This window comes from Phalacrocorax carbo, chromosome Z, assembly GCF_963921805.1.
Source record: "Phalacrocorax carbo chromosome Z, bPhaCar2.1, whole genome shotgun sequence".
Taxonomy (NCBI): Eukaryota; Metazoa; Chordata; class Aves; order Suliformes; family Phalacrocoracidae; genus Phalacrocorax; species Phalacrocorax carbo.
Window position 1 is genome coordinate 80,582,080 of NC_087548.1, and position 144,179 is coordinate 80,726,258.

The window sequence follows — 144,179 nt, forward strand, 5'->3', positions numbered from 1 at the left end:
AAGTCCTCCTCATCCTAAACTTAAACTGAATCTTAGTTCTCCTGCAACAAAAAGCAATTGTCGCCTGGACGTGGTCCTGCAACTGGGTCTGGGAGGCCCTGCTTGAGCAGGGGGTTGGACAAGATGACCTCCAGAGGTCCCTTCCTACCTCAGCCATTCTCTGATTCTGTGAATGTGGGTGACAAAGGACTCTAACACTCTGAATATGCTAATGAAGGATTACGCATGAGATATTTGCACACTGATGTGGAGGAAGAAACACCAAAAAATAATGACTACTATTCATCTCTTCGTATCACATATGAAAGACACAGCAAGAGGACAGTAAAGTGGTTAAAGTAAGCGCTCAAGAGGAATAAAATGGCAGAATTAAGAGTAATTGTCCAAACTGGTGGGGTTTTTTTTTAGTGCATGTTTATTATGAGGTTGATTTTATTCAATGACATAATTCGGTTTCTTCCCTGCTCCATCTGGGACCTTATGTATGAAAATTACATTGCAGTATTTTGCTCCAACTTGTAAAATCTGCTGCTAAAATTTGGAACAATGAAATGTTTTCAATGAACAATTATAAACACGTAGCTTGAAATACAAGAAATTGTAGAATTGCTCTTATAAAAAAAATACACATAACCTCCTTACATGCTGTAGCACTTGGCCACTTTTTATTACCTTGTCATTTTTTTTTCAGCTTCATCTTCCAAAATAGCCAGAAAATTGGATTCTATCTGTTTTCCTTTAGAAGCACTAGGTTTTCCCTTGCATTTGCTAAAAGCTGGGTATAGTTCACACTCTGAATGGCTAGATTTTCTCTTCTGTGAAGGAACTGATACTTCAACCTGATATTGTAAAATAAAACTCAAGGTTAAAACACATACTTGGTAAAATAAATGTTATCTGCAACATAAAGAACTGAAAGAGGGAAGAGAGGACACTTTTTTTCCCTTCCTTTCTGATTGTCCTTTACAGAGCAACAAGATAAACCAAACCAAACCCATTAAACACAAGTGGAAAGAAAAATCAGTATCTTGTTTGATTAGCAATAAAACAATTATTTTAAGAAGGGTGTGTTTGAACAAACCTCTCCCTTTTCTATAGTACAAGATCTTATTGGACAAATGGAACAGTAAATAACGACAATAATCTAGTACTGTAGTAAATGTGAAGCATAAACAAATGAAAGTGTAAAAGCTACAGTCTTTCACCTTGAAATGTAAAACCTTTACAGTTGCCTTTAAAACTGTGTGAATAACACCACATCTGAGCACCAGTAGAGAGAAAACTTCTAGCATGCCCTGAATACAGAGAACACTAATTCTCTCATCAGTGAGACACACGGTGGCATTCTTCTGGAAGAGAAGCATAACAAAAAAAAAAAAAATTAATTACTGAGGTTTTCAATGAAAAATAACGCTTTTGTTCAATGGCATAATAGCTGATAAATGAAGGCTATGTATAACATCATCGAGGCTTTGAGTTTTTACTGAGAAGTAGAAAGCTGATTTAAGACCATTCCCAAATAAAGGACTGAGCTAATACAGTAGCGTCAGTGGCAGCTTCCTCTAAAACTATATATGGACAGCGTCGGATAAGGTTCTGTCAGAGAAACGTCAGAAGGTCAGCAGAAAAAAAAAACCTCTTAAAACAATTACTTTACAGAGGTGTCTGCCATTTTTTAGTGTCAGCCAACCCACCTTCTAAACCAGCAAGCTCCACGTGCCTCACCCATCTTATTCCCGATTCCGTCTCTCTCAGTGAGGTTATACGTCCTGGGACAGAGGTAGGCTAGAGCCAAGCAGACACCAGGATTTCAGCTTGCATTTTTGGACTGTGCTGAGCTGTACCACACAAGCAGAAGCAGATTGTTCAGAACTCACCCAGGCTTCTCTGTGCGGCACCTCTGCTTTGCATGGGAGCTAGCTTCCTCAGCAGAGTTTCACTTTAGTAAAAATACAAAGACTCTGCAGCCAATGGGGCAGCTCTGTTGAAACCTGTTCAGAGTATAGCCAAGATCTAAAGAGAAACAGACACAGAATGTTCCTCTTCCTTTGGTGTAGTGAGATTTTTCCTGAGTGAACATGCTTTAAAATACATTTCAGGTGTCTGTTAACATATATTAATTAATTTCAGCAACATTTATTAATTTAAAAAATTATTCCCACTATTCACATTGATTAAACATTAAATAATGTTTCTTTTATAAAAACCAGAATTAAGTTTTAACTGCCAAAACCAGAAAACTATTTGTCTTTAATCAGCCAAGACATATATAATAAAATTTTTTGCACTAACAGTACCATATAGATTTAAAGCAGTTTATCCAGTTTCCTCTTCCTCCTCCTCAGTTATCTCCTTTTTATGTACTTTCTCATCTCCTGTGCTCAAAATGTACTCATTGCTTATTCTTTCCAAATTTCTCTCAGCTAATATGGAATCTTAAATTATTGAATACTTTGTTTTTGTAGGCTACTGTCAGAACTCCTGGCACCATTATAAGAAATACCTGATGAGTGGATACTTAATTCTTTTCTTCTGAAGTGGGTAGTAAGATTCAAAAGGATCTGAATATTCTTCAAAGTAGTTTCTCCAGAAGTCTGGGACACTTGTGTTTCTTTCCTTTCCTGATACATCTAAAAGCATCATTACTCACGTCTGCTCACATAACGATTTTAGGGAATCTAACCTGCCTTTAGATGCACTTTGGGATAGACTTTAGTGTTGTGTTTCACCACATAGGATCTGAGTGTTTTCAGAGAAGTTGTTTTGCTGTTTTTTCTGTTGTTCAGCTACACCTCTAGCCAACAAGTGACTACAGATGTATATGTGTTTGCACGCACAGAGGTGTGGGGTTTTTTTTTTAAGGAAAGACTGTAATATGGTAGTTCAGATGGAGCATTTGTACACTTCTTTCAGACAGTGTTTTGTGTTCTTTCAATCCCTGCTCTCACAACCTTCTCCTCTTTTGTTTCTATGTAAATGTCAGCCAATCTGACATGTGTGAAGAAATATTCATGGCATATTACCAAGCAGTTTGTACTCTTTGAATGAGAGACTCAGTGATGTTCATTTTCAAAAAAAAACCCCAACTGCATAATTATACATTTGGAGGGCATGAGCAATTGTGTAATACACATTCTCTGTAACTATGAGCCAAATTATGTGTGGTTTGCACTATAGCAGACAGAAGAGCATGTAGTGGATCAGACCCCATTTGAATGCACTGCCTTGAAACCAGCTCATATAAGGCTGGGGCTACAATATCATTTTTATCTATATTGAGTGGAAATCTGCAAAGGTTGGAAATGTTTCCTAAAATACATACAGGCTTTGACATTTTGTTTCCCTCTAAGTCAGAATGAAAACCTGGCTTTTTCAAATTCTCTGAGAAAGAAAATTCAAGAACAAGCTTGGGACTGATCAAACCCTTTTGTTCTGACAACATATTCTATTTCCTATGCAATATGAAAATCAAAACAGAACTAAACTATTTCAAATGAATACAAAAATAGCTTTCCAAAAACAACAGAATCACAAGCAGTCAAATCCAGGGTGAGTCAGTATTTGCCCTCAGTTACACAGCATAAAGATGTGAAAGTGTTCCCAGAAGCATTTAAAATGGTTCAGTATTGACCACTTTGCTTAAATCTGACGGTCCGCGCTGAAATGCCTCTTTTAAATTGAATGTCTCTGTACTGGACCACTGTTAGCAGGCTTTGTCCTTATCTTACCTAAACAGGTGCTAAGGAATGACACATCCCACCTGTGTCTCAGACAGTCACACTCGTCTTCAATTTCTATGAATGGAGAGAAACACACAGTTCTAGAAAGAGATTCTAAAAAATATTGCTTAAAATAAGTCCAAAAAATTACATCTTAGAATGCTGAGACAGTCTAGAAACTAGTTTAAATGGAAACTTCTACGGTTTTAATCCCACGTCCAAGTATATGATTAGGGTGAGCTGTTTTCTCATAGCTGATTTGGCATTATCCCATATGGGTTTCTTATACACATTACCATGAATTTTATCTTTTATCTTTGACACTGAATGACGTATATACAAAATGTGGTGACATTTAAAACTGACAGAACTGGGTTAGGCAACACTTTATACTCTTTACTGCTTTGCATATGTGTAAATAAAGTATTGGTTATATCAGTCGAAAAAATAAACAGTATTTGAAACATATGACTCGAAAAGTGCAAGTAGCTTTTAAAAGTGATTATTATGCTCATATTGTTTTGTATTAGTTGATGCTTAAAATTAACATATTTTCCAGTTTGCTGTGTATTAATATCAGAAAAATATTATATACAGTAATATATTATTTATCTTTTGATCATTAAGTGATGTATCCACTTTCTAAATTAGAGGAACCAATTTATTCTAAGAATTGCACTATAGTTCTTTGACAGTGAATTCTCCTCCTGTTGAAATAGGAGTTATGTGGAACAACATGTGACCCAAGAAGATAACTGAACATTGGTTTTTGTATATGTTTCCTGTACTTCTGACAACTTGGAGAAACAGTTTAGGCTGGTGGTCTGTGCATTATCTGAATCCTTTGCATGCTGAAAGAGCTTTATTGAATGCATTGTGTGCAAACTTGAAGCATTGCACTGATTTTTAAGCAATTGTGTGAATTCTGCCTACATATTCAGCATTATACCAGATAATCCAGGGTGAAGAAATCTTAATACTCTATCCAACTGCATTACAGGCTGGGTGAGATTACCCTAATTGTCTATTTTTCAGTCTGACAATTGGAGAGAGATTACAGATATATATCAGATATGTCACCATGTTCAATTACACTATTAACTGAAGAAAAACTTTTATAGTATTCCCATGCAGTAAAAATGTCAATCTTTTTTTTCCTTCTTTCTTTTTCTCTCCATTGTTTTTTCAACTGATGGTCTTAATATACTTGGAGGTGTATTTAAAAATGTGAATATTAATGCCAGCATTTAATCCTAGCTGGCCCAGTCCAAGCAAACGGCTGCTAAGAGTTATTGCTTCCACATGCAGTGTTGTTCCCCTGAAGTACACATAAATGCCATGAGTGGATATCTCAGGATGATTGCTTCTTCTACATGTGTGCGAATACCCAGCACAGTCTAGCCAGCAGTCTATTTATTCTACAACTGCATGTCAAATTCTAAAAACATTACGAATAGCTTCTTCCTGATGACCTACATAGTTTTTAGCTCACATAAGACAAGAAGTCAATGTAAGTCATTTATTCATTCAAAACTATTAGTGCTCAGTCCCTGATCACTGCTGCTACCCAATAGGTACTAACCTATTTGACATGGACAGATCTACTCCTGTGATTCTTGCAGTAGAGTCCCGTGCAGCCACTAAAGAGGTAGTTTTCTGTTGCGAGACTCTTAACAACTTCTACTTGTCAACAATAATTTGCAAATATACAGTCCTCCAGTCACATTCATGCAATTAACAGAACCCACACTCCATTTATAATCTATCCAAATCCTCATATATACTAAGGAGTATTTATATTGATTTCATATAGTAGGAGTTCCTTTACGAGTTTATAGAGGAGCTCATCTATACTAAGGTGCATTTCTTCAAGGTTTCTGATCATTTTTTTAAGTCCCGTTAGTATTACTGCTACTAAAAGAACTGTAACCTGAAATGTCCAGGCATTCTCACCTGTTCATTGAAATGGGAAAAGAGTGGTTTGTGAAAGTTATGCTTTGGAAATTAGTGGTGTTGGCATCTCCCCACTATTCCAGGAGACTTTGCCTGTCCTCTAGCAGTATGGCTGAAGAAACTTCTAATCAGATTAGAAAAGAAGTAACTGTCACAAGAGGGGATGCAGGACAGTAGAGGGGTATGCTTTTGGAAAACTGATGGGTAAACAGCAAGGGTAACCAGGAGCCTGGAGACAGCAAGCAATACCTGCCTTGAATTACAGGCACATGCTCAATCCCACACAATATCTGAAAAGCAAAGGAGATCATCTTGCAGAGCTGAGAAGATGCTTTACATGGCAGTTCTCTCTCGGCCTTCCAGGGACATTTCTGTGTGCCTGCTTTGAAAAATGAGCATGTCGTTTCATGCTTTCACAGAGTTACACTCTGATGGGCATTTATGGCATTTACTTTCTATGAAGTTTTCCTGTAGCGTTAGCGTGCCTAACAGGCTGCCGTGACTGAAGCAGAATTCCAGTGAGGAAAATGGTGGAAAGTGACCGTATGGAACATAAGCACCAACTATTGTATTTCCCTGCTGTGATTGGTACCCCCTGGTCCCGGCCCCGGCCCCGTGGCTGGCACAGCTGACGCCATGGCAGGCGGCAAGCAGCCATTCCCTGTGACCAAGCGGGTCACGTATTCGTTCCCTTCCCCTCATTACCAGGCCCTGAAGGTCCTGTGCACCCAGCAGACAAACCAAAGAGATTTCTTCTTCCCCTCCCTCAGGTTCCTGGGCGCCAGGCCGGTTACTGCCCGCCTCACTGGCCTTGAAGGTCCCGGGCACTCGCCCAGCCCGGCGGTGGGGATGGCCCCGGCACAGGAGAGGGAAGCCTAACGGCACACACCGCTGTCCATAAAATCAAGCTCTTACAGGTCCCAAGGGCGAACTTGGATCCGAACCGCTGCTGGACAGTGAGACCCAGGACCCCCGTGGCCAGGGACGCCCCCACCGTCCTCTGCTGCCTCCGGGGGCCGAGGGAGTGACTCCTCTGCTGTTACGTGACTTTCGAGTCTAGGTTGTGATTGTTATCTTGATACAGCAAACATTGTATTAAGATCTGACCCAATCTCAGAGGCTCCAGGTGATTAAAAATTATAAATTAAGCTGTATTATAAATTCTGTATTATGCCACTGATAAATTATATTTGATTCTAATTGTAGAAGTCCTATGCCATTCTAATCATAAATTCTGTGCTATATTAATCGTAATATTCTGTTAAGAAAGGTAAAGCTTTGATTGTAACCACAATTTTCTGCCATCATTTTTCTTCCAAGGATCCCTACAAGAACTCATTTGTCCCCTCAGTGCTGGGTGACACCTGCTCAATACCTCCATCGATTGCTTCTGTGTCTGATTTTCTTGGCTACGAGGCTCCATTTTGCCACTGTAACTGACATCCCTGCCAGCACTGTGCCTACTGAGATGCTTTCCTTTGCTGTCTTTCTACCCATTTCTCTCTCCTTTTGCTCTACTCCTTCACTTACCTCAGAAATACATTGAATTGCTCAGCCAACTTTCCACATTCTTCAGAGTTTTCAATAGTTCTACCAGCCTTTTATCTTATGCTGTTGCTTTTTTTAAAACACAGTAAGGCAGTAAGCATTAGTTAAAATGAGTGCTTTTCAGGATCTGGACACTAAGCTGTCAGTCTGTAATATTAAATTCCCATAACAATAATGATTTAGGAGAACGTTGGTACAACTTCTGTCTTCCCAGAACCTCTTCTGTGTTGTTTGGGTTTTTTTTTTGTTTGTTTTTAAATATTGGAGGTACATCCTTTTTTACCTCTCTTCTTGTACACTTCAAAAGCTTGCTGTGGAACCACTTATCTCAGAGAGACCGCCATTAGCAGGGTACAGCCTGTCTGCAATATAGCACACATTTGATAACAGACGTTTGTTCTTCCATTTCAAATAAGGAAAACTCAAAGATGGCACCAGGTCACAGGGGCTACCTTTGAATTAAAAAATAATTAGAGCATGGCAGAGAGTTAAGGGTAGTTTTTCTTTTGAGACTGGTTTAATTCATCATTCTACCAGATTCTTTATGTCAGAAGGTATTTTGCTAATCCATGCAATAAACCAGCAAAGGACACAAGTATCTCTCCATGAAGGCTAAGGAAGACATTACAAAAAATACAAGAAAAGCTACAAAAACAAAATAAGAGGACAATGGTTCCCATCTCCCTTCTTCACCTCTGGTGGCACTGACCAATGTGCTAATGGGTTTCATGACCCAGCTGAGCCACCCTCCTTCCAGGCATGGGTCTATCTTGGTCCTTCATAGAATTGCTACCACCCAACAGAATGCTGATATTCTGGGTTGCTGGAAGGCATACTCACATATTTATGAAAGGGAGATGGAGATAAGCAGTTCCTACAGCTCTAACATAGCATTTTTTGTACCTAAAATATGATTTCTTGTGCTTTGTGGCTGACTTAAAGTTTATGTTGCCATGATTGCTGCTTCTCACTGAGTTTCAGCTATTTAGGATCTTAAGCGGTTGGTAACTTGTAAAACATTCCATGTGACACAACACCAATATGAAGCTTTCATATCACTGCATAGTTGTTTAGTAAGCTGAAGAAACAAGACAGGAACTTCTGTTGAATAAAATAGCCTAAATCTGATGTTAATAAAAAGTAATACACTAAGATTTTATTGGTAACAATTTTGATTAGTTACAGCAATTACCTGAAATAACTCCTTCCATGATTAAAAACATGCAGGTACCACATAAGCAAATAATAGTATCTATAGCATTCAATAAACATAATTTCTAAGGCAATCTGTTCTAGCCTTGCTTTCAAAGCATATGTGATCATGCTGTATATGTGTGTGAAAATGTCTGACTCCTCCAACAGCTTCTGAACCTAATGGCCCAATGTTGACCGAGTCTCAACCAGGACTCAGAAGTAATTACCTTTCCACAAGTTTTAGGAAAATTAAGGTACAGTGAAAAGACTCCCGAAAGCTCCCTCTCCTTCCCCGCACCCCCCTCCAAGAGAAAGGCCTCAAATCTGCATGTGGCTTTCAATCAAACAGTCCACAAGTGGTTCAGAAGCAGCTAAAACTTACACCTTCTCCTCCTCAAGCAGTATTTAGAGAAGAAAAGAAGAGATGATGATGATGTGGGAAGATGCAGGAGGCACAGACGCATAGACATGTACAGCACAGATTCGCAAGAAACTGCTGCTTACGGAATTGCTTGTTTGTTTTTAACTTCCTTGCCGGCACCCTACTTTCACATAGCTCTGCATAGCAATTCATCTGAGACCTTGCTCCTCCACTCTCATGGTACTACTCTCAAATATGCCAGGCTTTCTGTGCCTGATAGGTAGGATTTGCTTTAATTTCTTCCTAGACTCTGATCTGATCCATTGTCCTAGCTTAGGTGAAGAGGTATAGTAGAGGTCTAACTAAACCAGTGTATTTTCTAGCTATGCTGATATCAAAACTGTGAGATAGAAAAAGGCAGAATATAGCCAAATCCCAGCATTCAGACAAGGATATCATGTCAGGCATTCAGGTTGTCCAGGTACTCCATTCCCTGGGAAACTGAGGTGATACCAATAGGTGGATTGGCTGGTTGGGACAGTAAAGTGGTTGGAAGGGTGAGAAAGCAGAGCAGGAAGGCAAATGCAGAATTGCTAGAGAGTTTGGCACAGATGCAACTAAACAAATTTATGTCAATGCAAATTAACTTTTCATTCCCACAAGAATAAATTCTCTGGAGGAAATTTGAGTTACAGAAATGTGAGTTATACTTAAGTTGTTCACTGGAAGAGTATCACGTGCAATGCTGTAAATCTCTCACTTACTCAAGCCCATAACTTCTTTAATTAACATCTGCTTTAACTTGAGGCCAGACATTTAAAGGCAAGACAATTAAGGGTAGGAGGTAACCATAGCAGGTGATCTGTCAGTCCACAATTCCCCGGCTCATAACCAAAAACTCAGAATCACAAACGTTAAGCACCCTTTTCCAGTGAGAAGGGATACTTTGTTTTCTTGTGCAGACATAACACGACATAATCTGTCGCTAAAGGCAGATTTCTTCCTACAGCAGAAACCAGATTTTAAATGATGGAGCGGTAGGCTCAGAACCCTACACAGATATGCACCAGTGAAGACCCACTCCCACTGCCGGCTCTAATTCCATTCATAAAGTAACTTTAGCCTTGCCTGAGATCTGCCAGTCTGGCTTTATTCCTCTTGGAATTGCTGACCATCATCTTGCATGAATTTGGCTAGAAGCCAGAACCTGGTGTTCCCTAGAGAGAAAATAGCTTCTGATTTACTGCAGCTCTTTTGAAGATAGGCTGGAGCTCATCTCACAAGCCCCAGGGGAAAACCTCCCATCCCCAACACTCCATATCAGAAAGACAGCGAGCATCCACTGCACACTTTGCTGACACTCTGGTCACCGCCAAAGGCAGAGGTACCTTTAGCTCCTGGCACTCTTCTGTTTGCAAGCTGCTTTTCTCAGAAAGCAAAGCCTCTGAGAAAAACAACTGGACTATATTGAGGTGATCAACTGCCTCCTCCTCTTTCAGAAGTACTATTAAGCTGCTTCCTTGCTTAGTGTTATTGACAGTGGAACATTCCGCCACATCGCCTCTACGCTCTCCTGGTGCAGGGGTCTGACGTGCCTATTCCGCGTGTACGGCAAGGCAGCTCCACCTTTCACAGACTCCTTCTAACCATGTACACTGCAACCCCTCATCAGTTCGGATAGAAGGATACTAGTATTTAGCCTTCCCTAATTTTCTATTTACTGTGCTAGACCATGCTCCTGTTATAAACCCTATGCACATACTGCTGTTTGCATGGTATTTTCAGAATAGAGCCAAAACTTTGTGTATTCTTATTATATATGCTCTGATTGACATACTTCTCTAAACAGTTACACTTTTCACCATTCTACATAGATACAAATAGAAAAATCAATGTGTAATTGCTGATTATGAGGAAGTGGGTATCCTTGCAAATTGCGCTATGTCTGTGAAGGTTACAAAGATATTCACGGGAGCTGCAAGAGCAGCAAATGAACTGACTACAAACCAGCACGTCTTGGAAAATCTTAGATTAAATATAAACAGTGTGTGGAAGTTATCACTTAAATGTCAAGTGTAACTAATATTATTTGAAACTGCTGCTACAATAATTGCCCTCGAGTAGTACGTGCCACGCATCAGATGCAAGGTTTGAACCTCCTGTCTTCCCAGTCACCAGGAATGTCATGCTGAAGCACATATATCAGACTTCGACCCCTTTTAAAGTAATTAGGTTCAGCACTGATTCCACTATTAGCATTAGATCCTCAGGTATCTCTGACTTAACATTAAACAGAATATTGGGATGACAGCTAGTAATTTCTTGTCTAATAACCCTCAGTTTGGATCCACAATTAGTCAAAATCCAGTAACTGCTGTCTGATTACTTTTAGGCTACTCTGGAATGAGTTATACTGCACACTAAATCCATGTATTACTTATGTTTCTATTCTTTATTTTCTAACTGTGGAACAGATTTCAAAGTCAACAACAGAAATATAACTAGCTTAAAGAAATTGCTTTCACACAGCTAAATACTATCATAAGCAATAAACAGAGTAGTAATGGAAAGAGTAGTAAGTGGCCTATTTGAAACTATACAGTTAGACTAACAAGTCATAAGGTCAAGTAGCTTAGGAGACTGGGCAACTACATAATATAAAACACCCCACTTTACCTATTAATTTTTACAATTAATTAACGTGTCTTAATTAAGTCCATGTACCCTATAACAAAAATAGCTAAGAAACAGTTTTAGCATATTGGATTTTAACATTCTGTTCTTCTTTCTAATTTAGAACCATTTCTTAACTGAAAAAAAAACCATCTTAAGACAGAGGGCATATAGGAACTAACCTGTAAGCAGAAAAACAGGACACCTAAACTATCCCAGGGTAATACTTGAAGGAACTTGTTTCATGGGAGTATATACATACCCGCAAGGGAAAAGGAATCTTCATATACAGAATGCATACTTTAGATGTGTAAATATGACCTCAGACACAGTTACCGATTTTGTGAATGTATTTTACATGCCTCACATGCAAATACTGGGTTTTGCACAGTCAGTAAGTGTATACACAAATTTTGTTGGCACTGTGTGAGCAGCTGTTTTAAAAATTTACCGGCTTTATGCAGATCTGATGTCCATGAAATTAGATCTAGCTACACCTCGGCTAAACTCATATCTGTTACATGACACAGTATTTCCATTCCTGTTTTTTCAGTTTACATGACACCGTTCATGAAGATGTTAATTTAAAAACATAGGTCAAAACCAGTTGATTATTATTTCCTGGTAACTGGAAACTTAAGTGACATTTTAAAATTAAAAATTAAATAATTTCCATTGTTAGTATTTTATGAGCTCCGCTCTACAAATGTTCCTTGAAAATACCAATATATAGCTATTTACTACCTCTATTGCAGCTACGTCTAGAAGTACTCTTATTTAAATTTTACACTTGAATTGTTCTATTAAGCAAGGATATCGGTTTCTACTATCAATGCAGAATATGAGCCTGCTGAGTAATACATGCATACAGTCTTTTGTTGATTTTTATAGGTTATGCGTATAATTTCATTTATGGGAACACCTGTTAGTTATGTCTGACAGAAATATCCTTTACTTAAGTACAAGATATAGGTAGGCAGTTTATATTCAGTCATTCCAACTAATAACCACAAACTGATAAATCATCTTACTGAAGCTAACAAGAGCGAATCATTCCTCAATAATGTGATTAAACTGTTGGTTTAAAAGTGTCAGGGTAAACAGCATGAAAAATTGCCCCAGCTTGAAATGGAAGAGAGTCCTCCACGCAATGGCTGGGATTATCCTGCATAGGTTACATCACAGGCCTCCGAGGAAGTTCTGTAGGTATTACCAGTGAAATCACATTTTCCTGTTTGTTCGTTCTTATCAGGCTTTTTTTCCTCTCCCTAGCTCCTGTAAAAGCACCTATACAAACATCCAAAGGATACCTACGCAGCTGCAAGAATACAAAGATGTTTGTCAACGTGTAAATTTTTATCCATCAACAGTCAGAGATACACTGCATAAACCTAAGGTCATGCATTACTGAGAACCCTTATGGAAGTTAGCTGTAATTAGATAAGCAGGGAAAATTATCACATGCAAAGTATATCCAAATTCAAAATAGCCAAAAATGTTGTTGGTCCTTTGCAACTCAGTTTTTTGCCTCTTCTTATGGAAAAAAATAATAACTAAAATATCAGCTTCCAAAAATGAGCATACTTTTAGTGTTGCTTAAAAAAATAACATAACTGCTCAGTATATCTATAAGTGGAGACACTCAATACTTACAGGGTCAGGAGAAAATCCATCCTCTATATGAAGACGTCAATTATAAATATAGACAAGTATAAATAGACAGGTTTTTCTTGCATTTAAACATAGGCAATTATATGGAACTGAAATTAAAGGACCATGGTCTTTAAGTAAGTTTGACAGAGCATTCATGTAACACTTGTTCCTACGCTACTGAAGGTAAAGGGGTGTTTTGCCATGGCGTTCCAGGGGCATATACTTCAGCTCTCAGAAAAGAGGAAAAACACTGCTGCTACTTAATTAATTGTTATATACTAAAAAAGAGAGCCAATCTGTCAAAAAGGATGTTGATAAGGATAAAGAAAAACATGTACGAAAAAGCACGTATAGAAAATCACAAGCAGGTTTTAAAAGCAAATAAAATAAATGTTCTTAGGCACGCTTTTTTTTTCTTTTTTTTTTTTTTTTTTTCCCAGTTTGTTATTACAATTGAGTCTTGCAATACTTCCTTTAGAAAAATACATGATTTGCATGGCTGGTCTATTTTCTGGGCCTGGTGTCCACTATGCCCTTGCAATCGCTGCTCTATTTTAGGTAGAGCACACATCGTGGCAGCTACAGCGGCCATACGGTATTATACAAAAAGCTCATTCCCACTTCCCTCCTATGCTCTAAGATAATACGCCACCACCTCTGTGACTCGAAGTTACCTCTTTATCATTGTTTTCATCTATAACACACTTAAAGTTTACAGACAGCAATTATCTAATGACAGCCTTCCTCAGGAATGCCAGATACATGGCCTGCGGTTTGGGTTCCCCTTACTGATCAGTTTCATCCAGTCTCTAGGCTAGTTCTTGAATTTTCAGGTTTGTCTCTAAATTAAAACACAACACCCAAGTTCCAAGCTGGTACCGACCCAGGGCTTTCCAAGACCATACTGCACAGTAAAACGCTCCGAGAACAAGCCAGCACAGGTGCACCTGGATTTGAATGTGCTATGCCTGAAAAAACAAGCCTGACCTCTGAAACATACTGCTTTGACAATATATTTTGCCAGATACAATCTGATATTTATTGAGAAGTAACAATTACAACTACAAAATCTAAATGCAAAAACCAGTGTCTATTTTGAAAACACCTGCTGCAGGAGGTTTCTGTGAAGTACTAAGACATCAGCCTAAACTTAGCAGGTAAAATGGATCCAAAAGTCAAAGCACGGTGGCTTTCCTAAAAAGCAAAATCCTGCAACATGGTGAAAAGCTGTAGCAAGGTGTATCAGTGAATATACATTTTCCCAGACGCATACAGAAATGATAGAAGCATATTTGGCCACAGGAAAATACAGCCAGTAGAACAACTTGAGTATTCTGGTGTCCTATTCCAGTGGGTTTGCTCTACACAGTCCCATTTTTTTGCACTCTCTTATGCTATGTGTACTTTTAATGGTATAAGCCTTTACAGCCACATTTTCCTAGCAATTGGATAGGATTTGTGGCAAAGAACCATTGTCTGCTTCGTTGTTGTAGAAGGTCTGAAAGAAAAAATAAATTAGGCACTGTCTTACCAGGCAAAGGGCAGCAGCAAAGAAAGCTCCTGACTCAGCGTTAGTGCAGGCCAAGGTGTGGCCAGGCATCTGTGCAATGCCTCCAAACAGAGCGATACGGAATGCGGTTCTCTCGTGAATAATCTACTCGCTGATATGACCTAAGATGAATATTCACTCAGATGAACATAGTATGTTTTCATTGGCATGTCACAAAACACCAAGTCAAACTTCAGGAAGACAGCAAATGGTCTGAAACAAGAAATGCGTCAAACTGAAAAATGCAGTACAAAATAGACAGTATTTTGAAAAGCCATTGGTAATGTGGTAATGATTAGAGTAAAATGTATACTGACATCAGTGTATTACACTAAAAAAATAGATTTTTTTAAAAGTCAGCAGTAAAAAAATTACTCTTTGATTAAACCAGTAAGCTCTGCACAATATTTAAATGGTACAGCACAGAAACTGTACACTTGCTAATTCTCAAGAAAACTGCAATGCAACAGGTTCCAAGGAAATCTGTCAGGATGTACAAATAATAAAGGTAGGAAAAGTATTTCCACCCATGCTCATGACTGGGGTGACTGTGTTGAAGTACAGCCACACTCAGATCAGCAATGGACAAGATCTGCCAGGAAGAAGAAGATTCTGAGCCTCACTGTTGTAAAGGCTTCAGACTCCAAGATGTGTTGTGCTGAGGCTGAGTATTGAACTGTAATATCAAATTGTTTTTGAAAGGAGGAAGATTTCCTGTGTGCCCTGAGAGGTCATGAAAAGGGACTTATTTACAGCAGCAAACCCACGAAATATGCAAAATTAGAGGGGGGGAAAAAAAATACTACTTCTTTTCCAGATGCAACCTGAAGTGAAGTGAGACAACAAAAACCTATGCCTCTATGTAATGGTACTGTTCTAAAATCAAAAAGTGAAACTGAACACTTACAGGCAACTATACAAAAGCTTTTTAAGCCATTATGGAAGGTAGACAAACCAAAAGAGCAGCATCGCATACTAATAAAAATTATTACCTCAAGACAGTTGTTCACATATATCTTTGCACCTGCTTAAGAGACAAAAATAAAGGTAGCGATTCAGTAGTAATTTCTTTATGAATTTTAAAGTCATATACACATTGACCCAAGATAGAATACAATTTCTATTAGCATGGGGACTGTAGTCTTTTATTTGGGCTGAATTAATCTCCAGCTTAAACATTTACTTGAAAGTGTGTCAAACTACATGAGAAGAAAATGAGTAGGGAAACAAGGCTACAGAAGGGTTTGGAGCTTGAGAGACATCATTTCTCAAGTGACAAAAGTGTTCTTGAAAATCAGTAATAATCAGGAAGTCATTAAACAAAAATAACATTTGAAAACTGTTGCTCTTTTAAAATGAAGGGAAAGATTTTAAAAATAGATGACCATTAATGATCTATTCAGAAATTCAATACAAACATAATATTCAATGCCAACAAAAGTTTCTAATTTGTACCATGAACATGGGAGAACTGACAGCACAGACCCAAAATTAAATATGGAGACAGTGATGATGACTGTTCAATGATTGCTTTATGATAATCATTCTGGGAACACGGTCAGCTTTATTTGACAAAAATAAAGGAAAAGATAAACATAATGGAAGCAAAGAATTTAAGTTACAGGCAATAAAGACATGAGTACTCAAGCTCTTGCCCAGGCTCTGCCCACCTTTCCACCTCCCCAGCAATACATGTGGGCTCCCATGGGGTTATAACGACTACACAGGTGGGAAGAACTGGCCTCCTGCTGTAACTGGTTTTTAAACAGCTGCAGGCGTACAAGGGGAAGAACTGGAATAGTTGGAGCATTCCAGCTTCTTCATTGAAGGAAGGATGCTTCCTTATCGCTCTGTCCTGCAACAGACAGACTGGAAATTCTCCTGTTGCTGTTTATTTCTGGGATAGGATAACAGGTTTGGAAAAGTGGATATAAACTGCATTCAGGCAGAGGACAGAAGCAGGTTTTGTGCTGAAATACGGGGCATTTGTATCCATGCTCCAAGCAACACCTTCTCTATAAATAACTGAAATACCAGGTCATTCACTTTATGTGGCTTTTCATCCTAAGACGTAGTAATGTTTAACAGTTTTCAAATGCTGTAAAAACCCTTAATTAACCCTCTGACACATCTGCACTTTGTGGATGGAGAAAGTGTAACCTTGTTCAAATGACTTGCCCAAGGCCATGCAAATCAGTGACAAACCCAGCCTGAAAACTCTTGAGTTCCTCATCATGTATTCAGCTGTCACCATTCTTACAGTACATATCACCACATTCGTCCCAACCAGGTATGAGTATGAGTGGTACAGCACACACATATTCTGTATAAACCAGGGTCTCTGATTTCGTAGCGTAGCTCAAAGGCCTCGACACCCCTGTAATTCACATGCCGCTACACTGGAAGGCGTAGCTTTGGATACCCCAAACCTTTGCGGTATGAACTAGATCTACGAAGGACCGTGAACACCTGTCACCATTAATAAAATAACGGCAATTACGGCTGCGTCTGCTCCACAGCAGTGAACTGAGCGTCCATGTGAACATGCATGGGCTCTCAAGCCCGCGGGAGCTGTCTTGGCCTCCCCGGCAGGGTGGCTGCGCGCAGACTCCCAGCTGGGAAGGGTGCCTGCCGTGCCGCCGCCGCCGTGCGCACCCGCAGGCACAGCAGGAAAGGTCGCTATGCCCCCGGCTCTGCAGACAATCAAATTCAAGCACCTGGGAACACTCAGTTTTATCTACAAGCACGGGCACAGGCTGTGTTACTCCTCCACAGGCAGAATCCTGCGCTAAGAATTTCATTTGCCATAAATCAACAAACGAACAGGTAGTTTTAATCGCAGCATTAACAAACATGTAACAATGTGCTTTTATGCGTCAGACTCAGTTGTGGCCTCTTTACAGACTGGCGTTTAAGTTAGGTCAGAAAAACTATAATCTACCTGTGCTCTGACATTTCAGTACTCAACCAAGAGTAAGGGGTACCAGACCCAATAGTCAATAGAGAATAAAATCGTGTACATTCCCAGATTCACCATCCCGCAAACTGCCTCCAAGAAGCACGCAAATGGACTTTCAGAGAACCTAGCCTGACACCATCTACACAGCAGGGATGAAGGGCTAACTATCCCAGCATCTTTACACTAGGGATTTCAGAAAAAGATGCATTTGCACATGCATAAGAATTATCACGAAAAGTATCTTTACACTTGTTCCTCCACCCAAACATATTCACGCAAATAAAGCCACACGAAGGCTTGTGTAACGGGAGTCAACTTGCAAGCCTTAAGAAAGAGGAAACGCAGAGCGATGCGCGTTACCTGCAGCGCCAAGCGACCTGGGGCAGGCAACGTTGCCTGCAAAGTGAAGAGAAACGGTGTCAGGGGCAGCGATGCCACAACTCGGCTGATCTTGCTAGGTCTCTGCCTGGGGAATCCTTTCCAAATTTGACACTGCTCTCCCCAAAATAAATCTCTTGAAGGAGCGACGCAGCCACTTTACGCCCTCCTGCAGGAAATTCTTTGCACAGCTGTCCTTCCCGTCCCCACACACCCATACACATACTTCTGCCCTGGAAGGCACTTAGAAAAGCCTGCCTCATAAAGGGAATCTTATAAATATTTACACTGCATTTCTATATTTAGGCATATCACTTCTACAACAGCAATAAAGCTGCGTTAAAATAATTTTATTTAGAAATATGTCAGGGAAAGCAAACACCAGCAAACAGAAACCCACAGAGACAGCAGGCTACGACATTATTTGGAATGACATTTAGAATGCTGAAGCACGGTAATGCGAAATCGAAGTTGTAAGAGACTGCCACTGAAACTGCAATTTCTTGAACAGAAAAAACGGCAGGCTATGAATGAGCTACAGCACTGTAAACTGAGGGCTGGAGCCAGCTTCTCCTTTCACTGACACCAGGCACAAACCCAGCGTAATTCAACTGATCTTAGTGGTGCAACTAGAAGCAAATTTTGCCTTTAGAAGGCAAGATACAAAACTTCATTTCAGCAGATAAAAAGAGGTTGGCTGGAGAGCTGTGAAAGTGGGAGTAGTAGCTTGTTTTAGTGGCCTCAGGAAAAATTCACTTAATACTTTTGGGTAGTGCAAAGCTTTGAAAACCTGAATGTTTAGATGCCTTCTGAGAGCTCTTGAGAGACGTACAAGTGTCAACGTGCTGCTATTTGTCAGCTCTTTTAACACTGGGGGGGTGGAGGGGGGGCAGCGGAATAAAATCAAAAGATATTTATGTGTTATATTGCCTGATAATGTTCGTCACAGGATGTCTTCTTGATCGCAGAGCTACTTACGTGTGAGATAAACCCGATGTGCCAAGAAAACCCACTGAAGTTAGCAGAATTATTAATGACGAAGATAGGCTTGGGGGTGTGAGAGTTTGCAGGCTTGAGTAACGAAAAAAAATACTATTTCAGGAAAGCGTAGAGTAAATTCCCTTTTGTTAGTGATGGAGTCGCTACTTTCACAACAGAAACAGTATCTTGTAGACGCTCGGATGAGGGGGTTTTATTCTTACTGCTAGAATACCAGGTCTTTGCGATAATGCGCATAGGGTCTTCTGACGTCGGCTCCTCCGAGAAAACCACCTCCAGGGATCAGCTCGACCACCCCCTCGGGGGGCAGCCGGGCCCAGGGGCGGTGAGGCGGCGGTGGGTCCTTCCACAGCCCGCGGGCTCCCGCTCCCGGGGGGCCCTGGACCCCCCACCCGGGTCCCGCAGCTCCCCCCGACCAAACCAACCCCACCTCCCTACGGGAAGCGCCGCACCAGCGGCTCGGGGCACACCCCCATGGTCCTTCCGTCCCCTCAGCCCCCTCCCGCAGCCACAAGTGGCACGACACCACCCACGCGCGGCCTCCCCTCACGCCGCGCCGACCCGCACCTGCCGCCCGCCCGCGCCACGGCGTCCCTTTTATTCATTTTTGCTCATTTTTTTAAATTTTCCTCACTCTCGGGGGATAGTGGGGATCCCCCGCTCGCACACCCCACAGCACCACTGCCCACCCGCGCACGCGTGTGCGCGCCTCGCCGTGTGTGTGTGTGGGGGGGGGTGGAATGGGGGGAGCGGCGCGCAGGCGCGGTGCGGCGCGGCCCGCCCGCCTCCCTGCCTCCCGCGACTTGCCTGCCCGCCCGCCCGGCCGGCGGGAGGCTGGCTGAGGGCGCCGGCGGCCGCGGCAGCCGCGGCGGGGCCCTGCCGAGCCGCCCTGCGCGCCCAGCCCCCGCCCAGCCGGGTATTGTTCCCAGCCCGTCTCCGCCGGGGAAGTTTTGCCCTCGTCCCGGCTCCGCTCCCCGCCGGGGCGGGGCGGGGCGGGGGGGGGCAGCCGGGGCCCCCTTTGTCACCGCCTCCCCGGCGTGCGGCGGCCGGCGGAGGGGGGCCGGAGGCGGCGTGGGGACGGGGGGGGGGGGGGGGCGAGGCTCAACATGATGGCGGCCGAGGCCGGGGGTGAGGAGGGCGGCTCGGTTACCTCAGCCGGGACGGCGGCAGCCGGCGCGGAGCCGGGGCACTACCCCGCCGCGTGCCGGGGCAAGGCGCCGGGACCACAGGGCCCTTTCCCGGCCGGCTCCGGCTCTGGCGGCTCTGGCGGCAGCAGCCCGAGCGCCGGCCCGCAGGGTGGCCCGGCTTTGTGCTCGGTACTGGGGCTCCTGGAGCTGGGCGCGGGGCCTGCCCCTCCGCCGGCCGCAACCGCCACAGCGGCCGGCCCGGGGCAGGGACCGGAGGCGGCCCGGACAAGCGATCCCGCCGCTGCCTTCCCCCCGCTGCCGCCGCCGCCCCCCTTGGCCGGGGCGCTGGGCACTGTGGATGAAGGCGACTCGCTCGACGGCCCGGAGTACGAGGAGGAGGAGGTGGCCATCCCGCTCAACGCGCCCCCCACCAACCAGTGAGTAGCCGCCGCCCCGACGGGGCCCGCCACGCCCGGCCGCCCCCCCAACCGCCCCGGGCCGCCGGGCTCACCCCCCCCCCCACCCTTATCCCTGTGGAAAGTGTGTGTCAGGGTCCCCTGCGAGTCCCGCAGAAGTTTTGCGGGTGCCCCCTCCCCGCCGCCGTGCCCGCTCCCTCCCCCGGTTCCGCTCCCGCAGGAAGGCTGCCCCGCCGGGAGGGCGGCGGGGAGGGCAGCCCCGGGGGGTGAGGGGCCGCCGAGCTCCCCTTCACCGGGGGCGGTGCTGCCCGACCACCGGCCTGGGCTCCGCGGGAGAGGCGCTGCGGGCCAGCCCGGCTCGGCGGGTTTTTTGTTTTGTTTTGTTTTTGTTTTTGGGGGTTTTTTTTTTTTTCAAGTTTTCATAGCGATACTGCAGGCTGCCAGGAAGAGTGAGCTATTCCGGTTGTGGTTTAACTACCTGTTGGGGAGACTTTTCCAACCTCCGGTAGCGCCGTAGTCGTTCTCAGAAGGGCCATGAACTTTTTCTCTTTTTCCTCATTAAATAAAAGCAAACGAAAATGCTCTCCGCGGCGGCATAAAATAATCCATATACCGTGTCATCAGTTGGTATTGCTTTCTAAGAAAAACCCCCAGTAATATTTAACTTTCCCATTCCACGTACAAACACATCTAAAGTAATGCGCACGTGTTTGGTCTATTTTTTTAAAACCAGGCAGTTTTGAAACGAGGATTTTAAATGAATTGTAATAAATTCTCTATTTTAAAGTGCGAGCAGAGCAGCTGTTTTCATAAATAACGTCTAACAGCTTTGCTCGACCAATTCAAAGTAAGGTTGTTTTTAATGAGGTTCTGTTTGGAGAGTGGAGGCAGTTCAGAAAAGAAAAAACGGCAAACCTGCAGTCAGGTTTTATTATACTTATCCACCCATTAGGTTAATCGGGATTCCTGCAGTGCTGGTACTAGAAAGAAACTTGCACTAGAGGCAGACCAGTTCTGTGTTTATATTGTGTGAAATATAAGATCAGATAATGTTACATAGAGTTCGTGTAATTAGTAGGTGCTCTGAACGCAGCCTTTGGATTTAACTGCAGAAAGTCTGTAGGCTTACGTTAAGCACTTGCAAGGCTTGTGTTAGAACAGACGATAGCCCTCGAGCAGGTACCATATTCTCCCCAAAAGAAAATTGCTTCAAAAGCTTAAATCGATTTTGTCAGTATCGAGAAATACGTTGTTCCCGAAGTTGCAGTGAGTACAGTCGCCACTTTAGGGTTTTGAGGTACACGGTGGCAGATGTATTTGAGATATAGGTCAGAAAGTTAATCTGAAAACCCATCTGAATTGCAGATCTTTTTTACGTTGTCTCACAACTCCACTATCTGAGAGTTAACTTCTGCACTGTTTCAGGTACTTCCGAGACTTCAGGAGCCATTACAGTTGTAAAGGAGGATGTTAAATGTAACATTATAGGATTTCTTTTAAATTAATCTCTGTAACCTCGACAGGCTTCCTAGTAATCCCTTATCCTTTTAGTTTCTGGACTCTTTGTGGAAGTTTGTGAACATTAAGGCCTTGTTTTGTGAAGACAGTGTTTGAATAGTCTTGAACTTTTAGACATTCCTAAGGAGCTAGGAGGAGGATTAGGCAGATTTGGGGAAGGATAAGGAGGGAAATAGAAGCACATAAATGCAAAGTTACTTCCATGTTGTGTGCCAAGCCGGTGAGATACAGAAATCTGCTTTTCTTGTTTTCTGTCTGAAAGATCAGACTGTTTCTTCTGTTAGACTTGGCTAAGTTCCTCGGAGAACTGAGGAAAAAGCCAAAACCCAAGCTTTTTTGAAATATTTTAGGAAGTGGGGTAATTGTTTAATGAATAATCACCTGTTTGATACTAGGTAGTTATCACAATTCTGAGTGGATTTTGCAGTCAGAATGCTGTCATGTGCAAGCATGATGGTTAACTTTGATGAAAGAGGATGTTAGATTTCTGACAAGGAGGATGTGCTGGGGAAGACTGCAGAGGCCCTGATTTTGTTTTGGTTGACAAGGCTACCTAACTTTTTCAGAAAAAGGGGATACCAAAGTTTTTGCAGGATTTGGGCATAGCTCTCTAGTTAAATGTTCTTCTCTCAAAGATTCCTTAATGCAGAAACATAAAGAAATAACATACATTTTAAAAAATCAATTTAGAAGTTCGTGCCCCTATATACTTAACCTTTTTCTTTGTGATTTTATCCTTGGTGTGTGGCTTTTCTATAAAAGAATTGAAGCTGGCTGATGAAAATAATCACAAGCCTTTTCCCCTTTCATTCATCTCTTATGTATTTTATACAGCATCAGTTTTTACTGTTCTCAGTTATGTCATTTAAATAGGCCATATGTCGATAGTAAATTGTATCCTTTCAGTATTGCTGTTTTATTTTGGAAGTGCCCTTTCTTTGTAGTTATACCATCTGCTTCTGCGGAGTCCAACTCACCAGAAACAACGATCAGTATTATCTATCATCTTATATACAGAAAGGTCCAATGTAGGTCTTGAAGAGCAGTAATTGATCTTGTAATTTAAACTTGGATTAGATTTCCCTGCTTGAATGTGATTACAAAACTGCTGTTCCATTTGTTTGAATACAGCTGCCAGCTCCACCCTTTCCCACTTCCTCCTAATTCATTCAGTTTTTACAGGAGGCATGCAGGGTCGGCTTGACGGATAATTCCACGATTCTGTCAAATGGTTTTGGTTTTTTTGTCCTAATTGCTTACACTGTATTATGTGTACATCAGAAAATTAAGAGCACTCGTCACTCCTGGCCTCGCTTTATGTGAGATGAAATTACTCTTCTCCTGTATAGAAATGAAAAGGCATTAATTTCTTTCACAACAGTAACGACTCACGAGGCTTCTTTGCCTTCCTGTAGACATGCTTCACATTTCAGGATTTACTGAATGGTTGGTTACTGACTCCAAACAAAAATATCTGGTAAAGTTGCTGCTGGTGTTTCCAAGTTCATACTCTGATCTCACAATTGACTTTTAAGTATAAAATGAAATGGAGCTTTCTGAATAAACACAGACGCAGCTTTATCACTTTTTCATCTCCTAACTTGCTTTGCAAATTAAAAAAAAAAAACCAGAAAAAAGCAAAACACACAGAAAATAAATGAGAGTTTCTAATTTGCAAGTGTTAGTTCATAAAGGTGTTACAGATCAAATTTTTTCTTTTGAAATATTAATAAGTTTTTAAAAACCATACAGTTGACAGTCTGGTTTTCACAGTAACTAACCTGAAGGGATGGGAAGTGAAGCAGATGCAAGTTCTGCACTTCCCATCAGGATGCTGTAAATATAGTTTGTCCAGAGTAGTCAGGATGTGTTCGTCTTCACTAGCAAGCACCTAATATGCTTAATTTCCTCTTCTCTTTTTCACGTACCTAAGGAAAAGGGGAATATGTCTTGTCTTCGTGTTTTCTTTACTTCTCTAGCAGTGGGTGGAGACTGTCAGTATGTAACAGGTCCTCTTTATTCACAAACTCAAAATCCCCCAAGTAGGGTTGGTGGTTTTTTTATCATCTTTGATCCTGAGTGAAACTGACTTAAGGCTTGTCTGTGCAGTGTGTGTGTGTGTGTGTGGCTTTTAATTTTTGCTGGAGCACAGCAGTAGTGTGTTTATGTTGTAGCTTAATGCCAGGTGGGAGGCGCAGGATGCTAGGGAATAAAGTGGGCAACTCTGTGTTTGGTCTTTTTTTTTTTTCCTCCACTCTTTCTACCCCATTTACAAAGCTTGCTGACAGAGGCTGAAAGTCTCAGGGAATGCTTCAGATTTAATGAATGAATGCTTTTTTATTTGGTTGTAAACCAGGAGTATGTGAAATAGTTCAGCTGTTTATGTATTTGATAAAAAATCTTAGCTGACATAATTATTTTAGATCCTAGTGTCGCACTGAGGTGGCAGAAGCAGTTCCAGCATATTACAGCATAACTGACATTTTCATAAGGTGTTTTTTGAGCAGTAGGTATAGGTTTGAAAAAAACCAACCTGTTGAAATAGACAGCAATCAACTGTACAAAATTAAATGGGCTGTCAAAATACTGTTTGGTTAAAACAAATCTTTAACAATATTGTTGTTTATAAAATATCCAAAGCAGATACATTCTTACAGTCACTGTTGGTGCCTGTTGAGGCAACATAATAGTGAGAAAAAAGCCGATGATAGATGGATAGATCAATATTAAATAAGCGTGGATTGCATGGAAGTTGAACATTTTTCTGCCTGAACATAGTGTGAAGTTCTTGTTTCTTCACGAGTGTCAAAGGTGGCAAGTCCAGTGTTCTGCAGTGTTTGCTTATTTCAGTAACTCATGAAACGGATTTTTTCTCTCAATAATTGTTGAAGGCCCTTTTCCATACTGAATAATGAATCTGAAAAGTGAGGGGGAATAATATTGGCATGTTCAGTTAAGTTGTGTATAAACAATAAAAAATGCAATGTGTTGTAACTTGATTTTAGTGTATGAGGTTTCTTTCCTGTTTAGCAGTTACTGTGGTTAGCAGGTAAACTTTTCTTTTTTAGATAATGAATTTCTTTATTAACTCCTGTTCTCTACTGAAGGGAAATACCTTACTTTTTCTAAAGTTGTTGGGTAGCCTACTGGTTTGGCCACTAGACCTGAATATAAATCTGGTTTTAGCTCTGGCTGAATGTGTGGAGTTAGAAGCGCTGTCTTAAATGAATGGTTAAAAGCAGCAGAGGAAAATCGTACCTGACCATATATAGGAAGTGAAGCTCTAAGTAAACTGAGTCTGTTAGGTACATGTATAAATGAAAGCTTCAGATGAAGAAAACAAGAAGTAGAACAGTATTTGATGCTGGAAAAAGAGCAGCATTTTTCAGTAGTTTAGTGAGTATTTTTAGTTAACATCAGATGATGTCATTTTGTTTAAACAGTGAATAGAGCCTCTTGACCTGCACTTTATCTAGTTTTTATTTTGTGTCATATATTGACTCCCAGAACTTCAGTGTGGGACTTACACACTTCATCTACTGGCCTGCCCTATTGAGAAGCACAATATCGAGCCATATTTCTTCACCTTTTCTTGCGTTAATGTTTTGTGGCTGCGGAGTGGGGAAGAACACAAATTCTACCCATGGGGTCACTTCAGTGTAGGACCCTGTTTATTGTTTCAGCCATGAATTCCTGGGAGTCCCATAGTAGTTTTCCAGTTTCCCACATATCTTCCTTTCTCCTTGAACAAACAAACCAAAACAATTTTGGTATTTTTCTCACTGATAGGCACAGTAGGAGGGAGGAGAAGGTATCTTGTTTTAACATTGTCTTTGTGCTATGCTGAAGTGTTACAGTGAGACAATTCTGTGTCCCTCCGGAGTATGGCCAGTACCAATAAAATCTTACCAGTGCTTGAGAAGTTTTACATACTTGTCCTGTTTTATATACTTTTATATACTGCAGGCAGTCTTCAGTATTTTCTATTTTTATACAAAATATCTGCTTTATCACCCTGGAGCAGAAAAAAGCTTCTGTTCTTACATGAGTCTATCTTTAAATTATGTTTTGCATCAAAGGTGACGGGAGGTAGTTAGCCTGGATTTATGAGGGGGAAATTGCTTACCCAACCTTACAGCCTTCTACGATGAGGTCATTGGCTGAGGGAGAAGGGGGGAGAGTTTACCTCAACTTTAGTAATGCTTTTGACATCGTCTCCCGTAGCCTCCTCATAGACAAGCTGATGGTGCACAGGTTGGGTAAATGGACAGAGAGGTGGATTGAAAACTGGTTGAATGGCCAGGCCCGGAGGGTGGTGATGAGCAGCACCATGTCTGGGTAGAGGCAAGTCACTGGTGGTGTTCCCCAGGGTGTACCCGGGGGCCAATACTATTTAACATTTTGATTAATGACCTGGATGCTGGGACAGAGTGCACCCTTAGCAAGTTCACAGACAATGCAAAACGGAGAGGAGTGGCTGAAACACCAGGTGTGCGTGCTGCCATCCAGAGTGACCTGGACAGTCTGGAGAATTGGGCTGTGAGGGATCTCATGAAGTTCAACAAAGGAAATGCAAAGCTCTGGCAATGGGGAGGAATAACCCCAAGCACATGCTGGGGACTGACCAGCTGGAAAGCTGCTCAACAGAGAAGAATGTGGGCATCCCAGTGGATGGAGCCAGCAATGCAACCTCATGGCAAAGAAGGTTAACAGTACCTTGGGATATTGGGAGGAGCATTGCCAGCGGCTTGAGGGAGGTGATCCTTCCCCCTTGTGCAGCACTGGTGAGACACACCTGGGGTGCTGTGTCCAGTGCTGGGCTCTCTGGAGGAAGAGAGATATGGACTTACTGAAGTGGGTCCAGTGCAGGGCCACCAAGATGGTGAAGGGACTGGATGATCTGTCAGATGAGGAGAGGCTGAGAGAGCTGGGGCTGTTCAGCCTGGAGAAGAGGCTCGGGTGCATCTTATCCTCGTGTTTAAATACCTCATGGGAGTGGATGAAGGTGAGGGAGCCAGACTGTCACCAGTGACCAGGCAAGAGGCAATGGGAACAAATTAAAAAAAAAAAACAACAAAACAAACCACCTTGAAATTCCATCTGAATGCAAAAAAGCACCTTTGTTTTTTTTTCTTGTGGGGGTGGTCAAACAGTGGCAGAGGTTGCCCAGAGAGGTTGTGGAGTCTCCATCATTGGAGATGGTCGTCACCCAACTGAATGTGGCCCTGAGCAACCTGCTGTGGCTGACCCTGCCTGAGTGGGGTGGGGATAGTGGACTGGACTAGGTTCCCAGTGGTCACTTCAAGTTAAGTAATTCTGTATGTATATATATCTAAATATACTGATTATAGTTGAGGATCAGTGTTATGGGACCTATTTCCTGAAAATTGGTAGCTGAAGTCAACAAGAGTCTTGTCAGTAGCAGTAGCTAGTAGGGGAGACTTTAAAGGAAAGTACAAGAAATCCTTAGGTGGGGAAATAGAATATTTCGTTATTTTCTATGTAGGCAGATCCCCTAATTTCTGCTGTAAAAGCTCAAGAATTCACTTTTTAAAAAAAATAAATCAGTTGCCAACTGAGGCTGAATCATGACACTTTCTAAGGTAGTTAACAGTGCTGGTTACACAGGTAATAAATTTCCTTGGAATGTCCTCCTTTTCCTTCTAATTTGTCTTTTTATCACAATTACTAATGTGTACAAATGAATCTATACAAACTGATGTTACTAAAGGAACTTGAAAGCTCCAGTCATACTTCAGGAAAAGAGTATCGAGCTTGCCAGGACACCTAGTGTACCCAGTCAGTGTTATGTTAAGTTAGCAGTCTAATTCTTGTCATGATCAGGCCTGAAAAAGTAATTTTAATCTTAAAATTTCAGTATTTTCAGCTGCTTCTCAAGCCAGGCCAACTTCATACCAAATCAGGTGGGTTTTTTTTTTTAGGGCTTCATTTTTTATTAAACTGTAATAGTAGTAGTTGTTCATCCTTGAGTACTAATTAGGATTTGTAATTATACAGTTTCATCAGGGTTGGAATATATAGAATCACAGAACCATAAAACAGTCCAGTTTGGGAGGGACCTTGAAGGATCATCTGGCCCAGCCTGTTGTGGGGAAGGGAGCATAGTTGAGATTATCTAGCACTCTTTCCAGTTGCATCTTGAAAACCTCCCATGATGCAGGCTCTACAACATCCCTGGGTAGTTTGTTCCAGGAAATGAATGTTCTCACGGTAAGAAATGTCAAGTACTAGAACACTGTCGTGAGTTACCCCGAGCCTTCTGTCCTCCAGGGGGAAGAGACGTAACTCCTTCATTATTTCCTCATGGGGCAGGTTCTCTGGCCCTGTGAACATCTCACAGCCCTCCTTTGAATCCTCTCCAGTCGGTCTGCATCTTTCTTGGATTGTGAGGACCAGAACCGGGCTGTATGCCAGCTGCAGCCTGACAGCTGGGTAGAGTGGGATGATCATGTCTCTGTCTCTGCTAGCGACGCCCCTGTGGGTGCAGCCCAGGGTCTGCTCTGCCTTTGTTGCTGTAGTAGCTCACTGCTGGCTCAGGTTCATCCTGTTGTCCACCGGGACCCCCAGGTCCCTCTCAGCAAGGCTGCTCCCCAGCCACACAGATCTCGGCCTGGACTGGGCTCTTTGGTTATGTCATCCCAGGGGCAGGACCTTGCACTTGTCTTTTTTAAACTTCGTAATGTTCTTGCTAGCCCATTCTTCTAGTCTGCCCAGGTCTCTCTGTAAAAAGGCTCTCCTTTCTGATGCATCCACCTTACCACCCAATCTGATGTCATCAGCAAACTCGGTGCGGGTGCTTTCAGTCCCATCATCCAGCTCATTTGTGAAGATGTTGAACAGTTTGGGGCCCAGTATCGATCCCTGGGGGACCCCATTGTACACAGGCTGCCAGCCAGAGTACAGACCACTGATTGCCACGCTCTGAATGTGGCCTGTGAGCCAGTTTCCTACTCATCTTGCAGACCACCCATCCAGTCTGTATCTTGCCAGTTTGTCCGGTTGATGTTAGTGTTGAGATGTTAGTTGTATGTAATTATATTTGAAGAACTTGAGTATGTAACTACATGTGAATATTTACAACACTACAGTTCTCTGTTAGGTATTACTGTCATTGGCTCAGTAGGGGTAGGTATATGATTTTCTTATTAATAGCTACTTACGTATATTGGGACAAGGGTTTCTTCTATAAGTACACTGCTTTCTTTTCCAGAGTAGTTTCCAGAAGCCATCTAGGTTTAGCCAACCTGTGATAATCAGCTCAGGAATCATAAGGTACTTCTGTGTAGGTTTGTGTAAGAAGGTTTTCTAAAATTTTGGTATCTCTTTGTTATTGTTTTAAGTCTACCTCTTGCTTTCCATAAAATTATCCATATGTTGTAAATGTTCACCCATATGTAAGACACACACAAAAGGATATTCTGTCTGTGGCTTACTCACTAGGTTTTGTATGGTTATTTTATAGATAAACTGCATCATCAATTTCTATACATAAAATTTAAGAGTAACCATAAGTCAATCAATTACGTTTTTATATTGCCATCTGTTAGTAGAGTAACACTGGAGATTCAAGTTTAGACACTCAAACCACTCCTTTTCCCCAGATTTTTTTTTGTTGCATAGCTTTTTGTGCTTTCTAAGCATCTGTGGAGAGATTTAGTTTTTTCTTTTCACTCCTTGGCAATAAAAAAGATGCTAGAGATATGTCTTTATTACTCCAAAACCAAAAAGTTACCAAGCCTCTGCTGTAATAATCTCATTCTTTATTCAGGGCTAGAATCAGGCTGGTTTCTTTTTCGTAGTTGAACACATGGTTCTTTTACATCATGCTGTTGGACAACTTATGGATGGATTTTACTCTCCAGGTTATATTCCCCCACTGTTGTTCATAGTGCATGTGGAACATCTTTTAATTCAGACACTGTACCTGTCTTTCTTTTCTAGGGTATAATAGACAGGGTCTTCTTGTTACAGAAGCAGTTATCTGCCCATGGGCATGATGCGTCTCTCTAGGGAAGCATTCCAGCTTGCAAGAGGAGGTGAGAGTGGAGCACAGATCAGAAACTCATGCCTGGTTAGAGAGAGTGAGGTGCAAGGAGGAGGAGGAAGGTGAAGGAGCCTCTGGTACATTTAATGAAATTAGTGGCAGACAAGATGAACAACATCTTAGAAATTCCTTAATTACTGCCAAACAGTATCTGCTGATTTGTGTAGCAATATTAACACTGTTTCTGTAATAGTTACTCTTAGTTTAAACAGAAAAAAGCACATTTTTGACCTGAGGGCACAAGTAGGAAGCATGTAAAAATGGGAAGCTTCTTGATGAAAACTTCGATGAGTTCCAGAATTCACTTCCTAAGCTGATCCTTCAGTAAGAAAATGCAAGCTGTTTCAACAGCTATTTTTCAGTCAGTTTAGCTACGTTTCACTTGCCTATTGGTGGCTCTTGCAAAAATTAGATAAGCAATCAGACTGCAGTAAATACATATTGGGTAGGATTGGAAGAAATCTTTTAGCTATGTTGGTTATTATGTTGTCACACCTCTCTCTTCTAAGCTTATAGCACTGTTACAGCAATTGAAACTTTTAGAACCTTTCTTTCCTTAGTGAAGTTATTTAAATGTATTCAGTTTTGACTGTATGCTTATGCTCTTTCATCTCTGCATAGTCCTTTTGTTAAGTTGTACTGAGGTTTTTGGCTGACCTGTTTTGTTCTAGCCCAGAGTTGATGTAACTGCTGAAAGTGTTCTAATGGCTTCTTTTGGAAGTATGTGGAAGTCCCACAGTTAACAGGTTGGCACAGCTGGTGACTGAGGAGTGCCATAGGTTGTGACTTTCCACGTTAGTTGGCTGGTTCCTAGTCTTGAAGTGCAGCATGGTTCACTTTTCCACATGCTGTTTCTAAGGGGTTTTGGAACAGTCAGGTGAGAAAAGTAGAATTATTCTTCATTAGGCTTACATGAGTATGCTTACATGCATTGCACAGCCTCTTGAAAAACGCATAGGGATGCAAAAGGGATAAAACCCTTTCCCTCCCTTTCCTAGAACAATAGGTAACACTCGATTTTATGCATAGCAGACAAAGAAAACTTACTTGGCTCCAAGTTAGTTTCTGCTCTTGTGTCATTATCTTAGAGGTGCATCCAGTGTCGTAGTCAATACATACTTGCAGAGATTTTTCTGGCAGGAAGCCCTTTGTGATGTGGAGAACTGCAAAGACTTGGTCAAAAGTTGGAAACTAACAAGACAGAAGATGGGTGTGAATTTAGTGAAGTCTGGGTGAAACGTACCTTAATTTAGTCTGTACAAATAACGTGTATAAAGGAAGTAATGCAGCCTTACAAATCTGACAGAGGTGGGGGATAAAGTGGTAAAAGGCAGCCTGGATAAAAATGATGAAACTAAAAATGCATTTTAGGTGTAGAGAAACTGTAAGACTGAAGTGAAACCAACAGTGAATAGGAGCATCAAATCTTCAGATGGAAAGCTTGAGAGGGGATGGCTCGTGTTAACAGGATAAGAAGAAACAAACAAGAATACAGGACATTTTGTTGTGGTTTTTTTCTCCTCTGTCTCGTGAAACTGTACTTGAGATTTCTGCGTGCCATTTGAAATGGAGGATTTTCCCAGTTCAGGGTAATCATCTTTGCTCTCTTTTGCTTCTAATGGGAACAGAGCTCACGTAACAAGAAACTGTAACGGGTGAAAGGTATTAAGGCAGAGACTGAATTGTTAGGAGGGGAGCTCTGACGATGACTCCTAGAAGTTCTCCATTCTTCTTATGGGTTTTGCTGAAGCAGCAACATATGGCTAAGAAGAGCTTTGAGTGAAGTGGGTATGGCATTCGATGACTGTTTTTCCTATGGACCTTAATTTTTTTCCTAAAGGGAAAGGAGGAGGTCTGCAGCTATTATCAGCATCTACATTTGTACTAAGTTGCTAAAAAACCACTTCTACTCCCCTCCACCACTTTCTCTTGCATTCCCTCCTCCTTAACCTACTAGTTCCTAAGTAAAAATTGCAGCGTACTTTAACAGCAGAATCCTTTAGTGGAACAACAAAGCTTTGTAATATTTGCTTTTCCCACATGTAAAAAGGAAATATGTAAATAAAAGGATTTGGTTGAACAATGTGACATGCTTCCACACACAATAGCAGCTGCCTCCTTCCAGATGGTGAGTTCGCCATCTGCTACCTCTTCGTGAACAGCCTGCGCCTTTCGTGGACCTTGCGGTGTGTCCATGTAGGGTGCCAAAAGTCCTGTTACTGCACCGTGAGCTTGCTGAAGGGAGGCAGTGTAGCTGCATTCCTGCTCACAGTAGGAAGCGCTGGCTGGGCCTAATGAGGCTGGTGTGACGGGGTGGCTGGTACCCGCCATCTTCCATGGAGCAGAGGAAAATTAAGGCGCTCTGTTTGCAGACCAGAGGTAACAGCTCTATCTGCAATGCAACTCATTCCATGAGGTTCGTGACCTGGCTTGCGGCCATCAGCCATGTGATGTGGCTGTAGCATTGGGACCATTCTAGTAAGCAGCTGTATATTGCTTGTGTGTATATATAAGCTGTTTGTGATGTTCTGTCTGCATTCTGTCTGTTTGCTCTAATTGAGGCTGTGATACAGAGGGTTGGAGCTTTGAACATGCTGCTTTTGATTTAAACTGGCAGATGGGAGTATTTTCTTGCACAGCTTCTGACTGGTTTGTGAATCGTGGAAGCCCATTATTGCTATTCTCTTAGAAGCAAAAAAAAAAACCAACCAGGTTGCAATTTAGGTAACAAGTTTACAAGTTTGTTACTGCAGTTAAATGGTGGTCATGGAAACAACTGCCTAAACTGAGATCTATAGTTCATAAGACATTTTATAGTTGAATCATTCCATAACATTCTGTTGCAAGGCTACTTGTGTTTTCTCTTTGAATGTATCTCATAATAGCTATTGTATTGTCAGGGCACTAGCTGTGATTCAGAATGTCATTTAATTATGTTTGCTCAAAACACTGTGAAAATAGTGGATTATCAGCATTTAAAAATTTGCAAAGTTGACGTTAGAAATACAGAAGGGTTCTTGGGCAGGACTAGGCAACCAAGGTAGAGGCAACTGACTAGAAATGATAGGGATCTTGTCTTTGGCAACGATGGAGGATATACATCTAAGTGGGAGTGAGTTACGGTTTTGAGTGCACACATTTGATAAGTCACAGCCACAGGGGCATCTTTATATTTACAGACAGCCTGTCAGGGTTTTTATTTGATACCCTCCTATCCAAACCTTAATTCCTTTCATGAGACTCGTAGTGCACTTTAGGTAGAACTCCCTTTTACCTCTGTTCAGAAGCTGTATTTCAGGTAAATCAGGAGATCTGGTTAACCGTTGCTTCTAACTGTGCGCAAATTAAACTTGAAGCTGTTAAAAATGCTGAAGTTGTTGATCTTGGCCTATAAAACTCAAAATGGTGCAGACCCCCAAAGATGGAAAGGTAGTTTCTTGTGATGTATTTTTGCAGAAACACCAAACTCAAGCCTCACTGAGATACCTGATTGAGGGTTAAAGCCAGAGGATCTGGGATTTATTTTATTTCAGAAGGTCCTGTCCTTCAGAGTGTCCTGCACTCTATTCTCAGATGAAATTACGACAAGTAGGGCAGTTTCTGTAGTTCAGTCACTTTTTGTTGTACCTTCTTTGGGATAGCATTGAGTATTGGATGGATATTCCATTATAACTGATAATACAGCATACGTGATCCTAACATTTTTTCACTAGTGTGAATTTGTGCTCAGTAGATTAGTTGACATTCACAGAAAAATTACTCTATGGATGTATTTCAAACAAAAAAAATCCCACAGCCTTTTAACAGAAGTATTAAAAACAAGATAATGCCACTCCTTAATTGAGCACTTGATATCCTTAAATCAGATTGAGTACTGCAATTTATAAAATAGTCTTTACTATTTATTATCAAACTACTTGAAGGTAATGATGCAAAGTTGTGGAGCGCATCTTCATATAATATTGAAAACAGTTGGTAGCTGGATGAAATATAAGATGTGTCCTTCTAAAAATGAAGTTTTTCAACACTCATATTCTGTATATTGCTTGAATAAAGTAGTTCTGTCTAGCAATGAAACTCTGCGCCCTGGAAAAATGCAGTTATTCCCCAACAAGCATTTTGCATACTGTAATGGTATCTTAAGAGCTTGTACTTCAGTGTGTATCCTGTTTTTTAAAGATGTGTGTTATCTACAGAGGCTTCCTGAGGTCATCACTTGAGCTGTTTTCTGGTATCTGCTGTTCTGCTTAGCGTTGACTGATCTACTTCCATGTGTATCTTCACATCAGTTGGTAGTTAAATTCAGTGTTAATGCTTATTTCTGTAGCTAGTGGTATAATTTGTGACTACACTGATGCATAGTGAGCTGTAAAATACCGTGTATTTTGTATTAGCTGTTAATATTTCAAATACGTGCTCAGTGACACTGAATTTAATTGCACTTAGAAGTTAACTAGAAATTTTTATTTCAGAAAACAAACTTTTCTGAATTGGGGGAGCACATAATTTTGAACCCTATTTCTACTTTACCTGGTAATAAATGTCTTCTGTTATGCTTGATATAAAACTGTTGAATGGGAGAGAATGCATATAGCCTGTTCAGCATTAGGGGAAGTGATCTCCAATACGTGGGATATACCAGTGTGTATAGGAATATATATATAGATGTATGTATTGCTGTCACCAGCAAGGAGGGTGTCCTCTTTGTTTAAAGCTTCTGGTCTTAAAATTTGAGCACCCAAGTTTGTGCTATCATTGTAAGATATCCCGGTCCCTTACATGACAGTTGAATGTTTTGTTTGCAATTAATGATGCCTTTTTGTTTTCCTAGTAAGAGTGCAGATTACTAATAAAAAATTTACTAACACTCCCACCTTCCCCATTTCAAACATATGCAGTTAAGTTTGCCATTGTAAGGCAGTGTGTCTCTCCGTAGAGTTAGGATTACTTTTCTCGAGTGGGTGATAAATAGGAACAAATAAAAGCTTAGTGAACCTTTCGTTAGTTTAAAATAAGCTTCATGAAATGCTGGTTTCAAAGAATTTCTTGATCAGGAAGCTTTCTTGGGTCTCTGGGGAGTTTCTTACTTCGTGAAAGTCAGTCTGTCCAGCATACCAATGCCTGGTTCTTGTGACATGTACTGGGAATGAACAAACCCGGGTTTCAGCCATGCTGTGCACACTGACAAGCAGAATATTTCATCCTAGGTACTTCAAAACAGACAGTCTTGGTTTTGTTTCATTTCCTAAAGGACCCTCCTGGCAGGGGTAGTGTGATCCACTTTTTTGCAGGCTGTGTTTATGTGACAGGCTTCTGTCCGCGAGGCTGCATTGCTCGGGAATGGGATGAGACAGGATCTCGCTAACATAACTCAGCCGGCAGCAGCCTCAAGTGCTGTGTGTTGTACAGACACAGCAGCACTTTTCCTGGTTTGACTTGTTTTGATCAGGATGAGGAAGACAAGCAAAGGAGAGCTATACTAGCAAGCACACAGCTTTGCTAGGGTAAACACTATCTATGCTGGTGCTGCTTCTGCTGTTAGACATCGTGGTTTTCGGTTTAGTCTGTCTGATTTTCATTCTGATAAAAGCTCTCAAAACTTCTGCTTCCATTTTGTAGAAAAAAAAAATGCTTCTGGTCAGATTTTTATCAACAAGCCAGCTATTCATGTTTTTTTGGGGACTGTAATCTGTGCAGTTTTTGGTCGTCTTGCATATATTAGCTCAAAAGCTTGTTTACATATCTCTTCCAAAATGCACTTCTGTGACTCTTGCAAGATGTATGTGAACTGTTAGAGCTAAAAGGTGAATCGTCAGAAGTGGTAAATGATTTAAGTTGCCTATAAGTGGCTGTATGGAAGCTGGTGTCTTCTTGAGTGTAGAAATTAAAGGTTGAATCAAGCATAGCTAGTTGATGGATGCAGAGCTAATAAATTATCACAGTATGTCGCTCCGGAACATGCTGTGGCTTTGTGAAGGTGATGAGAACAATGCTTGGCTTTATATTTGAATGGCACTTTCCATTACTGCTTGCCTTTTTTTTTTTTAACCTAATACTTGATCATTTGGAATAGAATGAGTGTTCTGACAAAAGCTGTGTAAATAAACTGAGGTAAGGCGAATGAATTCTTGAATGGTAACAATCTAACCTTCACTTCAGACTGAAGTGTTCCTTTGTCATATTTTGTAGTCTGTGATTTGCCACGCATCTGCACTTGCTTTTAATTGATCGGGTACGCATTGTGATGAGGGAAGGCTGTTCTGGGGCTCGATGGTGGTCTGGTGACTGCTGTCACTCCAGTTCAGCACAGGCTTTGCTACAGCAGTATCTGTGTCAGCTGAGAAACAGGTGGTTGCAATTCACTTCTCGGTATGCTTTTGGAAAATCCAGCCTGAACTGAAGCCCATGTAGGCTTAAAATACAGCAGCCTTCCAAGTCATGTCAGTCACCCCTGGTTCTATTTATTTAAAATAAGCAAATCAGGGAGGAGAGAAAAGCTGATGATACGTATAGTGCCTCCAATGTTTGGGGTGGTTTGCTGGGAGAAGCAGGTTATCTGAAAAACTGTCCTGTCTTAAAAATACTGTTTATTGGAAATTAATAAACTGGGAGGTTGAGCATGTAAAGATGTGATAACTTTGAAACAAAGGTTTGCAGTTACATGAATTTTGACTGAAAGTTTTTGTTAGTTTCATAGGTCTCTCCTAGGAGAATAAACAAAAACCTTAAATTCTTCTTTTCTCAGGTGGTATCATGGAAAACTTGACAGAACGATTGCAGAAGAACGTCTTCGACAAGCGGGAAAACCTGGAAGTTACCTTATTCGAGAGAGTGATCGGAGACCAGGTTCATTTGTGCTTTCATTCCTTAGTAAAACAAATGTCAATCATTTTAGGTGAGAATTAAATGTTTTACTTTAAAATACCATGATCTGTGTATTTTTGGTTTTAGAACACAATAGAGTACAAACAGAAAACAATCACTGTATTATAATTGAATATTTTTGACTCTTTATTCTTGCATGGTACAGCTTTTTACATGTGTTTTATTGTTTTAAAATACACTGCTTAAAAATTACTTTATAGGCTAAAGAGCAAACCTGTGAGGAAACCAACAGCATCTGGATAGAGAAGCCTGTCTGAAGTGGTTGTGAATAGACTTAAAGCAATGTGCAGGTTTCATTAGTCACTCAAGGAGATTGGTTTGAGTCTGTTCTGTAGCAGCCATTATAACTCACAGGACATACTTAAAGTGGTAGCATATCTGGTAGCTTCCTTAATTTTTAGGGACACCCCCCCCCCCGCCCCCCCAAAAAAAGCCAAACAAAAAGAAACAAAGAGATTAAGTATTTAATAATCCAAAGGTTTTCTGGAAACGGCTTTCAGTATGTGTTGTAAATACAAATAGCTCTTTATCTGAAAGTTGTAACTAGGATTACTTTCCATTGCTAGACTGTGTACATTAGTAAGTCCATTTATTCTTTAGTGTAAATGAGATGTATTCTGAGAAGAGCTGGAAGGCTAGAGCTGCAGCAGTTGGAGTGCTGCAGTGTAATGTTCATATTTACAAAATAGGAGGGCAAATCTTTCTTCAGCAGTAAAAGAAATCTTCAGTTTTCTTGATAGCAACAAACAAATTCAAAGCACATTCTTCAACTTCTGAAGGTGGGAATTATCCAGAATACCAACATATGAGCCACTATGTGCATGGTTTGCAAATTGGTTGCATCTGCTGTGTGATGAAGTATGGTTCAGAGGTCCTGATCTACCACTGACATGAAGGCGTAATTCTCTTAAGTGCAGACAATATAGCACACAAATAGCATCTCATGTTTGCATCTTGCCATCTGAGCTATCAGATTCAGCTTCTCAGCTATACTGGTACTCATTTGGGAACTGGTTACTGTGTGGCAGTAGCAGAAAAGTAAACTATGCTAATACTTGCTTTCTAGTGCTGTTTTAGAGTCCTGGTTTATTTTTAATAACTTCTCCTTTTGAAGCCAGTATCAGGCAATTGACTATTTGTTCATGCCTGCCACAAAAGTGTTTCTGGCATCTCAGGTAGAAAATAGTCTAATGATTTCTGATTCCCTAAGGAAAGGGTCATTACAATATTTTCAAACCTTAAGGAATCTCTCATTCCAAGATCCATAAAACACAGAGAGATAAATCTCCAAAGGGAATTAATTTGCTAGTTAATACTGTTCTTCAGAGAGGGGACATATTTTCAGTTTCATTCTTTAACTGCCAGGTATATATTTTTGTTTGTTATTAGATAGGCAAGTGCTACACTCTAGAACATTGTCAACCACAAGAATGGCAGCCTTAAAGGAATTTGGGGCAAATACAGGGATGGATCTCCTATGTCCCACAGAGTAGAAGTGCTGTTTCCACCAAAGCTTGATCTTTGGCAGTTGCAGCCTACCAGGAATGCATGAAACTTCCTTTGCTAAAAAATGTCACTGATATTTTGTTTCCTAAAAGTGTTGTCTTTCACGTTAAACTTCTTAGATTACTGTGCAGCTGAAATTCCATCATTTTAGGTGAAAGTTTCTTAAACTCTTTTAATTCTTTTGGCCCCTCTTGAAAGTGGCATACAGACACATATGCTCATGCAGCGTATGATTGATTTATAGCATATAAATCTGTCAAAATGAAATCTCTTTTCACTGAAGTATTACCTTTTTTAGTGAGTCAGAGTGATATATAAATATTTTCCTTCAAATTATTATGTCTTTTCATCTTGTCCTTCAGAATTTTCAGTGATTACAGAAGTCTTTCTGTATTTGCTAGCTCAGTGTTCTGAAGAAAGGTTTCATTTAAGTTTGATGAAATAATAATCTGAAATGCTAAATTTCTTTTAGAACTTAATCTCTGTTGAATAATTTACCATGGAATCTTATAGAAAATATGCCAAAAGATCTAGCTTATGTTCTTAAAGTTATATTGTTTTCTGATTCCCTTTGCTGGGCTGTATGCTTAAAAACATTAGATTTCATCTCTAAAGATTCATCTTTGTGTGCTACACCACTGTTTGCAAGAAATAATTTAGTTTAAAGAACTGACTGAGAAGGCAGATTTTTGGGGCAGGAATGTATCAGAATATGACCTGCTAAAGAAAAAGAGTAAAAATGGAAGAAACCAATAGTGTACTCATTTAGGATGAAGGATTGACAACTGAATGTATGCCTGTGTTGGTTTTTTCCCCCCCTTCTGTTTTTGAGTTGTTCACAAGTTTTGTGAAGAGGTCAAACATGAAGTCGAACACTAAGAAGATTCAAATATGTTTATTCTTGGTACTGTAATTTATTTTGAAATATTCATAAGATAATATGTCTCACTTCTGGAAACTGAAGAGACAACATGATCTTTTAGATTTAAAATTTTTTTTAACAGCAAACTTTGCTTAGCTTGGTGATAATTTATTTCTAAATTTCTTACATTTTTGTAAGAATGCAAGTGAGCTGCTACTCAGGACACCTGTGTGATCTCTGTTGCTGGAAAAATTCAGGTCTGCGTGATGCCATCGATTTACACAATGTGATCAATTCTTTGGACTGTCTTGTCAAAAATATTAAACTTGTCAAAAATATTCACTTCTTCACTACACTCACTCTTGAGTGTAATAGGAATGTTATATATTATAAATACTGTTAACTCTTCTACCTAAATAACTACTTTCTGACTCCTTTTGGAATTTGTATTGACTAGCAATGTGAACAGACATGGTACTTCCCATTTTTGATTTGACAGGGCATTAATGAATCTCTGTACTTTGAGAAAAACAACCCTTAAAGAATAAAATGAACAGTTTTGTAAGAATTCTTTGTTGTGTTAAACTACTGAAATGGTTTTGTAAGCTTTCCCCCCCATTAGTTAGCAAATCTTTAAATTAAGGAGATACTTTGATTATTCAAAAGAAATTTCTTAACTTTTAATATGGATGCTAAACTAACTGCAAGAAAGTGACTAATTTTTGAAGCTGTTAGTTTTCTGTATTGTATAATCAAGTGCAGTTATTTTTTGCTAAAATATTTTAACACTTTGTTAAATTTCTGTAAGTCTGTCATAAAATATTTGTCCTCCATGATACAAGTTATAATGCTGTTGTGTCTATTAGCACATTATTTCAGTTTTCCAGGACACTCAGTTATATTTTTCCGTTCTCTTCATTTAGTTCCAACAAATATACTGGCTTTTTCATGAATCAGCACTTCTTTTAGAGTCTTAAAATACTGTTGTATCATATGATATATATCTGCAACTTTTGATGAACTATTCATTAGCTGAGATTTACTTAAAAGTTTATAGAGAGCATGTAAGACTGCATTTTGCTGAATGTAGACACTCCTTTAAAAATGAAACATTATCCTAATTTCCCTTTTCTTAAAAAGAGGCAAAATTTTCTTATGTCAAGCTCAATTCTTTTTTTTCACTAACAGGATTATTGCCATGTGTGGAGACTATTACATTGGTGGACGTCGTTTTGCTTCGCTCTCGGACCTAATCGGTTATTACAGTCATGTGTCCTGTTTGCTGAAAGGGGAAAAGCTCTTATTTCCAGTAGCACCTCCAGAGGCAAGTAGTCAACTACTTACAGTAAAATTTTAAAGTATCATTTATTTAAATGTTAGTAACTTTAATCACCATTCATAGTTTTCTCTGGAAAAAGCATTGTAGGAATTTTTTCTGTAGTTCTACATAGGCTCAGCATAAGGAATATAAAAACTCATTCTTACTGATACAAAGTAATGATTAAAAAAACCTGTTGTGGTTTAGCCCCAGTCAGCAACCAAGCCCCACGCAGCCGCTCGCTCACTCCCCCCTGGTGGGACGGGGGAGAGGATCGGAAGAGTAAAAGTGAGGCAACTCATGGTTTGAGATAAAGACAGTTTAATAGGGAAAGCAAAAGCTGTGCACAGAAGCAAAGCAAAACAAGGAATTCATTCACCACTTCCCACGGGCAGGCGGGTGCTCAGCCGTCTCCAGGAAAGCAGGGCTCCATCACGCGTAACAGTTACTTGGGAAGACAAACGCCATCACTCCCAATGTCCCCCCTTCCTCCTTCTTCCCCAGCTTTATATACTGAGCATGACGTCATATGGTATGGAATATCCCGTTGGTCAGTTGGGGTCAGCTGTCCCGCTGTGTCCCCTCCCAGCTTCTTGTGCACCCGGCAGAGCACGGGGAGCTGAAAAAGTGCTTGACCAGTGTAAGCGCTACTTAGCAACAACTAAAATACCTCCACGTTATCACTGCTGTTTCCAGCAAAAATCCAAAACATAGTCCCATACTAGCTACTACAAAGAAATTTAACTCTATCCCAGCTCAATCCAGGACAAAACCCTTGCAATCTAATGAAAACGTGCAATGAGAAAGCTAGATGTTAGGTGTTGCTGTTGTCTCCAAATGCAGTAACAGAATTTTAAGTAAACAGAGAGAAACAGAAAAATGTGCAATTCTTGGCTAGTAAAGAGCAGCACTGCAATATAACCTCTACTGTTTTCTGATATTTTCTGTGTCTAAAAACAATTTCAAAATACACATCCTAGAAATAACCAAGGTTTCTGAAAATGGGGCTTCTTTCACATGCCCATCCTTAGAACAATATAAGTAATTAAAATGAAACAACAGTGCATAATGCCCTCCCCCCAAGCCCAAAACCTAAATAAAGATGTTTCTGAATGCTAAACTTCTGGAATCTTCCACCCTAAGTGGAAGAAAGTTTAGAAGTATACTTTTATGAGAATTACCTTACTTGTAATTTAGTTTGAAGATGATAAATGTAAATTCTGTCATGCTAGAAGACAAGAGAAAATGAGAGCTCTCATAGCTGTTTGGATGAATTACGCTTTTCTGGCTCTCAGTGGTTTTGAGCTTTGACAATTTAACACTGGCAAGGGGGTTGTAAGTGACTGTTACCAGCCCTTTGCCTGAGAATAGTGTAATGCTGGGGAGAAGGATTCTACACTAGAAAGAGGGAGAAGTATTAACTTTGCTCTCTTTTCTTAAATTGTAGCCCGTGGAGGACAGAAGGAGAGTTCGAGCAATTCTACCTTACACCAAAGTGCCAGAAACTGATGAAATAAGGTATGTTTTAAGAATAGTAGCAGCTGTGGGATTCTCAAGGGTGTTTATAAACACTAGTGATTTAAGTATGTGTTCACATGCAAGTGCTGTTCAGTTGCATCTTAAACCTAACACAGGTTAAAGGATGAGGCTTCTCGGTGGTTTTTTAGGAAATAGCAGTAAGACTTTTTATTCTCAGTATATTTGTTCATATTAATTGTAAGGGAAGTTGCATTAGGTTTACAGAAGTAAAATTAGTAATGTTAGAGTTTTGAAGTACGTTTTTATAAAAAACATTTTTCTCCAAGAGGTTAAATTTGTCTGTAAAAGAATCCTGTGCAGAAATGCCTCATTTGAGTGTGTGAAATGAATGAGCTAGGCTTTTTTCCCTGAACTGCCACAGAGCTAGCTAATAGCAGATAAATAGTTCCAGACAAACCAATTCTGACCACTAGAAAGAGAATGTGACTATTGACTACTCATAAATGGAAGAATATTTAAGGCTGCCTTTGATATAAGTGAAAAGGAGCAATGTTAAAAAAGCTTTGCCTTTAATGTTATACTACTGGCCTGTGCTTAGACACTTGGTGACTATTTTCTCTAAGTCCTCTTTACTTTCCTATACACTAAATGGAGCAAGAATGATTCTCCCTTCCCTTTCCTTCTGTTCTCATCCCTCCCTCCTCTTGAAGAGTCTGTGTTGAACAAAAAACTTTTAAATGTGTAATCTCCCATAATTTTAAGATCATAAGAAAATCAATGAATTGCAGGTCTGCCTCTCATAACTCCCATACTTTTCTGTTAACTGTTACTTCCTTTCTAACATTGGTACCTCAAAAATCTCTTAAGGATTGTCTGTACTCCCAGCCTTTCTTGCATTTTCATGAGATGCTACGTGGAAGGGAAACAAATTCAACAGACACATATCCAATAGAAAAGCATGTGCTAGTTGCTTGGGATTGATGCTGCTTTCCTGAGATGTCAGTAGTGTTTTCTCTTCAGATGGAAAAGTAGGAGGATTTGTGAAATTTGTAGTGGTTTCTTACCTCTCTAATGAGACAGTTTTGGTTTCATAATTGAATTAACACACCAATTGCATTGGAAATTGGCTTAGGTTTGGAATTATTAGCCTAAGATACAGAGGAAGATATATGAGAGCTTTGTATCCTCACTGGGGTGAGAATTTATCCCCAGGCTCACAGTCCAGTCCTATCTGACCTCTTTAAAGAACCCCGTGAGGATATTTGTCTTTGAGATTATGTTTTTCTAAGCAGATGAGAAGGTGGTAAGACAGGGGAGGGGCTCCCTAATTGCATATTGCAAGTAAGGCTTCCTACTGTGTGTAAGAATAAAAAGATAAATTGAGTCCATTAAGGCCTTATGGTGCCTAACCACTTAAGAAGAAAAAGAAGCATTTTATTACTTTGCTATTGTAATACAATTTGTAGAAATTTTACCTTTTCTCCCTCTTTTAGGATACAGCTTAAATGCAAAGTTCTGTGCTTGGGTTTTGAGATCCGCATGGCTAAAATAATTTTGTTCACGGCATAGCTGGGACCAAGTTCTCAGTTTGTTCTAGGTCAAATTAATATGCTCTCGAAGACTTTACGCACTTCAGAGAATCTTGGGTTAAAATTTTAATTTAATAGTTAATATTTAGAAAGTTTGAAGTATTACAGGATTGATTTCAGCCTGTGTTCCATACAGTAACTTACTGTATAGTTCTTCGTAATAGAGCTGATGGAGGGTGCCCTTGCTGTCTGTCACCCATTCTTAGGATTTAGGTTCATTAGCAGCTGAATATATTATGTGTTTTCAGTAGCGGTTTGTTGTTTTTTGTTCTTTAATTCTTGCTGTTTGCTTTGTGCTTGAGTTAATGCCTTTCCTGTTAGCCTACTTCAAATGAGAGAAATGCCGTAAACATTTGTTATGTAATTTTGGACTGAAATAGTTAATGAGGTTCAATAATTTATTGCTATTTCCTGTATCCTGATGTATCATCAAACTTGATCGAGAAGTCTTGCTGTGCTACACTGAAAGGCTTTCGTATCACCTGAGTTTGGGACAACACTTAAGGAGTAACACACTAACCTTCCAGAAATGAAACTCTCTTAGATATGTTAATGCTTTTTATTTATGCTTTTCTTGTAGCTAATTGCATGGCTTCTTTGGTAACTGTTCTGTACTCTCTTTGTAGCACTTGTCTTCGAATGTGAGAATATAGAGAATAGATTTTGCACAGACTTTCATTATACAAGGAAAGTTTTCGATGGAAGGAGTATTATTTTCTTCTAGACTATTATGTGTATCTCTGGTTATTTTACTTGTGTTCAGTACTTGATCCCTCTTGATAAAAGAACAATATTACTGTCTTTTAACATTGTTGCATTGTCATTTTTGGTTTTTATGTCCTTTGCGCACTTTGAAGTTGACAGAACTGAAGTAAGTATTAGAGACAAAATGTAAATCAAAAGTATAAATACTCACCTACAGTAGCCACTTAACTGTGAGGAAAAATACATTGATGTGCATGGGTATCAATTCATGCATTAGTCACAAACAGGTTTTCTCAAATATTTTGCAGAAATTTTACTCAAGAATTCACTGTGTTCATGAAATTTTATATTATGATTGTACCTCTGATTTAAATCTTGCTGTAACCCTCTACAGTTTCCTTAAAGGAGATATGTTTATTGTCCATAACGAATTGGAAGATGGCTGGATGTGGGTTACGAACCTACGGACAGATGAACAAGGTCTTATTGTAGAAGACCTGGTAGAAGAAGTGGTAAGTAATTTTTATATTCAAATTTTTTAAATTAGTGAGATTTTTTGGTGAAAGAATACAGAAATAAATCAAAACTAGTTATGTTTAATTGCCTGTTTTCTAGTTATGTACTTTTCTAAACCTAGTAATTTTAGGTCTCAATCCACTCATTTTAAAATGGTATAATAGTATCTTTAAGCCTAATTCAGTATCAAAAAAGTGCTTATTCACATGTTGTCCAAGGAGAAGTACAAATGAATGGTACTGTAAATTTACTGGGCAATTTCCTAAACTCATGTCCGAACAAAGAATGTGCTACTCATTGCATTTCTTTTTCATATTTGCTGTGAAATGTTCACAACCTGTACAGAATGTTATTTTACATTGTGGTAGGTCTTTCTTGTTTTTTTAATTTATTGATGAGTACCTAGAAGGGTTTGTGTGGGCTCAGGAAGCTAACCAGGTGACCTGCAGGTAATTGAGTTACTGGAGGGGAACAGGGGGTTTAGTATACTTTAAAAGGAAAAAATATATTAAAAAACCCCAACACCAAAACCTAATTTTTAAAACAAGCTTAATGTTGCTTTGGTGTCAAATATTATCAAACATTGTTGGTAATATTTTCCTGCACATTACCTGTGTACTGCTAATAGCAGTGTTTCCTGTAGATCCTTCTCTCAGATCCATGTCAGTATGTGAATGGCTAAATTGAAGTGGCAGTAGTAGACTTTTGAATTGTAGCCTACTGTATTCAGTGGTTAAGTTAACCTTAGGAAAGCTGAGATTTTAAAAAGTTACCACCCCTAAAGAACTTGAAACATGACAGAAGCAACCCTCTGACATAACATATTTTGGCTAGATTTCCACTTAGTGAATGAAGAGGAAAATTCCTTTTTGCAGGAAACCCTTTCATTCAAAAATGTCGTCTCTTTTTTTTTCCTACAGAAGGTCTTAACCTATGAAATTTTTTTTTTTCTGACTGAGCTATACTGTTGTCATGCACTTAATATGTTAATTTTCTCATTAGGGAAGAGAAGAAGACCCACATGAAGGCAAAATGTAAGGATTTTTGTTTTGTTATTAAAAGTAATCATAACTGTTTGTATACTTCAGCTATGAGATTTCCCAGCTTTTGGGAAGGTGAACCTAGGAGATTTATTTTTTCATCTCAAGGCTTTTTACTATCTGCTGAAGATGCATGGATAATTAACATGAGAGTCCTGTAATAGGTATGGTTATTGCTAGTGGGTTTTAGATGAGTCACTGTATGATCACTTTCAGCCAAAATATGCACAATGGAGTATTTCTTGAACATAGTGTTTGACGTAGAGGTAACCTTTTTTCAGATCTGCACAACTCTCAATGCTGGAGAGAGAGCAGAGTACCATGAGAAAAATGATAGTGTGATAGTTACAGCTTGTCTCTGTTAGCTTCATGTAATAACACTTCAGCCAGAGGACTATAAGTTTTGTCCTATTTGCTTAAATATTTAAATTAGTTTAAAGATTGAATAAAATTTAGATTCAACAGTGTATTAATATGTCAAGCTGTTGATAGATTATTTTCAGCAGTAAAGATGAGTGGCAAAAGAAAGTTGAAAAGAATTTCTAGTGGCTTGATTATTTCATGTGTCCTCCATTTGCTTGCCATATTTGCACCTGCGGCTTTTTCTCCGTGGCCAGTTTGCGGTCTCCAAGAGGCTAATGCTGAAGGAGGCATTTCTTGTTACCTGAATAGGAGAAAGAAAATAACTGGTATATTTGTTGTTTGTCTGCTAGTCGCTAATGTTCCGCTAGTCAATTTGGCAGTAGGGGTGGCTTCAAATGTAAGATTTTTTTATTTGTTTATTTGCAAAGTAGTTTATAGCAGATGCTTGGAGCTTTTGATACTATCTGTCCCCAGTTATTTGTGCCAGTCAGAGAAATCCTGGGGAGACAGTGATTGCTTCAAACATTCCAGTAGCCAGAAATTATCCTCTATGGGTAGTATAGAAAGTCAGAACTAGAGCTTTTTTTCCAGTACATAAAAATGGCTACGTTTTCAGCTTTCCTTTAAAGGACAGAATAAGCTATTAAGTTGTAGCATGTCAAGCTGTTCTGTATAGTCATAAGTATCAGGCTGAGAGTGGACAGAGGTTGCTGAACTTTTTTAGGACACTGCTCTGATACAGGACTCTGGGAAGGTACAAGGTCTGAGAGATGAAAGCAGTTTGTATTCAGTAGTCTAACAAAGCTAGGTTTTATTTCCACAGCTTCTGCCCAAATTTAGTTTGAGTTTTTCTGTACAGTGTTTCACCTTGTTCAAGCTTTGGATTTCATGACTGAAGTAAACTGATGTATGAGGCTGACTTAAAACTATGCCTATCAGAATTATCTACTGTTTAGACAATTCATTTTCATCTCTAAGCACAGTCAGATTTGAACATCAACTCCAAGTGTTGGATATTTTTATTGAAATTACTTTATATACCTGTTAATGTTAGTTTTTTGGTGCTGTTGGTAGAAAGAATCATTAAGTAGCATAATCATTGATTATCTCATCTATATGTGTTAGGTCTTTTTAAATAAAGATCAATTCATAGGTGCCAGAGCCTTGGATGTCACCACAGCCAAAAAAGAGAGCTGGTAGTCTTGCTTTCTAATTTTTCTCTTCATCTTTGTTAAGATGGTTCCATGGGAAGATCTCCAAACAAGAGGCTTACAATTTGCTGATGACAGGTACTTGTATTTCTGATTGAAATACACTGGTAATGAAATGGCACAAAATGATCCTGTTCATATTGAACTGTGACAACACTTCCTTTTAAGTGTGATCGTATAAAAGTGTCTTAGTCTGACCAGCCCCTGTGGTTGTTACCTTGGTAGAACACTACAAGAAAATAAGAATAATACAAGAAAACTACTGTGGCTATGGGTATTGAGTAGTTCTCAAGTACAGTTAATTTAATAATGTTTGATTGAAAAAATTTTTAAATTACTTCACTTATTGAGGTCTTCATCAAAATGCTGTGGAGAATATGCTTTTCTATACCTAAAGCAAAACATACTACAAACTTTTTCAGCCCTTTTGTAGAGCAAATATGTCTTTAAATGAAGACATCAAGATTTCTGACTCCATATGGTCAAATAGCATACTTTACATATTAGAACAGAAGTTCTTAAGTTTTGAAAACATGTTGTCAGACTTTTTTTGTATGCTCTTGTAAAGAGGTGACAAAGATGTGGCTTGGTTGCCAGCTACAGCTAAACCATTTTGCATTAATTTTGGCAGTTTAGTACTAGCTCATCTAGTTTGAGATCACTGTTGGAACTTACCTTATAGACTTTGTGTTTCTTCAGGTGTGCAGTTCTTGCTATGTAGAAATAGATTTGATAAGGGCTCGTATATTACATCAAGAAAACTAACACGATTATGATATCTTTTCAGTTGGTCAGGTGTGCAGTTTTCTTGTCAGGCCTTCAGATAATACACCTGGTGATTATTCACTTTATTTTCGGACCGGTGAAAATATTCAGCGTTTTAAAATATGCCCAACGTCAAACAATCAGTTCATGATGGGAGGCAGATACTATAATAGGTAAGTTTTAATGGTAAAAGGAATTGTGTGTATTTTGTGTGAAGGATGTCTATAATTTGCTCCTGATAATTATTTACTGCTGTAAGACTGTAGTTATCTTGATCGTATGCTATTTTACGTAACTTACTTAGTAGTTACTTGGAGCTGAGCAAGTCTTTAAAGCTTGCAGAAGCCTAAGTGTAGCTTGTTTCTTTCAACGTATTGTCCTTCTGCAAACCAGTTTCTTCACACTATAAATTGTGGATTGTATGGATCATATATGGATCTGTAAGAGAATGTTGTGTTGTCACGGAAGCTACTGTTTGTGCTCTTGCCTATTTGAAAAGGGAAAATAAAAATGTTAATTTTATCTGAGACATTTGATAGGGTTTTCAAATAATAGAAATGTGTATCTGCAGAAACGGGGCAAAAATACCTTCCTTGTTGGAAAAAGTAATTAAATTGTATTGTAATGTGTGTGTGATATTTGGGTCAGAAGTACAGGTGACTTAATTTAGAGTGAGCAAATTTGGGATGCATTTGTTTTGCCATGGGTACAAAAAAACAATTTGTACAAAAAGAGAAGCTTTTTGTGGGAGAACCTATCAATACAGCCCCATCCTTGATAATCTTGTTTTTAGAGTTCTTGTAGATGCAAGACTTCCTAGTAGTGAAAACTCACTTCCCTCTTTTAGTGGAGGTCGTTGTGTGCCTTACAAAATCAGCACTTTTCCAGACTTGCTCACCTAGAACCAGGGCATTCTTCATCCCAGTAGATAATTTCTCTCACTTCAAGCTTGGCTTCTGCATGGGTAGAAATCCAGCAGCTGATATGTCTGAGAAAATGTTGCGGTGTCCTAATTGAGAAGTTCAGTGGACTTTTTCATATGATGTCAAATGGGCAATGGTGTGAGGCTAAACAATTGGAACCTTGTGAACCTGTGCATATCCCACACCCAGGCTGCTTGAATACCTCCTACAGCAATCAGTCTGGCCTCCAGAGTCAGCCTTTAATGAAGGTAAATGCTGATTTGCACATTCTCTAATTACGTGGCTTATTAGGAGGATGATAAGGCTAGGAGCCCCCACTCTAGGTGATGTCAAACGAACTAGCAACTTAGTGGAACTCTCATATTAGTCTCAAGTGGTTTTGCAGCATTAAATAGCATACCTTCAGAAAATTACTATATTAAGTAACTTAATTACTTCAGATTACTTCAGAAAACAGTGCTGGATCTAGTTGAGGTGTGTATATAAATTACTTCTATCAGTTGTTGAACAGAAAACAAGATTGTAAAGTTAAGCAACACTGAGTTATGACAAAATGCTTTTATAATTTTTTTAAATATTTTGGTACTTAGTTTGCAGACAGCTTCATCAGCGTAAAAGAAAATATGCATAGCTTTAAAAGGCTTAATTTTTGTTGGATTTTTTGGAGGATTAATGCTATACTCCTAGGCTCACATTCAGTCCAATTTAGTATGTGCTGCAAGTTGGTAAACTTTGGGGAATTTCAAATATCTAATGAAGTATGCAATGCAAGATAAGAAGGCCGCAAAATGAAGATAGTAACTGTTCAAATTCTGTAATGTGAGATCTACTACAGAGGGCAATAAGTAAGGAGCAGGAAAGAGGGAATAACTTTGTGGGCTTTTTGATTCTTGTGTTAGTTTATTTAATAGGGACACTATAAAAAAGAAACCTTTAAATATGTGAAGACTAATGCGGTTTTGTTGTATGGAATATTCAGAAGTGGCTGAAAAACAACAAACATGGCATTGAATCCAGAAGATATAAAGCATGAATTTATAGAAGATAATGAAATAGTCTTTAAGCATTTCTTGGTGCAGAGAGTTCTGTCTTTGTGGCTTATCTAAAAATATAGCATTTGTCATCAAGGTGAAAGTTTCAGATTTAGGAACTGGTGTTTGTTTAAATGCACCTGTTCAACGGTTTCTTGGTAACTATAAGCTTTTTTTATATTACGCTGCTTCAATAAATGCTCTCAAGGTATCTCATTTGAAATCTGATACTAGTATTAGACTAGATCTTTACCAAATTATCCTGGGTAGTAGAGTATTTTTAACATTCTCTTACAGTTTTCGTCATTGTCATTGGGGTAAAAGATAAAATGAAAGCAATCTGCTCTTTTTCTGCAGAGTATTGATTATAGTTAGAGTCTCAATAAATTATAGACCAAGGTTTTCCATACAAAAGTAAGAAGCTAAAGAATAGTAAGGAAACACAAAATGCAAGAAGTTTATTTTATTTCTTGGATATTTTGAACATCCAGACGTGTGACTTGGAACCACCTATATAACCTTACATAAGCTTATATAACCTATATAAGCAACAGTATGTCCGTATTCCAGAATAAGTCACTCCAGGTGACCATAGGGAAAGAGGTCCTGGGTACATCTCGGGAATCTCGTAGTCTGTGCTGCGTCAGAAGACTTATTTTTCCCACCAACCTGTTCCTTTTGCATGTGCTCCCACCACTCTCTATGTAAATGGCTTAAAATTTCTGTCGATGACTATGACCGAGGGCTGTGTTTGCAGTCTGTCATAGAGAGATCTGCTTTCATTATTTTGTTATGTTGTATCAGCTCTGCAGAACCCATAGTCTTTGAGCTGTGCGCTTGAACGTCCCAATACAGAGCAATTATATTGCATACATATTGCGAGAATTATGTTGACTGTGTAACGAAGGAGTATTTTCCCATGGGCTTTAGTAAAGCATTTAACTTTTGGGGATCTTGCTCTTTGTTCTGTGGTTAACAAATTACCCCGCTAGTCACCTTTCTGCATTTTCACGGAAAAATTGGCAAAGCCATTTCTTGGCGTTTGTACCGAGTCTGACTGGGGTGGAGTTAGTTTTCTTTACAGCAGCCAGTATGGCGCCATGGTTCAGATTTGTGTCTAGAATAGTGTTGATAACACAGTGATATTTTGTTTCTTGCCGAGCAGTCCTTGCACAGTGTTGAGGCTTTCTCTGTTTTCCAGAGACCCAAACTGACCAGAGAGACATGCTCAGCAATAAAGACCGGAGGGTCTTTGTTGCTTCATTTCCCAAGGTGGGTGTTGCTCAGGCTGTCTGAGCATTAGTCTGCTTGTGAGATGTGGTGAGTGATTGCTTTTGCATCACTGGCCTCCCCCTCCCACCCTCCTTCACTTATTAAACTTTCTTTGTCTCGACCCGTGAGTTTTGTCACATTTGCTTTTCGTGTTTTTTTTCCCTGTCCCAAGAGCAGGGAGTGAGCAAAGCACTGCAGGGTGTTTAGCTGCTGGCTGGGGTCACCCCTCCAGAGGTCTTTTGATGTCCCCCTCTTCCTCCTCCCTTTCTTGAGCTTTTATTGCTGAGCGTGACATTATATGGCAGGGACTATCCCTTTGGCTGGCTCAGGCCAGCTGTCTTGCCGTATCCACGCCCAGCTCCTTGCCCACCCTGTCCTACTTGCAGGGTGGGCACAGGGGAGCAGAGTGGGGAAAAAGGAGAGCCTCGACACTGCAAATATGGCTCAGCAACAGTTAAAACACAGGTGTGCTGTCAACGCAGCACTTCAGTCGCACATCTAAAACACAGCATTGCACAGGCTGCTATGAAGAAAATTAACTCCATCCCAAGCAGACCTTGTACAGTTGTGGTATTAGTAACTGCCATGAGATCTCAGTCCAAAGATGTGCAGTTACTGGTGTATGGCTTTTACCATTAGGGTGATGGAACACTGGAACAAGTTGCCTAGAAAGGTATGGAGTCTCCATCCTTGGAGATGCTCAGGATGTGACTGAACAAAGGTCAGAGCAACCTGCCATGGTTGACCCTGCTTTGAGCTGAGGGCTTGGGTGAGGTGGTCTCCGGAGGTGCTTTCTGTCCTCAACCGTTCTGTGAATAACTTCCCTATGTGTTTCACCGTGGTTTTATGTAAGGTAGCATTTATTAATGTTTCAATTCTGATTTTGCAGCATGTGGTAGGAAAAGCACACCAGGCCACTTCTCCTGTCCTTTTCTTCTAGCTGCCTCCTTGCAATCATTCAACCTACGTAACAGCAGTTGAAAAAAAACCTGTAAAATTAGGGGTGGTTCTGTGTCAAAGATGATAAACATTGGCCCAAGAGTATAAAGAGTTGAACAAGACTTCATGTTATCCTGAACTTGAGAGGCAGCAAAATTTGAGAACTTAGATGATTGTAAGAAAATTTTGTTTCAACTGGTCGATCAATCTGTATTGTGACGGGCTGAACAATATGGGTTTAACATTAATTCTTCGCCTTTATAGTTTAACAGTGTATAGAATGGTGTTGCTTAGTTCTGTTTTCTGGATTCTTTGTTATTTGAAATGTCAGCCATTGGAATAACTCTCAATTCACTCTTTAAGTACTAAAAAAAAATTACACTGTTCATGGTGGTGAGATACTTGGAAAACCATCCCAAGTAGCCAAGACCTGAGGAACCTAACAAGCTCTCTGCCGAGAATTTTAAAGTCACTGAAGTAACTGTAACATGGTATTGAGATCCATCTTTGTTTCTATATATCAAACCAAGTTTAATGTTGGGTGGGGTTTTTTTTGTTTGGTTTTTGTTTGTTTGGGGTTTTTTAATGCATGCTTATTTTTACCTTCTTTGATGCATTTTGTCTAAGTAGGATTTTTGTTGCTGCCACACAGTGAAGGAGGCTATGATTCGCTTTCCTGTCCTCTAGATAAGTTTTGTGGTCAGTCTGATTTCATGCTTGACGTTTTACGTGTTAGGTAACTGATCACTTGCAGATCCACTATCTGTAGTGTACTTCTCTGGAGGTACCTGGTCTCCTCGTGTTTGCAGTGTTCAGTTTGTTCAGGCATTTGAGTTGTCGCACTGGTAAGGCAATATATAAGTGACCATCTGAGTAGAGTTCACTTGCGGGAGGAGAGGGCTGCAGAGCCATGCCCTTAGTCACTCCATCAAGCCATAAGTCCTAGTCTATATGGTACTCAAGCTACAAAAGGAGTTTTCAGATACAACTGAGTTTATTCTTTAGCCCATTTTATGAAATTGGAAGAAATTAGGCACCTGCTCCTTACATTGAGGAACTCCTGCTGGCATTTTTAACCAAGGAAGGAGAGGAGGCATTGCCGGTCAAGGTATTCTTGATTTGATGAGTGAGAAAAAATTATATAATCCTGTTTTACTTATTACAAGATGTTGGCAGTAGCTATTCACCATGCAAAATACAATGACTCAGTCATTATTTTCTGAAGAGTGGCAAAGTTTAAAATGTTATGCAGAAAATGGCATATGCAGATTGCATCTCAGAAAAAAGTTGAAATAAATTAATTTATTTCAGTAATACAGAAAGAGAAATTCATGTCATTCTGCATACCTAAAGAAAAAATATTTGTGGGAAGATTACGTTATCAAGAGTGCACTAGTTCATAGCTTTAGAATGAGAGAGAGAAAGTAAACAAAGATGTCTTGCTATAGGTGTTTAAATGTATTTGATGTTACTTTAACGGTATCAGATATTGTTCCTGTGTTGGACACAGCTATATCCAATTGTAAAAGGTCAAAGATTTCATTGCTGCATGCCTTGTTGACTATCTTTGCACACACAGCTAAGTATGCATGAAGTGAGAAGACGCAATCAGTATGTTTTTGTTAATTTTAAATTCTTTTTTAGGTTGATCTTTTGCATATGAATGATTACTTTCTATTGAAGTTCATGTTGCTGTTCTTTATTCCAGTGTAAATTTCAGTAACTGCAAAAATAAGTTAAAGCAACTCAAATGCCTTAAATTTCAGCTTATATCTGTCACTACTTCTCTCCTGAGCCTGAGAAGCAATTGCAGTCTGAACGTGGTGACTAGAACAAATGCTTCCCCGTAGAGGAGTGCTACCAATCGAGTATTTAATTTAACAGGATAGCTCAGTGATTTCCAAGTATAATCTGTATAAGCTCCGCTACAAACCTTTTCTGTTTTCTATTCCTGTCCTCCTAGAAAGTCACTGCTCTGCACTTGTGGTGTCTCCCATTTCCCCTCCCTACTTTAAGACTTTGAAAACTATTGCCAATGAAAGAGCAGTTTTCAGCCTGGCTGGAGAGCTGGTAATGCACACGTGCTACTCAAATGTGGAAGAAGCAGTGTCCTCATTTGGCATTTTAAGCACCCAATTAAAATATTTTGCAGAGTTTAGAATTAATACATTCTGAATACAGTTTTGTGAACTTTCTTGACTTTGGTATATTAGTAAATTCTTATTGCTACAAATGAGATTATGATGTTTAACACTTGATTTTATTAAAACTTTGAGAAAGTTTTATGTGGTTATGTGGAAAAGAAAATTCTCAGAGGAAAAACTAACCTGTTTGACATCTGTATCCTCTTTTTCTTATTGGAACAGTATTGCTGACATCATTGAGCACTATAGAAAAGAACAGATTGTTGAAGGATATTACCTTAAAGATCCTGTTCCAATGCAGGTAAGATTTCATCTCAGTGTTTGCTGTTGAAGACACAGACCTAATCATCATCAAATCAAATTGTGAACTGAATTCCAGCAGAGGTACAAATGGCAGTTAAACAGCATCATCTCCAGTTATAATATTTTCAGCTTGTGTGTTTCTTTTGTTTTATCCTCAAATGCGTTCACTTACCAAAGGTTGGCTTGTAGTCAACAGAAAGCATGGTAAGCTCTGTCTTTCCTCCGAGGTGTTCATCCTCTGCTCTGTGCCCTTAGCTCTGGTCCCTGGGTCAACCATGCTGCACCTTAGTCCTGTGGTAGGGGAAACCAGGCTTATCTCCTGTCTTCTGTGTCTGGGTTTTTTTTCCTGCCAGAGGAGACCTGTACGCACAGAGAAGGTTGTGAGGGCTGGGATTGCAGGGCTTGTTCTGGAGCACTTGTGCCCCACAGCAGACATTCATCCTAAGAGACTACCAGTAATAAGTATACCATGTCGTCTAGCTTTTCATAGCTTATAGCTAGTATAAAGTATACAGGTATTTTTGTTCCCTTTCTGTTCCCAAACCTTCCTGTTTCAGTGGTTAAAAATTTGCCTTTACTTTCCTCCCTAAATAAAGTTATGGTCAATTCATACCCCTTTGTGAGATATGTCATATTAATATGGGAACGTTTCTTGTATTCTCCCTTAGTCAGCTCATTAAGCTAAGCATACCAAAGCCAATCCTGTCCCTCTAATATCCTTTTAACTGCCCTGCTGCCACCAGTTTTGGAGTGAGCTTGCCTGCCTTGAATGTGGTGGACGAGGACAGTTTAGAGTACCATGTTGTGCGTAATCCCCTCTCTCTCTCTGGAAAATACTTAACAGAAATATCCTAGAATGGGTGTCATTTTCTGTGGTGGGTTGACGCTGGCAAGCAGCTAAGGACCCATGCCTTTGTTTTCTCACTCCCCTCTCCTGCAGGATGGGGGCAAAAGCACAAACACTGCTGGGCTGAGATAAATACAGTTTAGTAAGTAAAGGAAGGGGTGGTTGGAGTGAGGTAAAGGCAGTCACTCGGCATCTCCCACAAGCAAACTGATGCCCAGCCGGTCTCTGAGCAGTGGTCACCCAGGAAGACAACCCCCCTCACACAGTTTTATTGCTGATCATGATGTCATATGGCAGGGAATATCCTTTTGATCAGCTGGGGTCTGCTCCCAGAATCTTGCATACCCAAGCTGCTTCTGTGAGGAGGGGGACAGAGTGCAAAGTGGAGAAAGTCTTGAGGATGTGCAAGCACTGATCAGCAAGAGCCAGAACACCAGTGCTTACCAACACTGTTTCAGTCACAAAACCAAAACACAGTACCATAGGGGATGCTGTGACAACAGTTAACTCCATCCCTGCCAGACCCAGCACGTTGTCATAGCTACATTATATCATAGCTCAGTCCTCCTGTGAATGACTTGGCTGTTCAAGGTTCCCATTTTCTGTTTTCTAGTGCTAAGTATCAACAGGTGTAAGTTTTATGTTGTACTAGCAGACTTACACCTTGTTATTCAGATCTTTCCTATACTGCTAATTGCATTGTGTCATCAGTGCTTCCCAGTTGTTTGCTGCTGTTAACTCGTAATGCAGTTGGGACAAAAACCAAATACGAATCATGAGACTGCTCCTTGAAAGGCTCACTAGTAATTTTCTTCATGCTCCATCATTTGTCTTGAATAATGGCAGTAACTGCTGTCACTCTAGCTTTTTGCATATGCACTCACAGTTCCTGTATTAATAATCTTCCCTGCATTGACTAATTTTCCATGTGAGATTTCAGATTCTTTTAACCTATTCAGACATATTTGTGACTTTCTTTGTTTAAAAATTTAGTGGTCAGTGATGCAATTTATGTTCAGCTTTGTGTTATCTCCCTTCCACATACTACCATGCTCTATGTTTTTGAGGGGAAAAAATTTCAAAAGTCTTTGCATACCTTTAGGGTCAGTCTGATTGACTTCCTTTGTCTAATATGAAATTTACTTAAAAATATTTGTCATGACATCTGTTGTTTTGTGCACCATTCCTTGCATAGTTATGTTATGGAGATTATCTTGGGTTCATCAACATCTGGATGTTGCATCCACTGTAGGTCCTGTAATTCCTGTTAGTATTACCAAAGTATTTTTCATTTTGTCCTGTTGTTCAAAATTATAATTCTAGTAGATATATGGGCAGGAAGAAAAGTAGAATATTTAGTATGAGCCAGTTCATATGTTGCTTTTCATCTCAGTGCTGTTCTCACTGCTTGACAGTCTTGCTCTTCATGTTTTCTTACGGCTGTAGACCTTTTGCTGATCAGCTTACTCGGTAAGGTCAAACTTGGCTTGGCTTTTGGCCATTCTCATTTGTTACTTGCGTTTCCAGATCCTACAATCTCCTGTGTGAATTTATCCTTTCTCTGTTTCCTGTTTCTGCTTTCTTCTCGTCTTGGGTTCTGCTCAGTTAGGACATGTGAGTTCTAATGAGATTAATGAGGGACTGTGCAACTCTGAGTGAGTTGGTTTTAATTGTGGTCTGCACTATTCTTGTTGCTTCAGAGTTTATCCATGATTACTCAGTCCCCAAAGCTTTGGCAAAAGACAGTTAGAAGCTAGATAAATCTTTAAAGACTTCGATAAATTTAACAGAAAACATGGTGAAAGATGCTGCTTTTTATTTTATATGAACAAGACAGAATACTACTTTGTAGAAGTTGGTTTACATTGAAAACTTTTATCACAGTTCTGGAAATACGGAAATAGATTACACTTCTAGTAGCGTACTGTATAAAAAATGATATTGCTTTATTAAAATGCATGAGAGAACAACAGCAGTGAGTTGATAGTGTTCAGTAAGATGATCCTGGTTGCAGCTTCACAGTATGCAATTTTTTAATGGCAATTTCTGAACTTAAAATATGGTTTTCTTACATGTTTACCAGCATCAAGAACAAGTGTTTACTGATACAGTGGATGGAAAAGAGATCTACAATACAATTCGTCGGAAAACAAAGGATGCTTTTTATAAAAATATTGTCAAAAAAGGTTATCTTCTGAAAAAAAGTGAGTTATGTTTACTTCTATGAATTTTTTATATTTAAAAAAAAAAAAAGCAGATGTGGATCATAAAATCATAGAATATTTCAAGTTGGAAGGGACCCCTAAGTATCATCAGGTCCAATTCCCACCTCCTTGCAGGACTACCTAAAAGTAAACCCTGTGACTAAGAGCATCACCCAGGTGCTCCTTGAACTCAGACAGGCTTGGTGCTGTGGCCACCTCCCTGGGGAGCCTGTTCCAGTGAGTGACCACCCTCTCAGTGAGGAGCATTTGCTGATGTCCAACCTGAACTTCCCCTGATGCAGCTTCGTTCCATTTCCTCGTGTCCTGTCGCTGGTCACCAGGGAGAGGAGATCAGCACCTTCCCCTCCGCTGCTCCCCCTTGAGGAAGGTGTAGGCTGCGATGAGGTCACCCCTCAGCCTTCTCTTCTCCAAGCTGAACATGCATTTATTATAGTAATGGTACTAGAAAGGACAAAATTTAAGAGGGTGTAAGGTTCTAGAAAGTGTGTGAAGAGTAGGAAAGATTTCTTTCCTTAAATAACACGTGAATAGAACAACATTATTCAGAAAATTACATGCAGTGTGAAAATGCTGATTGGCAGTTGTTCTGAAAAAAATTCAGAGCACAGCACAAAAACTAGGCATCCTTGTCAAAGGTAGCAGTAAAACTCATTACATGAAGTATATTTTCATAAAAAGTATCTGTATTTAATATGGAACTCAATAAATTCTAGCTGATAGAGAAGGTTAGAGACAGCTAGTATAGTATAAATCTGTACCTTCATTGGGGAGCACAGCTGGTTTAATTTTTTTATTCCAAGTTGGCTCATATATTTTAAATCTCAAATTTAAAATATATTCTGCTGTACAAGATACATAGTGACTTTTCTAGTCACTTCTTATAACACTGACATACAACAAATACATGAAAAGCTGACTGCTTGACTCAGTATGACCCTGACAAAGTGCCATTGAGCAAGTCTTTGATGTTTTGAGGAAACTAGTTCCTTACCAAGTGTTATATTTGTACTTTAAAAAAAAATAAATGTTAGTGGAAGCAGAAAAAAATATCAATAGTAAAATTTCTGGAAATTACAGAGACCATAACTAGAAGGATAAGTTACAGAAAGTATGATTTTTAAATATAGCCAAATATAAAAAAGAATAAAGATAAACAAACCACCCAAACTATAGACCCTCTGAACAGAGCAAGGAAAGCATATCTTCCACTGAGAAGGCTGATTCTGAGAGAAGTTGGAGGGATGCCGTAGAGTGAGGAATCAAATACGAATGAATTGAAACCCTTTAGCTAAAAGAGATAATGAGATACTTTACACCTACTCAGTACTCCAGTTTGCACATTTAGAGTGATGCACGTAGCTGCATATGAAACAAATTCAATAAAATCACTCTTCCATCTAGGAGACAGGGTGTAATAAGTGAACGTTAGATGTGTCTGTTCAAAACAGTGCTAGTACTCATTTATTGAGGCCCATGGCGGGTTGATGATCATCAAAGTATAAAATTGAGGCTGAAATTTTTTTCTAAATGATTCTGTGACTTACGCATTAATAAGCTGCAGAAAGTTCCTAATCCGTTGTAGTTCAGAGAACATTTTCTCTGAAACAAGTGGAACCAGCCAAATTCTTAGATAGGGTTGTTTTTGGGGTATGGTTCTGGTTTACGTTTACCTATAACCTATTCCCATTTCTGCCCATCAGCCATACTGTTTTAAGATGCTGTAATGCAATCTGTTAAACATTGGTCAGATTTTAGTAGTAACTTTGTCAAGAGGCTATTTCTTTGTCATGACAAGGGTCTGTTTCTTAAATAAAATCATAATAAATGGGACCCACTGCACTGTTGTTTGCAAACTGTGTAGATACAGTCTTACCGCTGATAGGAACCCACTGTCCAGGTAGTTTATGTGCACTTGCTTAATCCTGTTGAAATCAGTGAAAAAGTTAAGAGGACATTTTGCTACGCTACCTGCATCTGTGAAGAGGGCCTAGTTTCAGCCACATGTGCATAAAATTGAGTATGCATTCTGATATTATAACTTAAGTGTGATTACCTGTACATTGTTCTTCTGTTTGCAATTTGAGAAAAACTTTACTGCCCTCTTCTGTTTTTCTTAATTTATAAAATTTACACTTTGTTTTAAACAATACCATAACTTTTTACTTGACTTTTCTACAGGTAAAGGAAAGAGATGGAAAAACTTGTACTTTATATTAGAGGGAAATGATGCCCAGCTTATTTATTTTGAAAGTGAAAAACGAGCCACAAAACCCAAAGGACTAATAGACCTTAGTGTGTGTTCCGTCTATGGAGTACATGACAGTTTGTTTGGCAGGTAGGACACTGGCTTTTATTTCTCCTATGCGCAGCAGGAGAGTGGACTGCTAGTTTGAGGCATGTACGAGACATGGGCAATGTGCTGCCAGTGAACAAGCATCCCTGGCTTCACTGTGGCTCTTGGCTGGTACCAAGAGTCCGTAGCTGGCGCGGATTGCAAGAGCATGTGTAGACAGATGTAGCTGATGAATAGTAACTTGTTTAGCCATGGCAACTCGATTGCTAGCAACTATAGGTAACCAACTTCTAACTAGAAACTCCAGTATTTAGTACTGAAGTTTTTTTTGTGAAATAAGATGTGCTGATGATCTGAGATTTTTTGCGGTGTCATTTTTTAAATATTGAGTGCATTAATTGTTCCATGTTACATTTTACAGGGATTAGAGGTTATGAACCGAGTGTTTTAATCCTTTTGAACTAAGAATTGACAAGATCAAGAATTTTGTCAAAAGATGTACATTCTTTTTGATATGTATTTGAAAGCTAACTTGGTTAGATGGAGTCTGTACGTGCTTTTCTATTTGAGAACAACTAAACTAGTTCATATAAGTCAATATCCTCAAGTTGGTTTTGCACAATTACTATATTCACAGAGAAGTTTCACATCAAATCTGTAATATTTTGATATTCAAAATGTGCCAACGGCAAGGGATGGGATTATTAGCAAATAAGTTGAGAATCAAAAGTCTCTCAGATATCATTGGTAGTTAACAAGAAAGAGCTTATATATTTGTTCATTGGTAGTTAGGAAAAAAGTCCACTGTCCTGTATTATGATGTTACATGGAAGAAATAGGTATGCTTACTCCTACAGGTGTTAGGTAGAAATTCTGTTTATCCCATGGATCTTAATATTTATTAAAAAATTATGTATGGTCATCTGTTATTGTTGTGGAAAAAAAAACCTTCAAGACAAATACTTAAAATTAGTGGCATTTCTTAAGCTGCAAAGACTGGTGCTTTTGTCTGATGTGGTGGGTTTTAAAAAATCTTTTTAATAATTTTTACAAATCCATTAAACTAGTGGAATGAGGAGCATAGAGACAGAGTACTAGAACAGTAATTAAAAAATTACTGAAATGTTCCTTTTGTAAGTTGGCAATTCTGAAGGAAGCTTTGGTGTATAATGTAAACAAGGAACATTTTGGTTAGCAGTGACTGTCCCTTAAACAACTGTTAAGAAACACAGCGTAGGGTTGCTTAGGATTGAAGTGTAACCGGATAGTACGTGGAACTAGATGGGGGGGGAAGGTGCGTGGCTGCACCACCTTAGGAAGCTGTGACTGAGGAACTGTAGCTGAGACAAGGTTCCTCCTGCATTTTAAGCAGATGGTTAAAAAAACCGCCTTGGCCTTTTCTCAGAAGTACGGTGAAGTCTGTCGCTTTGCATGGTTCTTTGGTAGCAATGATTTAATTAGCGCCAGACATGGCTGCTTCCTGCTGTCCCCCACCCTTGTGCGGCACGGCTTCAGAGTGCCCTGTCAGCGTTTGTCCAGGCTCTGAAATGGAGGGGGGAACTGGAGACTGAAACTCCTCTGCAAATGAAGCAGGGTCCTTCATGTGATGGTGGTTTTGAGAGAGCAAAACTTCCTTGAGAACAGTGTGGAAGGTCATGACTGAAGTGTGCACTTTAAATAGCGCGTAATTTAACAAAACAAAAAAATTTTTTTTGTTTTTTTTTGCCTAATGAGTGGAGGCACACAAAACGGCAAATTAATAATTGCATTTGAGGTTGTAGAGGTTTGAGTTACATTCAGTAATTAGTGTGTCATCTAATACGCATTTTACTGGTTGCAAGGGTCGCAGGACATGTTCAGATAGGGGATTCCTTATGTTGATATTGTTTGTGAATTCCTGAAAGATTAAATCCTCAGTGTATGATTAATTAGTTGGGAACTAATGCTGAGCCTCTTTTTCTTTAAAAGTCTCTCGCAATAGTCCTCGTTGACAAGTCTTTTCTGTTCAGGTGGCTACTTTTTGCCTACTGGACCGTAAGTCAGTGTACGTGCCTGTTCGGTACAGGCCATTCTAAAAGTTCCTCAATATTCCAAAACAAGCTAGCTGTGCTGAAGTGCGGTTTTCTTAAAATTATGTAATACATTCAAAACTGCATTTTGTTTTGAACCTGAGAGGCTTTTCTAATCGGAGTTCCTCTTTCCATGTGTGATGGTGCTACATGCTTACAAACAAAAACTGATGCAGTGCTCGATGCTCCTCAGAGACAAACAGCAGGAATGTATTAGTTCAGTTTGTTTTGGCACAGATCAACAAGTGAAGGTGTCTGTTAATATTATGAAGATTAATAAAACGTTTTATTTTGTTTTGTTTGTTTTTAAGGCCAAACTGTTTTCAGATAGTAGTTCAGCACTTTAGTGAAGAGCATTACATCTTTTACTTTGCAGGAGAAACTCCAGAACAAGCACAGGTGAGAGCTTTTGTTGGTAAACATCATTTAAGAAGGAATTTTTTGTCTTGTGGTGTTTAATGATACTGCCCTTCTGAAACGGGAAGCAAGTGGCTTGCTTCACAAATCACACAGCTATTTGTGGCCATGTCTATATTAGCAGGTGTTATAACAGAGTAATCACAGATCTGTAAGGGGAACGGTTGGTGCTGAGAATCCAGCACCTACGTTACCTACACTTGGGGGTTTTACTCTGGATGAGTTCCAGCTGGGTCCCATGGACTGAACTCCCATTATTTTCCATTTCTGGATAACATATCTTTTTTTCTGACATAGTTCAATTCAGAATAATAATTTCCTTTCCAGGACTTTTCCACATGATAAACCAGAGCGTAAGTGAGAGTTTTCCTTCAAAAGCATATTCATGATATGGACTAAAATGCTAATGCATGTATGTGTGCCCAATGACCAAAGTACATCGTACGGCTGCCTTTTGCAGTTACTTGTCCTGCCCATAAATTGGTGGTTGTTCATAGTCCTGGGCCCTGATCGTGCATAAAAAGTGAGGTTTTCTGGTTTTAGTTGGTGTCCTTTAGTTACTAGGTCGCTAGCGTATTTTTGCTGATTAAGAATTGTAGTATAGGAGCCTAATTCTCTGAAGACCACTCACCAGCAGGAGAGCATATCTAAGATGAGGCAATGTCCTTATTTATTAAGTTTACAGCTCTGAAAGGCAACAGCTTTGCAACATACCTGTTGCATCAGAAATTGAGTTTGGCATTTGATTTTATTTGGATGGAATTAAAGCGGTTTAGAGCACTGAAAATAGAATGCTAGTCACCAGAGCATGAAGGATATATAAATTTAGTATTCTTGTGCTGTATATAGAGGAAAGCACAAATTTTCCTGTTAAACTAATACACATTTGTGAAAGTCACTAAGATGACATCAGAATTATGTAGTGGCATTTGTCACACAACTCTTAATGTACTGTCCTTGAGAAGCAGCATGCTTTATAGTCATTGAGAATATACACAGTAATTTCCACACTCACTACTGGATATTAATTTTTATCACATATGCAATGTCTTGTGCTCTGGAAATTAAAAGAATTAAGAATGTGTAGAAGACGGAATATCCTGTCTTGTTCCCTGAACATTTGGAATAATCTGCTTTTGATTTTGATCTGCTTAACAGGCTGATCACTGCATTTATACAGAATAGTGTTGTGGTTTTTTGGTTTGGTTTTTTTTATAAGATGGCTTTGGCCCAGGACAGTTTAAAGATTCTTTATAGTTTCTCTTTTGAGAAAGTTCAGCTTTCTTTGCTCTGTAACATTTCATAGAAGAATAGTTTTATTTCTTTATTAAGGCTCTCTTATAATGTGGTAAATATCAAAGCAGCGCCATCCCATGGACTGCGTTTTGTCTTTATGGTTTGTAGAAAACAAAAGCGAATATAAAATGTAGTTAGTGTCACTGTGCTTACTGTGGCGCACAGTTCATTGTCACTGCTGTAATTTAAGGGGAAACATTTTCCTGCCATGAGTGAGTATAGAAGCATACTATTCATCCAGGAAATATTTCTGTTAAGAGTATTTAGGAGGCATTTGTTTCTTCAATTATTACTCCTGAGAATAAGGAAATAAGCTACTGAAACTTCATGATGTATAGCTGAAAGCTTTTCCTTCTGTGGAAGGTTTTGAAAGCTGAAACCTGACTCTCAAAGTGGTCTAGCTGAGAATAGCTGCAGTACAGGTTCCTGTATTTTTAAAATATGGATGATATTGTGAAGGGTAAGATTGAAACAGCGTCGTGGGGTTTTTCTTAATGACTTCTTAAAATTGTACTTTGAGAATAGATGGCAGATCTTTGAGATACAGACTTAGGAAGGGTTAAGTAACCTAAATTTTGTGCTGTGTACAAAATTCAGCAGCTGGGGACAGAGACGGGAGAATGAGGCTATAACATACCCTCCACTTTCCAAAGGCCCCTTGCAAAGCTCTGCCATTAGCAACGTTCTCACACTGCAGTGACTTTCTCAGAGGCAGCCTGGCAAGCTGGCAGTGCCTCCTAGCAGCTTATTAAAAACATATTAAAAATATAAACACAACACAGAAAGGTTCTACAGTCAGTTTGGTGTTAGACAGCCTGTTTATTTCCTTGATCAAAATGGAATCCATCCATCCACTCTGCTGTACGCATTTATGAGCAAAGTGGGGAATGTTGCCATTATGCTCTGTGTTTCTCTGTTAATGTTTTAGTTTTTGTTTGAAGTATACACAGTATTATGACTGCCATACAGAAGTACTGGAGAAAATAATCTCAAGAATTTGGCTTGTTAACTGTAATTCTCTCAAAGGCAAACAAGTTTTGCTTCGTTTTGTGTACCATTTGTAATTTCATGTAATATTACTAGACTGGAAAATTGGTAAAGGTCACACTGTGTATCCAGTAGTCATGCTTGATATTTCTAAAAGAGAAAATTGTTCAGATTTGCAAATCCTTTATTAGGTTTTGCCAGAGGAGATAAGAATTTTGCTTATGTATTCAAACTTGCATACTTTGGAATTACAGAAAACATAGGTTTTGCCAAGCTAAAGGGAAAACTTCAGATACTTTTTTTAGATATGTCTGTTCCACTGGAAGAAGCTGCATCTGACTATGTTTTATTACACTGTTTTGCATCCTTCTCTCTTAGGACTGGATGAAAGCTCTGCAGATGTTTTGCAGTTTAAGAAAAACCAGTCCTGGAACATCAAATAAACGTCTACGTCAGGTGAAGCTGATATTACGGGGTTGGAGGTGCATGTGGAGGGCTGTTGTGTCTCCTCATTGCAAAAAGATACTGATAAATCTCAGAATTTTCCTTTCAACAGTAGTACATAGTGCATGTACATGCTTTCCTTTTTGGAGTTATGCAGTTCCCTTGTGAAACCAGCCAGAATGAGTTACTCTTTGTAACTCCCTTTTTTCCTCAATGTTAGGAACATTGAAAGTAGTTTTAACAGACAGTGAAGAACAGAATAAAACAGGAGGTTTTTCAGGACACACAACAATTCCGAGGTTGACGTTAAAGGTGTTTGGAAACTTCTGAATAAATGGACTAAACTAGGTGAATTCACAGATAAAGTGGCAGGCAAAATTGGGGTCTTCAAGCTGCAAAATCAAAGCAGAAAGAGTGACAGTCTGAAATAATTCTTTACTTCAAAAACCGAAGAAAATGCTCATCTACATAAAGGAATAGAATGTAATGTGTTGCACAAGGGAACTCTGCGTAATCTGTTAGGAATGTGTCGAACAAGCCATTGTGTTTGGAATCATCCATGGCTCTTAATCAAGGTGCCAGTCTTTGATTTCAGTAAAATTTTCTGTGCATAGAAAAGTTAGCATTTGCAAATCCTAATGCCTTGAAGATCACTTTAAAAGAAGAAAACAAGATGCCTTAAAAACGTGGGGCTGGAGATTTTTTCTTAATAATTTGAGTTACTTCTATTTTGTCACTTGTGCCTGGTTAAAATGTTCCTCCACTAGCTCTGTTCCTTGTTCTTTTTATTAGGAAGTTTTAGTTTGTGTTCAGTATTCGTATATTAACATGAAGCTTTCACATGGAGGATTAAAAAAAATACGTTTGTATGTTTTGTATTTCTGTTTTAGCAACAAGAAGTAAATTTTGTGCATTTTTTTCAGGTCAGCAGTCTTATTTTGCATGTAGAAGAAGCTCATACGCTCCCAGTAAAGCATTTTACCAATCCTTACTGTAACATCTACCTGAACAGTGTCCAGGTAGCAAAAACACACATCAGGGAAGGGCAGAACCCTGTGTGGTCAGAAGAATTTGTCTTTGAGTAAGTCTTAATCTTCTTGAATTAGTGATTTTCAGTTGTAAGTTGCACTGCATTTGAGACTCTTAATACTGTGTACTGCTTTGCATATGCTATTTAAAAATACTCTATGTGTGGTTATACAGCAACAGCAACCTTTCAGCCAAATTCTGCATGGGCCGAATTTTCTCTAGGCACCTAAGTATCTGTGTTAATATGAGTGTCTTTGGCTGATAATGAGAACCTAGGATTGAAATGAGTTTAGAATAAGCTTAAATGCCAGCCAAGTATAGTATTAATTGAGGCTTTCTGTCTTTTCTCCTAGTGATATTTCATCTGATATTAATAGATTTGAGATAAGTCTTAGTAACAAAACAAAGAAAAGTAAAGATCCAGACATATGTAAGTATTTTTCCGTAAAAGATGCGTATATATTGCAGCAATGGATACTCTGTGTGGTTTTCATTACTCTTGTCAAACATTGTCACAAGAGAATTAAGTATATTTTTATGTTCACCCTACTGCTGTGCTTGTATGTTTGGGATGTCTAGTACTGGCTTTCCACTAACATTTTTACAGTGAGAAGCTGCTTGTTTTTAGTAATAAAATGCACAGTAATCCAGTCCTGTGTTATCTGATGGTTTTCCCAGCTCTGCTCTAAAGTAACTGTTGTGTTACACAGTAACTCTGCTTACCAAAACGCAAGAGGAAAGAGAAGCTGTCAGTATTAGTCTGCTCCACAAAATGCAAAGTTCCATGGAGTTTTAAGCCTGACTGCATGGGATTCCTTTTCAAGTGTTTTGTTGCTTCCAGTGAGAAAGAGAAAGGGAGGAAAGGTATAGTGCTTTCATCATTTAAAAAAAAAAAATAATTTGGTGGTCTCTGAACAAAATTTGCCTTTTTTTCTTTCCTATTTACCTGATCTGTCTCCTTCCCTTGTACCACTCTTGGACTTAAACCTGAAGTTGCCTCAGTATCACTTTGAATGGGAAAGGATCCATATTTTCTTCTGCCTTTTAGAGAAGTTCCCAAGAATTTCTTTTCCTTGTGTTGCCCAGACAGCTGCTGCTAACTGTGGTTTTGTTCTGTTCCAGCAAATTAACAGCAAGCTGATAAGCCCTATCAGATATCTAGAAAAGAAAGGGCTTGGTTTGAACAGCATGGATTCTGAGCACTTAGATAGAAAGAACTGATGTTTTTAAGTTCTTTCTCTTCCCACACAATGTGTTTTTTAGGGATTTTTTCTCTTAGTTAAGGTATCTTGTTTCCCACCATACTTGTTATGGAGCAACTTCAGCCCCCTGCCTCCTCTTTGATGCCTGCAGGGCAGGATGCCCTCCCTGCCCCTTCAGATTTGTTCCAAGATTTTTGCTTTTCCATTGTGTTCAGAGCTGTCTTACCAAAGCCTGTCAATTTATAATCTACTGCAGTTGTTTTCAGTTTGCATATATTGTGTTGCTGGCCTGTTACATGAGCTTTGGTGCTAATTTCTTGATTTTCTTTTTTTTTTTCCTTGAGAATTGTAGGGAAACATTAGCAAAAGTAGAATTACTACTCATTTTGAATGCTCTTGCAGAACCTAATTCAGTTTCAGAACTCTTTCTCCTTCCTCTGACTAGCAAACTCTGCATAGCAGGAGGAAGATACATTCCCTCTGACACACAACAGGGCTGTAAGTGTAGTTATGACCGTGTTCTGGCACGATTCTTTTACTCATTTGAACTGGAAAACTCATTATCTATCTACATCAAAGCTATGGTTAGTAAAAGAACCTTTAAGAGGATAATTCTTGAATGAGATACTTCGGTAACTTCTTTAAAAATGTTTTTGTAGTTTCCTCTTCTCTGTCCAGCTTAGGGAGGTTGTGTTGGCTTAGGAGGCATCCAGCTGATGGGAGGTGATAGATGGTTTCCTTATCTAGGTCAGGAGCAGGATTAGCTGAGTTTCTGGGTTGCAGTTAGGTACACTCTTAGCATAACCCAACAGCCCTTTCATTTGTGGAATAAGGATTAGGTTAAGTCAACTTCAGTGAACACTTATCTCTGCTTACATCCCCAGCCCTATTAAATATGTGAAGTGTAGGGAGGAAAAAAATGAGCTAAAGCAGACCTATGTGCGCCATTACCTAAATAATCCTTGAACTCTTCAAAAGCAAGAGAGTTGGTTCCTTTCCTGAACAATCTCCTTTTCAGCCACAGCTGTTAAATGTGGACTGCTATGAAGTGGGAGTCATGTGAAGCTGGTACTATTCATCTTCCCAGTTAATTGGGTTAAGCCAGCTTTTCTGCTTGCTTTTCCTGCAATGTAATGCAGATTGAAGGCCCAAAACTCTGTTATTGGCCTCACTGCTTTATTTCTTACATCATAATACGTAGAAGTTAAATAGCAAAATGGTACTAGCATGAAGGCTATTTTTTCAGTATTTTAAAATATTCCTTAGTTTTTAAGTCTTTGACCTTGAAGTTTGCCTATTATGAGTATTCCATAATTATTTTAGTGTTTTTGTTTTTAAAAAGTATTTCAAATAGTCAGAAATGATACTAAACTGTTTAATACCAATTCCGTTTAAATTTTTCTTTGTTTCTCTTACTGTAAATTGCATAAGAATTTATTCAAATAAAATAGGTCTTGAAAAAAATAAAGCCCCAGAATTTATTAGCAGACCTCACCTGCTGCTCCTGCAAACTGGGATGCTCAGGTATGATTAGAGAGTTGCATTAGTAAATCTCAGGACAGTATCACGCAGTGTTGAACTGGAGTGGAAGTTCGGGTTTGGTTTTTGCACCATGATAGTTGGTTAGTTTCAAATTAGTTCATGTTGGAAATAAAAGCGTTTATAGTGGAGGCAGGCACCTCATGCAGCCAAATCCATAGAGCAAAGTGTTATCCAGTGGCTTTCCTTGCAGGCACAGTTGTTACTTGCAGTAACACCAAAGCTTGCTTTTGCAGCGGAGAGCTGAGATTATGGGAGGATGGGCTGTGCTAACACGGCAGAGGCTTGTAGCTGCGAAAGGCAGGATTTAGTATGTCCGTATATTGAGCAATTTCCTCTTCCTCAAGATTTCAAATTACTTTTATTCTGAACTAGTAATTAGAATTTTTTAGGGTTGTCTTGATGGCTCCATTTTGTTCTGGCAGGGTTAGACAAGGGCTTCATATTAATTCAGGGTCATTTCCAGTCTGAGGACTGGGACAAACCTAAGTTTGAACCACTTTTCTCTTTGATTCCCAGGCTATAATTACTAACAATCAAAATACAATCTTCTTACTAAACATTATTGCTGAAGTTTCATTAGCAAAGAAAACATTAAGAAACTCAGTCATATTTTTTTTTGTACTAGTGTTAACTGTGTAAAATATTCTGATTTTTTTTGGATCAAAATAGTTGTCAACAGAATCCTGTTTCTGGAGAGAAAAGACCAACTAAGCAAGGGATAAGTAGCAGTTGATGATTGTTTTTCACAATACTTGGCTGATTTGAAATGCATTAGCTTGTATCAGTTTATCAACTCCAAAGAACATGAAATAGGCAACAGGAATGTCCTGAAATGACCATTATAAATGTGGTGTTTTCTGTTCCAGTATCAAATGATACCCTGCCGTCTATTTCAACACTGGGGCAATGGGAAGTCTTCTGCAACTGGTGACAGTTTCTGCAAGGCAGTGTGGTGCATGGGCTTTGCAAAAATGTGAAAAAAACCCCAAAACGCTTTGTTTTGGTTTTCGATGGTTTGGGTGGTGTTTTTTGTTTTGCTTGGGGTTTTTTTTGTGTGTGGTTTTTTTTTAATCTCGCGAACTTAAAAGCAGATCTCGTTGAGAGGCACAGAAAGAGAGTTTTTGCTTGAAAGATCCAGACTGACAAGCTAAATGTGGAACTTGAACTGTGGACCCCTCGTTGAGCGTGGTGGGTGTTTCACAGGCACAGTGTTGCCTCTGCAAGTGCCCGGGCCATTTCTGTGCCAAATAACTGTTCAGAAGCGCATGTGCCTGCTGTGGAGGGCCCTGTGCTCCGACTGCTGCAGCTTGCTAGCCAGCTGCTGGGCCAGAGTCCAGCTGCAGTCCAGGTCATTGCTTGGCAGTTTTAAGGCACCAGCACAACTGACAGGCGAATGAATGATTTGGCCGTTTTTGAGTTGACTTTCATCATTGTCTTGGCAGCAAGCTGTTTGGGAACGCTGTTTTATGTAATTTGCATAAACTGTTGCAGCTTTAACCTGGGAGTTAGTATAAAAGAAATACATATGGCATGGTTTGGGAAAGCCATAGCAACGCTATTTTAATAAATAGTAAGAAGGAACGAAGTGGTCAAGGAGCAGACCTCACTGTGGTGTCAGCCCAAGACTGGAAAGAGGACAGTGAATCCCAAACACTTAATCTGTTTTTAATTTCTGACTGGTACCTGGGTTTGCAGGGTAGGACTTTTCTAGTCACTACTTGGGTGTTACAATGAAAACTGTGCCATTATTTGTGCAGCATTTTTGAATGCGTGTGTATCCATTCTTTACAGGAGGCTTTATATTTCTTTGTCAGTTCCCAGGAGTCTGTTAAACCCTTTAAGAGAGAATATGTCAATATATTGATGGCAAAAATCTTGATTACTCTTACTAATGCTGTTTTACTGAACCAAGATGATATGTGCTGCAAATAAACTGGTTTTGTTATTCAGTAGTGGCACTGCTCTGCTGGAGATAACTCACTTGAACAATGCTTTTTTTCCTTAAGTGTTTATGCGTTGCCAATTAAGCCGATTACAAAAAGGACATGCAACAGATGAGTGGTTTCAACTCAGTTCCCATGTACCATTAAAGGGTATTGAGCCAGGATCTTTGCGTGTTCGAGCACGGTATTCTATGGAGAAGATCATGCCAGAAGAGGAGTACAATGAGTTTAAAGAGGTATGAAGTTGTTTCACTTTCATTTTATGACTTTATCTGTCAAAACTCGTTGATTGGTTGAGACAGATCTTGGTAACACTGGTTGACACCATTAAATAATACTTACATTGACGTCCGTCACTACAGATGTATGATATCAGTTTTTCCAAAGCTGTTACATGTTAGAACAAGCTTCTGAAGATTTCAAAATTCTGTTTTTCTTTCAGCTTATACTCCAGAAAGAACTTCATGTAGTCTATGCCTTATCACATGTTTGTGGACAGGATAGAACGCTGTTGGCTGGCATTTTGTTGAAGATTTTTCTTCATGAAAAGCTGGAGTCCTTGTTGTTACGAACACTAAATGACAGGGAGATAAGCATGGAAGGTACTGCACTGAATTACACTAAAGTTTACTGGAACTCTGAGCAGGTGGGGAGGGAAGGACTCCAGCACCTTGTTTTAACTCCTCCTTTAGTTAAAACATATATCAAAGTATGAACATAACACGTTTCTCCTCTGCTTTTTGCTGTTTCCTTTTCTCAACTTTTCTCTTTGCTCTCTTTTTTTTATTATTTTTTCAGATGAAGCTACTACCTTGTTTCGTGCCACCACTTTAGCAAGTACACTTATGGAGCAGTATATGAAAGCCACAGCAACAAGTTTTGTTCACCACGCACTGAAAGACTCTATATTAAAGATCATGGAGAGCAAGCAGTCCTGTGAGGTGATACCTTGAACTACGTTTTTAAACATTTTGCCTTGTTGACATAATTAGCTACTGGTTATTATGTTTTACGGTTGCACTAAATATTAGCTTCAGAGACATTAATCTCTAAGAACTAAAATTCACGGACATGAGAAACACAGGAACTGAATTCATTAAGAGTTTTTTTTGTAGGCGTTGGCTTGAACAATATTCATAGAACTTTTTGAGCTTTTTAATTAAAATTTCTTTATGCGTTCTTTAGTAGTTATAGGCTGTTCTGTAGCAGTTACTGAATGGCCTAATCTAAGTAACTTCTAGTAAACTCAAGATATTGTAGAAGTCAGTGTCTGAACTTTAGTTTTAATTTAAAAATTCCTGATATTAAATCATTGTTATTGGTCCTGAAACTGTTGGTTTTAAAATGACCCTCCTAATGTGTGTGTTTCACTTTAACTTAATTGTGGAAAGGATAGGAGTTGCAGAAATTCGATTGAGACAGACAAAAAGGTCACGCAGATGGACAGTGGTGAATATCTGAGCTGTTAAAAAGCCGGGTGTATTAGAACGTAAAACCATTGCTTCCTGCTGCTTCACATTTCCTGACTAGCCATTGAAACAGACCTGTGACTTCTGTAAGACACTTGTACAGCAGCAGCAGATTTAATTTACTTTGAAGTAGTATTCAGTGTGTATTATGAATAGTTTCAGTATAGTGACACTATATACGTAGTTCTAGTTAGGAGAAGAAGCTTAATATTTTTCTCTTTTTATTTTAGTTAAATCCTTCAAAGTTAGAAAAAAATGAAGATGTAAACACTAATTTGGCACATTTACTCAGTATACTTTCAGAATTGGTGGAGAAAATATTCATGGCTGCAGAGATACTGCCTCCGTAAGTCTGCACTTTTCTGTTCAGATTTGTATTTGGAAATACCTGTTTATGTGAATTATGTTGCACCTTAAAATGATATTCTTATTGGTTCGTTGTCTGCTAAATCAGCCATAAGACTAATGTCTTTAGGGTTGCTGTATCCACACAGAGGAGTACAGATGGGGAAAAAAATAACACTTTCAGGAATTAATAGTGCTTTTTGCAAAAGCCTCTGGCTAGCACATGTGCTTTTCCCTGAAGGGGAAGCCACTAGACGCAAGGGGTCAGGGAAAGAAGAATAAAAACAATCAATCTCGTATTTCCACAAAAACGTAGAAGGCAGTACTAGTTAGCAGATAATTATATATATTTCGGTTGCTTACAAATCCTTTTCAGTCTTCCTTCTCTGAGGAAGAGATGAAATTAAAAACACAAGTAGGTAGTAGTAGAATGATACCATGCTATGATTGCTTCTGTCTCCTAGGGAAATGCAGAGGTTGGAAGGGTTTTCTTCCCTTCTTTTTAATTGCTAAAATAACTTGTGTCCACAGTTTAGATTTGAACCATCTAATAAAAAGCGGGTAGGACTAACAGTTTTCTTTCACTGTTTTTGAGATGGCAGAGTAGCACGGAAGTGTTTCTTTTGTGTTAGCGCTGGCAAGGTTAGCATTAAAAGTTGTGCTTCTTTTAAGTATATGATGCATCTCTCGGCATTTTCTGGAACACACCACAATTTTCTCATTTTTTTAATGGGAGAGGACTATTGCTGTGGTTGCTTAACTTCTAAATACCTAACCCTCATTTATGGAAAGAATAGTTGTTCAGTCAGGAAGAGAAAAACAGAAATTAAGCCACCAAAATTGTCTATTTTAAAAGGCAATACTACTTTAAAAACAGAAAACAAATAATGCACATCTGAATAATCAGTAAATTGCATGTAGAAGTGTGTGTTAATGAAGATTTTTCATTGCCATTTATACATTTTATTTTTAATATAGTTCTATAAATTTTGAAATTGATTTTTTATAAATGTATCAACTTATAAATTAACTCTTACTTAAAGTTAATTTAAAGCTTATGTCTAAATTGTAAACATAGAATTTATAATAGTTCTGCATCAAGTAGGAGGTTGGTCTAGATCTTATCTGACCAGATTTTTGATTCTGTAAGTTCAATGGAATAAGTACTTGGCTATTATTTTTGCAGGACGTTGAGGTATATTTATGGGTGCCTACAGAAGTCTGTTCAAAACAAGTGGCCAGCCAATACCACCATGAGAACCAGAGTTGTTAGGTAAGTTACTTGTCACTTTATTCTGAAAATAATCTTTTCAGGTCTTGTTAAAGACTTCAGTGTGCTTATCTGTTTCTTCCAGTGTCAAAACTGTGTGGTACTTACATGGGTTACAGCAGTATTTAAGATGTTTATGCTGCTGAGACATGATATCCCAATTAAGGTTTACTAGCTTGCTAGATTCTTAATCGTGTTCTTAGAGCCTTGACAGAATAAGGTGATGTAGTATACTACATCAGTATAGTTTACTTTAATAGTTTTAGCTTCACATTTACATGTGTTTTGTCAAGTTTTACAAACTAATCAAAAACAGCAGTTTTCTTTTTCATGCTGGGAAAGAAAAACTTCAGTGATTAACCTTTGTGATACCTGTAGAGAGCAGTGACTTCTGAAGATGATGTTCCTGTCATGTGCTATCTGGGAGGACTGCGCCTGGGACTCTTATGTAGTTTGTGTTAATTGCTGGAGAAACCTTACATGGTTTAAAGATCCATGCCCTTTAAAATGCAGACCCAACATGGTACGGAATCTAATACCTTCTCGGAAAAACAACTGGGCTGTTGTTAGATTTCGCTGAGGTACTGTCTGCATCGGGATATGTCATTTCTGCATCAGAGGAGGCTGGTGTTAGAAGGGTGCTGGTGTTGGGCTCCAGTTCTGACCACTCTGGTTTCCAAAAACATGTAATTCCCAGCTCTGTTTCATTTATCTGCTCCAGCCCAATCATGTTGAAACATTCCGGCTCCTCCAAAAACGGTGCAGAGGTTACCAAACCTGGCTCCTCAGAACTCACACCGGCCACAAAAACTCCGATGTACATTTGTAAATCAATGCAATGCACAAGTTCTTCCTCTAACACTGTCTATTGCCAGTGCAGGTCGAACAGAAATCTCTGACAAAGTTGTGATCTTGACACTTTTTCTAAACACCACTGGGGGTTTTAGGGATATCGAAGCCACATCTTTCGTTTCTTGCGGTGCCTGGCAGTCATATGATTTGCCAAAGTAAGTCTTCTGTCTTTCAGAGGATTTGTCTTTGGCTTGTGTTTATCATTTTGACATCAGAAGCCATATGTCATCCAGGATACCATGCAGGGGCATCGCCTTCAAATGGAGCCTGCTCTTATTGTGAGGGCCCCTCTTACTTTGAGGGGCTAACTTACTGCAAGGGTGCAGAGCTCAGCAGTGAATACTGCGTCTCTTTCTGTTCCTCCCCAGCTCCAGAGGGAACCATGTGGCTTTCCTTAGCAGACACAGCTTGCATTCAGGGTTTTCCAGAGGTCTCTGCTGGATGCTATAAATGTTGGACCCCTTGCTTTTGTGATGTTAGTCTTCACAAGTGGACACTAGTGATTTCTCTCTAGAGTACAGTTTCACAGCCTTCAGTGATGATTGTCTTTTATTGCCTTCTTTTTAGTCCAAGAATGATTAAATATTCAGAGGCAGACAGACAGTTTTTAAATGTCAGCGTATCTTCCCTACTATATCAGTCAGAAGGTGCTGCCGTTTCTCTCTGGTTGTAAAACTTCCACGCAGACATTGACTCACACTTAATTTAGGCAGATTGACCAGGGCAAGAAGCACCAGATCTTCTGTATCAGCAAGGCACATGCTAGATTCATACCTCACTGGCCTTCAACTTTGGGCACTTTAAAAGAGGAATTGGTGTATATGCCATGACTTCATAATTAATTACTTCCTCATAGCTTTAAATTCACACCATAGAAAATATTTTAGTTTCACATATGGCTGAGAACTATTATCTTACCAGCCCATAATTCATGGTTCTTGGAGAAGAAACATCTATAACACTATATATTAGGTGTATAGGACATCGGGGAGGTGCATTAACGTCACTACTGTGTGTGTAACTTTCAAGTAATAGAGACATTACCATCGCTGCGTATGTATCAACAGGCAAGGTAGTGTAAGGTCCCTTCCTTCTTTACAAGCGGCCAGGATTTCGTATTGCTGTAGTGAAATCCAGTCCGCTGGTAGTGTCAAAGCACTCCGAGCAAAATTGAAGATGATTTAGATCACTTTAGTTAGTCCATATGTGACTTTGTTGTATAGCAGTTAGCCAGAACTGAGGTTAACCTGAGGTGGATGTTTTTTACTTCTGCTATTAACAGAAAGTTAGATATTTTTTTTTTTGCATGCTACTGAAGGCTATTCTGGGTTTCTGTGGAGTGAGTTCCTAGTTCTTCAGTCAAAACAGAACACTTTTTTCCCAGCGTTCTAGACAGCAGCAGTTACTTCTGGGAGGAAGGCAGCAGATCCCATGTTATTCTCCTACTATAGCATACAGTCATCAGGATGTGGATCAGCTTAAGCTGGCCTAAGGCTGCATTACTGCTGAAAGAGGGGTTCCCTTTGCCCACCCGCTCCTGCGCTCTGCCTTACGTGGGCGTGGGGGCGCGGGTGGCTGCAGGATGGGCACCTGGCTGTAGCAGACAATGGAAGACCTTTGGGAGGCCAGGGACCAGGGCCGCCACCTTTTTGAAGCTGTTGTAGTCTGAGATTGGCTTTAGTATGGCTTCACAATTAAGTTCTTCCCACTTGGTTTCAACAGTTTACCTTAATTGGGAATCAATATGCCTCTTCTTTCAGCTTTTATCATAGTTGGAGTCACAGCATGATGTTCCTAATTTGTTAACTTATTCATGGAGCACAGGCTGGGTGGTTGGCGTCTGTCTCAGATTCCATGGTAACTTGAATTCTTAAAGACTACTATTAATTCTCTAATTTTATTGAACAAAATACAATTTTTTTTTCCCATTTCAGTGGCTTTGTTTTTCTTCGACTGATTTGTCCTGCTATCCTGAACCCAAGGATGTTTAATATCATCTCAGGTGACTATATGCTTCAGATTGAGTTCATACTTTATACAGTAGTAGGCATGAAATTACTGTAGTGTCTAATGTAGCAAAATACAAAGTTTTTTGAATGCTGTCCAAAGTCAAGTTGTTCATGTCACTTGACTGACTCCTCCATAAGGCAGCCAACATCTGCTTTTCACCCATAAAGGTTAGATTGTGGTTATTGCCAGTGTTGTTTTAAAGTCCAGAAAAACATTCATTGTGGTACCTAATAATACAATTTTGAGTTAAAGTCTAGCAATGTGGAATATATTCTAGCAGTGTGAAATACAGAAGTGCGTGATCTCCACATGTCACTTTGAATACAAGTTAATGTATTGCCAAAGTTAATGCCAAAGTTAATGGTTGAAACTTGTTGTATCTCTTAAATGAACAAGATTTATAAAGTTGAAAATGTGTCTGCAGAGCTTGGAATACATTTGTGCACCTCAAAAGTTATGCTTGAAAAACTTTTTTGAATGTCCTGCTTAGATAGCTTCCGGCCTTTGGAGAAGTCTTTACTTTGACTCGTTAAGTACAATCAATCTCAAACATGGAACCTTTAAGAGGAGAGAGGGAGGGGTGGCATTTAGAAAGGGTGCGTTGGCCGGACTCGAGGTGGAAATCTTGTCTGACTTAAAACCCATATATAGGAGAGTTCCCATGGGCGTGCCTAAATGAATGCTCTCACTGAGTCAAGTCTTACCCTGTTTTTGATGTTCTCTTGGTGTGTCTATAGTTGTTAACTAAACCACCGACAGGGAACATTCCTCTTCGCAAGGCCAGGACTGCAGAACGGCTGTACTGGCCTGTGGCACGGTGCGGGCCGGTATCAGGTGGCATTCTCCAGAACAGCTCGTAGGGGTGACTGGGGTGGTGGCTCACGTCAGGCACCACGTCTCCCTGTTGCGAAGCTTTAACGGTGAGGGCATGGATTAGCCCGTGGCAGTTGCCCTAATCCCCTAGAAATGTTTGAGCATTTTTAATTTCTGTGAGAGGAAAAAAGGAAAAGCATAAACTACTGAAAACTCTATTAGTAATATTTGGACATCTGAGTTGCCTAATGTCATGGTTTAAACCCAGCCGGCAACTCAGCCCCACACAGCTGCTTTCTTGCTCCCTGTGGAGGGATGGGGAGAGAATTGGTAGAATAAAAGTGAGGAAAACTCATAGGTTGAGATAAAGACAGTTTAACAGGTAACGCAAAAGCCGCGCCCAAGCAAAACAAAACAAGGCATTGGTTCACCCCTTCCCACAGGCAGGCGGGTGCTCAGCCATCCCCAGGGCAGCAGGGCTCCGTCACACGTAATGCTGACTTGGGAAGACAAACGCCATCACTCCGCATGTCCCCCTTCCTTCTTCTTCCTCCAGCTCTATGTGCTGAGCGTGACGCCATGTGGTGTGGGACACCCCTTGGGTCAGTTGGGGTCACTGTCCTGGCTGTGTCCCCTCCCAGCTCCTTGTGCCCCCCCAGCCCCTCGCTGGTGGGGTGGGGTGAGGGGCAGGAAAGGCCTTGGCTCTGTGCAAGCCCTGCTCCGCAGGAACAAAAACAGCCCTGTGCTATCAGCACTGTTTCCAGCACAAATCCAAACCACATCCCCGTACCAGCTACTGTGGAGAAACTTAACTCTACCCCAGCCAAAACCAGCACACTTAGTTTTAAAAGTTTGCATGTTATATTTCATCTTTGTTTTGTGTTTGTTTTTTTTTTCTCGGCAAAGATCACCCCAAGGTGGAGGGCATTTAGTTTGCACTAGCTATTGCTCCTCCTCCTAACCTCCCTAGCAGTAAAATGCTGATTTGGAAATAGGAGGAAATCAGACATTTGCTTCAGAAAAGCTTTTTTTCTTAATTTATAGATAATTTTTAAGACAATGTGACATGTTGTCTGTCATCTGTCTTTAAGCTGTACTCTGGTTCCTTTCTCACCCAGTAATCATTTCCATACGGGCTTTGGAGAAAGCATTTGGGGAACATCTCCCTCGTTACACAGTGGTCCTTTCTTTAGGATTTTATTATCTTCATGTAATTTGCAAGTTAGGTACTTCCTAACCTGGGTTGCAGTGTGTCTGCAGGTGTTAGAAGTTACCTGTAAATTTGAGCAACGCCTTTTAAGCTTGTCTGTCAGCATTAAAAGTCCTGCTCACGCACATTCGGCTGATATTCCTCATCACTGCTAAGGTGAACTTGCGGACGCTGTGTAGGGCTTTTAGGGCAGTTCAGAAAAAGGGATGAGCCAGCCCTTCGTTTGGAACAATGCTTCCAGCATACCTTCTGCCCGTAACAGGGAAGAAGTTATTCTGAAGGCTGGGTGTGTGGGACGGCTCAGTATCAGCAGCAATCCTATCACCTCGACAACCGTGACTGAAAATAATATAGTTTCAAAAGTCAAATCCTTCATTTCAAGCATCTTTGTGGTTTTAAAAGTAATTCCCTTCTTCGGATCAGTTCTCCTAACCTGAAGTTCCAGATTCCAAGGCTAGTAACGTTTCCCAGCATTGCTGCTTCAAAGGCATGTCCTGAACCAAGCGCTGGATCGGATGAACAGCAGACATGAGTTGCATAGCTCCAGCTATGCAAGGAAAATCAGACCCTATTTTTCAACAGATTTTGGACAGGGGGAGAGGGGGTTGAAAAACAGCAGAAGGTGGAGGTAGACAATGAGGAACATATAGCATTCTTATGAAGAACTGCAAATTTCAGAGCTTATATAATAGCCACGTCAATTTTTGAACACTGCAAACCTGGCTTTCAACCAGGCCTCTTACCGTAACTGGAGGGAAAATGATTTTGTAAGATATTACTGGGTAGTATCCCTTGTCGGAAAATGAAGTTTTAACTGACAAAGTGGCTAATGTGGAGTGTTAAGTGTAATATTAAGTACAGCAAGTGGCTAGAATCCCATGGAAATACAAATCACAATCGCATGTAACGCTTACTGTTTCCCTGATGCCAGTAAGTTCAAGCATAATTTGTACAACCTGTCAGAATCCCGCTCGTGTGGGTATGCACAAATAAGCAAAAAGGTAAACTTGCCTTTTTAAAAAAAATTCTAAAGGTAAATTTGTTGTTAGAATAAAATAATCCTTTCAACAGAACTTTCATTTTTGTGAATGTGGTTCTTACTTCACCTCTTACACCACTGTGTTTTGTGTAGTTGTTCTGTATGCAACTATTAATAAAATAATAAGATTTTTAATTTTAGTATATATGTTTGTGGACATTACTAAGCAACACAAATTTTACTTCACCAAGTGGCATCTTCCACATGCAGTTCTGTTATAATATTAAATGTATTTTATTCCATGAAAAAATATGAATTGGAGAAGAGCTTTACTTTCATGTGTCTGCTGTTAGTTTTGAATGGAATGGCCAGTAACTCTCTGCTTTGTGTTCATGCCAGATTCTCCTTCCCCCACTGCTGCAAGAACGCTGACGCTGGTCGCCAAGTCTGTGCAGAATTTAGCAAATCTGGTTGAATTTGGAGCTAAGGTGAATATAAATTTGCACACACAGAACAGCCTAGAGCTATGTTTCCACTACATTTCAATGTTCCTGTTTAATACACTCAAAAATCTGTTGCCATTTTTTTGTGGAAAGCCTGATACGTCACCGGTTTGTCCTCGTCAGCAAGGAGGTGTTGCGGTTTGTTGTGTCCTCTTCAGTTAGAGCTAAACAGGGTGTTGATCTGCAGTAGAGCAGCAGCATAAAGTCTGGTCAAATCGGGAAGAGGAGCCATAATCATTTGAGAGGAAGTGATCGCGAAACTCATGCTAATGACTCAGTACATCCCACGGAGATCTTGAGTCTGGTAGTAGGAACACCAGCGACGGTCTGTTGAAATAACCGATGGACGAAGGACCATATTGCAGACCGTGGTGCAGACACGTACTGATGTTATGAGAACACAGATAAACTCGGCAGGTGTTTGTGCCAGAGACATCAGTGAAAGGATGCGGAGCATTCTTTTTTCCGTTTGCAAGAGAAAAGGTAGCGGTCACACTCCAGTACTGCCTGCGTTAGAGGGCAGAACTGGGAGAGGAAAGGCAGGCAGCCATCCCACTGCAACAAAAGCATCCGTGATGGTAACATGGGCACATTTTCTTTTGGAATATCTGTATCAAAAAGACAACTGAGAATTGCCAGAGCAGGAATCTGTGATGGGAAAGAACCAGAAAGATAAATATTCTGCCTTAAATAGATGATGGGAGATTTTCTTTTTTGCATTTCCACTGATTATTTGACCTCAAAGAGGAGGCATGTTTCAGTGATATTGGCATGCTTCTGTCCACAGCCTTGAAATGCACTCCACACACACGTTCTAACTCTTATGTAGTAATTAACTTTCAGATTGAGGCTAATCAGGACTGAATTCCCAGCTTGGTATTGACTATCCAGTTCTGAATCAAATGAACAAGTGCCAACCTCTGACTCTCCCCCCTCCTGTGCTTTCACCCTGCATTAACTTACTCCTTAGACGGGTGTTTTCCGTGCTGGAGTGCTTCAAGGCACCGCTTCCATTGGCACTCATTTTCATATTGCTAGACGTAACGAATGTTGTAAACTAAGTGCCCTAAAAAGTCCCAGCTTTCAGTAAAGTTTGTCTTGGACACTAAGAGAAACCCAGCGACAACTGGTCTGTGTCAGTTCCCAGGCCGAAACATGGCTGGAAAACAAATCTTAGTTGACTTAAGCATAATGAAAGTGACTTCAGGCTGGCATTGTAGAGTTATTTCTCTGACATGCATAACTTGGAATGTAAGTGTTAATGAAAGAACAAGAAAGAGGGCACTTACTCCTGATCATACCTTTAAAAGTAAAGCATTTGGTTCATTGCAGCTAGGAATCGAGAGATTGCGCATTCATCTTAATGCAGATTCATGTCAGCATGCATGTAGAAGAAAACTTCTGAATCGGAGATCTGGAATCCTCTGACTATAATAAAACAGTGAATTCTGGAGTCTTGTGACTGGCTGCGCACCAGGCTTTAGGAATTCACTTGAAAAAACAGAACTGCTCTAGATGACGTACTTTGTTTGCAGTGTCCCTTGCCTGACTGCGCTGTGTCCGCTTCAGGCGTGGCCGTTATCATGGCATTGATTTGTTCTAACGAATACTTTTAACAATTACTAGGAGCCATATATGGAAGGGGTAAATCCATTCATCAAGAGCAACAAACATCGCATGATCATGTTCTTGGATGAACTTGGGGTAAGTGGTTAAAAAAACTTTACTGGAAGTTACAGAGCAACGTTCTAAATGAAAGATCCTTAATTATTAACTAGTTCCAAAATGCATCAGCTCCCACACAGTTTTCAGTGCTTGTAACTGCATAAATTTTTTCCTGCAGTTGTTCAGAAACTGCAGATTGTTGGCCTGTCATATGGAACTAAAACCATCAAACGTCATCTTAGACTTTATTCATTTAGTGCCTGTGCAGATGTGAGGAGCTGAAATAGATTTTATAGCTGTGAGGATTAGAAATTTTGGCCAAAAAAATACAGATCTTTAAAAATACGCTTTAAAACAAAAATTCTTGTATGTAATTTGTCGTGTGGCTTTGAACAGAGATTGAAATTATATTCTGCTTTAAAAAATAGTAGGTTGAATTTCAGTTCTGCATTACCAAACGTGTCGCTCCCTGCATTCTAGATACTGTAGTTTGAAAGCGAACTGCAGTTACTGTATTCTTTTAAACTGTTACTGGTTTCTGTGTGACAGCTGTAACACATATATGGGTTAGGACCTCATTATAGACGTTTATTTTCCAATAATTCATTTTTAAAACCTCAGAATATTTTGATCTGATATAAAAATGAGTGTGGCATTTGGGTCGGTTGCCATACGCCACCTTTTTCTAGTTAATTGCAACTTCTGCATATTATGATACGTCAGTTTTCTCTAAATGACAGATGTTGTGTGAGGTCTCTGAAAACTGTTGGTTTGCAAGAAACTGTTGAACTAATCTACTGTTTTAATTACATTATTATTTTATGGCCAGCATAATGAGTTACTTGATAGGTGAGATTTTTGCTGGATTTTTGTTGCTGCTGTTCTGTCATTTAGATGGAAAAAAATACCTGAAGGATGGATTCCCCCTCATTTAGGGGAAGGTTATGAGTGTCCACCTGCAGTAGCTTTCTGGTCCGCTCAATGATAGCATAGCAATACATGATCTCTTAGCAAGAACCCTTCCAGCAGGAGTAGAAATTGCAGTATACTCATAAAGCACATGGCTTGCAGAGAAGAGGAAGTACATAACTGGTGATAAATAGACGGGAGACTTAGCTGGGAAGACTAACATTGCAGTACTTGCTTGCGGCACAGACCGGTTGTGTTGGGACAGCTGTAGAGCTGTAGTTGATCTTCCCGTGTGCCTGGGGACTGGGCACCCTAACCCTGCTCTCGTCTTTTTTCGTTGAAGAACGTTCCTGAGCTTCCAGACACTACAGAGCACTCGAGAACTGACCTATCTCGTGATCTGGCGGCCTTGCATGAGATATGCGTGGTACACTCGGACGAACTCCGGACGCTCAGTAACGAGCGAGGTGTAATGCAGGTGAGCAACAAAGGTTAGCGAGCGAGTCAGAGGTACAGGCGCTAGGTTTTGAGTTACCCCTTCACACCAGGGTTCTCTTGTGGTATTTCCGGCTGGCAGGATGACTGATAAACATGTTAGAATACGTGCATTTCAGCAGGAGGTTATTAGCTGTAAATACTTAGTCCGTAGTTTTGTTTCTTTATGCAGCAAAACCAAAGAGGTTTTTGGTTTTTTTTTAAGTTGCCAGAGGAAGTTATAGTTTCTAGAGGAAGCCTGAACCCACAAAATTACCTGCTCCTGACAGGCTCTCTGGGGCGGTAGTTTTAGGATCTTGGGTGTTTTCAGTTGAGAAATTTACTTTTGTTAGCTTTCTATCGATACCTCTGATTTCTGCTTCCCAATTTGCCAGGACGTTAAACGAGCGCAGCAAACCCCAACAGCGCGTCAGCGGTGCGCTTTCTCGGTCTCCTGGTTAAACCACAACGCAGCAAAAAGATCCATGGTAGAAAGGCAAAGTTCATAACGCTGTTTTAGACTTCTCTTTCGAAGCAGCGTCTTATTGACTACAGAATCAACTGTTTCCTCCTTTTTTTGCCTTTAATCTATTTTAAACTTACGTAGTAGTGGGTCTGATAGGCTAATGCTGAAAATGCTTCTCAAGCAAGACTGTTCTGCTTCCCGTTGCTAATGTACGATTTTACCAACTCTCTCTCTCCAGCATGTTCTTAAGAAGCTTTTGGCTATTACCGAACTGCTTCAACAAAAACAAAACCAGTATTCAGTGTCCAATAACACCAGGTAGCAGCCCTCTACCTGAATTCTGCATGGATCCAGCATGCCCAACATGGCGACTCACACCAGTATCACTTTCTTCTTGCTCTTGCCAAAAATAGCACACCCTGTCACGTTCCCAGTGATGTGTGAACTATGCAAAAAGAAAACAAAGATTCTGTTGGTGAATGATTGTACCAGCAGCTTTTTAAGCTATCTGTGCAGGACATTTGCACTTTTTTTTTCCACTTGGAAACAGTTTTCACAACCTCTGAGCCTTGGTGTACAGTTCACCTTCCGCAAAGAAAATGCTGTGACTGTGTCTTGAACTTTTGAATATTGTTTTCAGCGCCTCTGATTGCCAAAGTTTTGCTGTCTTGTGGAAAAAGAATTATCAACTGACATGAAAAGAAATGTCTTGGTTTTGACAGCTTCATATAACTGGATAACATTTCTTACTGTAATTTTCAACTGGTTACAATAATTACGACTTTTGACTGTTTCAACCACTTTAACTTGTATTTACAGTTTCCAGAATTTGATGTTATGGTAGGAACAATCTTTACACTTTTTTATACCATGCTGTTTCTCTTGCTGGAATCATGTTGAAAGAGAACATGCAGAATGGGTCTTGTCAGCTTTATTTTTTGATGTGCCGCTGATTCAGTCTGAATAGTTCTTCCGTCAGGAACTGTATATCCAGATAAATCACAATGCTTTTGTAAAATGTTTACAACAGTAAATAATTTGAATTCAGTAAATTTACTGATCATTGTATCAGACATGCATGCATTCATTAAACCATTTTATAAAATATGTATTGGTTGGTCTTCTGTGTACTGTAAGTTTAGCATAATTATTATTTTTATAAGTGAAAATTAAGTTTTTAAAATAAATCAAGCTGCAGATCAACTCTCTCTGGGAACTGGCTAACTTTGGCTGCTGTGGAAATTTTTTAGTGTCTGCACACACGGTGCACAGTGAAACGTTTGCGCGGCGTCACTTTAGCGTGAGTCCTCTGAACAACATCACCTTGTACAAATGAAGGCATATGGGGGTGTCTCTCATGGGGCAAGAAAGTAGATGTTAAAAATTAAGGTATGCAGTTGATTCAGAGGGTGCTTCAGCATCACCATTTGTAACTCTTCTAGGCAGTGATCTACTAAGGAATAAAAGGATGCCGAAACTGACAACAACTAAGGTGATAATCAGAAATAATTTTATAATCGAACATGCTTGCTACGCCAGTAGAACAGCTACACTCTCTCTCCTGTCAGAACTTCTTTTTCCATTCCCTGTCGTGCCAAATGGTGCAGGCTGCCTTTGGGTGTGCTGCTGCTGTGGTACTGGTGCGTGTCTCTGGGGCGTGCAGCTGGCTCTTGCTGTGCTGCCCTGGCCCCTCCAGCTGAGCCAGCCTGCCAGTGCTGCGGCTGAGCGCTCCCTGACCATCACAAGGCCTACGCTTAGGGACAGGGGCAATGCTCTGAGTACAGCCTAGTAAAGAAAGACACCTGTTTGCACGGCCTCAGTACTGCTGAGTTCTTTTTTAAATCATCCCATAAAACCACTGCTTGGCCTATTGCTTCCAAGCCCGTATTAAACTGCATCTCAGAGGAAAAGGTAATTAACAGTCCTGTTTTGCACCCTCCTTAGTTCTCTCTCTGTACATTGTTAGGTCACACAAGTCCCATTCTGCAACGTCTTTTTAATGTGATGTACTTCTAAAGGCTTACAGGGTCCAGCCAGTTCAGAACCAAAGTACATGACTCAACACAGCTTCAGTGTGTACGGTAGAACTGCTTATATGCTAAAGCAGTGCACGAAAACAAAACAGACTGTGCCCTACGTTTGGAACATGTCTAACTACTTAGGAAGATTTAAAAAATATTCTTGTCAGTGTCCCCAGGTAGGTTAGTCGCAGCAGCGTCACCTGCGATCACAGCTGCCGAGTAAGCCACAAAGGTGTATTACTTTCTATATTACCAAACACGTTGCTGTAGCCTCTTAGTACATTTGAGAAGAGCTTCCCAAAGGTGTTATGGGCATAGCTGTGTTTTTTTCAGCTGCTTCAACAAGAAGCTTGGGAAGAGGGGGGCAGAGCCTGCTCTAAGGCATCTAGGGGTCCAATACCACACCTGTCTCCTGCTCCCATCTATCCCCTGCACTAAATGCCCACTGTGACCGAAGTGCAGAATCACAGCACAGCAGTAGCTGAAGTTGCAGCTCAAACTGTTCCTGAACCAAAACTCTTCCCTGAGTGACACATTTCTCAAAGCAAACATTTCTTAACTAACGTTTGACTTTCATATGGATGAGGGTTTAATGGAACCACTGTGAATTATTTTAGCAGTGACACATGCTTTATTGCAAAGATTCTGTCAGTTTTTCAATACCTCATGACACAGAGTAAGGACCTGTGGCAGGCAGGTTCACCCCCTGACACTGAACAGTAGTTTCTGCAGTGGTGAGATTCTGCCTTCCTTCAAGGTTACACTTGCAGTCATGGGATTCAGTCTTCCTTCAAGGTTACACTGCGTCAGCAAGATCATCATCAGTCCACTCTTCCTAATGGAAGGGAAAAAAGCAATGCCATGAGCAATGTGTGAGTGAATTCGGCGTGTTTTACAGTAAGGTGGGCCAGGCAATGCGTGCCTGTAGGTGCACGGTACTACTGCAGAGGCTGTCACGGTAACTCCTACTATGTATGCCAGTTAAAGAACACTTACTTAGTAACACAGATAGCTTCCTCCACCTCTGAGCTGTGTCTGCTATCAGTAATAGTCAAACAGCAAGTTTAAACTTTTAAACACAGTGCCTAGTGGTTTGCCACATCTGCAGGACACCTCCCCACGCTTACCTTGCACCCTCTGTTCTAATCCCGACAACCAGGCAGCAACTGTCAGTGCTGGTTTACTTACAAGGCTAGCTCGGACTGGAAGCAAGAATCTGTGCAAGGCCTACACAGAAGGTGCCTGCTGAGCCCCCTTTCGGATGCTTGACCCAAGGTCATGGCCAACAACTGCTGAACAACATGCAAGGTTATTTCCTTTCCTTAGTTCCCCACGACCTGGATTTGTGCTCAGGCTTGCTCCCACTGCTAAGCATGAGCACAATTAAAGGGGTTTCTTTAGCCTGTTCTGAGACTCCAAGTGAGTTTTGATTCCTGGGTTCATTCAAAGTGCTTCTTGCCTGGCCTGTCCCCTGCCCAAGCAACATCGCTCACTGTGCTCCGTGTCTGTGACAGGAAAGAAAACAACCAACTCAATAAATACATCAGAGGGAGGATTTTCTTGGCAGCTAGCAGTGGCTAATCCCAGAACACAGGACTGAAAACCTCCTGGGACTAAGCCCTGCTCCTTGCTTCTACAACCATGCCATGTTTATGAAGAACACCAAAACCAACCCCCCATACAAAAAAAATCACACCAAAAAAAACCGCTATGCTCTTTAAGACCAAGATTTAGTACCTAACAGAAGTACTCCCTGAACAGAAGACTACAGAAATATTTTTAACGAGTGGTGACTAACCCCTTTAACCTTAAAGCTGGTTATCTGTGCCTGAAGACATGGAGGCCCAGCTGCTTTAGCAGCCCCTTTCAGCACTTGTTTGAGGTTTGGCTCATGCTTCTTCCTTACAACTACGTAGAGATTTCCACGAGACCTCACACTGCAACCGTTCACTAGTATCTTGTGCTTTTATCGCTTTGTTGCTTTGGCATCCAAGCTACTGGTGCTCAGCCAGTACCCCGTGTGTTTCTTCCATCGCTTCAAGTTGATGAGCTCTCCATACCAGTTACAGCCTTGCTGTCAGTATTAATGTCAGCTGTGAGATAAGAAAAATCTTACAAGCAGATTAGAACAGACTGTGTGCTTCTATATTGCAGCCTAACTACTTGCAGCTATAAATATTGTTATATCAGCCAGCTAGAGGAACAACGAGGTCTCGAGGTCTGAGCAGTATGCACATACTATAAGCTGTCCAAAAACAAAGGACACACTTTCCTTTATGTCCCGGCTAGCCCAGTTCTGCTCTTGCACGTGACAAGTACTCAGAAATGAAACCACACAAGTACAAACCACTGGCAGTTCATACACATCAGTATTTAAAAAGCCTAAGTTTCAAGAGCTGTTAGAACTGTGCAAGATCTTATTGTGACATTCTGTACACTATGTGAATTTATGCAATTAGTTTATTCCTTTGGAAAAAGGATTGTGAGCATAAATTAGTAAGGAAGCCCACAATCAAGTCTGCCTCAAACCATACCAGCATTAACAAGAACTCTTTCAAACTAAACTGGGGCAGGGAGGAAGCAGCGAGTCTGCAGAGCTTAGGAGCTGTTCTCCAAGCCGTTTTGTGAGAATGTGAGAAGTGCTAGCTTTACAGGGTGGCCAGTTTCAATGTGCTTTTTTAAGACTGGTATTTGGAGTAAACACTGATCGGAGTTGTCACAGCATTAAATAGTTACCGTAAAACATGCTTCAGTTTCTACATTCTGTTAGAACATACTTTCAAAGCTGACTGTATTATAGTTCAAATCAGTTTTTAGATTCTAGTTTGACACTGTAGCATCAACTTATGGTAATTCATAATAGCAAGACTCTAGACTATCAGGCTGTACAATGCCTTCAGTCCCAAGGGAATTCCAGTTAAAAAGGGTTCTTCACAAAGCTGTTCCTCCACCAGAATGCATTCTCAACAACTTCCAGTCAACATTACAAATGAAAGCACTGAAAGGTGTTTAGATTAATCTGAAGGATTGCCTTGATTCTGTTTTAATTTGCTGAGTCACTCTCCTCAGTCTATCTCCACCTTATTTATACTTGATCTGATAACCTGAGGTACTAGCTACCCATCTGTAATGTATGCAAGCCTTGCTAGCAAATTGGCTGACGTAGAAGTTTAGTCCAGCGGCTGACTTCTGCTTTCTGCAAGAAGCCAAAGAAAGTAAATAAAAACAGTTTCAAAAACACTGGCCAGCAGAAAAACCACCACACAGAACTTCCATGAAGAAAGCCCGCTTGAGCATATTTCAGCATATACTCACTTCATCCACATTCTGAGGAGCAAGTTTCCACCTGCAGAGCTAGGATTTCTCCTCAAGTGTTCAGTTCTCAGCCTCCCAAAACCTCCTTTCGTCACAATAATTGCAAATCTTAGTATCACAGCTATTTCCCCTCAGTGGCATCATGGACTTTCACATGCTGGAACTATAAGTACTAAGCTTTACATTGTTCTGTGGTCATTCTACCCTTTGTCAAAAGATTTTCAAAGCACAGGAAACAGGAACGATGGCCTGCATGTTCTTCCCCCTCCCACAGAAGGCTGGGGTATTTAAGAACAGTCCTAAATGCAGGAAAATACAAACCCTGGCTCATTTTTAAAAACAAACTTGAAAAAGATTCTGTCCGAGCAACATGTAAAAGAATATTAACAGATGCAGAAGTTTGTCTCAGTAGCTGCGTCACTTCTGTCTTGGCAGTTACAGTGGAAAAACAAGCACTTGTACAATAGGTTTACTGACCTCATCCATTTTAGATTTCTTTGAGACGTATTCATCATCTTCATAACCCTTCCTCTTCTTCCTAACCCCCATCCAGACAAAAAGTGAAATGTTTAGGTATTTGTATAAGACTCAGTCTCCTTATCTGGCCACAACATTAAATTACAGACATACTTGTCACATAAATAACTACTGAAGCCTCAACAAACAGCTTGCTGGAAGTTCACAGCGGGTAAGCTAAAGTGAGAAGGGCAGAAAAGAAAAATCAGGAAGTCCTTTCCCATCCACAGAAGTCTTAAGAACACATTAACACTTTACACAGTTCTTGTTTCCATCACATGATTTTAAAGCCCTTGATTCTCATAACACATGACAACAAGCGGTCAGACCTTAGAAGCCACCCGGGATTCCAAGTTCTGTGTTACAAGACAACCAGTGTTACAGGTTGCAGCACCGATCAGCAAAAAAGATTGTATTTATGTATTAGTTAAAGCTTTACTTTGAGCCTTCGTTCTCAGGCTCCCGTAGACGCTCATAGCAAGCATAGGAACAGACATCCTTGTACGTACCTTTAGGCATTTGCATTTTCACTCGCGCAAATCAGATAAAGTTGATGTTTCTATAGCAATTAAAAAAAAAAAAAGGCAGAAATTTAACACAGCAAAGAGTAAGTAGCTACTTACGGGTTCATATTAAGTGAAAGCTCCGAGCTATGACATTTCTCCAGTTTCTGTTTTAGAACAGCAACCTCTTCAGGCCTTGGCAGTTCATATTTCTTTATCAGATTTTTCATGCCTGCAGTGGCAACAACACAGCTCTAAGCAAATCAAGTGATTTCTGCTCTACCTTGTGAATTACACAAGCTTATCAATTAGTAGTATGGCTACTGTTACTGCTTATGCCTCATGCTTAAGCTTGAGCCAATAGTTTACCCTTCCTTCCCTCACAATAACAGGAGCTCAGTAAATGTTTTCAAGCACCTCCTACTAGGGGGGTAAAAAAAAAACACTACACCAAAAAATCAGAATGGTACACAGAGAAAAAACAGGATCTAAGATGTTTTGAAGTCCACACCTCTGTAGGGTTTTGAAAGCATCATGTCTAGGTTTTAAACAGACTCAAGACACTACAAGGCAACATGCAACCTACTGCAAACAGCTGACTTGGAAAGCTCACCAAGGAAATTCCTTGTGTTTGTCAAAGCAAGCATTAGACATTCAAAGTATTAACTCCTCCCAAATGGCTCACTTACAAAACTTCCCATCCTACATAGCACTCAAACTTCAGAGCATCAAATATTACATATGTAAGACTTAACTACCATCTCACATCTGAGGATTAATTCTGAACAACATCAAGGCAGAGCAGAAGCTGAGCACAAAAAACTGCACTGAAAACAAGTTGTTAACATCGATTCTGGATTTCCTCAAGGTAAATTAGAGTAACGTAGAGTTCACATCACTCTGCTAACAAGCTTCAAAATACACAGGTATTTTTTGCATTCAGCATTGTACCTCAGTCTCAAAAAAAAAAAAAAGGATCAGTTTCAGTCTTGTTAAGAATGCAAATTAAATTTACAACTACCCTGCAACAAACAAGATTTTTTCCTCTACCACCAGTTGTCTGTAAAACTAGTCATTTACAGATGCTTCAAAATTTCCTTCCAGCTATCATATGTTTACAGAAGAGCTGCCTTTGGGCTAAAGCTACCTTCCAGAGCAAGGCAAGTAAAGAGTAAGTGATCCCAGCTTTTCCTTTGCATCTCAGCAATAGAAACCTGGAGACTGGATTTGTTAGCAGGAAGAGAAAGGGAAGAGCACCTCAAGGTTTACAAATTCCATTTAAATTAAATCTGTAGACCCCTGTGACCTGCACAGTGCATTCACTCCTGAAGTCAGCTTAGTCAAGGGACTGCGCTTTTAATACTACCACTCTCCCATTTTAAATGCATGCATTAGCTTAAACCATTAAATAACTGATCACTTACTGGAAATTTCATTCTATTAAAAAAAGGTAATAAACAGAGCACTACATTGCCCATTATCTTAGCTAAATCATTCCAGTATTCTTGATTCTTTTTATATATACATATTTCTCACAGTAGCAAACCTAAACATCTTTTGAAGCATCTTTATAGCTGCAAAACAGAAGTGAAGTATAAATCCTGGAGTATCACTCAACATTAATCATTTAGCTTAGAAGAGGTACCCTCTGGTGGTAGAAGCTGTTATGTGCAAGCTTTTGCCTGAAGCTGTAATTTTTAAGACACAAAAAGACTGAAGAGAGTCATTTCATCCTGACTTACAAAACCTATTATCTAGTTCCCAAAACAGATTTCTCAATTTTGAGTCAGCTGCCAGCGCTTAATGGTCTACAGCACTTACGCTCTGAGAAGCATCAGGCCCTTCGCCTTTTAGTTTCATTTGTTTCGTATCATAGGAGAGTCTCGGTGTTTTCTCCCCCTGCATCCACATGCTAGGTGTTTCATTCTACTGCCCATGTTTTACTTAACTTCAGCATGCCCTGAAGTGACAAAAGCCACTTGGAGCACACCTTTCTGCTTAAAACTTTTGTTGTTTGGAAAAAACTGTTTTTCTTCCTTTAGAGATGCTGTTTATTGCATTTTTCCAATGTTTACTTACTTTTCATTATTTCTAGTAGCTTGGCTAAGGATATTTTGTCCTCTTTCAGCATAAGGCTTTCTGATAAATAACTGCAGAGACAGGGAAGAATGAGTTCTTAAACTGCCATAGTTATTTGTGGCAGCTGTCATTACTTAATAAAACACGTATCATTTATTATTTACATCTGCTAGACCTTATGATTAGACTTAATAAGAACAGTTTGGTTGCCTAAATGCTATAAACTGATAAAAAAAGGAAATGTCACTTGCAACATTATTCTTCTGTAAGAACGTGACAAAAGTATTCCCGAGCCATGTAAAGAACCAAAGTTCCAACACTGCAGAATTTAACACTTTTAAGTAAGCCTCAGTGAGTTAAGTCACCTCTAAAGTTAAGATTCTATGAAGTATCATACTAACATCACACTATTGCGCAGTATGACTCCTGGAAAAGCAAATACTACAGAAGAGTGGCCTTCAGACAGACCAAAAGGCAGCAAAGCTTGCAAGATGGGAGTGCTTCCTGTGGCAGCTGAAAGCAAATCCCAAATGCTGTCTATTAAGAGTCTATGGGTCCCTTCCTCTTCCCTCAGAGATTCAGGCTTCCTTTTAATAAGAACATTAACACACATATGCACCAGCTGGGTAAAACCCCAACACATATGAGCAACAGTCCTCAAAGATCCACAACAACCAAGTAGTTTTACCCCTTCCTGGGAACTGCTCTTACGGATACGTTACAAAAACCCAACGATTCCAAAGCATATCAATCTATTCACTCTGTGTTAACTTCAAACTTACTTCACAGACATACATGGCTATATCAGTTGCAGCTGCCAGACTGAGACACCACCACATAGATGGTTATTACTCTAAGCTGACAGCTGCTCTGTTAGCATCACTGCTCTCTTACAGCTCAGATTTAAGAGCATTAGTTAACCTTGTGCTGACAACTGGACTGAAGATTAATTTGGAGCCACCTATTAGCCAGAGCAGAGTGGCACCTGTTCTTTCCCAAAGCTCCAACTTTTTCAAGACTGACCTACACTCTGACATCATGGGAGTGACACGTTTTCAAGCCTTCCATGTTCTGCCCCACCTTTGCAAGCGTACCTACTCACAGGTCCTGAAGACCCGAGCTGCAGCATTGGCTTCTCTTGTGTGCAGCAGCTCAAACACATGTAACACAAGGTTACAGCAACTGTAAGGTGCAGGCAGCTGGCAGAGACTCAAGTTCTTCATGGATATGCAAAGATAACGTTCACATACCTTGATTTACACACCGTCTACAAATTATTCTAGTTCTTTTTGTAAGCATGCTTTTCTGAATTTTGGCAGAACTAGTACAGGACATAAAGTCAGGAAGGAGATCAACAAATTTCAAGTTACAGTAAGCACCTGAATGTTTTTACGCTATTCTGAGAGGACAGGGAACCCTGCAAGGACACTCCCACACTGCCTCGTTGCTCTAGAACAAAAGAGGTATGAGATTCACTTAGAACAGGTGGAAGGAAGGCTTCTTTAAAAAGAACTGTCTGTTAGCATCAGCCCTTGTGCCTGCAGCCATTACACTCTAGATGAAAAATGCTCAGTGTCACGTGATTAAAACACTCTAGATATAGCTACTTACAGCAACAACACCAGCTGTTCTTCTGAAGAACTAAACAAACTGTGCATTTCAGCAATGATATAGAAGTTTTTGACAATGCCTTTGTAAACACCAGTGGCTAGACCACATAAAGGCAAGGGACTGATTTAAAACAGCACCTTACTGGTTAGTCTGTTTCCATGGAAAATGAACAGCCGTGCCAGCCAAACACATGTCACTTAGCTCCCACATGCCTAGTAGCTGCCAGTTCAGGGCAATTTCATTCAACTGTAACCTTACTTTTTTTTTTTCTTTAAGTGATTATTTAGGGTTTTCATACTCTCAGTTTCTACTGTATTCCTACTTTCTTCACTCTGATCTTCAAGATGAGTCTGAAAATCCTATGCTGCTCTAAATCGGGAAAAATCATCAGTTTGAAATTTTTTTCCCTTCTTCCAAAGGAATATAAAAACCAGGCACCAACTAATTGCATTTATCGCCTACTTTTTGAAAATGGAAAAAAAAGTTAAAAAAAGAAACAACGTTACCATTTCAGCTCTGAAACACACTTAAAGAACATAACAGAGCGTTAATCATCAGTAAATACGCACTTCTACTAGTCCAGAACATCTAGAACAAAACAATTTTATACAAGAAGCAAATAAATCATACCTATAGAGAAAAAGAAAAAGACTACCTTTCCAGGTTAATTCCTGCTCTTGAACCACTAGATAATATGGCAGTAAGAGCTATCTGTGAGGGAGTAAAGAGCAGATATGCATCTGTCAAAGCCACTCGATTGAGGAAGTCATCAGCTGCCTTCCTTAAAACTTCTGGATTCTCCAGCATTGGATAGCGAGTCTAAAAAGTAAGTATTTAGGAAAGTGAGTAGCTGTTCCTTGTCTTCCTGTTCCATGAGCTTAGAACACACAATTCAGCAACATTTTGTAAAGTTAAAGAATAGCAGGCCATCTTCTTACTCCAAAAATGATCTAAAGTGCTTGAAAACCACAACTAAAGCAACTTCCTTTCAGATATTTGCCTATCCCTTTAGAAACTTAATTTTTTAAGATCAGAGGCACAAAAGGAAATAAAGTTTTCTAACACGACCCGTGACAGATTTGTATTATGTTAGTGTAAGGAGTAGAGAGCATATAAAACAATACTACCTTCAAATCGATTAGAAATCCCTCAAATGGCCTGTATGGATTGTGGACAATAAGATGGAAGTTCAGTTGCTGAATAAGCAGTAGTTCATATTCCAGTATTTGTTCAAGAGCTTTTTCCTGACCAAGAGGGCTTTCTCGAAGGTTACCAACAAACTGTGCACTGGACACATTAAATTCATCGACTTTACAGGCCAAAAACACGCATGTTAGCCTTGAGGAGGGAGAAAAAAAAAAAAAGCAAGCAATTGAAATATGCAGCATCCAACTTTTTAATCAAGAGTTGTGTTCAGAAAATGTTTATCTTCAAAAGACCCTGTTCTGAACATAGTAAACTTCCAGATGGAAACTGAAAGTGACTATACACTGTCTTTAGTCATATTTAAGCTCTCAGATTTCCTTTCTCATTTTTTCAGGTCCTGACTAGTATAAAGGTTATACCTGCAACGTTCCACTTGATAGAATAACTCAAGATGCATTGATAACTCACATTATTATCCGAGGATGATACTCCATCACTGAGTTACTGAGGTAAAAGCGTTTGAAATACATGCAAGCTGTTCCCTAAATTAAAAAAAAAAAAAAGGGGGGGGGAGGGAAAAGTAAGTATAGAAGCAAAAATGGATTGAGAAAAAAGAAAAATATTTTAAAAAAATAAAAATCACAGAACAGGAAAGTTTTAATATATATTATAGATGCACAGGATACACTAAGGCACGAAGATGCACACAATGCATGTCATCAAGTATTTGAAAGTCTAATATATTTATACCTGCAAGAGCCCTAAAAATGGCAGCCTGGTTATCTTCTCCATTTTCATACGTATTTAGGAAAACAAAGCTCAAAAAGCATACAATATCTTCATGAGAAAAATCTGATATCTAAATGAAGTTTAAAAACCAAAACCTGAAGAAATTATCCTGAAAGTTCTGCAGGTAATCCCACCCAAGACATCTGACTTTTTAGAGCAGATCTCTCAACGCGTTTAGCATTTACACTTCTCTGTGTGTCTAGAAGTACTTCAGTCTGTCAAAGTCAAATTTCCAAGCTGATCTGAACGCCATCGGCATGAAAGCAGGTGTTTTCCAGAACCACTACTTGGTGCGATCCAGCACACACACTCTGCGGGGGCCACTTCTGAAATACAAGGTCTGGCTCCAGAGGGCACGTAACAGCAGCCTACCGCTACATTTCCAACGTGTCTTCAGGTAAGACACTCTTCATCTTTTGTTATTCACCACATCTACCAGGAAGAGGAAGAACTGACAGGGCACAATACAGGTTATACATCTTAATGGTTAGGTGACAAAAGAATCGCAATTTCGTTCCCTGCTTTGGCTGTCAGTTCACACTCTCTCTCTTCTGAAATGCACTCTTCTGCGTTCAAAATAAGTCAGTTCCAAGATTATTTTTTAACTCTTTTCCTGTGTAGGTTAGTTTACTGCCAGTACAGGTGCTTGAGCCAGCTTGCCTGGTGGTCAGACAAGCACCAATGCTTCAGAAACAGCCAGGCCAGACAGCCCAGCTTCGGGACAGCCTCCTTCAGCGACAGCGAGACCATCTTACTGTATCCTCAATCCACATATCGTTAGGTTTTATTCTCTTTGCTTAAGGAACGGGAAGGAAAACGGTTAAAACCCATCCGGGCAAGTGTAATACCTACAAGAGATGGATGAAGCTGAGAAATAACTCTCCTGTTTTTGAAACTGCTGCCCTGCCCAGAAAACAAAGAGATAAGAAGCAGCCTGAAACACGGACTGCAGCGCTGGAAGACACAGAAGCTTAAAAGATATTCGTGCTCTCAAGAACAAGGCAAGGAAGCGGAGGAGGAAGAGTCATGGAGGAGGCAAAGCCTGTCAGCCATGAGCGGATCGAGGCTGCTGCTTACCACCACCGATCTCGGCATGGCGGGCTTGAAGACCGCGCAGAAGTCCAGCAACCGCTTCTCGTAGTACTTGCATATGGCCAGCTCTTCCTGGGGCTCCAGAAGGACGGCGTCGCCTGGCTGGACCTGCAGGACAGCAAAGCTGAGCCTGACTCCCGGCCTGGCCCGCGTCCCCCCACCCCCGCCCCAGCTCCTTCCCTCAGGGGCGCGGGGAGGCCGCCACCGGCGCCGCCGTCTTCTTCCTCCTCCTCCCCTCAGGACCCCGCCGCCCCGCACCTTCCCGCTCGCCGCCGCTTTGCCGCGGAACTTGCGGTTGGCCTCGGCTCGGCGCCGCTCGAGCTCCTCCTCGCTGCGGAAGGTCCAGTGCTGGAATTGCGTGCTGGTGTGGTACATGATGGCGCTGGAGAAGGAAGTAGCGGAGAAGAGAAGAAGGAGGAGGAGGAGGGGGCGGCGGCAGCCCCCGCCCCGCTGCCGGCGCTTTGCGGCGGGCGCGGGGCGTGCCGGGAGTTGTAGTTTGGCGGGATGGCGGCGGGGAGCTGCGGTGGGGCGTCCCCGAGCGGGCTCGGGCGGGGGGCTCGGGGGGACGGCGGCAGCTCTGGTGGCGGGGATGGAGGCGGCGAGCCCGGCGGGAGCAGGCGGGAAGGGCCGCGGCCCCACTGCGGGGCCGGCGGGAGGCTTCTCCTCGGAGCTGGAGGCTGCTCCGAGCTGCAAAGCGCCGTCCCTGGACATGCTCGTGGGATGACAGACCAGCTTGTACGAGCAGGGGGACGGGTCAGGCCCAGGGGAAGGCCGTGGCGGGACGGGTTACGGCGAAGGGAACCGTGGAAGCGAAGAAAGCTTTTTTCTTTCTGAAAATGGTACAGCAAGGTCTCGCGACCCGGCACAAAAGCTCTGCGGGGCTATGAAATGCAGCTTCACGCTTTTTCTAAGCTTTTTAAAAGTCCTGTGAAGCCTGTGGACATCAGAAAAGAAATTCACTCTTCGGTTTCCATCCATGTAGCTATGAAACCACACAACTCATCAACATCGAATAATAACAGTACTGCTAGAAAAAAAGAAAGCAGGGGGTCCTTGTTACACCAAGTGAAGTCAACCTCGGTGAGTTTTCAGAGAAGTAAGTGAGAAGAAACAGTCCTCCAGCATTTTTTCTAGTCCATAGTCCTATCTCATACCAGGGTTGATTTCATTATTGTTAATTGTACCCTGTAAGCTGATGTATGGCTTCCATTAATATATCTGTGAAGGTGATTTAACGACTTGTCACAGTAGTTTGTCCCATCGCTTCACCAGTTGTATGGTTCTCTGCAGTACTTTGTATATTTTCCCTGTTGCTGCTTTCATTTTTGGTGATTATTCGACTTCTTTTATATAGGCAGGCCTATGGCATTGACATCTAGATACAGACACTTGAGTTCTATTCAGTCTCTCTTTCTGGACAACACATACCCAATTGTCAGAACCATCTTTATACTGGTCTTACCTTGCAAACCTTTTGCTGTTCTTATTTCTTGCAATTTCTTTCACCATAATTTAAAAGAGAAATTTAGAAAACGAGTTACAAAATTACTATGGTTCTGGCTACACGTTTGGCTCCTGTACAGTGTGGGTTGACCCCAGCAAACAGCCAAATGCCCACACAGCCGCTCAGTACCCTCTGTTGCAGGACGGAGAAAAAATAGAAGGAAGGCAAGAAGGCTGGTGGATTTAGATAATGACAGATTAATAACAAAGTCAAAAGCTGCACATGTGAGCCAAGCAAAAAAATTAGTCCGTTCACTCTTCCCATTGGCAGCCTGCTCGCTGCGGAGGGTGTATTGGGAGCCTTGTGGAAGATGTTGCACTTGAGGAGTTGGTGATATTGCGCAAGCCACGCCTGCTCCAGTGAGTGTTGTAGAAAAATCTTGAGAAGCCCTTACTTTAGCACGAGTAGCGGCTGCGCAGGAGTCTGCTGGAGTGCCCTGTGCTGTGTGCACTGGTGGGCATTGGGATGGAGATAACATCCCAGCCTGTGTGGAGAAGATATGTGACTTTGTTACACCAAATAAAAGGCACCGTGGTATGGGACGGAGGAGGTGGCTCTCCATGGGTCGCCTCTGCACAGTGTGCTGCAGGACAATCCATCTGGGGCCTGTCCAACGCTGTGTGAACTCAGGGTTCCTGGTGACTGAAGGGACGTTAAGGTTTAATCCCTACTTACATACTACTTTTTATTATTAAAATAACTATTTTATTAATCTTTTCACTGTTGTGCCTTTCCTATAGAGACACAGACAGAACCCTGCACCGTCTGACTCTCACCTCCCTCCCTGCAGGTGCAGAACGGAGTCGAGGGGGGGGACGGCGCTGAGGGGAAGGAGAGAAAGCCCCGATGCTGTGCAAGCACTGCCCAGCACGAGCCAACACACTGGTGTGTTATCAACACTGTTATAGTCACAGATGCAAAGCACAGAGCCATACAGGCTGCTATGAAAAAAGTTGACTTCTTCCCAGCCAGATCCACTACCTACAGGTAGGATGATCTAGAGCTGAGATTAGAAGTTAAAAATTCAAGTCTATCTGAAAAGTTTGTGTCATGATTTTAGCTGGGGTAGAGTTAAGTTTCTTCACTCCAGCTGGCATAGTGCTGTGCTTTGGACTTAGCATGAAAACAGTGTTGAGATAACTCACCGATGTTTTGGTTGCTGCTGGGCAGCGCTTGTACTAGTCAGGGACTCTTCCAGCTCCCCGTGCTCTGCCGGGTGCACAAGGAGCCGGGAGGGGAGGGGGCACAGCCGAGAGAGGGGACTCAGACTGGCCAAAGGGATGTTCCGTATCATGTAACATCGTGCCCAGTGTGTTACTGGGAGGGGCTGGCCGGGGGAGGGGGGCAGCGATCGCGGCTGGGGGACGGGCAGCGTTGGTCGGCGGGTGGTGAGCGGCTGTATCGTTTGTGTTTTGGTTTTTTTTCTTTCCTTTTCCATTTTGTTATATTATCATTATTGTCATTATTATCATAATCATTATTATAATTATTATTTTATTGTAATTATTAAACTCTGCTTACCTCAACCCACAAGTTCTTTTGCTCTTCTGCTTTCTCTTCCCCATCCCACAAGGGTGGGGGGAGTGAGCGAGCAGCTGCGTGGTGTTTAGTTGCCAGCTGAGGCTGAACCACGACAATTCCTCAAGGAGTAATAAGAACCGTGTAAAAAAAATGCGATAAACTTTTGCAGAATAGCAACATTCTTTTTCAGTTTTATTTATCTAAACCAGCAGGTTCATACTACTCCATTTGATTTCTTCAGTAGTCTCTTGCCCCCCCAAAAATAATCATTATACATAAGATCCAGTTAAGTTATAAAAGTAGCATTTTGTAGCCCCTGTTTTAGCAGCCAAGTTTTAGATCTTACTGCATTTTGAAATGTGTGAGATGGAGTATGTGAGATAAGTATGTTAAGCACTTGTAGATGTTTGCAGGGTCAATATTTAAAATGGTTTCTTGTGGTCAGAAGTGTCAAAGGTCCTTTTCCTAAACTATATAGGAAATAGTTTTATTGTCTAGGTAGTCTGAATCTATAATTTCTTTGCTTTAAATTGCAGCAGTTGAACATCTCTGATTTGAAATAAGAACAAATCTGATTTTCAAGAACCGTAGATACAAAAAATACCAAAACGGTTACACGTTTTTGTTGTGCATCTAATCATAACAGTTCCATATAAATCAGAGAATCATAGGAATTGCGTATTTGAATAATCAGTCTATTTACTGAGGCAGCATATGTCATTTCACATCATCACTGTTAGTGTTAAACACGTAAGAATAGCAATGACAACTCTGGAAAGGAGAAAAGCAGTAGAGAGGTGTGCTTTTGCTTCACCTATCAAACTGTCTTTATCTCAGCCCACAAGTTTTCTCACTTTCACCCTTCCGATTCTCTCCCCCATCCTACTCAGTGGGGAATGAGGGAGCAGCTGTATGGGGCTGAGTTGCTGGTTGGGGTTAAACCACGACAGACCTTTTTGGCACCCAACATGGGGCTTGAAGAGTTTGAGATAATGACAGGTTTGATTGGAATGCGCTACATTGAATTTGTAGCTGTTATTGCTGTTTAGTTATTAATTGGCAGGCTGCTGTGCTTGCCAAGGGGCTTGCTTGCCCCACTGTATATTAGAGTCCAGTGCTTGTTAGGGGCTGCTTTTTGCTTTCGCTGCTTGCTGTACTGCTGATGACTTTACTGTGCCGGGCCTGGGAACATTCTCATAACAGCCATGGCGATGCGCCTGGGCTGGCAGATGGCCAGGGCCCCGCTGCTGTTTCTGTGCTGCTGCACTGGACAGGCTGGAACTCCGGTGTGAACTCCCGTCAAAGGGACTGTGACCTGTGGATGAGTCCATGGGGGAGCAGGACACACCCCACAGCGTCTGTGGCCGCGGATAAGCCCACACCAGAGCAGGTAAACCTTGAAGCGTCTGTGGCCATGGTTATGTCTGCCACAGCAGGTATGCCTCTGGAATTGTGGCCCAAGGATAAGTCCATGCTGGAGAAGGTGCATCCCAAAATGTCTGTGGCTGCAGGTAAGTCCCTGCTGTAGCAGGTACACCCTGAAGCATCAGTGGCTGAGGAGGTCATGCTGGAGCACTTCAAAGTGTGTGGCCATGGATAAGCCCATGACAGGGCAGGTAATACCCGTGGAGGGACTGCAGCCATGGGCAAAGCCATGTTGAAGCAGATTTATTTCTGAAGGGACTTTGGCCCATGGAGAAGGCCACGATGGAACAGGTGCACCTCAAAGTGACTGTGGCTGTGGATAAGTGTGTGCCACAGCAGGTATAACCCTGGAGAGACTGTGGCTCATAGATAAGGCTCCAGTTGGAGCAGGTACAACCCTAAGGGACTGCAGGGGCAAGGGGAAGAGTTCATTGCAATGTTCCACCCGATGGTCTGATCCAAAGGGGCCAGGGCGAAGATTGTAATGGAAATACCTTTAAATTGTTATAACCTGTGATTTGAGTTGCATGTTATAGGAATTACTACAGCAGGAACCACCTGAGCCAATGGAGGACAAGCCTTACAAGAAGCTGTGCAAGTGCAACAGTGGCCCAACCTGAGCTGGCTTTGGTGCCCCGTAACTCCACACAATGCACCTGTCCTGAGTGACCACCAGGACAGATGGAGCGCAAAGTCATGGACTGAATGAACTCATTGGATATTTTGTGGACATTTTATGGACGTTTCACAGGGGTGGTCCATAGACTAAGGGAATGATATCTGTGTATTATATCAAAGGATGGGGAGCGGTGTGGTGGTTAATAAGAATGTCCTGGATAATGTGAGACCTGGGCATGGTATAAATGGTATGGAATAAGAGGTGGACAATGTGCTGGTTTTGGCTGGGATAGAGTTAATTTTCTTCACAGCAGGTGGTATGGGGCTGTGATTTGGATTTGTGCTGGAAACAGTGCTGATAGCACAGGGCTGTTTTCGCTCCTGCTGAGCAGGGCTTGCACAGAGCCAAGGCCTTTCCTGCCCCTCACCCCACCCCACCAGCGAGGGGCTGGGGGGGCACAAGGGGTTGGGAGGGGACACAGCCGGGACAGTGACCCCAACTGACTCAAGGGGTGTCCCACACCACATGGCGTCACGCTCAGCACACGGAGCTGGGGGAGAAGAAGGAAGGGGGACATTCAGAGTGATGGCATTTGTCTTCCCAAGTCACCGTTATGCACGATGGAGCCCTGCTGCCCCGGGGATGGCTGAGCACCCGCCTGCCTGTGGGAAGGGGTGAATGGATGCCTTGTTTTGCTTTGCTTGCATGTGCAGCTTTTGCGTTACCTGTTGACCTGTCTTTATCTCAACCCATGAGTTTTCTCACTTTTACCCTTCAGATTCTCTCTCCCGTCCCACCAGGGGGGAGTGAGCGAGCGGCTGCGTGGGGCTTGGTTGCTGTCTGGGGCTAAACCATGACAGGAGGATAAAGCAGATTCTTTTTTTTTAATGTCTCCACTGATTTTATACCTTTCACTTTTCAGAATCTGTACTCCAAAAGGGTATAGGTTTAGGTTTTAAGGATACCCAACAACTATTGACTTATTGATCTTAAGCCTACATTGACTGTAGCTGGTATCCTGTATTATCAGTGATTCTAAAATTTAGGCTGTAATTGGAGAAAGGCAGATTTAGATAACACATTTGAAAGTTTAATTATAAAATACTCAGCCAAACCTTTGGCAAACGTGTTGCCAAACCATGTGCAGAACCAAGAATTTACTGTTTCTAGTGCTGTGTTTTGACTCTAGTACTTTTCACAACCTCTTCTACCTACAACACAATTTTAATTTATTATCTCATAATTGAAGAAGTTAATAAAAAATAGAAATTATGAAGTGTGATTTTTGTGCAAGTAACACAATCTATGAAGAATGGTAAAGAATACACTAATAAAGTGCAGAGTAGGTGTAACATAACTGGTTTCTAAATTCAGAAAGATAAGTACAAGAACAAAAAGGTTTTTGGGAAACAGAAGTCCAGAGCTTTAAAACACATCAACTTGATTATGAAGTGCAGAACCATGTTGGACAAAGTATCCATAGGCAGCCATGAAATTAGAGAGATGGTCTGAATTTTTATGCGTAACTATGAGTTATTAATCAGTTACTATGTTCAGTCAAGTGTAAACATTTCTAGTCTATCTTTTATTCTGCTTTTAAACATCACATGTACAGGGATATTTGTTCAGAATTATGCAAGTAGTGAGGTAATCATAGAACTAGAGCAATCCTTGTGAGATAATCAATGTTATCCAGTTGCTTGGGCATTTGCAAACACACTTAGCTATTTCTCAGAAAAATTACCTGAAAATGTAAACAATGTGCACCACCTAAATATTATAAACAGAGCACAATTTACGTGCTTGTGTCAACACATGCCACAGGGGTATTCCTCCTGATGTAGTGACTGAGTGTAGTGCTGGAGTGCTCACTGAGGACAAAGTTCCTCCCACATGCTTTTGTTGAAAGGTTGGGGTTTCCTTAAGAACAATTCTGATGCGAAGTGTGTGACCGGAGGTGGACACTTGCCTGAGGAGCGTGCTGTGTTTTGATGATAGGGTAGGATCACAGAGTCACAGAATCCCAGAATCCCAGGTTGGAAGGGACCTCAGGGATCATCTAGTCCAACCTTTCTGGGAAGAGCAGAGTCTAAACAAGATGGCCCAGCACCCTGTCCATCCGACTCTTAAAGGTGTCCAACCATCAACATGGATACAACTTGCTGAGCAAATATGTGTATTTGCTATAGATAGTATGCCTGGTAGACGTCTCCTGGTGCTTTCCTCTGACAGACAGGTTTCCCCAGAGATTCCAGACCTTGGTTCTATGGCAAGTAGAAGCACTGACTTCTGTGGGAGGAAGTGTAGGGGACAAATGGTATTGCTCATGTCAAAATGAGACACATACATTAGCATCCCTTGGACAGCAACCTTTTCCTCTCTGTCTGGCCTCTTCCAGGTTTGTGATTCTCTTGGACTCCTTGTTTGCTTCTGGCTCCTGGGAGCTTTCTCCTTTCAGAGCAGCAGTGGGTTGAGTTCAGTTGTGCTTTCACATGTGAGGTCTTCTTTTGACTCCCTACTTCACCCATTCCCCAGGGAGGTTCACACTCACCAGCCAAGCCCACCGGGAGTTTTTGTCTGTGTTGTCCATTTTGCTTGAAGGGAGATGGGGTGGAATGGGTCTGTGACACGGGGCTCTCACATAAAAATAGCTGATAGCTTTCCAGGATCCCGAAAATGTTCTGCCCCAGCTACATACCAGGAATAAGTGAGTAGCACATTATTTAAATTCAGAATAAAGCTCCCATTGCCTTCAGTGTGAGCCAGCTGGATTCTTACTGTCTTTATAATGTGTTGTCACACTTAGAGCATAAGGATCCTGCAAACAGCCACTGTGCATTTTCCCAGTCTTTGTTGCAGTTGGATTCACTTGTAGCTATGATCTTGTTGGTACTGTGCTCACCAAAGATTTGGCCTGAACAGGAGGCAGCACAGATGTATTTCTTCTTGGGACAACTGGGAAGATTTTTTACAAAGAGTCATCAAGGGAGATGGCCTTGCTCAACTTAGTCCAAGGTGTCCGTCAGACTTGTGCCCCTTTTAGCCTGAGAAAACCTAAGTGCTGTAATGTTTTTGTGATGGTCATGGCTGCTGTAACTGTTCTTTTGTTCTGTGTTGGGTAATACAGAGAAACAGGATCTCTTGGAAGAGCTAAAGGTGACTGAGGAGGAGCAAGAAGCATTGCACACCCCACCTAAGAAGAGAAAGATACCTAAATTCCAGTGGCTTGCCCTGTAAAGCTTACTGTTGAAAATAAACATTCATAAAACCTTTCAGCTGTGTTGTTGGTAGTGTCCTTTTAAAAAAAAATGGGAGGAGGGGAATTGTGAACACAAGCCCACAGCCTTTCAGTTGAGTTGTTTTATTTACATAATACACGTACAAAAATCATTACTGGAAATAACAGGTGTGAATCATCTGAAAAATCACTTAAATAGCTGTGGCCACAGGGAAAGCTCCATATTATTTTTATACAAAATACATTACCAAGTGGATGTTCATCAGGGTGAGTTTTTAAAACCACGCCATCATGATTAGGATAAGTTTTTAAAAGCTTTTCTAAAGGTAATTCCTTGCTATGACAATGTAGGAAAGAGACACAGCGGTATCCAGAAGCCGTGGAGAGGGGATGCTGCAGTAAGTGATAACGATCCTGTTTTCCCCACAAGTCCACCACGACCGAGCCTTCAATGCAGCCTTATCTGACATATTGTGGGGACCTAGAAGTACGGTCAGGCAGTGTCCATCCGCTGGATGGAATTAATTTAGCCCTGACCAGTGGGTGCATAGAGGCTTGCTCATTAACGCCCATGATAGAAGCTAATTGGAGGCTGTGCTTTGTAAGCGTCACCCTTGTGACAGTCGGGCTCCTGTGATGGCAGGAAAAGCTGCGAAGTAGCAGCCCATTAACCGTGACCTTCGTCCCGATTTCTTTGCCGAAAAATTTAGTTTCTCTATTCAGAGTGCACCATGTATGCAACACCACGAGAAGAGGTGGAACTTAAATCTGAAAAAATTGTCCAGAATTATGCTCCTGTCAGCTTTCATGAATGAAGAATTAAAGTTTCCTGATAGACCTGTAATTAGGAATTTGGAATTAAGACCTGTTTTGCTGACCCACCGTCTTACATGGGACACGTTTATCTTCAGTTTTCCCATATTACTGTCAATGTTGATGCTAACTAACCTTGTTTGGGTTTTTTTAACAACTATAAGTGAAAAGTCCTGTACAATGGCCTCTGAATGTTAAAGAATTATGCTGGTACTGTAAAGGACATACAAACAGTACTTGCTATACAATGCTTTCACATAAAAAGCCAAAGATGGGAAAAAGGCAGAAAAATCTATGTCACCATGTTCTAAAACTATGGAGGAGCTCAGAGGAGCTGCATTTCACCAAATAATATAGAAAAATTTATTTGGGATTATGTATGGGAGTGATGAAAAAAGAGCAATCCTGTGATTTAATGATAAAATATTTGCCTAACTTAAAAAATAATCTATCTAAATTTTAATAAGGTCAAAGAATTGGAATTTTTGAAGCTACAGGTGGGGAAAATTTTCTTCAGACACAAATATTTTCAGACTCTTGTCATTGAGTGTGTTTTCCTCAATGTGTTTTCAAGTTCTTTACAGGGGCCTCATTTTTTTTTAATTCCAAGGCACTAATTCTGTTTTCATTCAAATCAATGGCCCAAATCCTAGTAATTTTAGAGAGATATAATTAATTTTTCCCATAATTCAGCTGAGTATAAGGATAATTAATTTCCTATTATTAATATTATTACTATTATTATTATTAAGCACAACTACAGATAATAACTAGCCTAGTAACATGGTGGTGATACATTCAAAGGAGGAGTTAATCTTTGATGGTCCTGGAGAGGATTAAAAGCCTTAGAGGGGAAAACACATCGATTTATTACCACATGATTTTAATATTTGCTATATTTAATACTACTGAGAATTTTTCAATAGTCCTTCATTAATGTTTTAGTCCTTGCTTTGTTGAATATGTGCATAAAATATCATAGGGACTCCTACTTTGCAGTCTTTGACTATCAATTTTCCTAACACTGAAACTAGTTAAAATCACATTCTTACCTTTCTTGCTTATGCTAAGTAGTTCTTCATGTTTTGCTTGGTCTCACCGATATCAGTGAGATTATTTTGGCAAAGGAGCACTGTTCTGTATTAGCAAAATGTACCGCTCATATGAACAAGTACAAAAATGCATACATATTTAGCTATAATTCACATACATTGAATATGCAATACCAGGACATAAATGTTAGGATCCTCAGCAAAAACACAGACTTTAAATAAGCAAAAAAGGATCAGAAACAACAGTTTGGAATTCCGCATATTTGTGTTTTTTAAATATTAAGGGAAAGCTTTTGCATTTAATAATGTACAGCTTCAAAAGCACAAGGTGTAAGGTCTCAAAGTAGTCACAGATCATGGGAGCAAAACTTAAATATATTGAGGCAGGTAAGTTTATTCTTAAATTAACGGCATCACATTCATTCAGCAGTGAGGGCTGAGTTCCTTCGGGGCAATCAGAATTGTATGCTCCTTTTGATACTGTGCAGGGCATCTGTTGAAGTCAGTGGAAGATTTGCCTAATGACCAAGAGCCAAAGCTGGTTTTTATGGAGGAGAGTGGTTATTTTTGCCATTCATCACTGATATGTCCTGAATCATTCATGGAGAAAGTTTTGTTGCTTCCATCCCTTGTTTCCTGCTTTTCCTTCTCTATTTCTCCCTTCCCCTACCTGACCTTGCCTTGATGCTATTGACCTTTCTTTTTAACCTCTTCACAACTCCATTCTTCCCACCCTCTTGATTCCCAATATGTCAACTTACATGAATGTAATTAAATTATTGATGCTGCTGATGAAAAGTAATCCCTGGATTTCTGGACTGATGGTTCCCTGAAGTTAAGAAGAAACTGAGGATGCAGACCTCCGAGTCATTCACTGCAACTGTGTTCATATTCAGAACGCACTGTTGTGGTATGTTTGCAAAGATTTCTGTGGATCCAAGTGTCCTTGAAATGTACTTTAGAAGAGAGAGCACTGCAGAATAAGCAGGTATCTTGAAGGCCACATACACAGGACAAGTAAGCCACTTCCAGCCCAGAAGATACATGTGGATCACCTCCGGTTTAGTTTTTCAACATTTCAAACACTTTCTTTAAGGTTTATGATCATGAAAAGCCAAGAGAGCACGTGGATCAGTAATTTTCTGTTTAGTTAGCGCAGGCAGACACCACTTTTGTAATTACATCTGAGCTGCAACGTGAGATCCAGGTCTGGACCTGAATTGTGCCAGAATGTAGTGCTCAGAGCTGGGGCTTTGGTTCACCTTAACATAAAGGAAAAAGGTTGTTGCAAAGGTAAGGTTAGATGCAAACTCCCCTGAATTTGGGGGTTATTTTCTGCTGGAATTCTTTCTGAGAACTTACTTCAAATTGCGATGTGACTGCACGGTGATTGGAAAGGATAAAGATAGGTTGCTTTTACTAAAGATCTGTCAATTGCGTTGACCCTGTAGGTACAGCCTGCAGAGATCCATGAGCATTCTTTCCTGTCCTGAGGCATAAAAATAAGGAAAATTAAAGTTTACTTCATTGCTTTATGTGGTTTTGGCCATGGCATTCCAAGAAGCCTTTCCATGTGAATACCTCGTATATGAAAGTGCAGCGTGCCAATCTCGTCCTTTTCTGTGCACGTCTGCCAAGCTGTGATGTTGTCTCTTGGTGAACCAGTGGTAGTGTGAAGCCAGAGAGATGTGCTGCACACAAGGACTTCAGAAGATGTAGTTACCCTGGCAACAACGGCCACGTGGAAGCAGACAAAACTACTTCTGCACTCATCATGCTCGTTTTTGCCCTCTGGTCTAAATGCCGTGGGTAATGGAGTTGGATGCTCTGCATTTGATTCTCAATCTTTAGTACCTGACAGTCCTCAGTCCTCCTATTCCTCCTCCACAGGACCTGGAAGCATCTGAAAATTTTATAAATGGCTATTAAACTGTAATATATTAATAAGAAAACTTCTCTTTTTCCTGTGAAGAAATCACTGCTTTCACTGGGTTATTGAGACAAAGTGGACTGAGACAAGGTTGAGAATTCATTATTTGTTCCTGGGGTCATGACAGTGACATGACCAGTAGCAACTATTACAGAGGAAAGCAATTCTTTATATCTTTAAATAAATGAAGTAAAGTTACATAGAGATGAGAAACTTCTTAATGCTGACAGTGGACCCAGGAGAATAAAAACTCCTATTCTTAAATGGATGCAGTTAATACAGGTTGGCATTTTGTATTTTCTAGTTTCTCATATTTATTCTTTTTACATTGTTCCTTATTACCTATGCCATCTGTATGTTGTGTGGGAATCACATAATTTCTATTTGTAGCTGTGTTCATGAATGAAAATAAACTTCTAAATTAAGATATTTTCTCATATTTCTGATTCTCTATCTTATCTTACCCAGAATCCTTTACTGAGAGACAAACCCTTTCCTGTCCTGTGTAGTTACTTGAAAGACTGGATAGTTAAGATCCCCATTTTCTCTACTACTTTAGAAATGTGTTGTGTTACTTGCTTACTTGGCTTGCTCCCTCCTCCCTCCCCCTCTTGCATCTTCTTCATTAAAGGGCAGGTGTCTCTGCAGGGAAGAGAGGAGGTGAGATTCTGTCTTTCTACCACCATTTCCCTGGAAATAAGATGCATATCAGCCATTTGACTTTTTTTTTCCTCTGAAGATGAAGAAATGGGAAGAGAAAATCACAGAATCAATCCCAGAATGGTAGGGTTTGGAAGGGACCTCTGGAGATCATCTCGACTACCCCCCTGCTTGAGGGGGGTAAAATTTTATTGTAAAATAGGGGAGTAAAGCTTAGTAAAATTCAGGACAAGAAATGAAGAGATTTGCTCACACCCAGCAGCTCATGGTCCGTGAAACACCAGGGATCGAATCATTCCTCCTGTTCTCCCTCTTTGCCGTACCTATGTGGGATGTTCTCCGTTCGGCTTGCTCTCGGTGCCAGAAGAGAGAATGCCGTTCTGAGCAACGGGAGGTCCCACGTGCTGGTGCACCATGTCATCTGCATTGCCAAGCCGACACCTACCGTACAGCTCATGGTCTATAGTGTTCTGAAAGTTGTTCTTTGCTGGACTTCCAGAAGCAGCCCTTCACAGAGTTCAGTGTTGTATAAGTGGGTTTAGCTGGATTTTTTCTTCCATTTAACTTCTTTATTGCATTAAATTTGGCAAGAAAACATTTTCTTCTTTCTTGACTCTAGGATATGCTGAAATGAAGGAACTGGATCCCTGTTAAACTAAAGTGCCTGAAATAACTATAACATAAAGGAATCTGATGAAGTCTGGCAAATGCTTTTATAGCTTCATTGTAAAGATATAAAGTAAATGAATGAGGAATTTGAGAAATAGATGGACCAAAATTGTCAGGCAAATAGGATTATATGAAACCTCATATATAAAGTACTGTTCTGATCCATTGGTCAAAATACACTATTAAGTTAAGCCCATCAGGGAGCAATTTTCTGAGGGCTAAATAACTACTAGCTGCACATGTCAGGTATCCTGACCTGATAACCACTGACCTGAGAACATAGGAGGCTGAAAAAAAATGGTGTAGATCTTTCTTCTTGTTACCCAAAAGCAACTTCCATGATGGAAGAGGGCATGGGTTGCAGAGATGGGGTGTCTGCCTTATGGAAATCTCTTTGCAAATCTTGAAACTTTACTGTGCTGTCATTTCTTGTACTGCCAAGCTTTTATCTGGGGACAAAGAGGAAGAGAGAGGGGGACAAGCAGGACAGAAGACTTCAGCAGCCTGTATCCTGACATGCCTTGAGAATCCTTGTTCTCTCCTCGAACTAGACTTTTCATAGGAAAGAAATCTTTATCTTTCCCAACAGACTAACTGATAAGAAATATTATTAGAAATATAGATTGTTCCCAAGAGGACTTACAATTTTCTTTTGGCACTGGGGAAAGAATCATGTCTGAATGGTCTTGAATTGCTAGCAGGGCATTCTGATGACCATGGACATTAGCCTCTTAAGTATTTTATTTTCTCCTTGATATTAAATAATGAACAGTTTCAGAATTATTTCTACAAAAATATCTAACATATTCCATATATTCAGAAAAAGTTAGTGTCAAATTAATCATCCCATTTTTCCTTGAACATATGCTTTAATATGTAGGATAGGATGGTAATATGGATGATGTAGTATTTGTACAAGTATTAAATTTGCACGGAACTGCAGCCTAGGACACTCTGCAAGTGCATCGGAAAAGAGGATTGGGTGTAAAGTGATTTTGAGAAAATTTTGTGCAAGTGCAAAATACGGTTATGCAGGATAAGCTGCACAAATGCGAGACGCAAAGCCTCTAGCTAGAGATTCCTCTGTGGGTAGCCTTCCCTTGGAAAAGCTGAGTATGAACCAATGTCAGGCTGCTGCCAATCGGTGTGTCATTATTAGTAATACTGTTTTTTTCTCTGCCTAACACAGGTAAGGCTGGACCTGTTCCCCGTTTGGGGCACTTCCAATAAAAATGTGTGGTCTACTTGAGGAGTCTAAAAGAAAGAAACAAGAAAAGCTTAAGATTCTGATGGGCTTGTAAAGATGGGAGTTGTCTGAAGTAAATTGAAAAGAAGTCTGAGGAGGAAAATTTGTCAGAGGCAGAAAGATTGCATGTCTTTGAAGGACAGGACGCTGGGCTGAAACAGAAGAAAGTAGAACATAGTTTAGATGTTAGCCAAAACATAGGATTGCAATAGAAGAGATGTGACTGTCAGAAATGCCACAGATAAGAGGTGATTTTGACTTGGACAGTGGGGTGCATGGTGAACTCTTAAAATTTTCTCCAGATCTATGGTTCTGTGGTCATACTGGTTGCTGTATAACTGAGATCATACTGCAGCATCTCGTGTGTGCAGTAGAAAGGAAATTTTCTACTAAGATTAAGAATCTTTTTCTTCTAACTTCACATGAGAGCATGTGATGTAAGAATGCAACATCCTTGATTTTTTTGGTAGTAATTTTTGCAAGTTATGAAATACCTTACATAATTGGAATATATGACACGTTTCATATACAGGTATAACCTACTTTTCTCTTGATGATGACATTCACAGTCATTTAAATCTGTGTAATAAATTGGGTTTTGAGTTTTCTGGGGTGCTTAACGAAGCATTTTTCCCAATAAAATGAGATGTCAGGCCAAGAAAGACAGCTTCCTTCTGTTCATTCAAAACCAATACCAGATCTCATTGGTAAGTTCTCGATAGCAGTTCCTTCTTCTGGCAGGACAAAAATTCTGTGCTTAAAGTGCCTTACTTATCACAATACTATGGTCATGTTTCAAACTCTGTGGGCTGTGGACTTACCGGAAAGTAACTTGAAAGTGATCATAAAGGGGATTCTTGGGGGAATCATCCTGATTGATTGGTATCATCCTGATGATTGGTATCATCCTGAAGCCACCCCCAAAGCTAGGGAATATGACCCATTCTTTATATGAGATAGGTTAATTGTTAGAGCAAGTTGTGCGTTATCTCAGTTATGGTTCAGAACCAGTCCTCATTTTCATTTAGAAATAAAAGGTCATGTTGCTGAATCAAAGACTAGAAACATCAGGAATTTTTTGTAGAGCTATTTACAATAGCATGGCGGTCTCAGTGCCGCTAGTGTAAACTGCTGTGGTACTTGTGCAAAGTGGTAAAAGGAAAATTATGATGACAGAGAACTTGTACAGCTGAAGATCTTTTTATTCTCCCAGTACTGTGCTGCTCTTTTCTCTGCAGGAAAACAAACCATACCATTCACAGGATTCCCTCATTTTTCATTCTGCTGACAGGTGCATTATATAAGACCCTATTGAATTTATTCTTCCTCTGCATTACTTTTAAAGTAATAAATACTTTTGAGAGGGGAGCAGTATCATAAAATCCAACAAGAAGAGATTTGGAGATCAGTTTATGCTTGGAGAAGCTCCTCTCTTTCCTTCAGTGCTTTTGGATGTTATCTTCCAAGATTCATCTTTCTGAAATATTTTTCAGCTTATTGTGTATTGTATTTCAATTGAACAAGCCGTAAGTTGTTGACTCTACTGGAATTTACAAGCATGGAGCAAATACAGGTCTCCAAGGTACCCCTCTGGAAGTTCCTTTTCTTTTAAGGGAAAAAAACCAAAAGCATTGCTATTATGGGGGATATATTTCAAAGTTTATTTTTCCTCCTATCTCACAGTGAATTCAATAACTAAAGCAGAGAAATGGCAACCAACTGATTTTCCTTCTCTCCCATCTCCCTGGTTTAAATCTGTATTCAGGGTGGTGATAAAAATGTGACCAAGGCTGCAATATGTGAACTTTTCTGTTAGCTACACAAGCCAGTCAAGCTAGAGTAGTTCAGTTACTTAGGTATTTTCTAGGCGACCATAGTGTAAAAGGATTAGATAGATTAAGGGAAGCAAACAGAGAGGCCCGAACCCTAACCAGTCCATCCTAATTCTTGTAAATGCTGCTCAGCCGTTGCACGTATGTAAAACAGCATTGGAAAGCAGAACAGGATCAGTGCTTATTATCTGGGGTGACTATAAAATTATGCCAGAAAAATACTTAGTCTCTGAGTGCTGGGAACGTCTCCTCTGTTCACAGCTGTCATTGAGTGTTCACAACACCCCATTAGGAAGTGTTATTAGCCAAAGTATTGGACAGTGTGTGTGCACTGCATACAGAAAGCACCCAGTGACAAAATGTCTAAATGTAGCCCGGCAGGCATCTTTCTGTGCTGCTGTAGAGGTTAGAGAAATAAGACTTCTGTAACATAGATCCTGTGGAATGTCATTCTGGAGAGTACCAAAAATGTTTGACTGATTGACTTCTGCTGCCCTTGTATATCCATGCAGCAATTCTGATTCTTACAGTGTTATACTATACTCATATTCCTTCTCTTACAGCAAAGCTGGAATTTTTGGGTATTATTTCAATAATGAAAGAGTAGATAAATTTAATTATAAAGTGGTTTTTATTTTTTTACGTATTGCGTAACACCTTTTATCTGATGATTTCAGAATGCCTCTCAAAAAACAATTTATGGTTCCATCACAGCCCTGAGCCATATCCTGGGAGCTTTATGGCTGCCATTCATAAGCTCATAAGTTCCTTCATCTTAAACTTGGTAGATTGTTTGGACCTCGTATTCCAAGTGGAAGGTTGTGCTAGGATATATTTTCCTAGAAGTCATTAACCTACTTTTCCATCTACTTTTATTCATGGCCACATTACATGCACTGGGTTTTGTACCAGCATAGTTCATTATCTTGAACATGTCTTCTCCCTCATCCTTAGCCACAGTTTGTCAGCTGAACATTTTCAGTGTCCTGTAAGACTTACTTTCTATCTTGCAGGTCGTGCAAATATACTTTCTTTTCATTGAGTGCAGTTTGAATTTCCTTTGATCAGAACTGTATGTCCTGGTAAGCATCTTACTGCTCTGAGTAATGGCATTAACACTTCCTTCTTGTCTGTGCTAGAAAAAGTGTTCCTGATACGTATTTAGATTATTTTCTTTTTTGCTGATTATTTTGTTTTAGTTTTTTTTTTTTTTGTCATGGCTTCATTAGATTACAGTCACACGCAAAATTCCTGGCACAAATCCTAGTTAACAGCTAAACACATGACTGTATTTCAAGCTATGAAATGTCATCATTTCTCTCTTATTCTGTCCCCCAAGCTCACCTGATTATTCCTGTATTATATTCTGACCCTCTTCAACCTCAGTGATGCAACATCATCCAACTTAGCTGATAGGTTAAGGAGCTTCATTCACTCAAACATATGTTCTCCAAGAGATGTTAAAGAACATGTAAGGTGGAATCCCATTCTGGACCATCTTTTTAAAAATCCTCTCTGATTCCCTCCGTTGTCTGTGCAAGGATGTTAAATCATTGTGATTCTTATGCTGAATGATGTGACTATTCCTCTTCACACTCTAACCCTGTGTCCTTAGCAAGTGTGCTTGACATGCTTGGATTTTTTTGTGTCAAGGTCACTAATGGAAATGTTAGAAAATATTAGTCCTAAGGAAGTCCACTAATGAATTTCTTTCTGACAACCTTTTCTTACTAATCTACTGTTCATTAACTATCTTGGTATTAATCCTCAACTTTTGCATTTTAAGATCCCATTTGAGATCATATGAAATGTTTTAGTGAGAAAGAGATGCTTCACCAGCATCCATACTGAAATCAGATCCACTGCAATTCCTTTGTCTGGGTAATTGGTTATTAAGGAAAGAGGTTAGTTCACCGTAATATATATTAGATAATCTCATGTTGCATTTTATCCTACTTACCTTCCCAAGGATATACTAAATGCACACATACTTTCATAAGTATTTGTGTAGTCTTTAAGTTTACATGCCAGGTCTTTTGGGAGGGAGATGGGTACATGTAAAGATATTTTAGTTTTACTTCTACCCTGTACATAGTACCTAACTTCCTGCTTTGTTTTCATGCTAGACTTCATCAATCTTACTGAAAATGCAAAATTCATTTAGATTTTGGGACATACTTAGAATCATAGAATCATTAAGCTTGGAAAAGACCACTAGGATCAAATCCAACCATCAACCCAACACCCCCATGCCTCCTAAACCATGCCCTGAAGTGCCACATCTACATGTTTTTTGAATACCTCCAGGGATGGTGACTCCACCACCTCTCTGGGTAGCCTGTTCCAATACCTGACCTCTCTTGCAGTAAAGAAATTTTTCCTAATATCCAATCTAAACTTCCCCTGATGCAGCTTGAGGCCATTTCCTCTTGTCCTATTGCTAGTAACTTGGAAGAAGAGACCAAACACCCACCTCGCTACAACCTCTTTCAGGTAGTTGCAGAGAGCAATAAGATCTCCCCTCATCCTCCTTTTCTCCAGATTAAACAACCCCAGTTCTCTCAAACTCTCCTCATAAGACCTGCTCTCCAGACCCTTCCCCAGCTCTGCTGCCCTTCTCTGGACATGCTCCACCACCTCAAGGTCCTTCTTGGAGCTTCCTGGTAATGCCTCTTATCTTTGTCCCAGGGAGGCAGCAGACTTCCCTATGGGATGGGTCTGGTCGGCATATTGGGCCCTGTGTTCCCCTCAGACGGGAGCTGCCTACAATTACCCTTCTTTTTTTCTTACCAGTGGCCATTGTAATGTGTGGGGCTGACTGGTTCCCTCTAGTCAACCCCTTGCGTGGACTTGCTCTCCAGACCCTGCCCCAGCCCCGCTGCCCTTCTCTGGACACGCTCCAGCACCTCAAGGGCCTTCTTGTCCCGAGGGGCCCAAACCTGAGCCCAGCATTTGAGGTGGGGCCTCCCCAGGGCCTCCCCAGGGGCCCCATCCCTGCCCGGCTCCTGCTGGCCACACCAGGGCTGACACAAGCCCGGGGGCTGGTGGCCTCCTTGGCCACCGGGGCACTGCTGGCTCATGCCCAGCCGGCTGTCAGCCAGCACCCCCAGGGCCTTCTCCGCCGGGCACTTCCCAGCCCCTCTGCCCCAGGCCTGGGGCGTTGCCTGGGGTTGGTGTGACCCAAGGGCAGGACCTGGCACTTGGCCTTGTTAAACCTCACACAACTGGCCTCGGCCCATCGATCCAGCCTGTGTAGGTCCCTCTGCAGAGCCTTCCTGCCCTCGAGCAGATCAACACTCCTGCCCAACTTGGTGTCATCTGCAAACTCACTGAGGGTGCCCTTGATCTCCTCATCCAGATCATTGATAAAGATATTAAACAAGTCTGGCCCCAACGCTGAGCCCTGGGGAACACCACTTGTGACCGGCTGCCAACTCGATGTAGCTCCCTCACCACAACTCTCTGGGCTCAGCCATCCAGCCAGTTTTTTACCCAGCAAAGAGTACACCCATCCAAGCCATGAGCTGCCAGCTTCTCTAGGAGGATGCTGTGGGAGACAGTGCCAAAGGCTTTGCTAAAGTCCAGGCAGACACATCCACAGCCTTTCCCTCACCCACCAGGCAGGTCCCTGGTCATAGAAAGAGACCAGGTTGGTCAGGCAGGACCTGCCTTTCATGAAGCCATGCTGGCTGGGCCTGATCCCCTGGTTGTCCTGCACATGCCTGGTGAGCTCACTCAAGATGAACCACTCTGTTACCTTCCCTGGTACCGAGGTCAGGCTGACTGGCCTGTAGTTCCCCGGATCCTCTTGGCCCTTCTTGGATGGGTGTCACATTGTCAAGCCTCCAGTCGTCTGGGTTGTCCGTGTTAACCACAACTGCTGATAAATGATGGAGAGTGGCTTGGTGAGCTCCTCTGCCAGCTCCCTCAGTACTCTCAGGTGGATCCCATCTGGCCCCATAGACTTGTGAATGTCCAGGTGGAGCAGCAGGTGGTAAACTGCTTTGTCCTGCATTATGGGGGGTTTATTCCACTCCTCGCCCCTGCCTTCCAGCTCAGGGGCTGAATACCTGGGGGATAACTGGTCTGACTATTGAAGACTGATGCAAAGAAGGCATCTGGTACCTCAGCCTTTTCCTCAACCTCAGCGGCAATGTCCAATAAAGGATGGAGATTCTCCGTGGTTCTCTTTTTGTTGTTAATGTATTTTTGTAAAACCATTTTTTGTGATCCCTTACAGCAGTGGCCAGGTTGAGTTCTAGCTGGGCTTTTACCTGTCTAGTTTTGTCTCTGCAAGACCTAATGAGATGTCGGTACTCCTCTTGAGTTGGTGCCCCTTCTTCCAAAAGTGGTAGACTCTCATTTTTTTTACTTAAACTGCCTTCAGTTTCTTTCCCATCTCAAACTTGTAGTTGCCTTCATGTAGAATGAGTAAATCTTAAGAAATTTCAGTGGACAGGAAAAATGGTGGATGTGCATCTGCATGAGATCTGCTAGTCATGAGATCTAGGTTGTCAATGTCTGTTTTACATCCCTGCTAACAGAAAACTTCCTGTAGAGTGATGTCTCTCTAAATCTATGTTGCAGTACAGGTTTAGCAATTACTTTGACACGATAGTGCCACAAGATGAACTATATTTGTAAGAAATCTCTTTTTTAGAAGTGCATGACATCACTAGCAATGATAATGTTAAGAAGGTAATCGCCAGGTTATTTGCTATTACATTTGCAATTGCATTTGGTATTTGCAGTGACTATCCCTAAGGATGCCCAGATCAAACAACAGCTGAGAAACTCACAAGCATTTATGGATTTATCCTCAGAATATTGCAATAAAATTAGGATCTGTTCATGTCTTTCTCTACTGCAGATAGGAACTAAAGCACTAAGATATTCAATGGCTTATCCAAGGTCATGTAAAAATCTGTAGGTGTTTCAAGAATTGACTTTATACTCAGTCCAGTGCTTTAACCAATAGATAATACTTCCTCCATAGAACAAGTAAACAAATAGAACAAAAAGGAATGGCACAGACGTTTTGGTGTTGACTAAATGAAAAATTACAGGGAAATAAAGGTATATGTTATAGATAAGGAGAAAAATCCAATGTAAACCCCTAAAAACAAACCAGTGATAGCATTTATTTAGATAGACTAAGTGGAGAAATGGTAAAATGCAATTCTACTCTGATTGTCTGTAGAAATATTTTGGGGTAAATATCCTTTAATGAGGGGAGGTACAGAAAATCAGAAATTTTTAATCTTTATTGTTCCTACAAAGTGGCACCAAATAAAAAGTAGTCTGAGAAGAATGATTAAGTATAATAATATAGATACTCCATAGTATTTTTCTAGCTCACAGAAATGGATCTCAAGTTTTTTAATAGGTAGTCAGTGACTGCAAAACATGTGCCATCTCAAAACTCCTGACCAAGGCAAAAGGAAGCATTACAGTTTCTACAATGGAGTGTGATCAGTTTCTGGCTGATATATTTTTCTTGAGGTTTTACATGAGTGACATTCTACAGCATTGTCTTAGCAGCCAGAGCTAAATGAGACTTTGCATCTCATGGAGACAACTTAACAATAAGTTATTAGTAGTAGACATACATTTTTAAATGTGTATGACAACAGTGATAATGACTAACCTTGTATTTCCTACATTTTTGGTTTTCTCTGTTTGTTGGAGCTGATTCTGAATTGTGATTACAATTAGGACCAAGTAACTAAAAATATGTGTTATAATGTAGGTCATATATTACTATTGTGGAGTAGTAATATATATTTCAGTAGAGTATAGCTGCCATACAAGGTACACTGAACTATGATAATTCAAGTGTAGTGAACTATAAAAGCGATGAGAGATGGTGAGGTATTCGGTATTGCTCTCAACTGTGTTTTGTAACTGTAATTAATAATTTTTAATGAAGTCTATAGTTGCACTTGATATGGGGCACACAGAAAGAAGGCAGTACCTTCCCAGAAAAGCTCTCATCCTAAAAAGCTTTGCATCGCCAGATTACCGGGACTCTCACTGCTAAAGCATAGGGCTGTATATATTGTACTTTGAGATCCAGCTTCATGACTGTTTTTCCATTCTGAAGACCAAGCCTGTATGGAAGGGCATAGAACTAGGATGGTGCAGCTGTGCAAGGACAATACTACAAGAGGAAAGTAGGGTTTTGTGTCTCAGCAGTTTTACAGGCTATTTGATGAAGTGTACATTTGTTCTTGGGGCAGGAGGTCTGGTTGAGGAAAGAAAGGCTAATCCTCTCAAGTCAAGTTGTGTGGCTGTCGAAATGCAAATGTATAATCCCATCATTTAGCCATTTGGGTAAAGACTACCTCTGATCATGAAAGACATTGTATAGTTGGAAAAATTATATGTAAAAGAACTGATTACTCAAAACACCATACTCTCTATTTATTTCAAACCCCATCCTTTCCGTCTTCAAAAATAACATGCCTTTCCCACTTTGGTGTCCCATAACATGCAAGGAATGTACATGTTGTGGTTTAACCCCAGCTGGCAACTCAGCCCCACGCAGCCGCTCGCTCGCTCCCTGTGGAGGGATGGGGAGAGAATTGGTAGAATAAAAGTGAGGAAAACTCGTAGGTTGAGATAAAGACAGTTTAACAGGTAACGTAAAAGCCGCGCACAAGCAAAACAAAACAAGGCATTGGTTCACCCCTTCCCACGGGCAGGCGGGTGCTCAGCCATCCCCAGGGCAGCAGGGCTCCATCGTGCATAATGATGACTTGGGAAGACAAATGCCATCACTCTGAATGTCCCCCTTCCTTCTTCTCCCCCAGCTCCGTGTGCTGAGCGTGACGCCATGTGGTGTGGGACACCCCTTGAGTCAGTTGGGGTCACTGTCCTGGCTGTGTCCCCTCCCAACCCCTTGTGCCCCCCCAGCCCCTCACTGGTGGGGTGGGGTGAGGGGCAGGAAAGGCCTTGGCTCTGTGCAAGCCCTGCTCAGCAGGAGCGAAAACAGCCCTGTGCTATCAGCACTGTTTCCAGCACAAATCCAAACCACATCCCTGTACCAGCTACTGTGGAGAAACTTAACTCTACCCCAGCCAAAACCAGCACAATACAGAACTCAGGTGAGATGATAAATATACGTAACTAAGATAAATAAATAATGAAAAACTGAATTTTGTCTCTTGTGATTTCTTTGTGTACTTTGGATGGAGATGGTTTTTCTGCTCTCAAAAACACTGTATACAAACCTCCAAAGCCCCAATTTCTGTCTTTCACGCAGGCAAGTAGCTGATATTTATGACTGGCCCCTTAGACACTGAGAACATTTTGGGCACAGCAGGTATTATGACTGCTGCATAGCTATATGCACTGTGATAGGATTAATTTTTTTTGTTGTTGATTATGATTTTCTTGGTAATGATCTTCATTACCAAGGGTGTTGGAAGGAAAGAACAATTACTGAATGAAAAAATGCTTTTTAAGGATACTGGCAACATTTCTGTAAACAGGTAGCAAAATTGTAGTGAGAAAAAGCTATTCGTTGTGACAAAGGAAAAACTTTACTAGTAGTGCTGTACTTTTTATTTTCCTAAGATTTTATAGCAGTACTTTTTACCATGTTCACATGTATTCATAAAGTCATTTACACTTCTTTAGTATTAGTAAGGGTTCTGATGGGATCATACGTACCTTTTAAGATGAGATTTTTGAAAGAGGGAAAAATGCTACTATTATCTTTTCAGTCTGGATTTTTTTTCTATGGTCTTTTGTATGAGGGGTGCTGGGCTTGTTTTGCTTGCCTTTGCATGAGTATACTGATTCTGGCAAGATTTGTTTTGATTTCATTTTCTTTCTCCATATTCAGCACCTATTTGACATTCTCTTTTCCAAGCCCTTTTTTGATTCTGTTTGCTTTGGGAATGTGGATTTCCCCTTCAAATACTTAGCATGTGATAGCATCTAGTATCTATTAAGAATATGGTATTTCTTATGCATTTTTTAAAATGCTTACAAATTAATAAAATTGCTTTACATATATGTTAGTCTGTCAGATTTGTCTAGTCTTTTATTTTGTACTGCTATATACTGTATTCTGCCTAATGAACCCACTGTACACATTTAGTGAAAGGCCTGCAGAAATAATATTGTAATCTGTAGAAAAAGCAGTCCTTAGAAAGACCCCTAACTCACAACTGCTTCTCCTCACTGTTACCTAAAGGACGACGTGAAGCTTTTGGGAAGCCTGGATGTAAACTAAATTTGCATTCCTTCCTCCCAGGTATGAGGAGATCCTTATGTCTCCCCTTCGTCTAGATTCAGTCTGGATTTCTGGTTTCTGTCAGGATTACTTTAAGACACTCTTATTGTATGGGATCTTAAAATAGGCATAATTCAATCTCTTTGTTCTGCATGAATATTGATTTACAGTCTCAAAGTGTGTCTACTGGAGAAAGGAGAAAACTGTAAGGCCAGTCTTCTTGTAATGCAAGATGTGCCACTGCACCATCACTCACTCTTACATCATGGCAGCGTCATCCTATGCAATTATAACTGAAAATCAGACACACTGTTTTTAGGCAGCTGGAGGCACAAAAGTGATTTGGAAGCTGTTAATTAAAAAAGCAGAAAGAAAACAGAAAAAAATTGAGAGAGCCAGGACTAAAGTAATAAAACAGGGTTTCTTCTGCTTTTAATCAGGTTATATCATCTAGTGATTGTTTCTTTTCTAAGATTTGGGGTATGGGTTATTAATAAATTCGTATACAAGTGAGTTTGTCCCTCACTGGGATTTCATAGATTGTGCACTCCTTTTATTGTCTTGCAAAAGCACTTTAGACTGCTTGATTGAGCCTTGGTGGTGGACTTGGCAGTGCTAGGTTTACAGCTGGACTTGGTCTTAAGCTTAGAGGGGATCTCATTACCAGGTACCAGTACTTAAGGGGTAGCTACAAAGAAGGTGGAGACTCCCTTTTTACATGGAGTCCCATGGAGAGGACAAGGGGGGTGGACACAAGTTGCTCTTGGGGAGATTCTGACTGGACACGAGAGGGAAATTTTTACAGTGAGGACAGTCACCATTGGGATAATCTCCCCAGGGAAGGGGTTGACTCGGCCACGTTGGACACCTTCAAGAGCCGTCTGGGCCATCCTGTCTAGACTGTGCTCTGCCCAGAAAGGTTGGACTAGATGATCCCTGAGGTCCCTTCCAACCTGGGATTCTGTGAGTCTGTGATTAAGGGTCTTTTCTGTCTTGTCTCTGTCTTCTGCCCTTGCTGCAAAGCTTTTTGTGCATCCACAGAACAGTGGGATAAGATTTTCTCAAAGATGGAATTGACTTTCTGAAATGGGCTTGCCACAGAAACCTGAGCTGTTAGAGACCTGAGGAGATTCCAGCTGCTGTGCGTTACTGAAAATCTGCAGAAACAGGAGAGGAGGCAGTTACATTACAAAATATGTTGGAGCCTATTCAGAAAATTTATCTTCACGTTTTCTCATTTGATTAAAATTTTACTGTCTTCCACTCTTTTTATGATCTTTTCAAAAGAAAAATGTGAAAGAGCTAGTCCATTTCTTATGCATAGGTATCTGTCACATGGAGGATTTTAAAAAGTTGCATTTTGCAATGATTTTATTGTGGAATTTATATTTTACTGGTCCTGTTAGTAAAGCATAACTTAATAGAATTTAAGTTCTGTGTAACAAAACTGTAAGCCTGATACAATCTCCTTTAAATCAAATAAAACCTGTGATTTCTGCTGTCATGCTATTATTCTGTATTTTTAACTGATTGATATAACAGCTGATGCAAGTGTTCTGCTAATTAATTCTGCTACAAACACTTTCTTTTCATAGAATGAACTCAGTTTAACCATGCCTGAAACCCTTTCCAGGAGCATTTGTACAACACCATGGACTGCAGTAATTAATCCCAGACATCCCCTATTACACACATTTCCTTACAGATTTGCTTTAGAGCAACATATTTTGTCCCTGTGCCCCCTTGAAGAGGAGATCTCAGAAGCACCTCTGTCTCAACTAGAGACTAGAAGGATTTCCCAGCACCTGCCACCGATTGTGTCGGGTCCCTGAACTGACTGCTGCATTGGTCTCCAGCCACATTTGGGGTGGTGCTGGGTGGCCAATAGGTCCACACAGGACTAGCAGATGGGTCACAGCACCTATGGGAGACTTGCACTGTTTCAGAGTATCAAGCTGAAGCCAGTCAGGATAACCTGACTGGATCTTAAATGGCACTCTGGACACAACATGCAGCAGAGTTCAACCAAATCCCCTCTTTGTTGCCAATATTTTTGCAGGCGCATAATTGAACATGCAGTTGATTTCTTTCGCCCCCACCAGTCCTTGCTGGTGCCATCATTTGGAGTGGTTGGAGTCAGGAGTATTGATATTGTTTATCAGTGTCACTTCTCTGTTAAGATGCTGTTTGAAAGCAAGCAAACCAAACACCTTTTGAAATCCATAAAACAAGGAAAAAGAAGATATTATTTCCCTTTGGATAGAAGTGACAATATCTTAATTTGTGTTTATGGCATTAGAGGCCGCTTTTATTATGGCTACTGTGCTTTATCCCCAGATAAAAACAGACTTACGTGAAATGAAAGCACAGGGTTACTTGTTATGTGTTGAAAGATAGGACTCCAGTGTTATTGGTTGTCCCTCCTCAATGTAGAGTCACGTGCATGTTAATCAATTAACAATATTCAGGAGATAACTGTAAGGAATAACATTCTTTGATAGACAGCTGTGATAGATGTTGCACATTTCCATCTCTGTTTTTGAAGTTAATCCCTGAAACATGGAACTAGGGACACTCATTGCCAAAGCAGGGAGTATACTGGATAATCCAAGAGAAATACATTTTATTCATCACATTTATGTTTAATTTATCCTGGAGGAAAAAGCACATGTCCCTGAAGTGCTGTTGGGATCCTCAGGCTGAAAACAACTGCTCCAGAATTTTTGCTGGGCTCCTACCTTACAACCTTGCCTAAATCCTACCTCTTGCAGCAGCAGCAGCAACGGTGGGGGCAGCCAGAAGGGCTTGGTCATGCTTGCCACGTTTGTTCTTCCTCCTCAAAGGACCACAAGCACTCTTCTCACTCCATACTTACTGCTTTTGTGCCTGTTGATACATCATGAGACCATAAATATTTAGTAGCTGGAGGGACTTGGCTCATTTACTTGGGACATTAGGAAGATTTGGCAAAATCTGGAGTAAATTTTAAATTTATTTGGTAACCAAAGTTCTGTCATCCTTCTTGACTTGAATCATTCTTGAATACTGCTAGAAGCAGAATTAGTGATCTCGTAGTCTCAGTTATATATGCTAATACTAATAAGAAACCATGATACCACTTGTTTGCTATCAAATATAGAACCACAAGTATCATCTAGCATCCAGTGCCAAAATAACACATTACATCTCAGATTAATGTGCCCATTAAATCAGGAATCACATTCCCATTTCATCTGTTTAATTTATCTCCCTGGGAATTACCTCAGAAATCATAGATTTAATTCTGCATGTACCATGGATTTACTCTGACATTTTAAGAGGTAAATTTTATGTCTTTTTATTGTTGATACAGCATCAGTGTTACAGCATCCAAGGATACTTGACCATTGTCCTAAAACATGATTTGAAATAGCCGGTCGCTTGTATAAAGGTATCAGCAGGTTTCAAAGAGGGCATTGCTGTACAAAGACATGGAAATAATTTCCTCACAGTGTTTCAGGGCAGGCAGAGGCTGTTATTATGTTAATGTTATTTAAATAACAAAATAAGCTTCATGTACATATTGTTTGCTCAGAATATCAAGTCCCTGAAGACTTTTATCCTTCCACTGCACGATTTCACTTTCCACAAAATCCTGGCAGTCTGATTGAAAATATAGACTTCTTCCCATAAAAAACCTAAAAGGGTGTTCCTTTAGTTTATTTGAGTGACTTTGAACTGTGATCTTGTAGTTCCTAGTCCTAATCCCATTAAAGAAAACCAAGTATTTTTAGAATTTGACAGTGAATGCATAACAGTTGCAACGCTGCCTTTGATCTATAAGTGGCAGTATTTATTTGTTGGAGCTGGTAGAATTTGTAGCAGGAGTGTCTGATGTTTGTGAAGTCCTACATGTCACACTACTTCATTTCCAACTATGCTATATATAAATCAGCTGCAGCTTCACGCCAGTGAGAAGCACAATTTGCAGAATAATTGCTGGCATTTTGCAATTATTCAATTTTTTACATTACAGCTTAGTTAATGTGCATTTGAGAGAGAGGTCTTCATAAACAAAAATCCCACAAAAATTCTGTAATCACCCTGATGATTTTTGGTATTTTTGTCTTTCTCCATGTTTAGAAATGCCTTTCCATCGGTTTACTATTCATTCAGTCAATGAATGTGCAGCAAGTAGAATAAATTGTAGAAATGCACACGTGGTTTGACCTACCTACAACCTCCACTTTTGGCTAAGCTACAGTATCTGGATCTCACCTTCCCAAGTCTTATGGAAGGACTTGGAATATGAGCCCAAGTCCTTTCTTCACCTTCTGTCTCACCGAGTGTTTATCGTGCACAACTTGAGCTAAAATTATAATGCAAGGTTTGTGCTTAATTTGGATTACGTCTGTACACAGAAGATCTCAGAGGTGGCAATCCTTTTTGCCTGAGCTGGCTGAGTTGTCAAGAGTCTTAGGTGCCAGCTGCCAAGTGCTCTCCTATTGTTTAGCACTTGTATTTTTTCAGCCTGTTGCTTTGCCACCCTGTCTGGGCACCTGAAAGAGCAGCATTAGAGACTCCACAGTCATTCTGCACTGAAGGCTTATTTTTGAGTTGTCCAGATAAAATCTCCAAGACTAGTACTTCCACAAACTTTTTGAAAATGAGGGTGTGAAATTGTGCATATATTACCTGCCCAGATACTTTTAGATCGCATCACTCCCCAGTGAGTACGGAGGTTATTTTATTGGAGAATTGTTGAGCCCCGTACAGCCCCTGTCAGAGTCTGCCTTGTACTAATAACCATCCTGTTGGACATCTGCCTCTGGCGTGTATTCACTGTAACTGTATTCACTACAAACTGAAAGAGGACTATTGCATAAAGCCTGTTAAAGTATTTCTTTATTAAATGTCATTAATTTAAACACCTCTGCTTTGTAGTCAATTATTGCAGCCTTCCAGAGATTCATTCCCTTTCTAATTTGGCAGGTCATAGTACTTCTCAGCTATGACATTCAGAGCTAGGACGGGTGTTAAGTTTAAGGACTGAGAGCTGCCCTTCTTGAACCACAATGAGAATGCTAAATTTGCTGCTTGACAGATTATTTTCAGGAACACGCAAGTAACACAAGCATTAACTAAATTGCCTGAGTAAGAAAAAAATCAGTGAAAGGCTACACTGATAATTTTTCTCAAAAAAATCCATGCACACTATATTCAAAACAAAACCTTTCCTGTGTTTCTTCTCCTGAGTTCAGCCTCATGAGGGGATTAAATATCTGTGTTGCTTCCTAAAACTGCATAACATAGTCTGATCTCCTTACCTAATAGTATCTCACTCGGTCATTTCACAGTCACAATTTTATCAGAAATGTATACACGTTCATTTTTCTGATAATACACATTTATCTAATATTGATAGATTTTGTGTGTGTGTATGTGTATATATATGCAGGAAGTATCAGGTAAAGTCTGTAGCCAAACATTCCATTCCACAGTATCAGAGATGTCGAGTACTATATCACTGAAATATAGTAAGACGCCTGTATCAAACAGCTAGTGTCTGAGATTGCCAGGCTTGTTTGGTACAACACATCCCTTAAAGACACAAAGTCTTTTCAAAGAGGTCTGAATACTGAAGGTTCTTCTCTGGAAGAGTCTTTCGAGTGTATCCTGCTTATCATTGGGTTGACAGAATAAACCAATTACAGCGCTCTATTCTTAGACTTCATGGCATTGAACATTTCTCACTGCAGCCCCGAGAGATGAAAATCGACGTAGTCCTCAGCTCCTCACCCTGAGGGGATTTTGACATTCACAGCAACATTGCTTGGGTACAACAATCCAAACCCTTGCCTGCACATTTCATTCCGTGCATTCTCAAATGCTCTCTGTACTACACACGTAGGAAGGCGGTAATGGAGAGGTACTTGATCTGTAAGCACATGATACAAAAAATAAGGTACGGACCACTTCTTCTGGAGGGACATGCTTGGTATCAAAAGTCAGGTATTCACTGAGTGTTGCCTGTCCACATAGAATTATGGGCACAAACTGCCTCCCACAGCATTTTCTACACTCTAAAACCATCTCAACAATAAGGTTTCTGAGATATATTCACGTTACAGCCCTGGTATTAATTGCTCAAAAATCAGTGCTGTGTTAGAGTGGAAAAATGTCTTTCTAACCCCTTCTTTCCTATCAGCCACCTTGACCCTATTTTATTCTGTTTCTACCCCTGGTTTCTGTGGGATACCTCAGGATTTACTCAAAACAACCATATTTTTAAAGGAACGTGAATTATTTGAGGTGCAATTTGCAAATCTACAGTTTTCTGAAACATGTTTGTTTTGTTATAATGCATTACGGGAAAATTGCAATACAGATCAGGAAAACAATTTCCTGCTCACACTAAATGTGTAATTATGCAGCCTTTGTCACTCAATAAGTTATGCTCCAAGCTTAGGTCAAGCAACAGTTTTGTTTAAAGAATGAAAAGTGAACCATTTCACATAATGTAACATTCATGTAGTGTATTATGTGTTATATTCGTTATTATTGTATAATATGTAGAATTTGTAGCATATATATACAGTATATACTTTGGAAACATAACACAAAATTTAAACACATTAAAATGAAGTTATCAAATTTTGCATGCAAATATTTGAATCCAACTACAATGACTGTATTCGTGCTATATGCGCTACTCAACTGCAGAGGGCTGCAGAGTCGCCCTCCAGGTAGAAAAGCTCTTTAATATAAATGCTCCTCCTCTGCTTGTCACTCACAATGCCTGAATGAAAATAGCATTTTAACCCTTGCCTATGTTTGTGTAATGAATGTGATCTTCTCTAAAACTCTTCCTTTCAGAAGGTGGTACATGTGCCTTGATAATAGCTAGTGCAAATGGGTGGAAAGAGGACTCTTGACCTGGAAATGTTCTGGTTTTTTTGCAAAGAGAACATTTAAGTTTTTTTTTCTATTTTTGTAAGCCTTCAGGTGACCCATCAGATATCTCTCCCATAGTTTTAAATTTATAACTTCCCTAAAAGTAACACTACCAAATCTCCCCACTGCCTCTCTGAGTGACTAAAAGGCTCACATACTTTGTTTTTATTTATTTACCTGCTCCAATATAAATGTTGAAAAATATGTGTGTGCCCTAGAAGCCAGAAAGTGTATTTGTTTTCAGTACAGGATATGGCATGTGATTGCACTCATTTTTAACTAGGAGGTGTAGAAGGGGCATAGGGGTATATATCCCCTGCTAAGGTACAGTTTAAGCAGGGTATTTTTATCATCACTGTTTCACCTCTGATTCTGCTTTAGTATACACTTCCGCCTGTGCTAATTTACATAAACATACATAGTCTATGAATTATGCATAAGAGTTATTTTAAATGCAGGGCTTCCAGCTCCCACAGTGCAGTAGTGTATACAACAATTTGATTGGCTCTGCTCTGTTTTCATTACTGGCAATTTCTGGGAACACAAAAGAGGTTGAAAAGGCTGACAAGAATGGACAATATTTATTTTGTGAGAAATATTTGTAGCCTTTTCAAGGGAATTGTATTGCAAAGTTTTGCCTGCGATTGTTGTTCCTTGATTTTTTTTCCCTGGGAAGAATGCATTTAAAGGTCTGTGATTGCTCTTTTGTAGATTCAGTATGTTCTGTGACTTTTTTTTAAAGGATACTGCTGGATTTTTTCCCTATTTGCATAAATGTGAACACAAGTTATAAATAAGTAAAGGACTATCAGATTTCTCAAGGTTTCTCAATTAAAGTAACAAGGCAATGCTAAGAAACACTTGAAGAAGTTGAAATATCTTGACACAGGGAAATCTAAAATATAGAGTTTTTAGTTTATAGTATTTTAGGTTTTTTTCTGGAGAATGAAATGGCTTCTAAGATGTACATTCATATATTTCATCTAGGTCAGGTGATGCTGTTACAGCATATAGGTTATCCTTACCTTAAACAGTCACATGTATTTCTAATAGAGGACAAAGGCACAGTGTTTATTAACCAAGATGCACAAAGGTTTTACTTTTGTTTTAGCAATATCTTAGTCATGTCATTATATTTATGCAGAAAGCAAATCGATTTTCTCTCTTCCTGTCACCCAAAAGAATTTCCTTTATTAACAAGGTTGGGGGTCCTGATGCTGCTGCTGATTGTTATTTGACCAGAAATTTTCCAAGATCTTCAAGCATGTTCATGACAGTAAATAGTATTTTTCCTGATATAAAGTGAAGGTCATTGTGCCAGCCTGACTATGCACCTGTAATCATCCTTCAGTTTCATCCAGATACACAAACAAATGTGTGTTTTATAAATTCTTGTATCTGTAAGTGACCTGAAAAAAACTTTTCTGATTTATTTCAATATTATGGGGAATTATCCAAGATTACTCTAACAAATAGTTTCACAAGATGTTTAACTGGCGCTGCAGCTGATTAGGTCATGTACAAGTTCTCACAGTTAGCTTTGATTAATATTTTTAATAGCTGAAGATACTGTCATTTCACCATCTGCTGCTTATATTAATTATTCTGTAAATTAACTGGGTTTAGCGCATCACATCTAAGCAACCAAAACACAATGCTGAAACGTCTTTTTTTCTCTTTTTAACACCAACAGCTGAACTTTGTCAAGCAGTTAGTATTTCAAGTCCAAGTCAGCTTGTTTCTGATAGGTTACCTGAGCAAAACTTTATTTTTCTTACTCCTGAGCTGACCAAGGCAAATAAATGAATGAAGGAATAAATGAACACAACTTCTGAGGATTAAATAACCCATACAAAGGCAAGGCAAAATGCAGAGCCTGCTCTTCCACATGTCCTCAGGGTTGCAGTGGTGCACAGGGAGAAAGGCGTGACCGTGGCTGTCTTCCACCTGCCCAATGCCCGACTGTGCAAAGGGCAGTGAGCTCCCTGCACAGGGGCAGCTGGGGGGAAGTGCCCGGTCTCTGAGGACTAACAGTCTGCAAGACGAGTGCTGGCTTGAACAAGTCTGTTTTCTATACATACTCCTCTATGTTGCTACTTTGAAAACCAATTCCAAACTCTTGCTAATAAACACTTGAAAATATTTTAAAGGAAGCACTTCTTTCTATTTCTCTGCAAAATCCTAGTGCAAGGATTTGTTGATTCACTGATACCATCAGTTCCGTCATAAACACATACACAAATGCCTGTAGAAAGTGTTTACCCAGCTACTAAAATGTAAAGCACCTTTCGTGTGGCTAATCGCCACAGGAGAGAAGCTTTTCACCAGAGACATGCAAATGGCTGGATGGAAATCCCAAGCCAGTGAAGCTGCCAGATTGCATGGTTCATTACAAACCAAAAATTTAGATAATTTGCTCTTACATTCATTCACAAACTCAGGTCCTCTTTTAAGTGAACCTTGCACTAAAACAGCTTTTGATGAGTTTTTCTTTTGTCACTAAACTTTGTGGAAAGATAAAGTTAAGCTGTGGAATTTGGGGGGCTTGGGATTTTTGTTTGTTTAATTTTTTTTTCCTGGCTGAGGAACAAGGTAAGGCAATTTCTGTATACTGAATAATTCTAAACATAAAAAAAAGAAAAAAAAAAAACACACACAAAAAAGAAGAAAACCTGTTTTGGTTCGCTTGGCTCAGATCTTCCCACAACTACTGTAAGTTTAATACAGTGGAATCCTAATCAAGATGCCCTGGCAGATGGCCCTTTGTCTCCATGAAGGAGAATACTTGATTAACTGAAAACGTTACTTGAATAATAATTTCTTTGGGAAGATACAGTGCCCATCAAACCACTGAGAGCCTCTCAAGCCAGTTCCTTGGAGGGCACAAATCAGAAGGGCTCTGCTGGGGCCAGCAGAAACATCTGAGCCTGCGGCCATACTTCCCAAAGTTGGAAACCAGCATGTCTGAGTACAAACACAACTCCCGTCCTGCGTACCTGGGTCCTACTTACACAATGAACTGCAAGTGGTTGGCCAAATCGCTTCCCAAATCAAGGTTATCAAGGGTGACCAAATCAGGTTATCCAGGGTGGCTGTGAGATACTTGCCATGGTAACCAGTGATGTGCAGCTGAGCTGAAACAAACTGCTGAGGTGCAGGTTGGACTCACTGTGCACTGAAGAAGGCAGTGCTGAAAGGCAGTGGTGAAAATGCTCATCAAAAAAACAGAAAAAGGAATTGGTGAAGTATGGAGACACCAAAACCTCACAGATGTCACTGTGTCATTAGGTCACGCTGCCAATGTAGAGAGCAGTTATCTTCATTTCACAGTGATGGCTGAGAATAAGAATTTAGTTTAAACTTATTCCTTTGTCATAAAAAACGTATGATACAGGAGCAGTAAACAATCTTAGCAAGACAGTGTTCCTTTAAAGACACCTTTTCTTGGCTAGTGTTCAGCAACTGTAGTGCACAAAACACTTTCTAGTCCTAATGACTTAAGAAGTACTCAGCATCCTCCGAAAGAGTTCACTCCTGTCAGAGTGGATCATAACATCATCCTCATCACATCTACCTTTTGTATACCTGATACCAATCTTTCGTGCCTCAGCTCCATCCTATCAAACTACAATCAATCAAGAAACAAAAAACCAAAACCATCTCATTTTGATGCTGAGTACCCTAAACTGTTTTTCCTCTTTGTCTATAATTACAAGGTTTCTGATTCTTGCGGTCCTTTCCTTCCTGAGTAGACTATTCAGTGGGTGTCATTTCAGCAGCTGTGCAATTATTTCCATTGTTGGCATGTTGTGCTGGTGTCAAAGTGTTTTCGCACCATTAACATTAGTGCCGGGCCTGGGGACTGTTGGGTCTGGAGCAGACCTGAATGCTGAACCGTTCTGTGTTGTGTCATGTTGGGATGCAGGACAGTGGACCAGGGTGGAAGCAGTTTCTATGCAGAGGAACAAGTTGCATCCAAGCTTCCAGAGGCTGGGCAAACTCATGTTGTTGCAAAACCTCCAGCTCAGAAAGGTCACGAGAACACCAGTCCCAATCCCACTCATTAAAACTCTGTTATCACTAACATGGAAGGCAAGTTAAATCACAAGATCCAAATGTTAATCCTGAATCAGGTTTTACCATGAATGTACCAGAGGTGTGAGAAGTTCTGTGAAGTCCTCAGTAAATTTTGCCAGTGGTTCAATGCTGGCATGCAGCCATTGCCACCATGGTAATTCACCATGAGGGACTCATTGTGGTGGTCTTAATTTCTGAGTGTTCCTCCTGTTTTGCTTGTAGATAGGACGACTACCAATAATTACTAAAATTTGGGGATCAGGAGAACTGATGGCATCTGTCTTATAGTGCATGCACACGCATGCCTTTCACACATCTCACATCAAACCAAATGGTTGTCTGGGTGTAATTTAGTAAAGCCAGTATCCTAGAAACTCAGATCTGATGTCATGCATCAGGCACTGTTCATTATTATCATTTTTAATTGAGAGCTGAGCTGCTCAAGTACTACATTACAACTTTTGCGATGCCTTTTGGAGTTCAGTTTGAAACCATTGATTTCAGTATGAGCAGGGTTTTTAAACCATGTTGTTGTTTTGTGCCTTGCCTGTTTCACAGAGGAAAATGGTTAAAATCAAGGTACCGCTTGTTCAACCGTAAGCAGCTTCACAGTTATTACATGAAAAACACTCTACTTCAGAGCAATTGAAGAAGACACATCCCTTGGTCAGTCTTGTTCACATGAGGAAGAGTCCATTACTTGCTGTGAGCACAAGAAAGGTTACCTGACCCAGCTGGAGAGTGCTAGCTTCTTTCTTCTGCTATGAAAAAATTGCTTTGCCACTTAGGTCACCATCACAATGTAAATCTTAATGAAAGATTCTGAGATGTCTGAGCAAATCGAGCTGTTTGGCCACCCAGATGCTCCTTAATCTATCTTCCTTCCTTTTTCTCCTTGTACTTTTTATTTTTGAGGTAAGTAGTAGGAGAAAAAAACAGTTCAGTTATAGATCGGTAGCTACTGCAGCCGCCTTAGTCTTTTCCTCTCTTCTAGCTTGGGCAGAACTAGCATCTTGACTATTATCTTTATCAGACTCCTTTCTTACTAGAAGTGAAGAAAACTTTAATATTTTGAAAATTATTCCTATTGATTCAAATTTTAGTCTTCTGGGGCTGAGTCCTTAAGTCCTGATGCAATCCTTAGTCAGAACTCTCACTGCAGGCATTTGCCTGATTAGGAGATTTTCCTGATCTGCAGGGATGGTATAGCAATAATTTTTGACATTGAGTCTGCTGTCTGTTCTCCTGAGCTATATGAAAAGATTAATTTCTTTCCTATGGGGGGAAAAAAATCACCCACCTTTATATATTGTAGTATACTATAATAGCCATCAAACTTTTGTGCTGTTTTTCAAAATGCTGTGAGACAGATCTTTAGCTGCTATGAATCAGCTTGGTGAGGCTGACTTTAATGGAACTGTGCTTTTTTTACCTTTCCTGGTTATGTGCCCATAGATTTATTGAAGAGCTACAAAAATTTTCTGCTGGTTCACCGTTATATTCACCTGGAAAGATGTGACATCCTAGAACTTCCCCACCTTTTAGGACTTCTTTGCTCTCCTTGCCTCGCTAACCAGAACCTAAATAGATGAGGAGTTACATCTGCTTCCTAGAAAAGTTGTCCTTACAGGTTTATCCATTCAACATCGAATTAAAATTCCCAAATTAATTCGATTAAACCCCAGTTGCCTTAGCTTTCCAACTCTTCCTCTTCTTTCTTGGAAGATTTTCGTTTTATAACACTTTAGTGGAAGAAGCTGGCATTCCTGGGGATATTTCCTTGTATGTGCCTCTGTGAATAAACAATGCTTTGTAAATCCTTTCAGAGCTCTACTGTAAGAGCCAGTATTTTTTGGTTGGTTCATCATTGCCATGTGTATGCCTAGTGATGGAAGATGTATTTTCTATCAAATATCAATGATTTCCTGACACTTGCTACTGCTGCTATAGAAAGCAGTTGTGGATTCTTAAATCCCAAAAAACTTTTTTAGGCCAAGAGATGCACACATTGTCTTGAGAAGCTTATCAGAAAAGTACCTAAAAACTATTGTAATCCTAGGAGAAGATCAATTACCCTAAGAAAACACTGACAAGGATGGAGGTGAAGGTACGAAAGCCTCAAAAGCGTCAAACTAAACAGAGCAATCACAGAATCCATATATCTAGGAAAGTATAATGTGGATTTGCATTCTCTCTTTCAGCTCTTTTTTTTTGGGTGGTTAGCATTTAGATCTGAAACATAAATCCATTTGTGTCATTCAAGAAATAGATATCCAGCAGAAGATTGGTCTCTTTTCCAGCAACCAAAACATGCAAATGTAAATTGGTTTATTTGGAGAACAATTTATTTTGTTTAGGATAGCCAAATCTTGAATGACACCTGTACATCAGATATCCATCTATCATCATAATAGCTGTATGGTCAAATACATACAGGGTTTTCATCATCCAAGCCAGAGGGATAACTGTGCAAGAAGAGTGCCTGCACTCTGTTACATTTCTTGAAGTGCTTCTTTAGGTCTGGTTTTGCATGGTGAAAAAGGCACAGCATAGTGATATCCAGGAGAATACTGATCCACAATTCCCAATATGTTCTGTTCCAGCTACACTGGCTGAAGCCCACCTTGACCCGTTTTCATGAATGCTGTAATCTGAACCAGCCAGATTAAGTTAGCTCTCTCTCTGCCGGCTGTTTTTTGCTGCATAAACATGTTCTTGATCTGAATATGATTTCACACAAAGAGATGATGATAAGAGAGTTCCTTTTAGCTTTAAAATCTATTCATCTACAGAAGGCCATTTCCTTATAAACATGCACATTTTCCTTATTTGCCTGGGAGCTATGGCTGAGAAACTTTGAGTAATCCCCACCATTCCCATGCTTGCTGTTGCTTTGACACTTCTGATGCAATTATTCACATTCTGTTTCTGCATAGCTCGTAGCGCACTGACACAAAGCTGTATGTGAATGTATGTCCTTTATGTCCTCCTGTTAAGGCCCTGCCTACTGTGACCAGCGCTACTTCTATTCATATGATAAACAGCTGCAGCCACTTCACATTATTATTATTTAGCCTATTGGTTTTCAGGTGGTGCCCTTGGTGGCTGGGACTGCTGTGGGGAAAAGGAGCCTCATTACACAAAAGCAATCGCAGATTTTACATTTTAAAAAAGAAGACAGCAGCTAATCTGCAGAAAAGGTAAAGAGAGCTTGAAATTAAGTTTTACAGTTGCTCTGGGCCACTGGAAATCTCAGCAGATAAATCTGATAGTTCAGAGTCTCCGGCCAGAGATTAGCAAAGAGCATTAAGTGGGATTAAGACATGGGAGGTTTGTCACCTGCTGTGTTCCTGTAGGTCACATCCAGTGTAGTACTAGAACTTTCGGTTATAAGCAAACGACATCCAATCCTGTTAAAAAATGCACAGCAGAGGCTCTCATCAGGAGTACTGCAGTGATCCTGCCTTCTCAGGCAGACGGGCAGCACAACTTGGGAAGAACCTCTTAAAAACGTCAGGATTGTCTGCTTAACAACACGCTAATTTGTTTGCTGTTTGCACATCCTTAAGAAACTGCTGATGTGTTCAGGCTCCCTCTTTTCTCAGCAGAAGTGAAATTCGTTGATTATGAAGGCCTTTAATAACATCATCCAAGCAGAAAGCCAAAAGACTATATGTTAAATCAAGTGTCTGTTTGGCCTGTGCTGTTATTTCCAATATTCGTACCCTATTTCCCCACTCTTTGTGCAAGAATGGGAAGAGGAATGTATTTTTGTTACATTTTATCTTTTTGTGACAGATGTCCTAGACATCCAAGATGCTCTTGGTGTTCACCATGCAAAACCAAGGAGCTGTGCCTTCTCTGAAGCCTCTCCTTATACAGCCAAATACTTTAAACTTTCTTTTATTCACAGCCATTGCTTACCCTTAAATCTCAACATCCTACCTGTAAATTTAGCCCCAATTTTGAAGGTAAAGATGTTTCCCTGCCTGCCCTTACTATTAATTACTTTTTTTTTTACTTGCTCATCTTTCTGCATCCTCTGCTCCAGTCCACTTCCATGTAAATAATGTGGAAGAGGTCTTAGGTTTAAAAAACCATGTGTTTCTCCTGACGTTCCATTTCTAGACACACTATCAGGACTCAGTGCTGGCAGCTCCTTGCCCTTTGCTTAAAAATATGAGTCTGCAAATGCTGTGAAGAGTTTTTGCATCCCATCTAATATGTCATCAAAAAGGAACGGTACTTTACAGGCACATTGCCAGGTGATGAGTTGTCATGTGTGTATTGGGCCGTTGACTGGGAGCTCCACCTGCTTCGCCAATACTTGTACCATATTGACTGCCAGTCCTCCCATTCTAAAAGACATTTCCAGCTTGTTACTGACTCTTGTCTTTTAAAAAAATACAATTTCTTTCCTTAGTGGGTATGAGATCACAGAATCACAGAATCCCAGGTTGGAAGGGACCTCAGGGATCATCTAGTCCAACCTTTCTAGCAGAGCACAGTCTAGAGAAGACAGCCCAGCACTCTGACTCTTGAAGGTGTCCAACGTGGCCGAGTCAACCACTTCCCTGGGGAGATGATTCCAATGGTGACTGTCCTCACTATGAAGAATTTCCCTCTGGTGTCCAATCGGAATCTCCCCAAGAGACACTTGTGTCCATTCCCCCTTGTCCTCTCCATGTGACTCCATCTAAAAAGGGAGTCTCCATCTTCTTTAGCTACCCCTTAAGTACTGGTACATGGTGATGAGTTCCCCTCTGAGCCTCCTTTTCTCAAGGTTGAACAAACCCAGCTCCCCCAGCCTATCCTTGTATGGCAACTTCCCAGTCCTTTGGTCATCTTGGTGGCCCTTCTCTGGACCCCTTCCAGCCTGGCCACATCATTTTTGTACAGCGGGGACCAGAACTGCACACAGTGCTCCAGGTGTGGCCTGACAAGCCCTGAGTAGTGCGGGATAATGACTCCTTTCTCTCTGCTGGCGATGCCCTTGTTGATGCAACCCAGCATCCTGTTGGCCTTCTTGGCCGCAGCAGCCACTGTTTGCTCATGTTGAGCTTCCTGCCCACCAGGACCCCCAGGTCCCTTTCCACAGAGCTGCTCTCCAGCCAGGTGGGTCCCAGTTTGTGCTGCACTCCCGAATTATGTTTTCCCAGGTGCATGACCTTAAACTTGTCATTGTTGTACTTCATAAGGTTCTTGCTGGCCCACTCTTCCAGCCTATCCACACCTTCCTGCAGAGCAGCTCTCCCTTCTGGACTGTCTGCTTCCCCACTCAATTTGGTGTCGTCCACAAAGATTTCAAGAAGTTCTTCAGAACTTCAGAAGCTCTTCAGAAGCTAGAACAAAATTGATTTATCTGAACTAGTCTTCATTCAAAAGCACTTTTTGGGCATAGCAATGCAGGTAAAGCTATCCTAATAGAAAATAAATCTTTTAGCTAAGCCAACAAAATTTTGTTAGTTTAAACCAACAAAAGAACTTGCTCCCATCTTACACCAGATTCCTGATTAAAATGTTAAAATGTGTCATTTCTGACCATTAGGATGATGCCGATCGTAGGGTTTTTGCTGGTCACCTGGGAATCTGTAGGATTATCAGCTTTTTTTAGTGGAGCACTAAAATTGGGGTTGCTTTGCAGGGGTCCAGACAAACCAAGTGTGCAGCAGGCTTCTGCAAGGTGGTGAGAGATCCTGGCTTCTGCCAAGTGAGGACTGAAGAAGCACAATACTTCATGGGGTTCAGTGTTGTGTTAAGGGTAATTTGAAACTACTGGTGTAATGATGGACATCAAGTTAGTGAGTGGGAGCTAAGACACAAGAAAGAAAAGATATTTGAGAAACTGACAGTCCAGTACTTTGAGCACCTTGTGTAATTGCTACCACCTGTGCAAAGTGTACAGTGGAGCAGAACCCTGTCAGTCTGCTCCACCGTAATTTTACACCACAGTGGAAGTGATTAGGAAAGTAGGGAATGAAGGGTTCTTTGTTTGCAATAAACACAACGTATTCCATCAAACTTTGCGAAATGGGCATTAAAGGATTATTAGAGGTTTTCTAGGCCTCAGAGTTTCTGACTAACATTATGGGAATAAAACCACCAGCCCAGGAGCTAGGCTATATTTCACTGTACATATTAAAATCTTATTGAAATAAGATTGAATAAGTCTATTTATTGAATAAGTCCTTGTTATTGTACTTTTGCTAGCCTGTGGTATTTATCTACTTCATATCTTGTTTCTGTTATCCTATCATAGTGTGCTCCCATGCTGTTAACAGTCCAGAGGACTTAGTGTTGGCAAATGTTCCAAAAGACATAATGGTTTACCATTAGGAGACTTGCAGTTAAATAAATTACCTGTTGGAAGGGAGAAAAGGATAAGCCTTTCAAAGCAATCCTTTAAGAAAATTAACATATTTATTGTGTTTCTCTTGTGCATCAAGGTCATCTCTGGAATTTTTTCGTTCCTTTAGCTAAGGCATACATTGCCTCTGAAAGTTGGGCTAGGGTCACTGTGACACATTGCAAACATCAATTCAAGAGTGTAAAATTGTATGGCAGGTCTGCAAAAGCTAAGCTTTTGTCCAAAAATTACTTTGGGTTGAAAAAAATCTGCATGCCAAAATGGAAGAAAATTGTAAGTGTTTGAATGAAGATGATGGAGAACTCAGACCCGAATCTGCAAAGGTGCAGGTTTGCAGAACCATGCTGAGGCTTTAGCTAATAAGCTTTATTTTCACAGCTGGGACAGGGTGACTGTGTGCACCCAGCTGGTTTCTGTGACTCATTTGACAGATGGTAATGTATGAAGTCACCAAAACTCATGTTTTATCCCGTATTTTGAGCATTGATTTTGCATGTAAGTGCAGTTGTACACATACTATCAGCCCAACTCTTAGGAAAATGATACCTATCTGATCACACTCATTTTCTGTTAGTTTTCACTGAAAAATTCTTAAACTTTTGGCCAGTTTTGACAGCCAGCCAGAGGGCTCAGAGATATTAATTTCTTGTGAATGCTGTGAAGGATTGGCACCTAGTCACAGAAGGGACCTGTATTCAGCCATGACAAAAGTGGAGACATGAAGAACTTGGCTGTCCTCTTCTAGCTGGCAGTAGCCAGCAAACTGCGGGCAGGGTGGAAAGTGCAAGTCCAAATTAGTGTCCCCTGGTGAGGCAAAGGCAGTTATAATTCACATCCTTGTTCTTTTTAAGAGTCAATAGCCAGCTGGTCAATCAGCATGCACACGCTGGCGGATCCATCAGCACACACATAATCGTGGCATATGCTGTCAAGCATGGCAAATAGGGGATAGGAGAGGGAGATGGATAAGCAGCAGGAAAAAATTAGGGGGCACGTCCTTAGGAAAACGGTCCTTCTTAGTTCATTTAATACACAGTGAGCAACTTTTTTCCTCTACCATCATTGCATGTCTAGTCTGGAGTGGCTGGCCAGCAACACAAGAAGGAATATTCAAACAAGGAGATGCTTGCTTTTCAGCATGCAGCCCCTGATGCGCTTGTGGTAGCTTCTCCTTCCAGCAGGTAGTTATCTGTAACATGATCAGCTCTATATAGCAGGCAAAAAACATGCACAGAAAGCATGGGGTTTTTTGGTAGGATTTGGGGTTGTTAGGCTGAAAGAAATGTAACAAAAGCCAATGATCATTCTGGAAGACCCCATGAGTTTGTTAGAATCTGGGTAAATCTGCACTTTGAAATTCATTATTGGCTTTAATCACACTTATCCAGGCTTATAAACCTAATGACCTTGGAGACCTTTAAAAAAATGTCAGGCTTGTTTGCCAGGTTGATTTTCTGCATTTGAAACGTGTAATTATCATAAAAATTGTAAAGAGCATAGATCTTCCTCAAATTCAGTGGAAGATTGTTCTTTTATTCTTTGTCTTCAGCACTAACAACTGAGTCCAGAAAGTCCTGTGATTTTATCATATGCTTTGTTTTGGTAGGCATATTTTGCAAAATATTCAGTCATATTTTTAGAATTATTCATTTTGTGAGATGATTAGTCAACATCTTTGGATGTCTCATTTCCCTTCTGTTAGAACAGAAGACATTCTTCTAAACTCAGACTTCTGGTCCATCTACATTCACATTTCAGCAAGGTATTTAAGACTGCTGCTTTACTGATGTTTCAAGAGTTGCTTTGGAGAGAAACAAACACTCAATAAGTTTGCAGATGACACCAAGTTGGGCAGGAGTGTTGATCTGCTCGAGGGCAGGAAGGCTCTGCAGAGGGACCTGGACAGGCTGGATCGATGGGCCGAGGCCAGTTCTGTGAGGTTTAACAAGGCCAAGGGCCGGGTCCTGCCCTTGGGTCACACCAACCCCAGGCAACGCCCCAGGCCTGGGGCAGAGGGGCTGGGAAGTGCCCGGCGGAGAAGGCCCTGGGGGTGCTGGCTGACAGCCAGCTGGGCATGAGCCAGCAGTGCCCCGGTGGCCAAGGAGGCCACCAGCCCCTGGGCTTGTGTCAGCACTGCTGTGGCCAGCAGGAGCCGGGCAGGGATGGGGCCCCTGTGCTCGGCCCTGGGGAGGCCCCACCTCAAATGCTGGGCTCAGGTTTGGGCCCCTCGGGACAAGAAGGCCCTTGAGGGGCTGGAGCGTGTCCAGAGAGGGCAGCGGGGCTGGGGCAGGGTCTGGAGAGCAAGTCCACGCAAGGGGTTGACTAGAGGGAACCAGTCAGCCCCACACATTACAATGGCCACTGGTAAGAAAAAAAGAAGGGTAATTGTAGGCAGCTCCCTTCTGAGGGGAACACAGGGCCCAATATGCCGACCAGACCCATCCCATAGGGAAGTCTGCTGCCTCCCTGGGACAAAGATAAGAGGCATTACCAGGAAGCTCCCTAGGCTGGGTAAAGCATCCAATTATTATCTGCTAGAGGTTTTTCAGGTCAGCAGTGATGAGGTAGCTGAGAGAAGTACAAATACAATCAAAGGGGACTTTAAGAGAACTTGAAGAATCAGGAGCTCAGGTAGTGTTTTCCTCCATCCCACTGGTAGCTGGGAGACATACAGAAAGGAATAGGAAGTCCCATCTCATTAACACGTGGCTCAGAGGCTGGTGCCAGTGGTGGAATTTTGGTTTTTTTTTTATCATGGGGCAGTTTACATGGCCCCAGACCTGCTGGAGACAGATGGGGTTCACCTGTCGCAAAGGGGGAAAAGGATTCTGGCTCAGGAGTTAGCAGGCCTCATTGAGAGAGCTTTAAACTAGATACGAAGGGGGGAAGGGGATAAAACCAGGCTTGCTAGGAATAAGCCTAGGGGTGGCATGCCTGTGTTGGGAAAGAGATCAATGGATCAACTGAAGTGTGTTCACACCAATGCATGCAGCATGGGCAATAAACAGGAGGAGCTGGAAGCCATCGCATGCCAGGGAAACTATGATGTGGTCGCTGTAACGGAAACATGGTGGGATGACTCACACAACTGGAGTGCTGAAATGGATGGCTACCAGCTCTTTAGGAGGGACAGGCAAGGAAGGAGAGGTGGAGGGATAGACTTGTGCATTAGAGAGTGTTTTGACTGTCTAGGACTCAACAACGTTAATGATAAGGTTGAGTGCTTATGGGTAACGATCAGGGGGAAGGCCAATAAGGCAGACATCCTGGTCTGAGTCTGTTATAGACCACGCAAGCAGGCTGAGGAGACAGATGAAGTACTCTACAAGCAGTTGGCTGAAGTCTCACAATCTCTAGCTGTTGTTCTCTTGGGAGACTTCAACTTACCAGATATCTGCTGGAAATACAACACAGCAGAGAGAAAGCAGACTCGGAGGTTCCTGGAGTGTGTGGGAGGTGATAACTTCCTGACGCAGCTGGTGAGCGAGCCAACCAGGGGAGGTGCCCCGCTGGACCTGCTGTTTACAAACAGAGAAGGCCTCGTGGATGATGTGGTGGTCGGAGGCTGTCTTGGGCTCAGCAACCATGACATGATAGAGTTTTCGATTCTTGGAGAAGTAAGGAACGGGGTCAGCAAAACCACTACCCTGAACTTCAGAAGGGCAGACTTTGGATTGTTAAGGTGTCTGGTTAACAGAGTCCCTTGGGAGGCAGTCCTGAAGGGCAAAGGAGTCCAGGAAGGCTGGATGTTATTAAAAAAGGAAGTCTCAAAGGCGCAGGAGCAGTCCCCATGAGCTGTAAGTCGAGCAGGCGGGGGAGAAGACTGGCTTGCCTGAATAGGGAGCTTTGGCTGGAACTCAAGAAAAAAAGGAGAGCTTACTGCCTTTGGAAGAAGGGGCAGGTGACTCAGGAGGACTACAAGGATGTTGTGAGGGTATGCAGGGAAAATATTAGGAAGGCGAAGGCCCAGCTGGAACTTAAACTGGCCGCCGCTGTTAAAGATAACAAAAAAAGTCTTTATAAATACATCAGTGACAAAAGGAGGGCCAGGGAGAATCTCCCTCCTTTGTTGGATGCGGAAGGTAACCTTGCCAGGAAAGATGAGGAGAAGGCTGATGTACTTAATGCTTTCTTTGCTTCAGTCTTTAATAGTCAGACTGGTCATCCTCGGGGTTGTCAGGCCCCTGTGCTGGGAGATGGAGCTAGTATGCAAAATGAAGACCCAGCTGTTGAAGAGGTGGCAGTCATTGACCTGTTCCTTCACCTGGATGTTCACAAGTCCATGGGCCGGATGGGATCCACCCGAGGATACTGAGGGAGCTGGCAGAGGAGCTCGCCAAGCCACTCTCCATCATTTATCAGCAGTCCTGGTCAACCGGGGAGGTCCCAGATGACTGGAAACTAGCGAATGTGACGGACCTCTACAAGAAGGGTCGGAAGGAGGATCCGGGGAACTATGGGCCTGTCAGCCTGACCTTGGTGCCAGGAAAGGTCATGGAGCAGATCATCTTGAATACTATTATGTGGCACGTGTGGGACAACCAGGGGATCGGGCTCAGCCAGCATGGGTTTACGAAAGGGAGGTCTTGCCTCAGTAACCTGGTCTCCTTCTATGATAAGGACCTGCTTAGTAGATGAGGGGAAGGCTGTGGACGTTGTCTACTTGGACTTTAGCAAAGCCTTTGACACTGTCTCCCACAACATTCTCCTGGAGAAGCTGGCTGCTCACGGCTTGGACAAGTGTACTCTGCGCTGGG

At 40.7% G+C, this 144,179-nt stretch overlaps 2 protein-coding genes across 2 annotated transcripts; one reads left to right on the forward strand and one right to left on the reverse strand.

The window, feature by feature from the left end:
• The first annotated feature begins 20,068 nt into the window (after positions 1–20,068).
• Positions 20,069–85,329, forward strand: RASA1 (RAS p21 protein activator 1). Its single transcript, XM_064439002.1, has 25 exons — positions 20,069–20,550; positions 36,858–37,007; positions 40,554–40,689; positions 42,131–42,201; positions 44,851–44,968; positions 45,975–46,006; positions 47,612–47,664; positions 48,374–48,524; positions 54,883–54,961; positions 57,894–58,014; positions 60,214–60,370; positions 62,709–62,796; positions 65,476–65,553; positions 66,465–66,622; positions 66,924–67,000; positions 71,321–71,493; positions 71,700–71,859; positions 72,056–72,198; positions 72,957–73,072; positions 74,258–74,344; positions 77,128–77,195; positions 80,605–80,693; positions 82,335–82,412; positions 83,626–83,760; positions 84,461–85,329. Exons 1-25 carry the CDS (start codon positions 20,093–20,095, stop codon positions 84,542–84,544), a joined length of 3,060 nt encoding a protein of 1,019 aa, XP_064295072.1. The 5' UTR covers positions 20,069–20,092; the 3' UTR covers positions 84,545–85,329.
• Positions 85,330–86,851: 1,522 nt separating this feature from the next.
• CCNH (cyclin H) lies at positions 86,852–97,708 on the reverse strand. Its single transcript, XM_064439000.1, has 9 exons — positions 97,553–97,708; positions 97,280–97,402; positions 95,882–95,955; positions 95,395–95,605; positions 94,923–95,086; positions 92,657–92,727; positions 90,698–90,809; positions 90,036–90,096; positions 86,852–87,078 (listed from the first exon to the last, which is right to left on the reverse strand). The coding sequence occupies exons 1-9, from the start codon at positions 97,667–97,669 to the stop codon at positions 87,040–87,042; spliced, it is 972 nt and encodes a 323-aa protein (XP_064295070.1). The 5' UTR covers positions 97,670–97,708; the 3' UTR covers positions 86,852–87,039.
• Positions 97,709–144,179: the final 46,471 nt, after the last annotated feature.

Bases quoted from the DNA above. Each gene is read 5' to 3' on its own strand.
- RASA1 (XM_064439002.1), top strand. From the start codon at position 20,093: ATGATGGCGGCCGAGGCCGGGGGTGAGGAGGGCGGCTCGGTTACCTCA. The intron at 40,690-42,130 runs GCAAGTAGTCAA...CTTAAATTGTAG, and splicing joins TTCCAGTAGCACCTCCAGAG to CCCGTGGAGGACAGAAGGAG. The intron at 71,860-72,055 runs GTACTGCACTGA...TTATTTTTTCAG, and splicing joins CAGGGAGATAAGCATGGAAG to ATGAAGCTACTACCTTGTTT.
- CCNH (XM_064439000.1), bottom strand. From the start codon at position 97,669: ATGTACCACACCAGCACGCAATTCCAGCACTGGACCTTCCGCAGCGAG. The intron at 95,956-97,279 runs GTAAGCAGCAGC...TTTTTAATTTAG, and splicing joins CCATGCCGAGATCGGTGGTG to GGAACAGCTTGCATGTATTT. The intron at 90,810-92,656 runs GTAAGTAAACAT...TTGCCACTGCAG, and splicing joins GCTACTAGAAATAATGAAAA to GCATGAAAAATCTGATAAAG.